Source organism: Oxyura jamaicensis, chromosome 3, assembly GCF_011077185.1.
Source record: "Oxyura jamaicensis isolate SHBP4307 breed ruddy duck chromosome 3, BPBGC_Ojam_1.0, whole genome shotgun sequence".
NCBI lineage: Eukaryota > Metazoa > Chordata > Aves > Anseriformes > Anatidae > Oxyura > Oxyura jamaicensis.
The window spans coordinates 76,965,702-77,109,880 of NC_048895.1; the positions used below are offsets into that span (position 1 = coordinate 76,965,702).

Here is a 144,179-nt window from a genome sequence, read left to right on the forward strand (position 1 = left end):
AAAAGGGACTTTGGAGTAAGGAACAATACAGCAATGCCCTCAGCAAGACTTATTGTATATCTGATTTAGTGTCATCAGAGGTGACAATAGAGCTGTAAACTGCAAAAACCTAAAAGCTTACAATACAAGCTGTCAGGCAAAGAACTCCCTGCAGTTTTAAACCATCTGGATAACTCCAAACTTATTAATTTCATTCAAGAAAGAATGTGAATGTGGATGTATAAACAGTGGAATCTCAAGTAGGAACATAGACACTACTTAGCATCAGTTACTTCAGTATTAGAATAATACAATCAATTTCTGCAACCACAAAAAAAAAGAAAAAAAGAAAAAAAAAAAGGTAAGTAGGTAAGTGTTCAGAATATGACCATTAAAGGATTCAATCAAATGACCTAAAGTGAGGGAATCAAGATATTTCACCCCCTTCTTATAATGTATAACTAGATTATAGTTTATAAATTTGTACACAGGAAGATAAATCTCATTTCAGTCTCAGAGACAGAGGCATAACAAGACCCAGGGGCTAGAAACTGAGGACAGAAAAACTTAGAATTAACGGCATAATTAACTATAAGGAGTACCTTATTGAAAGATACCCCCATCCTTGAAGTATGCTTTTTAAAATGCAAGGTAGAATTTTGTTTTATCTTTAGAAAGATATGACCTAGTTCAAATGAGAAGAAACTGAAGACAGCCATGAGGTCTCTGTTGTACAGTATGCTAGGCTAGATGATCACAGTACTCCCTTCTGGCTTCTAATCCATGAATCTGTGTACATTTCCATTTCAAATAAACTGCATCTTTCAATGAGCATTTTTTAATGAAACAGCTTTCCAGTGAGCTGTAGTTATGCCTTGAAGGCATAGCACTGTTTTGGGAGAGGCTTGTGAAAAACTTCTGGATAGCACGATGTGGTGTTACTCTTTGAATGGGGATAGCATTCAGTCCTTTCTGAGCCAAAACTTGGAACAAGTACAGTATATGGTAAGATCTGCTTTGCTTGACATTAATTTTAAAATGAACCTTTTGCACAAACACCCTGAATCAGTTTATGCATTCAGTTCCATTTCATGAATTTGACAATGACTTAGCACAACCTAATTTTAACTGATTTACCAGATAGTCTCCCTTAAATCCCTACAGAAAAGGCATTCTAATTTTAGCACCGGACCATGCTTAAAACAGGACTTCTGAATTGGTTTCCTTGAAAAGGAATTTTCTTTTTGTGCATCAAGCTACTTGGAGACCTGAACCAGCAACAGACAAATGGATACCAATGGGCAATTTGCATAAAATTTTTCTTATTTCACCGAAATAAATTGCTAGGGTAGACAAAGCCTTCAAAAAAAAAAAAGAAAAAAAAAGAAAAAAGAGTGCTTATGACAATCTAACCAGTCCTTTATTATCCATTTGTGTTAAACCATCAACACATAGTATTAAAAAGACAACAAAGCATTTTTTTAATATCCACCTCACTGTAGGATTTTGAAGTTTTGAAGTCACTGTTTTTGACAGCAGTAAATTCAACCTAATGCATTTTCAGTATGGAGCACAGAATGTTACTTATTCATATCTATTTCGTTTTCTTACAGTAGCTTCCATTTCATTAATATCCTCCTGTGATTTTTATTATCTCATTTCAGATGTGTAAGCAGTCAGTAAAAACAAAAAACAAAACCCACAAAACCGCACAAACAAAACAAACAAACAAAATAAAAAATATAAAATAAAAGAGAATTCTGACTGCTGACATAGAAGTAAACTGTAGATCCTTTACATGAAACTAAATTTTCTGCAGGTAATACAATAAAATGGACAGACCTTCAAGTTCAATGGCATAATATCAGCTTAAATGCAGTTTCTGCATGAATATACTGTATAAAGACTTAAAACACAAGCGTATCTTAAAGATAGAGAGGATAGTCACAGTAGTATAATACCTTTTGAAAAGATCTCATTATTTTTTGATTTAATCTCTGTCTTCAATTTGTATGTGTGTGTGCTATAATCACATTTAACCTTGAGAAAATCCTGCATCTGGTACGTTTTCAGCAGGGAGTCCTTATACTAGTAAATATGAGAACTAGATCTGACTTTATACTTGCTGTGATGCCAACAATAGCTCATACAATTATTTGCCTGTTTTTAGCTTAGTGTTTGTGAATAACTTCCTGTATCAGCTATCAGTTGTTACCTTTTTGTTAATATTTTTCATCGGTAGAGGTCACTGCGATGGAAAGGGCAAATCATGTAGAAAATATATGTAGTCATGAATAAAGAGTTTGAAAATAATGCTATTTCTTTTTCATTGTTTCATCCATAATGCTGCCTTTCACAGTCTGACCTCATATGTGTAACAATACCTGATGAGAGCATAAGAATAGCAACAACCACATGTTTCTCCATAATTGCTGTTTGTCAGTCATTTCTTCAGCATTAACAGCATTCCTGACAACTCAAGGTCAACTACATCTTATGCTGAGGGACAAAGCCCTTCTTATCAAAAGAAATGGGCAAGCCAATAAAATCCATTGCCAACTTCCAGATGAGTGTTTGATTCTGGCTCGGTATTGTGCCCATGACTAAAGAAAGCTAAGCCACTGAGAATATTCTGGCATTACAAACTGGCAGTCAAAGCAACTGAAAATATCACTATTAGTACTTCCTCTTTTGTATGTCCAGTCTAGTGCCCTAGATAACTTTCCTGATAAACCCGACCTTGATAGTGTTCTAGAGGGCGCCTATAAGAAGACAGTCCTTTACCAATTTCTAGAGAGTATGAAAACTTATAAAATTTCATGAATTATACCACCAATTTTCTTCCTGTAGTCTTAACAAATTCATCACTGAAACTGATAGCAAATATTAAGTTAAAAATAGATTAAGTGAGGTGATGTTACAGGTTTGGTGTAAGATCCTTAGCAGGCACACAGGAATTGAAGAATTTGGGTAGGTATTGCCTTAGTAGAGGTCAATGTGAAAGAAACAGAATCAGAAGGAAACCAACTTAGAGAGTACTGCAAAGGAAGCAGACAGAATACACCTACCATGAAGACAGCAATAATACCTTAGGGATGGCAATAGGATTTATTTTTTGCTGTTTTCGCTCAGTGCTAGATAATACTGTAAGAAAGAAAATATTCTACAGCTTGATTTCTCTTATATTATTGACAATGCAATTTTACTTGTTCTTCATAAGTAAGTATGTTTGAACATAAAATAACTCATTCTCAATTACTTTTATCAGGCAAATTAAAACAAATCCATGAGATTACTATCAGCTCAGATTAGAAAGACACAGAAGTAGAATATAGCTTTGTTCAAAGGCAGAAATGGCGTTAAAAGAAAAAAAAAAAAAAAAACTTGGATTGTTTTTCAAGAGAAAAATAATTTCAGATTTTATATATTCTGAGCTACTCATCCTTTCTGTTGAGGTAGTAAAGGACAGGATTAATGTATTCCAATTTTTTAAAGAAGATTTTTAAAGAAAGATTCAGAAGGGTCTAATGCCATGCAGCAATTGGCAAGAACATGAATTGACCTTATGCACCAATTGTTTCATCTCTTTTGGCACCAAAATTGTTTTTCCTCAGATCCACAATATGACCCTTGTCCCACTGCCAAAGCAGTCCTTGACATTAAGAAAAGAAATTTTGGTGGCAGCAGATTTTAGGGCATCAGAAATGGCAGATCCAACATCATCAGTCTTATGAGAGTGGATTATACTAATGAAATTTTCCCCCAAAATCATTCAACATCAACCTACTTTACTCATAAAGATTGAGCAATGCTGCTTCTCTGTTGCTAAATGCCATGCCGACTGACTATTCCAAAACTCGTAAGAAAGGGTCTATTTTTTTCCTAGCTAAACAAAGATCCATTTTTCCACTAGGGGACATCAATTAATGAAGCCTGACACCGTGTTAAACACAGTTATGAATACCTTATGAAGTTCTCAGAGATTGTTCAAGTGATAAGTGTTACAGCTCAGCTCAGTCTGAGTTCCGGGTTTAGAATTATGATATGCATTAACCAATATTGTCTGGACTCCATACAACAGGTTTTAGGTCTTGCCAACATAATAATTCAGTCTATAATTAATAGCCAGACCAACTCTCAGCTCCCAGTCTCTACCCTGTCTGATTTAAGAACACAGTCTGGTAGAGGAACACCCAGGTGTCAAGGCAGCATCGTAACTTAGTAATGTAGCACCATAAATGTGTAACAAAATATGTTCCTCGTACCTACATACTGTTTAGTTTAATGCGAAATGACAGTCTGCCTAACAGCATCCCATTGTCCAGAACTATTTGACAATATAATCACCAAAGGTCTTAGTGTTATGTGCAAGGGAATACAGATAAAAACAAAATAGGAAGGATCAAAAAGATAAGACAAAATGGAGAGAAAAAAGACTGAGAGGGAACAAAGACGGAAACAACATCTCTAAAATTTCTTGCTTGTATTAAATTTAATGCTTTTTGAACTTTTGCTTATCTACATAGGGAAATATATGCCTATAACACTATATATTTTGACTATAAACTCATCTTTTTGCCACTTTTCTTCTTGGGTACCCGGTTCACCGCAAACACTCTAGAAAGAACTGTAGAAAGAACTGTACAATATAATCCTTGTATTATACTGACACTATGAGTTACATTTATTATGATTTCTAATTTTTATGACAGGGCTCAGATTACCATGCAGGCATTCATTATGAGGGTGTGAAAATAACTGAACTAAACAAAATACTTTTTGTATATCCAATGCCACAAACTTTCTTTTGTACATTTAGTATTCTGGACAATGTTTGATAAATGAGCCAATTAGACAAAAAGAATCATTCAATTCACTTTATAAGTGTATTTTGCACAATGTGCCCTTGAAAGCAACTACGCTCATCCTGAATGTTCCCTCCTATGTACTTCTTAATCATTGCCAATGAAATTAGTCTTTATTGATTTCTTAGTTCACTAACAAAAATGTCAAAATAGAAGAGAAATGAAAACACTACTGACCTCAGTTTTGTACTTTCTGTTCTTGTTTACATACATGACAACATTATTTATAAGGCTTTTTCTTTTTTTTTTCCTTCTTTTAGAAGTGCCACACTAACACAGAACTTAACATCAGAATTTCACTACATTTTTAATGGTAGCTGCTAATACTTGTCTTTTGTTAGCTTAATGCAAAGGTAGCTAACGCAAATCTCTATCATACTGCAAAGAGTAGTGTGGCCATGGGGACCATCCTCCACATTTTAGGCTTCTTCATTGCATGCACATTCCATATTTCAGTAGGCAGCAGCACTTGTAGGCTGTATGGCAGCCATCTCCCACGTAGCCAGACAGAAAAATGAATAATGATTTCTAGAAGTAGCATGGCTATATGAATACCAAACTTTTCCTGTCTTCCCTTGATGTGGGATGTGAAAGAAAGTTTTAAGTACAGGAAGTCCTGGCACTGATTACAATAATACATCTATAAGCAGTCAGAGAATCAGAGTGAATTCATTGCTCTTGTCTTGTGTTCAAAAAGCTCCATATTTTGTGATCTCCCAGTTGTGGGACTCAAATCCTTTCACATGGTGCCAACACCATTTTTGAATTGCACAGCTGAAATAAAACAAACAAAAACAAAACCTTTTTTTCTTATTGTTATTTCCCTTATTTTAAGTTATTCTAAGGAAATCAGTCATTTGGTCCACAGTTGCCATGTTTCGCACTGTTCTGATTACACATAATCTTGTAAATGTTATAGATATAGACAAAATAATGATTTTGGCTATAGACTTTTTGGAATGCTTCCTCTTTTTCCTAATTTTTCAACGAGAAGATTTGATCTACATTTGTAGACCAAGAAACCCATGGGATGATTTTAAATTTTACTGGCAGGTCATGCAAGCTGTTGAATATAAAAGATGTATTTGTAAACAAAGGGAAGTATTCGTAAATACATATCTTAGATCTTCAGTTTTATTGGAATTGTTAATTTATGCAACCAATAGCATAGAGTGCCTACCTTAAAACTTCATAGCATTTGAGAATTGAGAAAGATGTGCAGATAACAACATGAAAAATACAAGATTATAAAATGAATTAATGGTGCATTCTGTCTTTGAAAATGCTTTGGATTTTTGATCACCTGATCTCAAGAATGACAAAGCAAAGGTAAAAGAAGAGCAAAGTGAGACTGGACGTATATTAAAATAATCTTGGTTACTCGATCTATAACAGAACTGAAAAAAATAACATTATTTATGAGGAATCTGAAGATATATCTAGATAAAACAGTTATATACAGTAATAGAATGAAAAGCTAAACACTGAAGGGTAACTTGAAAGGTCATCTAGATCTTCTCTTTACCTGTCTCAACCAGAGATCAATCAGATATTAAACAGACTAGTAAAAATAAAAAATAAAAAACAAAAATGGTAGTTCTGGCTTAAACCAAAGCAACCTTTAAAACATTAATTTGGACTAAAACCCACCAAATTTAATTATTTGGTATTAACAAGAACCAGCTTTTCATTATGATACCAGCCTATTAAATATATACATACCATTTAGAACACAATTATAAATAAATTTTTATTAATGCTTTGGCAAATTGTGCTTCAGAGCATACACTTTAAGACACCTGTTCCTTTATTCTCAGGTATACAGGATGAAATCCACCATTACACATGGAGATAGTACTCCTCTGTAAATACATTCCATGGTTACTAAATAAAGAAGGTCTGTTTGGCTGACTGCTACAAGTAACATGTAAGGAGGGAATTTCTGGTCTAACAAAAAAAAAAAAAAAAAAAAATTAAGGATAAGTAGTGGAGCTATGCCAGCCAACATATTAAAAAATAGTTTCTGCCTGCCTTTAAAATTAAATACTGCCAAAGAAAGATTTAAGCTTTCCTCCTTCAATTCAATATATATATATATATATATGGCACAAAGTACATAGGAGGCAGTAAAGAAAGAAGATGCAACCTCTGACAACAAACCTGAAACTCAAAAGACACTATTTTAACAGATCTGAAGAGAAAATATATGGAAAGACAAAAGACAAAGTATGAACATGTACAGAACAGCTCCTAGTGAAAAACAACACCAACAACAGCAACCCAATGACAAACAAAGCTGTTTTATACGTAAAGTCAGTCAGTAGGTGGAAGTGGAAAAACAAAAAAAGATAAAAATATGTTGCAAATGCTAAAACAAGAGACTCCTCAAAACTCCTAATAATATGTTAAAGAGAGACACCTAATGGATAAGGAAAACCCATTCAAATTCCTAAGCTTGCTGGAAACTTTGACAAAATATTTAATACCAGAAAAATAGCATATTAGATATGACAGATTTCTCAGCCCCTTAGAACTTCTGATCTGAAAAGAAGAAAGCCCCAAAATAGCCACCACTGTCATTCATAGAAAATGTGCAAGACTCAGATTTCATACAGTAATTGTGTAGGGGACTACCCATCTTCACGGTATCCATCTCATGGATATGCTTACCATTTTTACTTCTTAGTGTTTGCAGTTACCATATTTCTCATTCATGACCAGACAACAGACAACTACATACAGAGCATGCAATTTACCTGAGAATCTTTCATATCTCATTTCTCCTGTATCTCATTTCCCCTAAAAGCTGAGAGCTTGCAACATATGATCAACATGTTTGTCTTGGTTTACAAGATCATAGCCCAAGCATCTTGTAAAAACATTTAAGATAATCTAATCAAAAAGAAAAAAATGTAAGCATATTACAACACAACTTTTCCTATGGTAAGGAAAAGGAATAAACACACAAGCACACACACACACAGAAAGCCCATAAAAACATGAAGTTAGGTATATAAGAAGCTTCTGCATTTCCCTTACTTGTGGAATGAAGTTATTATTCATCCAAACAAATCAATCAGAGGTATAAACTGGATGGTGTCAAAGCCCTCTAGAAAACAATAATGTAACCAACTATGCACAGACACATATGCTGACCTACAAATATACTTAGGATATATTCTTGAATGCACACACACTTGTAAACAATACAAGTTGCTTTGTTTATTTTCCAAGAACATTGCAATAAGTCTGTGTCAGTCCCAAAAATTGCTACGACAAGCAACTTTAAAGCTGCACTTCAAACAGTTTCTCCTTCATGCTCCCATACTGACTTTCTCCCAGCTCTGTATCAAATCTAGCAACTTTGGTCTCAAAGGTCCTAAAGTTCCTGTGCAATTTTCCCAGAAAAATAGCAAAGTCCCTTCAAGCAGCAGCCCCAGGAAATCCTACATCAGGTCTCAAGTCTGCACCAGCTGTTACAGTATTAAGGCAATAGAGATTTTAACAAGCCATCAGAACTATTTACTTTTCTGCAGAAGGTTTCATTGTCTGGATTTAGGAAAATATTCTAACCTCATACAGAATTACGTCACGTACAGGGGTTAATGATATTCAAGAATGAAAAATCAACCTGCATTTAAGTATTTCCAATTAGAACAAACTTTGCAAAAAAAATATTTTCATTTTCCTTTCTGATTCAAAAAAACAGACTTTGACAGAATAAAGTAGTCATTTGTTTCTAAGTGTTGAAGGATCTGAAGCAAGTAAAATCCCAATACAGATTATGGTTATCACCTTTTCAATATACTGATCTTCAAGACTGCAGTAAGAAGCCAGGCTGGAAGAGCTAGGGAAAAAAGCTCAAAGAACAAAAAAGAGTAATTGTAGCAATTATACAATCTTATTTCTTAAAGTTATAAGGTCAAAATCATTTCTAATAAATAACTGCAAATTTAGACGACATAACATGAAAAATAATAGAATGTTTACAATTCATTAAGTCCAACAAGCTCTCCAATAAAATCTAAATTGCACTTATTTTAATAAAGCAGTAAAAATGTTTAAGTCCACTCAATGATTTCCAGAGAAGAAAACATTTACTAGTTAATCACTTTACCGAGCGAGAGAAGAGACCAGAAAAGCATTGTTTTTCAAATGGACATTGTCAAAGAGCTTGAACTTGGATTACCTTGTTCTCTGGAAAGATGACAGTCTTTTATTTGTAGAATAAACTGAATTAGGGTAAAAGCTTCACTCAAACACAACTGACAACAATCAGAGGAAAAGATACTGCAAGAATTATCACAAAAAAAATCCATTGTTATGTAAGAGTGCAGTATTTTTTCTTGGAAAATGAATTTCAATATATAGTATATAAAATACTTCCTAAAAATGACTTGTTGCCTGTGATACTATAAAAGGAACACTTGCTTAAGCATTCCTTAAATGAAGAATTCTAGAAAATGTGAAGAACCTAGAATATGAACAGGTATTACATGTAAATTTTTATTACTTACTTATAACATCTACACATACTGCTTGTGCAATTATCAGTAAATCTATTTTTAAACAAACATTTCTGCTTGTTTTTCTAGGGCTACACTGTAGGCAGTACCTGCACATTTACCTGTATAATTTAAGTATTCTTTAACTCTGAACTATAAACTTCTACGTGAAAGACAGCAATACAAAAACAGTCAATGCTTAAAATCTGGTCCTACATTTGGATCTACTGGCATATATTTCTGGATGTGTGGAGTCTGGTTTTCTTTTGTGGGTCAGGCCAGGTATGTGTATTTCACTTTTAGGCGACTGGCAAATATCTCTGCAAGCTTATCAGATCAGAATATTTAAATTCCGCCAAAGCAGCAGATGTGTTGTGTTAGTTCAGTGGCTATTCATGGGCATATATAACAGGTATCAAAGGAGTTGTTATCAAAGATTATTCTAGCAAAATACTATTACCAACTGTCAACTTTTTACTATTTATCTCTTTGTGTTGCTAGACATACTCCTATTTGTTTTATTTTCTTAGACTGACAGAATTGATGACACAGAGGTAACATGAAATGACATCATTTTAACCAAAAATTCTGAAGATTTCTAAAGCATAAAAACCTAAAAGTGATGTTTTTAGAAAGCATGCAAAATGTCTACCAATGATTTCTGAAGTTTTTGCCATGGATGATCAAGTATTGAGGGAAAGGGGTGGATTATTTGAAACAATGGAAGTGTTAATAATCCATCATAAAACAATCGTGAGAAAAGGATAAAACAGTAAATACTGAAGTCCATACAAGAATAAAGAAGAATGGAGAAGAATGAGGAAGCAATGTAGAGTATGCAGTGGAGTTTTTTAGGGTAGGAGGAGAGAGAAGAAGCCGTAATAGCTCTCCATTGGAAGCTGTTACTCCTAGAAACCTGGCACCTGACCTGATTCTTCAGGATATGGATCAGATTTCTATGAATAAGAAATAATGAGTATATTTAAATGAGTTTAAATGAAAGAAACACCATGTCTTTACTAAGACACCAGACTTACAAGCATTTTGTAGACTCTGAGAGAACAGAAAGCTCCTTGGACCAAAGACTACTGTTCCTTTTCACATGATTTCCTAAAAAAATCAGTACTGTAACAACATTATAGGTCTCTGCATTGCTCAGCTCCTCTTGATCACTCCCAGTAACCAATTCCATCTGAGTTCAATGCACAGGAGAAGGTCTCACAGATACGACATTCCTACAGACTTTGTAAAAGCAGGCGGCTGGGTATGGAGTCAGCTAGTTAAAAGAGAATGAAGTGAACACAACTTTTACTTGGCAGTGCCTCTATTTCTAATTGATCCTCTCTTGTTCAATAAACAGTGAGTTTATACTGCAGTCTGAGTATTATTCAATTAAAACTACAATTCACAAATATAAACCCATAGGATATCAGGGTACATCTAGTCATACAGAACCATTTCTTAAGCCAAAATTTCTTATTCAAGGTATACAAATAGACCAGTACACCAGTCCTTCCCTCTGCAATGCAATGAGCCCCTCTCTCTGATCCTCCCCTGCTGTACAAATTTGGCATTCCTGGCTCACAGTGGCTCAGCACCAACAGGCCCAGCACCCACCTGCCCCCTTCTCCAGTCATTCCCCGCAGACTACAACCTGATCACTAAAACCAGCTACAGGAAAACTGAGATATGGCCACCTTTGGAAACTTACGCAGACCTTAGTGCTGCCCACCTGCACTGGCAGCATACTAAGTACCTCTCCCAAAACATTTCAGACACCTCCAAAGAGGAAGGCTTTGTTGTAGTGCCCCTCCTTTTTTATCTCCAGCTATTAAGGAGAAGAAAATGGTCATACTAAATGTAAGTTCTTATGGAATTTAGGATCATCGTAATATGTATGTCCTGAATATAAGCCACGTGCACATTTAGGCAGCAATGAGAGCACTGATCCCCTGGGTTATATTCTGGGATTTAGGCAGCAAACTTCCACAAGTTTTATTCACCATGACAAACCATCTAGTTCTCACTGCTCTTGATGATCAAACATCATGCACATAAAAGATGTCCAAAAGATGGTAAGAAGTATTTTAACTATTTTCTACTCTTGCTAGCATTCTGCCAAAAAGTGCTGCAGATATCTAGAGAACAATGTATAAGGAAATGTGCCTTTTGCTACCATGCCACACTGTCATTCTTTGTATTAGGAAGTTAGTTATCTATTCTTTGGATCAGCTGATTGGTATAACGCAGACAGTTGCCTTCAGAAGAAGTGCAACATCCTGCCGGTGACACCATCTCTGACAGCAGTCAGGAAAGAATGCCAAAGGTAGAAAAATAACAAAAATAAAATAAGCATAAAATAATTATTTCCTTGGCGTGTTCTAGCAGCAGTTGGTATTTTGTGCTTGTGTAAGACTAAAATTGTGTTAATTTCATGGACTTTAAGTTGTCTTCATAATATTTTTCCTCAGAGGTTTACACTGCTGGTGACTCGTATAGGGTCCAGAAAGGAAGCAGTCCTACACCTCTCATTACATAACCAACCCCTCTGTACTACCTAAGGGGAGGAACAGATGAGCTGATGTACCAAAACATGTTCATGAACAACATCCTGTTAAGACATTAAGCATGTGTTTTAAGACATAAGGCATGTTTTAGATTTATCACTACCTCCATTTACCAGATCTCTCTGGAAGCCATCACACGATCCTGCGCACACGTTGAAAGCAGCAGCTGGAGAGCACTGCTGTTAAGAACAGTTGGATCATACTGCTTCTGTTATTACTGCCATTTAAAGCAGAATTTAACGGGAAGAATCTCCTACCGAACTGGTACATCATACTAAGCCTTGCAAGACAAGTTTATTCTATTAACAATCTTCACATCTGAGCTGCAATAAAAGCAAGTTCATAAACACTGTTGAAACTACTGAATTAGAAGACTACATTGCCTTATCAACTAATATTTTGAAAAGCATATTTTGAAAATTGAGTTTCCAGTCTACTCTTCAAAAAAAACATGATGAGAGGCTGAAGTTCATGTTTGCAGCAGAGAACTCACAAGATATCCCACAATCTTGATTGGATCAAGATACTTCCTGAACCAAGAGTAGCGAGCACGACTGTGTCAGTGCACAGCTGTGCCCAATTTAACTGGTGTGTTAACATGTATGATGTATTGGCTTGGACATAATAATATGTTAATTCAGTGGCATTATTTTTGAGACCCTAGCTAGTGTCATTGCACTTCAAATATGACATAATCAGCTTAATTAACCCTCATTTTAGGGTCAGAAAAAATCTTGTGTGTTATCATACTGTTTACTCATAATGGATAGGTGGCAAAAGCCACCTATCCATTTGCTTTTTTTTTTGATTATCTGGTACATCTAGCTGATTTCAGTGCTATTAATGGGTTGCTTTAACAAGTATTATGATATGGTATTGATTTCAGAAAGGCTGTTATCACTGTGCTAATTTACAAAAGATTCAATTAGCAAAGATGACCAGCAATATTTATTTTAAAATGTGCCCTCCCTTCTTGTGAATATATAATGTATGACTTAAATACCACAAAAAATCAAGATCAAAATATTCAAAAGCAATCAGAAATGTGATTTCTAAAACTTTAGAAATAAGAAACTATTTCCAGAGAATAAAAGTTCAGAAAGCTACTGCACTATGAAGTATCTCAAAATGCATATTCAGAACTTGAAGACAGAATTAAAATAAATAAATACATAAAATAGCTGTTTTTTGTTTGTTTGTTTGTTTGTTTGTTTTTTAAATGGCTGAATGTGGTGGATCTTCGGTACAAGTTCTGCAAGCCATTCTGTTCCATTAAGGAGGTCAGTTTTCATAATCCGTCTGATTTACTAAGCAATATGGAGGTGTTTTCCATTGGTAAGTACCAAAGAGGTTGAATGGCAGTTGAGCAATAACATTTATTCTCTTCACCAAGTCTCTTGAGAAGTTTTCTACTCGCCTTTTTTTGGTTATTTCTGTATGCTTTATGATATCATACCTTGTATTAAAAAAATAAAAATAATTAAAAAAAAAATCAATTTACATAGGCTAATACCTCCTCCAGGTGAAGTCTAAACAATTTGCATCACTTCAACCAACAATACTGTCACTGGCATCCATTATGCTTACAACAAAAAGGAGCTCTTTTCCTTCTGGTACTGTAGGGAGAATCTACTTTCAAATCTCAGATATCTGATTATCCAAACAGCTGCTACAATGAGCAGCTGTCCAGCACACTGGAAAAAAAAAAAAAAAAAAAAAAAAAAAAACTATTTTTTGTCAATTATTTTTATGATTAGATCTTCATTTTTTGTTGTTCTTTGTGTTTTTATTTTTTTGTTTGTTTGTTTTACAACCATATTTGCTCATGATAAGAACAACACAAGAGCTTCTCCTTTCAAAGTGTGAAGGTGATCTCTATGTATGCTCAGAGTTCTGAGGGCTGTTTACAGTTAGTCCCTTGGTGAAACACAAATACCATTCATTCAACGGACCTTTGAAAACGTGTTTTTTCCTGAAAAGGACAGAGAGAAGAGAGGCCCATTCCTCACTGCATCTGCAATGGGGCTGCCATAACCTCATGGAACATCAGCTTGTATTTGCACTCTGTTGAACTGAGAGAGGTTATTTTTTTAGTATTTAGTCTATTAAAAATAGCCATTTATTGACAACCATGTTGACCTGAGCAGAGGATAAATTAAAATATCTTTGGTGTGTTGTTTTACTGGATAAGGTTGACTGGTGATTAAAATACAATTTTAGCACAATTTTACAGTTTTTATCGGTTTACTTGAAATTATTAGGTCTAATCTGTTATAAAATACATACGTATCATGTTCATTTTTTCAGAAATAGCAGTTTCTTTATTTTGGTAAGTCATGTTAAGTCTATTAGAATACACAATGTGCAATTATATATGATTCATTACTCATGCCCACTAGTTAATGTGGAACACATTTTCCAGTACAGTTTTCCTGATAATGTATTTTCATTTCTACAGATTAAGCTTGAAGTGAGACAGCTGTCAATTTATTCTCACTACTCTCTAAATCCATTGTTCCAAATTTAAACTTCACATGTCAGATTGACAGTAAGGACAGCATAATGTTTAATGCACTTCTAAGTCATATAAGTAAACCTGGTAAACTACAGTGCAAAACTCTCATCAGGAATCCTGAGAAATCTCCAAGAAAATTATAATTCCTTGCAGCTTGTGTGTGTATGTATGTTTACTAAACATACTGTAGACGGAATGAAACATAAGGCACCTTCTGAAGTGGAAAATTACTCCAGTGGCAGATGGACAAGCTTCCTCTGCTTTCTTCCCAGGAAGAAATTTGCCTCTGGAGGTTTCAGATCTTATCATCAGACACTATTGTGACCTCCAATCTCATAAAACCTTACTCTGACGGAATGATAGTGAAACGCATACTCATATCCAGACTATAGCATGAATATCTAGAGGCAGCATTATTTTCCGCTACCATATAGACCTACCTCTTTGAAGGCTAGACACCAGTTATCAGGAAGAAAACTTTTCCTTTTTAATCCATGATAGATACTTCAGAATAATTCCTTTGTACAGTCATGTTCAAGTTTGCTATTACCAACTCTTCAGCCAGAATGTCTATTCCAGCCAGATTTATTTAAATGCTTGCTGTCAAAACAAAGATTACATCATTTTACAACCCTGTTTTACAGATTAGGTAGCCAGGGCATCTGCAAAATGAAGGTTAAGCTCTTTTACTTTGGCAAAGGCTTTGCGATCAACTGATGAAAAGTGGTATCTATATATAGTTGTTTTAATAATGTACTGGCTAATGGCTTATCTTCAGAAAACCCGTATTGATTTCCATTCACATTTTTTAAAACATTTATTTTCACTGGTTCCTATTAGGTTTTGGAATCCCTTTAGATAAAAAGGACTTGCTTTCTTCACCATCCACTTTTCTCTGGGAAAAACAAACAAACAAAAAAAAAGTAGAAAATTTTATAAGCACGTTCTTAGTATGGTTGGCTAAAAAGTAGCTCTATGACATGGTTTGGATAATGTCATCCCACATGTTGATATAAATATGATGGCTGATGAAATACAAATGGATGAAGCAAAGCTTCGGCACTATATGATTGCATTGTTACCAAGTTTTAAAACCCAGAGCAATGGGAAATCATAATAACGTTGTCCAAAAGATGAACAGGGCAGTGATCATCTAAAAGAAATGACAAATAAAATAAAACTAAGGAATTCAATTCAAATCTGATGACCTCAATACAGAACTCATTGTAAGAGTGAATATTTTTACAAATTTCCCTGGCCATTCTAGATATAAGATACTGCTATAAAAAGATGTTTTGTGTAAAAGATGTTTTGTCAGGCCACATACTAAATGACCTCTTCAACAGTCTGTTCCTGTTCCATTTTAAAAATCAGCTCTTTCTCTACCTCTTTTCAGGAAATCTCACTAGACAGATGCTCAACAGAACTTCATTTCACTGACAGTTGGAAACATTTGTTAATTTCCACACTTCTTCATACCAACCTGTTTTTAGACATTTGCTCAAGTCTTGTACAAGTTCCCTAGAGTGTCTAGAAGCCTTCTGGAGACTTCAGATCATATGAAATGAACAGAAGATGCCACTGGCATGCTTTAATGACAAACTAAGAGAGAGAACCTGCATTAAAATTCATATTGTCCACAGAGACATATCAACAAACATACAGCACACCAAGATGCAGATGGCCAGAAATCCATCCTCCAACATCTAGAACATATGTATCTCTCCACATCTCAAAAGCACTGATTCCTTCCACAACTGTGGATCATCTTCTCTACCACACTCTTTGAACAGACACCTCCTTGTCAATGTTCCCTGGTCCCTCTAGTCCTCTCCCAGCCCGACCTTGATTCTAAAGCCTGCACACATTTATCTTCAAGAGCTCATGGTTCTAAGAGTCCTCCTTATTTCATTGACCTTTCCATATCTGTCTTTGTCTTCATGGACCCCTCTGCCAGCCAACTCACCAGCAGGCTGCATTGCCTTTCAACATCCTGACCCCTCTTTGCACCATGATGCTCCCACCCTACTTTACAATCTCTCCTTTCTAGAGAATTTTTGTTCCACCACAGCCACTCTCAGCCAAAGCTGTTTCTTCTGGAAAATAAATAACAAACAAATAATAATAATAATAAAAACAACCCTCAGTCTGCATTTATGCTGATACAATCTTTCAGCTGTACCCACAGAGTATGTCTTGTAGGAACCAATTAATGTACCCAAGAGACTAAAAGCTTCTAGCACACATGTTATTGGGCCTAGTATCCTTTTGATGAAGGAGTATTACATAGGAGAAGCACAGATAATAAACAGGGAGCACTGAACTCCCTGAAATATTTTGAGGATAAGTTTTGCTTTGCTTGTACTCAGTCCCTTCCATCCTTAGTTTCCTACTGCACCAACCTGACAATTTCCCAGGATCCAGATGGAATTCAATTGCAAATAAGTTGCTAGAAGTCTAGAAGTCTGTCTGTATTACTAGGATTCAAGAGTAGCAGTTTCAATAACTATGCAGTGTGCATTACTTGTATTACTACTGTTGTGATTGTTTGTTGTATTAAGACAGAACCTAAGATTCCTTCTGGTTTTCTCTACAAGTGCAGGAAAGAAACATGTTTTCGCTAGAGACCTTACAATCTGAACACAGAGATACAAAAAATGGGTTACTATGAGAAAGTAATGAACAAAGATAGTCTGACAAGAAGAGATTTCAAGGGCATCAGCAGCCTAACTGTTGCCAACTTGTAACAACATAACAAAAGAGAGTTTTAAGGAGGGATGCTTTGGGAATAGTAAAAGCCTCCTGAGCTTCAAACAAAGCATGAGGAAAAGTTTGAGAAGGATGGTTGAAAATTTAGCAAGTGAACAATGGAAGCTGGAGCAATCTTTTTTAATAAGGAATATGAAATAATTCTTAGCATGAGAGCAAGAAGTTGCAGCAAACACTGAAAGAGAACACTGTACATGGAGAGTACAGAAAATATGAGCAGATGACAAGACAGAAGAGAAGCTGTTTTGAAGGAGCAAGATGCTTTTGAGCAGTATTAAGTATCCTTACTACTACTTTTTCTGGCCTTCTATGAATGTAGGTAAGAACTGTAATATTTTATGGATTTACATTTTATAGAAGATTAAATATGTGAACTCATACAGCACATTTATGCTATTTCTAGTTTGACTTTGCAAAAAAGCCCAAATTGAGATTATAGCATGAATATTTATCACTATTGTACTTTATAAAACCTATCCGTGGGTTTATACATAGGTTGGTATTCTTCATATTGAGTCAATTATATGGAATTTTATAGAATGGAATGCATATGATCTGCTTGTGCAATATTTCCTGGAAAACACTGGTAAACATAAATGCCTTTGAGATTTCTATCAGGTATTCTGATTACTGTCATTCTATTTACTTATACCTTTCAGTGGAGAAACAAATAAATTTGAAATTCAAAATATTATCAGTAACTCACTTTCTACCCACGCTGAATATTTGTTTCTTTTGCTTAGCCTTATTCTTTGTCACCCAAGTTAAAATGATGACTCAAAAGGAAGACACTCTGACATATGTATCCATTATTCCTTCTACAATGTCGTACTCCCACTAATTTTCCTAGGAATTATGCATGTGAAAGGACTGCATTACTAGGCTAGATTAAGAGAAGACATTTGGAAATACTTAAATCATCATACCACTTCAGAACCTAATATTTATAATGGTGCTTGATCCTAGAGCAATATAAATAAAAGCAAAAAATAGCACTCCTGTAAATATATTATGTGTTGATTTTCCTCAACTCTTATTACATATATCAATAAGAATTGCACTGAATTAAATATAGTTTCTTGGCTTTTTGATATTAGAACAAGTACAGAAATATGAATCAGAAGACTCCAAAAAAACTTGTGATATTACTAAGCACTGGAAGTAAGAGGACAGTAAAAGTGTTACATTTTAAACATATGAATTAGATACCTGTGCAATCACATAAGGGCCCTTAAACTTTTGTTTGATAGCCACTATGTCTTCATGATCAGTATAAATCAGAGCTGATCCCCTGTAAGTATCATGTAAGTATCAAGTCATCTCCAGTTTTTCAGTCTCTGAAGTCTCTTCCATCATGGCTTCAGAAGTGATGTTCTCCTGCCATTCCACAGGAACTCAAGCATGCATGAACTGTCTTCCTCTGCCTCAGGAATGATAGTGGGCCCTTCCTTACTCAGAACTGAAAATGAATTGACCTTCATTTTACCACAACAGCCTGAGTAAACCACTGTTTGCTCTTTCATACATACAAACTCAGATGTAAAATGAGTTTGTTAGGCTAGTTAGAATGGCCTCACTTTCTAGCCTTTTTTTTTTTTTTTCTTCATCTAAAGCATACCACTCATTTTTGCTGCACTACCCTAATTCCTATTTCCCACCAATGCCCTTGCTACTGAAAACTACTGAAATAGTTTTCTCACCTGATACTTTTATTGTTTCAAACTGGGATTGTCCAATACAACTGGGAATATGTGGAAAAATTCAGATTTTAACTTCTTCTGGCCACCAAGATGTTTTACAGCAGGGCACAGGACACAGTCAAAATTTTGACACTTCAGTAGTGCTTCTGCACTCTGAAACGATCCACTGAGGATTTAACACTTTAAGTACGATGGCCCATATCTGGACATGATTAATTGGGTTAAAACCATGAGATTTAAGGCTATTGGATAATTTATCCCTAAAGGATACTCATTGGAGCATAAAACTGTGAACTAAAAACTTATTCAAACACATAGTGCATCTTTTCATATTGTTCTAGATTGTATCTTGGATTAACAAATATCATTACACCCGTAACATGAAAGTCATATTGTTAAGCCTTCCTTAAAAATAAAAATGAGAATATTACCTTTATTTAAATGAAAATGTAGAATTTCATTGTATAACAGTTGTAATATCATGCCTAAATCTGGAGAAGTGCATTTCATATGAGAGCAACAAGAAATAGTGATCTGACATACAAGAGAAAACTACCACTTTCTTTCGATAAGGAAGAAAAGAACAATTTGGGATTTGTTAAGAGAAGAAAACAATGAGAATATGATTAAGGATCTCAAATATGCAAAGGTCTGCTGCAAGGAGGAAAATAAATTCCCTGTAACCCCAGTGCAAAAAGTAGCAGGTGCAAGTTAACTTTTAGCAAGTTAAGTTTCATATCAGAAATCGGGAAAAACTTTCTAATGGCAAGGCTAGTGAAACACTGGAACAGATTATTTAGGTAAGTAACCATAACAAATCTTTAAGGAGAAAGTCAGCAAGCATCCATTAGGAAAGAACATTTTTATTGATCCTGGCTTTGAAGGAGGAGTGAAGGGGTGGGCATGACACATACACATGCTTGGAGCCTTTTCAGCTGTATGATACCAACAGCACACATCAGTATAATTAGATGTGGGACCTTGACTTGGAATGAAAGTCATATTCTGTAAATGACTCAGTCAACTTCTTCATAAAGATGATCACTTGGATTCTGATGCAATCATTTAGTTATGGATCACCTAGCTACATTGATCTAGTCTGCAGCTTCTTTATTCAACAATTCAACAATTACTTTCAGGACTGGACTATGCATAAACATAACATCTAATCTAACATCTAACTCCATACAGCACTTTGCTTGCCAAGAGCTGTGACTTATTAACTGGTTCCATGGCCTTAGAGCCAGCCAACATTAGCAACAGCTGCTAATAACATGGAATTCCAGATATAGTCTTTGATGGAAATTTTCAAAAGGAATTAGCTTCCAATTGTTTTCCTTCAAAATTCTAGATGTACCCAAAATTCTTAACCCCGTATCTGTACCTTACTATTGAGTGGGATCTTTTTATTGTTTTTGGTGGTTTTGTTGTTGTTTGGTTTCATTCGGTTGTATGTTTTGGTTTTGCTTTTTTTTAAGTATAAAACTTTTAACGGTAGGTCACCTTTAATCATTAGAATAACAATCCTGTAAATACTGCATGAGAATATGTTTACTTCAGAGCAGTACACAAAATAATTAAATAACCTCTAGTCAGCCTATTTTGTTTCCAATAAAAATTTATGGTTGTTCTATTGTGAGAGCTCAGGATAAGTGTAAGGCTGCCAGTCTGACAAGCCACCAAGTACGAAAAAGTAACACTCTCCAACTTCATTTCAACATTCCTGGGTTTCATTCTACAGTAAGCAGCATATATAAGTAGGGAAATTGCAAAAGTGTGCAAACTCCTTACATTTAAATCATCTGATTTAACACCAGGCAAACGATACAAGGAAAAAAAAAAAAGAACAAACTTGCATTTTATATCATGTTTTGGATGGTGAGAACTGAACTGTTAAAAAAATAACAAGTTTTGTAAAATGCTTATACAGTACAGACCATGACAACCGAGAATGGTACAACAGCAATATAGCGAGCATCAGGTGTTCTCAAAGTTTCTGCACTCAACAAAGCAGCTCCCGTTCAAATCATCGCCATTGGACAGAAGTTACAAACGTTTGTGCTTCAGATAAACCCCAAAATTTTAAAATACATGGAGTCTCTGCTATAGACAGTCTGTCTCTGATGGTGTGTACATTATTGCTCTTTGCTCAACCTTTAAAAAAGAAACCACAAAGCACAACTCCACCTCCATCCTCCAAATTAAAGAAGTTGCCAAAAAGACGGATATCCAGTGAAATAAACCCCAGCCTGTCCCCTTGGGCTGCCTGACATGTACTCACCATCCCGGGCTGGTTTTGGAGACTTTCTTCCCCTCCCCCTGCACCTAAGCACAATGAGTGAGAATGGAGAGTAGTTTCAGCATTAAATTTGAACTTTCCTGCTTTTGTTAGCATGAGTCACCACCTTAACATTATCTCAACTGTAGACTTTTATCTGTGAATATCTAAGCCCTGTCTTGTGGAAAACTAATTACTGAGCTACTGAGAGGCTTCATAATGTCCTGCATTTAAGCCCTGAACATCATACATAATGCATAGGAAGCAGTCTCTGCACTCTGATTACAGAACACTGTCATTAAGAGAGCAAATTAAAGATGTGAATAATTCACTGGCTGAGCTTATTGTCAGTGCTGCATTGTGAAATTAGAATTTCTAATAAGTACTGCAATTTTTTTAACCCAATTAACACAGAGAACATCTTGAGTCTGATTAGTACAATAAAAATTATTACCTTATTCTTTTGCTTCACAACAGCCAAATTAAATACTGTACTTAATTATGCAGCATTCATTGCTTCTGTGCTAGAAATAATAAAAATAATAAAAAAAATCTCACTATCACTTTAATAAGACTTCCAGTATTGAGAATGCAACCGAAAAATAGAGCATTAAGAATCTCTAAGCATAATTTCATATTGCAAAGTTAGTGCCTTTTCTTTAAGACTTTGCAAACAGGATTTAATATCAGCAGTCGACCATGATGTCACTGCTGAGGTCTTCTTTGGAAACAAAAACGTATTCAAAAAAAAAAAAAAAACACAAACATAAAATGACTCTTCGGAACAAGCTCTGAATATATATTGTGAATTAACTTTCTCTGGGCTGATGTGACGAGAGAAAAAAAAAAAAAACACCTGTACCACTTACTGATTTGAAACCGAATACACAAATATACAAACATACCAATATATAAACATATGTATCTATATATACATTGTTTCAAAAAGATGCTTAAAATATATGATGAAAAAGGAGGAGCTCATCAGCTCTCTTACCTCAGTTCCCTCTTGGCATGGGATAGATAACATCCTTTCATCCTAGAAAGGAGGAAAGTCCAATTCAACATCCAGCATGTTGATTTTCCCACACACGGTGCCTGCTGCCATGTTAAATAAAGAGAATCATCACTGAGGATGCAGCTTTTGTCTCCAAATATTTTTATGCTGCCTTTTAGTGTCAAGGAGCCCGGGAACCTTAGCACATCTGGCAGTAGACACCACTGGCTGCAGCTGCTGCAATGGTTTTTTCCTCAGCCCTGTTTCAATTCCAGCTCCTTTTTCTTCCCCATCCTGGGGAAGTTTAATCACCGAGCATGAGTGGAAAGAAAAAAAAAAAAAAAAAAAAGAAAGAAAAGAAAAGGTGGCATTGCAATCATGAGCTTTCTTGTTGTTTTATTTTTTCCTAGAGACAGGGACTGCAGCAAACACCTTGCATCTTTGTCTAGTTATTTTAGCATGTGCGTGCAAGAGGAAAAAGAAAAAAAAAAAAAAAGCCCTGAAAATTATTCAGGCACAATGCAATAGGCATAAGGAGAGACAAAAAGACAGAGAGAGAGGGAGAGAAAGAGGGAGAAAGAGAATGAGGGAGAGAGAGAGGAGAGGGAGAGAGAGGAAATAGAAAGACTAAGAGAGGGAGAGGGGGCTGTCAGTGCAGATAAATCTGCATATGGAAATCAGGGTTATCCAGGGTACAGTTTTATTTAACCATGATGTACTGTTTTTTTAATTAGACAGGAATTTAGAGAAGGAAATGAGGGATTCTTGCATACACAAGAGCAAATGAAGCATTTTTAATCGCAGCAAGCTGTAACAGCAATGGCAAAACTTTTTATAGTAACTTTCTTTTAGGAACAAAAGTTTCAGGCACCGCTGCTAATTTACACACACAAGCAAAACTGGAAAAGCATTTTGAAATGAAATGAAATCAGGACACATGAAATAATGCAATAAATACTGAAAAGAGACCCAGAAGCCACCAAGTAGACAGTATGTATTTTAACCTAAGTTAGGCCAGGTGCAGGCTTTAGGACTTCCTCCTTGAGCCTTGTGGTTACTGCCACAGCCAATGAAGACTTTGGTAAATGAGAACAGCAATGCCCAGCTTGGTTTTCAAATGCACTAAACTAAACACTTCTCGTGCCTGATGAAAATTGCTCATCTAGAGCCAGGAGCAGTGCCTGACCCACACGGGGAGGATGGATAAGGGTTTGTCAGGCATCAGAAAAGACTGGGGCCACTTGCTGTTGGGAAGGATGGGGACGAATACGGTGAGGTGGCAGAGGAAAAAACAGGAGGAATATGAGGTTTTGGGATAGCAATTTGACATCTCGACTAGGAGGAATCAGAAAAAGCAGACCGTTGACGTACCGAAGATTTAGAAGCGGCAGCGTGATTGAGGGAGTCACTAGAAAGCAGTCGTCTCGGATGAGATGTGGCCAGAAACAACCACCCCATGCCAGGGAGGCCTAGCAAAGCAGCAGACGCAGAGGGCCGGGGGTCACCAAAGGGAAGCGACCAACAGCTGGAGGCGGGGATGAGTATCTGGCAGGCTGCCCCCACTGAATCTCAAGAAGCGAGGCCGTGAAGAGCCCATTGGGCACTAACACAGCTTTTCCGTACTTAAAGGGGACTTATACAAAGATGGAAAGCAACTCTTCGCTCGATTGGATAATTAGACAAGGGAGAGCTGTTTTAAACTAAAAGATGGTAGATTTAGATTAGAGGTTAGGCGGAAAATTTTCACCCAGAAGGTGGTGAGGGCCTGGCACAGGCTGCCCAGAGAAGCTGTGGATGCCCCATCCCTGGAGGTGCTCAAGGCCAGGCTGGATGGGGCTTTGGGCAGCCTGGTCTGGTGGGAGGTGTCCCTGCCCATGGCAGGGGGGTGGAACTGGGTGGGCTTTAAGGTCCCTTCCAGCCCGAGCCATTCCGTGATTCTATGAACACGGCCCCGTGAGGATCCTGCTGGGCACTAACACGGGCACCAACGGGAAGCGGCTGGGGCTGGCGCAGGCTGGAACGGGCACCGCGACCAGCCACCAGCGCCGGGGCGCCCCGACCCGCCAGGGCTGAAGCCAGGCAGGCGGAGGCGGGCAGAAGCGAAGGGAGGGAAGGGGAAGGAGGAGGCGGAGGAAGAGGCGGAGCAGGCGGTGGCCAATGGGCGCCGCGGCGCCTGCGCAGCGCTGGCCCGGTGGAGCCGCGCGGGCCGTACGGAAAAGCGCCCCGGAGCCCGCGGGGCAGCGGCGGCGCCTCCAGGTACCGAGCGGCCCGGCCCCGGCCGCCGCTGGCTGCACCGGCCTCTTGCCACGCTGCTGCGGGCTCGCAGCCGTCGCGGCGCCCAGGGCCGGCTCGGCTGAGACTCCGGCCCGGCGGGGAGGCGGCGGGAGGGGAGCGGGGCTGCTGCGAGTGGTGACCGCGGAGGGCCGTGTCTGCCTCCGTGGGCCTCGTTGCGGAGCTTGCTGCCGCTGCCCGGAACGCAGCCGGCTTTCTTCAGAAACCCGCGGTGGGGCTGATCTGGGGCCGTCCCGTTGCCTACGTGTTTCTGCAGGAGTGGGGAGGGGAGAGGGAAGTGGGACAGGAACTCATTATTATTATTTATTTTTTATTTGAGTTAATTTCTTGCCCAGGTTCTGCATTACCATCCTCTGGCCGCAGTGTGAGTTGACTTAGGTGAGAACAGTACAACACCTGCTAGCCACGAGACTTAACGTAGACTATTTTAAAATCTTTCTAGAGTTAATAATCTTAATTATGTTGCCCTCTTATCATTGTGGAAGTTAGTGCTATCTCATGCCAAGTTCTGCTCTTCCACTGTCTTGTGTAAAGCGGTTCACTGGTGTTGGGGGTGCAGTGTACTTCTTCTGGATGTGGTTTTCCTTTTCGTTTTCACTTCTGTGCCCCTCAGTCAGACTTTCGGGAGGTCAGAATTTCTGTAGAAACTTTCAGTGTTGGTTATGTAAGAATCAGCCATACAGCCATTTTCTAAGCCTTATAACTTCAGCATTTCAAGGTTCAGTATATGTATATTTACTGCTTCTCAGAAGGAACTTGAACTGTAATATTGCCTTAAAGACATGGACAACTGGGAGCCTGTAATGCATGATGTATTTTCTTGGTACAGTTGCTCTGGCTGCAGAACAAAGTGTTGCTGAAAGTAGCTTGCCCATTCTCCTTTCCTTGTACTGCATCCCTGCCACTTATTTTACCCTACTGCTAGTCTGACCCCATCATAACTAGTCAATATATAGAGCTGAACCAGAAGGAAATGAATTATTATTATTTTAGGATTAGCTTTTTGATGATGTATCTTCTTGAACATGTTGGGACTGGGGCAGATGAAGTTGCACAAATCAGAATTACATAGCAGGGCATGGAACCATGTCTGCCTTTTTCTGGTGGCATCTCTTAGTTTGATGTTATGGTTAAGCTGACATTGTCCTCACTTGAGCTGAAGGATTTTGGAGAGCTGTAACAATGCGAAGTTTATTATAAGAAATACTGCTGTTGTTGTGTTTTAATTAATTCATATTATCTGTTTATTTTCTGGAAGAGATGGAAACAATGGACGATGACTTTATGGCTTCCTTCACCCCCCCGCTTCTCACTGAAAGCTTGGAGATGGCAATGGAGGTGGAGAATGAGAACTCAAAGCCTTCTTGTTTTTCCTGTGCTTTCGACAACCAAAGTGGTGGGAGAATCTTCTCTGCAGAGTCTTACTTAGCAAGCGGGTCTCTTAAGAGGTATGTTGGTTTGTTTTTTTTTTTCAGTTACAGCATATTAAAACTATATTATATTTATTTTCACTGTTGTTTTGGTACCTCTGAAATGCTGAGAAGGTTTCCAAATGAGTTTATTCTTCAGCTTATATGATCTTGAGATCAGCTCTGTGGTATATCAAAGCATGGAGGGCAATTTTTTTGATACTCTGCTTTGATCAGTGTTTTGTGAGCTTATTTTAAGATATTGTTACAGACTTGGTAGAGCTTTTCTAGACAGACACTTCAAAATTGGCTTTGGCAACAGTATCCAAGCACCTTTAAATTTCTGTGGAGGCTGCAGTGCTGCTTTTTCCAGTTGTATGTTCTGAATACTGTACCTTTTTCTGTTATCCATGTAATAGAAACAAACTGCTTTGTCCAGTATTCTGAGGCTTCTGGCAGTATACTTTGGAGCTTTAATACCATCTTTTTGAAAGCTTTAGCTTTGCATGCATTCTGGATTTAAGGTTCAGAAGTCATGTGTGTAACAAGTAAGTATTTTCTGTGAAGTTGTAAAATTTTGCTTTAGTTAATACCTTCTTTCTGTCTGTGATCCAGCTTAGCTGTCTGTGTAATTTGCAGATCCTGCAGGGGTTGTCTTGTTTTTTAAGAAAAAGTATAATTTTTCTTTCCCAATTCCTTTGTACTGTTGAACCTGCTTACTGTGGCTTTCTCCTGCCAAGTGTTACATTTTGCGTTATTAGTTTTTTTTGTTTGTTTTACTTCCACAGGCTTTTCTGTAAAGCCTTCAAAGGGGTTTAAAAACCCTGCCTCCCCCAATCCCTACCTTATTTATCATATCTTTATTGGATCAGAGCGCATTCATTCACATCAGTGTCAAGTACAGGAGTGAGAGAGTCTATGTTTTTGTGGATGTATCAGTAATGGATTCCACACTGACAAAGAATGCATTCCGTGACAGAAACAATTTCATATGAAAACTCACTCAGGGACTTCTAAGTAGACAGGTTTACCAAGTCACTAACATCATGATAATTCTGTTGTGTCCTTTATTCACCTTATCTAATTGGACTGTAAGCTCTTGGAAAAGCCTGCATGTGAGGGACTCCTCTGTCTTCATTACCTAGTACAGGAGTAACTGGATTTAATTGCTGAAGGCTTCAAAACCCAGCAATGTTTAGGCTGAGCTACAGATGTTGTGGGAGCCTGAGCTGATTATTCAGCAGATGTGCTTTTTGCCTCTGATTGAGGACTGAATTGATAATAGTGCATAGTTCAAGGAGAATATGAATTTAGTGTGTAATATAATGAAAACCAAGTGCTTGCCCACAACATTTTCTTTTGTTGTAAAATAGACATATTTCTTGCACCTTGATGAATTTAGCTGAAGTATTTTATGAAAGTCAGAAGGAAACTTCTGAAATACTTTTTGGAATCTTTGTTTTTATTATATGCCTGGTTATGATTTTTAAAAATCTTTTTTAATTTCATTAGGGAAATACTTTTATATTTACAAAATTGTTATGTTAAGAAAATACTTTAGGTAAAACTTGTTTTTACACTTTATACAGATGCCTGATTTTATTCAGTTTGAGTAAAATAATATCTCTGATTTCTTGTATTTTTTACTTAAGCCAGAGCAAAGGGTGGTCATGGGCTAGCATTAGGTTAAGTTATAATAATAAAGTTGCATTCTGACCCTTATCAATTCAGATACCTAAAAGTGTGCTTTTGTAGGTATGCTTTTAACAGGGTGTTCTATATAAAAAATATTAAAATGTTATACATTTATTTACTAGTTTACATTATATTCTATAGTTGGTTATTAGGTCTGTACTATATATTAACAAATTCCAAGCATAAACTCTCATTGGACTGTTACCTAATGTAGTGGCCTAGTCTGTTAAGGCCAGTCTGTATGTTATGCCTCGGATAGTCCCCTCTCTAAGGTGGTATCTTGTTGATTTTTTTTCCTTTATTTCTAAAATTTACTGTGCCCTGTGACTAGACCATGTTTTTATGCCATTGAAGCTAAAGCTTGTTATATTTCATATGCTATGTTGCTTAAAAAAAGGCACAACAGCCTCTCTTCTGAGAGCACTCTACACCTTCCTATACACTGCTGGTACTTTTATAAAATACCAGTAATACACAAGCTAGCAGTAGATATTGTATTCTTTCAGTTTATTACCGAGGAATGTTGGATCTGTTTTACAGGGTTTTGCTGAGACTAGATCCTGCTCCAAATGACTATGAAGAAGATGTAGTGGACATGTTTGGTTTTCAGTGGGTTACTGAAATAGCACTAGTTGAATCCTGTGGATTTCTCTTTGGATTGCTCAGGTATGATGATGTTAGTATATTTATTATGTGATGAGGTTAGTGTATTTAGTGATTACTCCTCTCTGTAATCATACCAACTTGCTTTAAAGATGGAACAAACTTTTCAAGTTTTTGATAGTAAAATCCTGATAGACTATGGGCCGTGCAAGGTGTGTAAAAAGATTTTAACATCTGTGTAACTCTACAGTAAGTGATGAATAAGACACAGGTGGAATTAAGGGAAGAAGTAAATCTTGCATCAGGTTTGTAATACTATATAACTTAATTTTCTAAGCAGTGTGGAGCAAATCTTAGCCATCACCAGTTAAAACTGATAAATATAGTTATCACAATGGTGTTGTGATCAATTTAGACAGCTCTAGCTTCAGCAGTGTATGAATAAATGGTGTAAGTTTTCCATGAATAAGATTCTGCTATGCATATAAATAAAATTGTTTTTGGAAAATCTTAAGTCCTTTTTTGTGCAAAAGGAAGAGTGGAGGTTACAAATTAAATATTTTAAATGCTTGATGCAGCACTTTCAGCTGTTTGGATTAGGATAGCTTCAGCAATCTCTTCAGATACAGTTACTCAGTGTGATTAATTCAATGTAGTTGTTTAATCTGGTCAATGCAAATACACAGATCACCGATAATCTTCTTTGCTACTGATAATCCTCAGAACGTACAGCACACAGAGAGAGTGGATGGAAGAGGAGCTCTTTTATGATTCTACAAATATATGTAACAATATTCTACCATTCCTTTGATTGTAGTAGATTCTTCCATCCTTTTAGAGTATGACCAAGAGTGTGATGTGAAACATTAGTAGTGGGGTCTGGCTATTGGAACATGAAGGCATAGATGATAGGTGTATTAAAAACGGTATTATTTAACTCTAATCATTTGACACAAGGTTTTACTTCACTGTGGCTTTAAAAAAAAAAAAGGTAACGAAGCAGATAGAATAACTTAGTTAAAGGAAACACTGTATCCTTATCAGCATCCAGTTTGATCTGTTAATGAACATAAAATCAGTTCATGGTGAGCGGTGGAGTTGATTTCTTGAATGAAATCAAATCTTTGTAATATAAACCTCTATATAATTGTCATTTAATTGTAATAGAGATCAACATAAGGCATAATATGTTGGTATTTCTTAAATTGTACATGTTTTCAGAGGTACTGAACTGGTAGCAGTGATGATTTTTCTTTGCTGTGAGAATCTGGTTGCTAAGCTGTCTTTTAATGTGACAAGTCCCTTTGCAAAGATCTTCTATCTTTCAGTTCATTTGTCCAGTCATAAAATGGAATGCTTTCATTTATAGACCAGTTGACAACTGAAGGTAGGAAAGCTTCCTTTTCCAGCATGGAAGTCATACTTAGAAAGTACAAGTTATACTGATTCTTGAGAACAAGGTGGCTGGGAACCGTTCAACTTACAAAGTACAGATAATATCTATGTTCAAATCCATGCTAATGGCAACTCAGTAATTCTTTTTACTTGTGTCCACAATACAAATTTAATATTTTAATAACTATATAGTACAGCACACCTACAAGTTAAAAACAATAATTGCATAGTAAAAAGAATTCTTACCTGTAATTTTTTGTGACTGAGGATGTGTGAGTCAAAGTAAGAGCTATTTAACCATTTACGTGTGTACTGTTAAGACTATCTTTGATTAGTAAACAGAAGCACCAGTTTAGCTGCAAATATTTATCTGCAAATCAAATGATTTAATGAGTAACAACTAATGAGCATCGGTCTTTGAGGTACAAATGCAAAATGAAATTAAAATGGCTTATTAAACTGACATCTTTGTTGTGCTTGTCATGCCCCATTTATGGGTTTACTTTATGAGCCCACTGTATTACATCTTCTGTCAATTTTGTGGAGAGCCTTTTTTTTTGGTGCATCTCCTTTCTATCTGTCTGTTTTTTAACCTTTGGCCACCACAGCCCACTTGAAGTCTTCCAGTTCTAGACTTCTTTTCTTTCTAGCTGGTTGAAATAACTGAAAAAATCATACAGAAATTGAGCTTTGATTACTTTCAGCCATTTGTTTTTTTTCAGTCTCAGGTAGTTGACGTGGTTTTATACATGCAAGGAAGAGCTAAGGGAGGTGACTTTAATATGTGGTAGCCCTTTAATATGCAGGTTGGAACCTAATTCTTTGGATCCTTGTGTGCTCTTAATAGTTTCCAAAGTTGTTGTTTTTTTCCTAAGACTATTTGATCTGGGGTGGATCCAAGTATCCTGCTTTTGAATCTTTCAGTAGTTGCTGCTTTGACGCTGTAAGGACACTATAATACTTGGACACTAGGGCAGAGAGCTCCTTCCCCATTTTCTTTCAGTCTCTTTTATGCAGTTGTGCTTTTCATGTATTCAGTTTATTACCATGTTGTCTCCCTGGAGACTATGCTTGAAGACCACTTGAAAACAACAGTTGCTGCAGAATATGGCTGAGTACTTACCGATGCTACAGCTTTTCTTTATTTTCATTTCCAGTGGCAGTTAGCAGCCTTAAAAATGCTCTTCCTCCTCCACCCCCGCCCCAAAACTGAACTGAGTTTTAACTTTTTTTAGAGACACTTCTTTTACTCTGTTATAATTGTTGCCTTTAACCCTTTGAGCTCAAATTAAGCAGCAGACCGTTCTGTGGAGGAAGAAGAAAAAACTGCTGGCAGAATTTCCTAGTGCTCATTCAGAGATGAACTTAGTGTATACCATGAGGGCTAACTTTCAGGTTTATTTTGTGATGAAATATATGAAATATGAAGTTATTACATCTATGGAAAGATCACTTACAATGAATGGCTTTTGGATTTGCTTTTCCCTGTTATTTATCTAATTTTATATTTGTTGTTACTCATGTCTCAAAATCAAGAATAAACTCTATTGTCGTTCCTACATATTTAGATGTGTCTGTAGTCTTCCAATAATACTATCTCCCAGGTCATGTTTGTGTAAGCTCTCTTCAGAAATACAAAGTAAAGAATAATTCTTACCTCTCTATGTTATGCTTAAAACTTTACTAAAATGTATGTAAATAACTTCTACCTATAACAAGTACTGTAAACCTTTGTATCCTTTTAATTAGGCAGCAAATATACAGACTGGAAAACCTAGTAGAAATGAATTCATCTGACTTTGGTAAGTTGAACACATTTCATTTAATGCTGGGATAGATATCTGACTACCTTTTCATTATGGAACTATTATCACATTTATGTTTCAGCTCTTGATTGAGGGCTCATAGAAGGTGCCACAGAACAACATAAAACCAGCATAAGTTGCAGTAAGTTTCTAAGTGTAGGCAACCAGGTGATGTAAGGTGGTGTCAAAATAGGTACCTGATGTGGCAAAGCAGAAATGTTGCAAGTCAGTTTGGAAAGAGATCTGACTGTATAGGTAGGTGCACAGGACAATCCTGACCTCACTCACCTTAATGGGGAATTTTGTATTTATTTGACTTGAGCTAAGATATCACCCCTAAGTTATGATTTCATAAAACTATTAACTTGTTTAATTAAAAATCGAAACTTGCATCAAAAAAGCCCATAACTATTGTAGTTACAAAGGTAGTGGGCTGGGATTTTTTCTCTGTTTTATTTTGGTTTACATTTAAAGAAAAAAAATGTTTGCATAGTTTAGATTTATTTACAAACTTCATTTATCTTGTCAGCAGGATCAATGAAATGGGATCCCTGCAAACACTTTGAATTAAATACTAGGACATGAGGAGTGGTATGTTTCTGAAGGATTATTGCAGCCTTGGGCATATTGTAACTTTGAAGGCTGAATTACTCAGCAAGTTAAGTAATTACTCAGAAATACATTATTTGTAGTATCTTATTACAGATAGATTGTTAGTGTTCTAAGAGTACAGGTGAATTTTTTTTACATGATATTTTTTGACTTGATATTGTCATGCTGTGCCATTTAAATAATTGGAATTAATTCATTATCAAGCTTTTTTCAAATAAACTGGTGAAATAAAATATTTCTGTGTTACTATTAAAGTGTTTTAAAAAGTATGGGAATATGGATGCCGTTCTGTATCCAATTCTGTAATAGATCCATAATATTCAAATGTCTAATTGCTTAGCGAAAATTTGGATTCTGTGCCCCTGCTGATGCTACTACTCTTTTTTTTCCTGCTAGATCATATGTGGCCTTAGTTTTTTGGGGGGAAAAAAAACAAACTTATGTGACGCTAACTTTACCTGAATTTTAGTAACTTTGAACTACAAAAATAATTATTCTAAAATATGCTTCTAATAATGTAATAAAGAGAACGCAGTGATTTTCTGGTGAATCATTGCTTTAACTCTTTCAATAGCCTCAAGCAGGGATTAATTCTTGAAGAAGGCATGTAAAACAGGCATGGAGCTGATATAAATGCTTGAGAAGCTCTGAGGTAATCCAAGGGAAATGTGTAAGTGCTATGTGTTTGTATTCCTGGACTAAATCTTAGGAAGTTAAGACTGAATAAAAGCAAAATATCCTGTTGAAGTAGGTCTATGGACCTGATTAGAGAACTATTTTTGGAAATGCTTCTGTGTTCTGAGACCACATTATGTAGAACTTGCAAGACATGGTATGAATTTTACTTGTTGCACCAACATTTGTTTGTGACTTAGATTAAGTCACTGATGCATCTGTTATTCAGTTACCCCTTTGTACAAGCAAGTTAATAATGGAGGGGTATTGTGAGGATAAAATATATTTTAAATGATCAGACTGTGGTGATAGGCACTGTTAGTATCTTAAGGTATTGTCATAATTTAAAACCAAATTTAATTTTAGCTCAGTAGAACTTTGTGCACATATATTTACAAAAATACCAATATCATGCATTTCAGTGAGTGCACACTAAGTGCTTGTGTGGACATTGCTAAATTTAAAGAAGCTATTGATTCCCTTGAAGGCAGAGAGGCCTTCAAGAGAGATTTTGATAGACTAGAGAATTGTACAACCATAACGACCATAGAAAACAAGAACAAACGCTGGATTCTGTACCTGAGATGGTGCTAACCTGGCTTCACACATAGATTTGGGAGCAAGTGGCTGGAGTGCAGCCCTGGGGGTTTTGGTTAATGGAAAGCTCAATACAAGTCAACAAAATGCCTTGATACCAAAGACGCCAAAATATCATGGGGTGCGTTAAGCACAGTGTAGTTAACCAATCAAAAGAAGTGATTATCCCACTATACTAGGTGTGGCCTCAGTTCAAGTACTGTTTGTGGTTTAGGGCTCCACAAAATAAGATGTACAAACAAAAATGAGAATGTATTCAAAGGAGAGCAACAAAGATGGTGAAAGGTCTATAGGACATGGCTTGTGAGGGCAGCTGAAGATACTTGGCTCTTCCAGCTTAGAGAATAGGAAACTGGGGGTTTCTCCTCATTAGCTTCCTCTCATGAAAAAGGTGGACAGCAGAGGGAGGAGCTGATCTCTTCTTTCTGGTGACTGGTGATAGGATGTGAGGGAAAGGGATAAAGCTGAATTGGTGGATGTTCTGATTGACATAAGGAAAAAATCTTCACAGAGAAGGTGGTCAGGCACTGGCACAGGCTCCACCTGGAAGTGGTCATGGCCCTAAGCCTTCTGGTGTTCAAGGAGCATTTGTACAATGTTCAGAGATAGGGTTTAACTTTTGGGTTGCCCTACGTCAGGAGTTGGTCTGTGATCCTCATGGGTCCCTTCCAACTCAGAATATTAGAATCATGGAATCATTATGGTTGGAAAAGACTTTCAAGAACATCTGGTCCAACCATCCCCCCTACCACCAATATCACCCACTAAACTATGTTCCTAAGCATCATGTCCAACCTTTACTTAAACACCCCCAGGGATGGTGACTCCATCCTCTCCCTGGGCAACCCCTTCCAATGCCTGACTGGTCTTTCTGAGAAGAAATGTCTCCTGCTTTCCAACCTAAACCTCACCTGGTGCAACTGGAGGCCATTTCCTCTTCTCACAGATAACCAGCTAGAGGCCAACCCTCAGCACCCACTTTCAGGTAGCTGGAGAGAGCAATAACGTCTCCCCTGAGCCTCCTCCAGACTAAACAACCCCAGTTCCCTCAGCTGCTCCTCTCAGGACTTGTGCTCTGGGCCCTTCACCAGCTTCATAGCCCTTCTCTTGGCTTGCTCCAGGGCCTTGATGTCCTTCTTGTACTGTGGGCCCAAAACTGAATACAGTACTCGAGGTATGGTCTCACCAGAGCTGAGTGCAGGGGGACTATCACCTCCCTGGTCCTGCTGGCTACACTATTCCTGATACAGGCCAGGATGCCATTGGCCTTCTTGGCCACCTGAGCACACTGCTGGCTCATGTTCAGGAAAGCGTTGATCAACACCCCCAGATCATTTTCCTCTGCACAGCTTTCAAGCTACTCTGCTCCAAGTCTGTAGCACTGCATGGGGTTGTTGTGGCTGAAGTGCAGGACCCGGCACTTAGCCATGTTGAACCTCATCCCATTGGCCAGTTTTTAACCCAGCAAAGAGTGCACCTGTCCAAGCCAAGGGCTGCCAGATTCTGCAGGAGAACACTATGGGAGACTGTGTCAAAGGCCTTGCTGAAGTCTAGGTAGACTACATCAACAGGCTTTCCCTCCTCCACCAGGTGGGTCACCCGGCGATAGAAGGAGATGAGGTTGGTCAATCAGGACTTGCCTTCCATGAACCCATGCTGACTGGGCTTGATCCCCTGGTTGTCTTGCACATGTTGTATGATTGCCTTCAAGATGACCTGTTCCATCACCTTACCTGGCACCAAGGTCAGGCTGACAGGCCTGTAGTTCCCTGGGGCCTCCTTACAACCCTTCTTATAGATGGGCTTCACATTAGCAAGTCCTCAGTCATCCAGGACCTCTCTGGTTGACCAAGACTGCTAATGGATGATTGAAAGCAGCCCAGCAACTACATCCGCCAGCTCCCTCAGCATCCTCAGGTGCATCCCACTGGGGCCAATAGATTTGTGGGTGTCTAGCTTGCCTAAATAACCTCTGACCCAATCCTCTTATCAACCAGTGGAAAGTCTTCCTCTCTCTAGGTTTTCTCTCTTGCTTCTGGGTTCAGTAGTGCATGGGGACTAGCCTTAGCAGTGAAGACTGAAGCAGAGAAGGCATTCAGTAACTGCCTTCTCTGTATCTGCCATCATGAAGTCACCCACCTCATTTAGCAGCACACCCACATTTTCCTTAGTCTTCCTTTTGCTGCTGATGTATTTGAAGGAGCCCCTGTTATCCTTTATGTCTCCTGCTATATTTAATTTTAGTGGGGCCTTGGCCTTCCTCATTGCATCCCTGCATTCTCTGACAATGTTCCTATATTCCACCCAAGCATTCTGTCCCTTCCTCCACATCATGTATGCTTTCTTATTCTGTTTAAGCTTTCCCAAGAGCTCCTTGCCCGTCCATGCAGGTCTCCTGCCCCCCTTGCTCAACTTCTTTCTTGCAGGAAAGCATCAATCATGAGCTTGGAGGAAGTGATGCTTGAATATTAGCCAACTCTCCTGGGTCCCCTTTTCCTCTTGGGCCCTGGGCCAGGGGATTCCTCCAGTTAGGTCACTGAAGAGGTCAAAGTTAGCTCTCTTGAAATCTAGGGTTGCAGTCCTACTTTTTGCCTTGCTTCCTCCTCATAGGATCTTGAACTCCAGCATCTCATGATCACTGCAGTTGAAACTGCCCTCAACCTTCACATTTCCAACTAGACCATCTCTGTTAGTACCAGATGCAGCAGCACCCCTCTATTGTTGGCTAATCTACCGCCTGCATCATGAAATTATTCTCAGTGCTCTGCAGTAACTTCCTGGACATTTGCTGTGTTGTCTTCCCAGCAAATACTGGGATGGTTAAAGTCCCTCCATAAGAACCAGGGCCTGGGAATGTGAGGCAACTTGCAGCTGCCTGTAAAAGGCCTCATCTGCTTTCTCTTCCTGATTCAGTGGCCTTCTATGCTTCTATCTTGCATTTAATTTCCTATCTACCTGAGTGAACTTTGGAGACTTGTTAAGGACAACTGTGTAATATGGAAATGATATCAAATCTTTTCTTATGCTCTGATTTTTTGCCTTTCTTTGAAAATGCCTTTTCTGTGCTGAACACTGTACTGTTCCTCTTCTGTTCCACTTATTTCATTGATCGATGTATACGAAAGATTTTGTAGTGAATTAATGTAATATAAAATTTTGCTTAAACAGAACTTCAAAGAACTTAAACAGAACTACAAAGAACAAAGCAAATTGGATTGCCTTCCCCTGGATGTGCAATCGAATGAAGAAGGCAGCAAAGAGATTTGTGTTGGGTCTGTCTGGGATGGAGTCACCTTTCCCTGCAGCAGCCCACACAGTGTTGTGCTCTGCACTCATAGCTGGAACAGCACTGGTATCAATCCAGTGTTGCATCTATTGCTGCATAGTGCTGGCACAGCATCAGGACTCCTTCCAGGCCCCCAGGAGCCAGCAGGCTGGGGGTGGGCAATTGATGGGGAGGGGACATCACCAGGGCAGCTGACCTAAACCAACCAAAGGGATATTCCATAACACCTGATGTCACACTCAGCAATAAAAGGGGGGCTCTCATGGGGGAGGGTCTCTCCTGAACAACCGGTACGCGTTTTGAGGCCCTGCTTCCCGGGACGTGGCCGAACATCGCTCGTTGATGGGAAGTAGAGAATAACTTTTTTTTTTTTCTTTCTCTCTGTGCTTCCGCGCAGCCTTGTTGTTTCTTTTGTTTCTCTTTCTCCCCATTCCCCTTTCCTTAATTAAATCATTCTCATCTCAAACCTCGAGCTCTTTGTGTTGTCTTTTCTCCCCCTTCCTCTTTGAGGAGGGGAGGAGTGAGAGAGCGGTTGTGGTGGAGCTCGGCTGCCCACTCGAGTAAAACCATCACAAGATTTTACCCTGCTTCTTCTCTAGTGCTATACACTTTTCATTGGGGTCTGCTCAAACTCCTTGTTTGCTGTTCCCATTTGTGGTGCTCTTAACAATGATAACATTGTGCTTAATCAGGTACAAGCGTTGCAGGCTGACTGGTTACTAGACATTATGTATACACATTATTGGGCAGTAGTTATTGGGTATTTAAATAACTGTAACCATATTTACCTAGTTATGCACTCAATTTTATTTTTCTGTAATAAATGCTGAAAGCTAGAAAAGAAGGTGTGGGGAAAGAGGCAGAAAAGCAAGGGGAAGTGCGATGCAGCCACAATAACTAAATAATGGTGTACAGAGCCACAAGTGAAAGGCAGGATACAGGATTGTGAATGAAAGACTCTTAGCTTCACACATCTTAAGGCACTGTACAGCATGTGATGCTTCTTAGGAAGAGAAGTTACAAAGCGTGTTTCCAAATAATGTTACGCTTATGAGTTTCCCTAGGAGAAAAGGATGTTGAGAAATCACTTTAACAATTTAAGTATTTAAGAATTTAAGATCTCTTGGAAGCAGACACGGAGCTGGGCAGTAGGGCTGAATGATTTGTTCTAGCACTGATTGCTTGTCTCTGCCACCTTTTCTGAGGGATTGGATGTTTTCTTTTGCCTTTATATGGGGATATGTGCCTGAGATAGTAAGATAAGGAATGGCTCACTCTGGCAAGATGGCATTTGGAATTGGGTGTTTGCCAGCAGGCACCTCCCAACTTGGTTTCAGAAAAGTGTGGCTTTTTACTGGTCTGTTTTAATTACTGTGGGGAATGCACGATACATGGATCACAGTGTGGGCACATCTGATCTAAGCTATTGATCTCTTTTATTTCAGGTCAAGCTGCAAACTTGCACTCTGAAGCAGAGGGCATCAGGCGTCAGTGTATTGAGTTTTTGCATTATGTGAAAGTTTTCATCTTCAGGTGAGACTTGTACACAGTTTACTAATTTATGTTCTAAGCTTTTTATAGCTGCATCTTATCCATTTTCTGATTACGTGTGTGTGTGTGTTCAGGTATCTGGAACCCCCTAAAGTCGATAATGATGGAGTACTCCACCCATATGAAGAACTAGAAGCCCAGTTACCATCACTGTTGGTGGAAGAGCTTCATGCTTTGACCCTGCATATTGGTCACCTTTGTGAACTCCCTAGTAGTGTCCTGGCAGCATTCACTATTCAGCAACAGGCAAAGGTTGATAGCTTTTAAAATTTTAAATTTATTTTGTGAGAGTATGTATTGTTTGATTAATTTTGTCTGAATAGAAAATAGTCTTTCTTCAAATTGGAATTATGATTTTTGTTTTCTTCCTTTGTTACTTTATAAACTAAATGTCATCCCATGCTTAGCTAGCACACCTAATGAGCTTTGGATTTTATGTTGCTTTTTAAAAATTATTTTTATATTTGAATAGCTTTTACAGTTATTCCTGCCTTATAGAAATGATAATAAGGTAAATATATAGACTTGAGTTAACATAGCATGTTTAAAAAATTCCTTGCTGTATGTCCTTGATAATGGCTAGAATTTCTGAACTTCCTGGTAGGAGGGGCACTTTTAAAGAATGCAGTCTGAAATGTGATTTAAAATAGAAAAGGAGTGTGCATATAAAGAAGAAAAGTGCCAGTATGGAAGTTAAGCAACTGCAGCATTGAATGCAAGTAAAGTATTACTCTACTAAGATTTGTGTGTATATATAATTAATGCTTTCAAAAAGAAAAAAGGAATTTCAATCTTAGGATGCATAAGCTTATATCTGGAGAGGAACGATCCACTGACCAGCAGCATTGTGAATCTTTCTGTTCATTTAGTTTGTCAACAGGGCCACTGTTGAGCTAATGAGAGAAACAGTAATTCCAATCAGTCTTTAAGGAAGAGAGTAGTGAAATTTTGGAATTACTTTAAGAGCATACTTCACTTTAGCAGTGTGTGTGCTATCTGGTAGAACGCACACTGCTAAAGTAAAACATTTTTTTGCTGGAAAGAAAAGGATAAATAGTTTTAATCTGTCAAATCTGGATCCGGACACTGCTTAAGTCGTAGTTTAGATCATATTAAAGACTTCACAGGCATCCTCTACAGGAAGAATTGTCATGAAAGTTTCTTTTTTTTATTCTTTTAACTGCATGACATGTTTATATGTTATAGACTATTTGTTCTTAGATATCCATAATGTTTACTGCAGGCAAAATATATGCGAATTTTTTGTCTGTCTTAGTACAGTATCCAGAATTCGAAAAAGAAAAGTTACAAATAAATGTGTTTATTTTTACTCGCAGATCTTTCCACCATCATGGCATTTATTACACCTACACTTGGATATCCATTGGTTAGTGCTGGAAATTCTTCATGTACTAGGTGAAAAAATGATGAGTAAGTATACAATATTTTTCTTGAACTTATTCTTGTATGTATGATTGATTCAGATTTCTCATCTTAATTTGTCCAGGATAATTTCCTACTTGTAGTAGTTCTTAAGCATAGCTTTAAAATTCAAGTTTGGTGAAGGTAGGTTTGATTTTGTGAATCTTGTGAAATGTTTTGGCCTGTGTATCTTCGTTTCATTAAACTTCCCTACCTGTAGCTCAAATTAAATGGAATAGTGTTAGGGATTTCTTCTATCAAAATTTGACCAAGATAACAAAGCTTGTTCTCAACCAATGTTTGCAATGTACTAAATATTTAATAGCAAGACACATTTTGAAATTACAAATATACTACAAAAAGTATTTTTAACAGTGAACAGCAATTTGATGCAAACAATGTAGGATGAGTTTCAAAGGATGGACCAGAACAGAGAATCAACATTGCTAACAGAGAATCAACATTGCTAACCATATACTACACTAAAAAAAGTACTGGACAAAGGAAAGAGCGTTAGTCAGAGGACTTTGTTTATAAACAACCAACCAACCAACAAAAAAACTTACCGGGCTTTAAAGGGGCAAAAAGTAATTGTTTATAGAAACTATAAAAAATCATAGAAAGCAATTGCAGTAGTTAGGTGGCTGAAGAAAAATTCTTAAAATAGAAAGTGAACATTATTTTCTTTGTGATAATTACGTATATTGTTCATCTCCATGCTAGCAAAATCACAAAAATATTTTTTCTCCTGTAATCAGTACCACTGCAATAAACCCCGTCATTATTATAAATTATCTATATAATTTCTATAAAGGAATTGTAACAGTTGAAGTGACCTTGAGGTTTGGAAAAACGCAGTGTATGTTTAGCCAAACTAATGGTATGGAAACTCAGATTAGCTTTCACAGGTTTTGGGTACAGTCAGAACACAGCTTTCCTTAGCTTAATGCATTTTCACTGGTTTTGCATGCCTGTTTCTGGAGAATGCATGGATTGGCTGTTCTGTAAAACTTCCAGGTTTCTCTTTATGATGGCTTAGGATTTTTACCCTTTTGGGACCTTATGGAGAAGGGATAGACAGCCTGGTGGATGCAATTTGTCCTCCAGAATTCTGTATTTATTTCTAGGTAAAGTTCTGAGCAGTAATATAGTAATCAATTTATGGAGCAGAAAGATTGTGCTTTTGAACAACAAAATTCACTAGTCAAGACATGTCTGTGTATATTATTTTGTCTTGTATTCTGTGTACCTTGTAGAATTGCTTCTGTTCTCATCTTATTCTGTAAAGCATGCTGAATGGGAACTTCATGCTGCTGAGACCAGTGGCAAGGTTGTGGATTTGGGGCTTCACCCTGCATAAACTACAATCTTGTTCTACATATTTTCTGTTCCAATGATGTCAAGGGAGTTGTACCGTTGGAAAGCTTGGGAGATAAGATCTTATAGCCTCTTAACTTTACCTTTTTATCTGTGTTAATGTCTACAAATGCTCAAGTTGGAATATCATGCCAGCTTTTTACATCAACACATCCTAAGGAAAGTGTTAGACCTCTCTAGAATTGTTTGTCATCAACTTGCATATCTGCAAAATATGTTGTGATTTCAGAACATGCGCACTGGCATGTGACAAAGAGGAACCTGCAGAAAAATAAATCTTAATTTCCCTGCAAAACTGTGCCAATTAAAGGCTATAAAATGCCAAACTATTCAACTGTCAACCAGAATAATATCAGATTTCATTGTAGTAATGAAGGGACTAGCTTGAATTTACAGTGGACAAGCATTTCCAAATGAGTTTGTAAATTAAAATTACATACAGCTCAGCAAACCAATCCTAAGATATATAGGATAGGAAACAAATCACGTCTTTCTAAACTAAATAGATATAACTTTCTTTTGTTATTTTTTTTAGGACAAGTTGTGTATGCTAACCATTTCATAAATCTAACTGGAGAGAATTTAACCAATAGCAGTTTATTTGAAACACACTGTGGAAATCTTGTATCTGATTTAATAAGCTTGTCCATCAACAAGTATATAAAGGTAACTTTTTTCCTTTATATAGGATGTGGGCAGTTAGATACTTCTTTCAGGATACATGTGAATTAGTTATTGTACCAATGCATAGATGACTTCTTACTGCTAAGTTTTAAATGTTATGTATGGCTTAATATCTCCATGTTTTAAAGAGTGTTATTTGTTAGGAGCTCAATTTGTGTTATATTTATTCATGACCATCTGGCAGTTGAATGAGGGAGTACTATTGAAATGCACTGTGTACAGAGCAGAAGTGAGTGCCACATTTCATAAGTTCAGTGTTCCAGGTTTAATGCCAAACATGGCACAGTCTAAAAGGTTTAGAGCTATAGATGAAAAAAAAATACTTTTCAAACTCTCAACAGGAACAAAAAGAATAACTGTAATCCTGGCAGTAAGTTAACTGGACATTTACAGAATGTCATATTACAATTTATTGTTACATTTCTTCCGTTTCTACAACCTCATCTTTCTCTGACAGCTCTTTTACGTTTGTCAAGGGAAAACTTATTTTTTTTTCTTTCCTTCTTTAGCTGCAGTGTTTTTCTTGCTTGTTTTGAGCACTCCAAAGCTAGAAACTCATAATAGCTCCATATATCAGCTAGTGAAAGAGCTGTGCAATCTTCTCTGACTGTGTTGAAACCTTCTTTAGATAGGCATGTGTGATCTGTGAACACAGGACTGAACTGAGACCTCCAAGTAGCAGTGACCACTATATAATTTATAATTTTCATGGTACACAGACATGGAAAATGGACTCCCCCTTCTTTCATATTGCCGTTTATGGAGTCAGTGGGAAAATAGCTGTAGCATCATTTGATAACTGTTTTTTTAAACTATCTCTGGAGAGAGTTGTCTTACGTTTCAAAATCTGTTTTAATCTATTAAACTATCAGATAATACTGCAACCTCCCCCCCTCTCAAAAGGCAAAAAAGATGTAAAGGAAGATTCAAGTAGGATCTGTTGACCGTTGTGCTTGATGCTTTGAAATGCCAGATATTTAAATTCAGATTCATCCTACTTCCACAGAGCCGCATTACAAAGAGAGAAGATTGTTTTGCCACTACTGTTTCTTCAGCTCTCCCTAGGATTGGGCTGCATATCTTAAACTAGTTACATTTGAGATTGATTTCTGAAGTGGAGCTTGGACTTGTGCTGGATAAACCTCTCTTCAGCTGGTGCCTTCTCTAGTAGCCTTTGGTTCCTGCTCTAGTGTGCAGTTGTTGCTGTAATCCAGCAATGGATGTAATGTTCCTCAAAACCATTGAAAATGCAACTGAGACCCATAACGGATGACAATGTCAGCTTGTCACTAAAACATGTCTTAAACTTTGGGCTGAGAATATTCAGAAGCACAGCTTGTAGCATTTGTGAGTGTTCTTGGAAGGTGGGACATAAGCACCAACCCTTTATACTCATGTTTTCAAATCTGTGTTTTGGGGAGTTGTAGTGTCAAGACACTTGACAAGGATCACATGCTGATCTCATTGTGCTCTGAGATACATTTGGCAGAGACATATATATCCCTTCTTTCTATTCTCAGCAGCACATCCCTGGCACCAGAGCTTTGTTGCCCCAAGTTTACCACAGTTTGCCATTCTTACCAAGATACTGAAATCCTGCTGTTGCAAGAGGCGATCCAGACTATCTCTGAACAAAGCAATATGGGTTAAACAAAGGATAAGTGACATTTCTATATAGTGCCTTGCTTTGATGCTACTAGCCATCCTTTATCCTGGGTCATATACGGCACATCTTGCAGAAGAAATCCTGCTGTCCTGTAGAAAAGCACAGTAGTAGGTACAAGTTGCTGCAACAACTGGTACTCAGTGTAAAAGTCCTGAAACTCTTAACTTGTAAGACAGGTTGTGTACCTAATACTTCCATAAAATCCCCTGGTGTTAGAGTGCATCTGCAATACACAGGCTGTTCCCTTCTGAGGGATCTCATTGCTGATGAGTCATAACCAGGGTACTTTTGAGGCTGCTTCAGTTTTGGGAAGTTAGCAGTTACATAATGAATTTTTGATAGACTTTACTGGTCTCACTGATGATTATTCTCAAGGTAATATTTACGCAAGATTAATTCAGGTTATTGAGGGATTCCCATAATAGATCTTTAGCTAGAAGCATGTGGAGGCATAGGCATATGAAAAACTCTAAGTAGCAAATGTGGAATGTGAATAATAGAATTATTTAAAATATTGCAGTCTTGGTCTCATGAGATTCTTAAATTGATGCTGGGTCCACCCTGACAATTTCATGGAGTAAGCAGGATTTGTTATCGAAAGAGAAAAACAAATTGTTACATTTAAGACATACGAAATGTAATTTATATGTCAAATACATAGAAAATCATATTTATAATTAAGTGTTACAGTATTTAAATCTAATTTGGAACTATATGAGAACAGTCATTGCAAATACATTACTCTAAAGGTGGATGATGAATAAAAAGTCTGTATACTTATAGAATATTATGCAGATTTGAAACAGAAGTTGAGACTGGTGATATACTTGTTCTTCTAATTGTGAATGCGGTTTTTATTCATTCACTCCCACTTCTGTAATGTCTCTTTCACACAGCTTCTACTGTTATTGGCATTGCGTATTTTGATTTAATTTTTAATTTACACTGTTAGGTTGCCAAACCCAGAAATGATTTTAAATCCCAGTGTGATACAAGAACAGTTGTGCATGAATGGAGCAGGGAGAGCAAGAAGATATAAAAATCCAGGATTCAACTCATCAAATTTAGGTGTCTAGGAATTAGTTGGCTAGTCCCCCCTAGGCTCCCTTTATTTGATGTGAAAGTATAGCAACAGCTTTTCGTACTGCAGTGTGTTGGATGAATAGGTCTCTCTAGGTGCCCATTCCCCTCTATTGGTTTAAAAGGGGTGTAGGTTAACTATTCGTACTTGGAGTACTGATTGTTTTGGGATAAAATGAGTTTAAGCTGATTTGTCTTACTCTTTTCTTACTACATTTTTGGCATTTTGTCCCTGCTGAAGGTAAAATGTCCTGAATTATGCTCCTTAAGTAAAGTTTTTCGCACCTTTTTTACTCTCTCTGAATACAGCACAGTAGATTCATAAGTCCTAAGACAGAGTAAGTAAAAGTTTTGTCTATACTATAATTATTTTAAATACAGTGCTGGTAGATCTTAAAAACATTGAAGCGTAGAGAGAATTTTCATGTATTTAGCACTTCCTTTAGCTGTTTTGCTTATTTTGTTTCACAATTCAGGGAATGTAAAACTGAAGGATGATTCACAAGAAGACTGCTTTGCATTTGAAATGCATCAGTCTGAGTGAATTTTGTTAAATATGGAATAGTAATCAAATAACGTACATGACTTGAAATATGCTGTTTTCTGCATATTAAAAGAATGCCTTGCAGTAAATTTACCGAAAAGCAGATTTTGTGAAATGTTGTGGGAACATTAACATCCTCGTGCCAACAAAAACATATTCTAGTAGCATTATGCCTAGTCATTAAGGATTTTTCAGTTAAAAATAACAACAATAATAGCTATTAAATCATTTGAAATCTTTCTCTATCTTCCCCAAAACATCAAGAAAATCTAATCAATCATTTTTTCTTTTCCCTACTGTCAGAGAACGAAACAGTATTTATTGCCAATTCCTTTTCATTTAGGCCTCAGAAGCCCATTTTCATTGCATTAAATAATGTTTGAAAGTGGCTCAGAAGAAACTAAGAAATAGTACAACCTATAATGTATGTAAAATCAGGAAACAGTCTTTGTTGTATGAGAGATGTCTTTTGACTGTTAATGGGATAATACGCTTTCTAATCTGTAATTGTATCCGTATTAATTAAGCGGGGGGGAAAAAGGTGTGTGCGTATGTGTGAAACAGGAAATATTGGTACATAAAATGCAACTTCAAAAATAATACTTCTCTGAATAATTATATTACATACTGTCTTTTAGGTGAGACCTTCTGAGGCTCTTACTAGTCACCATTATCCCTGTGCCTGCATTAAAGAATTGTGGACTCTACTTATTCAGCTGCTGGACTTCAGAAATAAAGGGTCTAACACAGAGGTAATCGAAGAATACTGTTACATATGCATTCATGTTACATATGCAGTCCAGTCACCAAATGTTCCCGGACTGCCCTGAATGCACTAGTTCACATATCTGACAATGGAACTGAACTTCATTTTTGCTTTAGGAGGACTGTGTGCTCACGGTGATGCTTTAGGCCACGTTCTTTAATGTGCATCAAGTCCTAACTCTAGGTTTGCAGTATACCATTTGGTTATGGCCTAAGGTACTGTTAAACTCAGTAGCTACTTGTGCTAAGGAAAGCGAAGGAGCAGACTGAAAGCTGTATGGTAGGACATGTCGGAAAAGAAACTATCTTTACACATTTTTAGTAATCATTTGCAATTTATGTATTATATCACACAATTACTTATCTCCAGGTTTTAGAAATGTAAGAACAGCCAGACTAATGATCGATCTAGCCCATGTTTCTGTCTTTGATACCTGTACCTAAACTACCTATAAAAGAACAACTTGGATTTTGATTCTTGTAATTGTAGCGTCACCCAGCTGAGGTGGTTGAAATGGAAGTGCAAAGAAGTTCCAGAGAGGTTCTGCATAATTAGGGAAGATGCGTGCAGTCTGTAGGGAGGCATAATATGCTATAAATGGGGATCTGAGCTAAAGAGATTAATCAGTTTATCAGTATTGTAATGGACTGACTTTGAACAAAACAGGGAATTTGAACCTCAGTTTGCTGTCTTCCAGACAGATTCTCTACAGTTTACTACTATCTCTTCCTTTGTTAGGCTAGTCTGGGACTAAGAGTTCTTCAAAAATCTGTTATACCAAGTATTCATTAATGAACTTTAATATGAACTCTCATATGAGTACAAACTTGGTGATCCTTTCTTCATTGTCATTCCCTCAGCTCTTAATTTTGTCTGTGAAGTGTCATATCATAGTCTTCTTGTGACCAAAGGTTTTGCTTTCAAATTGCCATCTACTGGTATTTGAGGGAAAGCATCCTAACATAGCTCCAGTTTTTCTCTCGTAATGCTGAACGCTAGTCTCTGTTATTTTCTTTAAGTGACTGTCGTGTTGCTTGTTTTCTGTAAAAAATAAAAAAATAATAATAAAACTGATCAATATGACAGTATTATGGAGAACATCGTTAAGGTAGGCTTTAACATTCAACACAGTTCCATTTTTATGGAACAGTTTATTTTTGGATTTTCTATAGTGTTTCTGGAGCTTGGTGAACAAAAATCTAAAGAATATCTTTGAAAGACCAAGTGGTTCTGAAAGGACATCTGTTTTTGAAACAATTCAGTGTAAAGACCCATTGAGCTTTAGCTGGTGGATTATTACTCATCTGGCATCACTCTACCAATTTGACCGTAATGGAGATCTAGATGAAAAGGTGAGTGTGCTTTTTTCTAAATAACTCAAAGTTATATTTTATTTAGATCTCAAACCTTGCTTATTTATTCTTGTTGACAGAAAACAGTTCATGTTGTTTTAAAGGATTTTTCACGTTTGTTTAAATGAAATCCTTCAATGTTGGTAGTATTAAAAAGCACTTTGTACAAGTCCCTTGTAGCATTCCAGCAGCCTTTGACATATTCATATCATACACCAGATAGGCAGTAGGTTACTGTATTAAGGAAACTTGAAAAATCTGTGCTAGTTGCTAGCACATATATTTAATGATGTGGTGTGTGTTTTAAGACTGTCTGCCTGTAGCATAAATGCTTCACTGAGTTTGCTGTTCTAGGAACCGAGCACATTAGATTGTACCCTGTGAAGTATAAACCTCAAACATTAACTGTGTAGATGGTAATGCCACTTGGCAGCGGGGAGAAGTGGTAGCTCTGCTCTGGATAAATTCTAGTCTGGCTAATTGTATTCTCTTTACATCACAACATTGGCATGTTGACATGCATATATATATATATGCATGTAGCTTAATTTTCTGTGATGCCTGATACTGGCAGACACTGTTTAAAAACTGATAAATTCCAGCTCCTGGAAGTAAGTGGCAAGACGTTTACTTTTAGGGCATGGTCTTAGCTTTTCCTTCCAGCTAAAGTAGGCTAGGCCATGATTACTGACTTTTTTTCTGAAAATTTTGTTGTGAGGGACTTGACATTATCATGTATTCTGAGAAGGGCCTAGGTAAGACCTGCACATGCCATTCTTGCATATCTGTAAGTTGTATGTGGGGTTACGCTTTGGTACTGGCACATCAAATTGTTGCATGAACCCCACTGTAGTTTTCTGCAGTTTTGCAGCATGTAAACCTTGACTCTTTTTTCAGTCTCTTAGTCTGAGATTCATCCTGTCTAGTTTTAGCTTTGTTATCATTGATTTTGAAGGAAAAGGGCACTTATTGAGGCAATTCATCCGCTTTGAGTGGCACGAAAACTGCCAGTTTTCCTCAGTAGACTATAGAGGGAGCTGATCAGAAGTTAGAGATAGCTGAAGACCCAGAAATGAAGCTTGTTTGTTGTTTTGTGTGTTTTACATTTCAGCTGGACTTCCCCAGTTCCCTGAGCATCAGCTCTAAGTTTCTTGTGGAGTGTCTTTTATTACTTCCAAATTAATTATATCTATTGAAAAGGTATAGGTTGTACCCTTTTTCTACTAAAGTATATACCAAGATTTTAAAAATGTTTCCTGTTTTGATGTAGGATGAAGGATTAAAACCTTAAAACATGTTTATGAATTGCAGACCTATGCAAAGGGAAGAGTAAGATCACATTGGTTGATCAGTTTATTATGATAACTTATCTTTTCCTCCCCTGTTCAATCTTTAGATTTTTAAAAGCATTAGAATATAAACAGTGAAGGAATGAAGAATGTTGATGTTGTACTTCTGTGAATGCTTTCATTCCTAGGTCAAATTAAACTTTCTAATTAAAAATTACTTTAATCGATTTTTATCTTGCAAAGGTCCTGAAAAAGAAAAAAAATAGGGAAGTCAGGGTAACGTAGTGGTTGAGTGCTTGGTTAGAAAACTCATAGCTGATTCTGTTGGCTAGAAGTTCTGGTGAACATACAAATGCTTATACGTTTCTGCCACTTGTGGGTTGACAGATCCTTTGGGATCCCATGGTACTGGAGCGAGGGGAACCACAGTCCACAGTATATATTTCAGAGGGACATTGGGAAGATAGAATTACTACACTCTCAGCTTATTAGAGGAACTTAGATGGAGAGAAAAGGTTATTCCCAGGTTGAATACAGAAACTAGTGTGGAGGAGACATTTATCTTGGGTTTCTTGTATTTTATGCCCTAATCAAAATGCAGTGATACTGTTTACTTTGATCATTGTTTTTTCCCCCCATCTCTCATAGTGATACATACTATGTATTTAGCCTCATGAGAGATTATTTTTTGCCTGAGGCACTATATTATTTAAATAAGCCAAGCAGACATTGAATGAGAAAAAAAAGATGCCTGTTGTTCTTATTTTAAAGTAAGAATCTGAGATGCAGTGACAGGAAGTGATTTGCCCAAGATTAAACAATATTTTTTCCTTAGAGCCCATCTGGGAGAAGAGAATTTCCAAGTCCCAATTTGTAAATCACGAGACCATCCTGTGCACACTTCTTTTGATGTTTCCCATACTCTTTATGTTCAAACTGTTAGCTGTGCTTCACATTTTTTTTGAATCTTGTTGTTTGTCCAGAGTTCCCTGTTCTGCTGCTACTGGGGCTTACAAAAAAAAAAAAGAGCAAACCTGTCAGCAACAAGAATGCAATCTGTCGTAAATGGTAAATAGTTGATGGTAATAATTTATTTTTCTTCCCATGAAATATATCCTCAAACATTCTTTGAAGATAGTAGGATATAAATTTGTTGAAGTCAGTGGAATTACATCAGGACTCAGTGTAGTCCTGTTTTGTTGGTTAAACATCTGACGTGATAGCTTCATGACACATGCTTTCTTTTAATTAACTGTGATCAGAGGTGGGATGGTGATGTGTCATAATGATGGTTATTCATGTGCTCCGTAGCAAAAAGTGCCTCTAAGCCTATGTCATCTGTGGAAGATTTTCAATTTTTTAATGTGGTCTGCATGGCCTTGAGGTTATTATGAAAGCTTTTAAAATTCTAAATAGGTTTCAGACTTGCTTCTTTTTATTTTTCCCCTTTAGCTCATATAATGTAATTTCAAATATGCAATGATTCATATATATTGAATATATATTTCATACACATGAAACCACTTTTAAAACTAGAGAATTTTGGGCATAGGCTTTTCCCTCTGTGTTCTGAGGGATGCATGGTGTCTCTTTCCCTAACCCCACATTCCGGTTCCCCTTCACTATTCTGAGAAGCAGGATTTAAAAAGCAGATGGGACCCAATGAGAAAAATTGCCACTTCTGAACATTGCAGGGGTCAATTTCAATATACTGTGGGCTAGGGAAATAAAGTTAGAATTACTCGAGGCTAAGAATTCTTGCCTTTGAATAATTTGAAATGACTGCATAGCAAGATATGCAAACATGGACTTCCAGCTGGGAAGCCTAGGATGGATCTTATAGGTAGGCAGGTGTTAGTTTCTTCTGCAGAAGTTTCTCCCCAAGAACCCAGAGGGTCTCAGCTTAAGTTTTTTGTTTCAGGAGCACTTTTACTTACTGTGAGGTCTCCAGGTTCTGTTGATTTTAGGATTCTTTGAGGGTGGAGGGGGGATATGGTAAGCCAGCAGGTTTGGAGTAAGAGATGCAGATTCTACATGTTCTCTGACAAGAGCGACTTTGAAACAGTTGCTATGCCATATTGCCAGTGTAGCAGGGAATACTGTTAGGATGTAAATGTAGTGAGATTTGAATGAAACGTCTGTTAAAAGGCAGAGACAATTGAGGCTGCAAGAAGGGTGCAGCAGGTTGTTGGTGCTGTTCTTTCCCGAGTCTGGGCTGAACCCGGGTGCATTCTTGTAATTGGTTCCAGCCAGTGTCAGGCTTTTGCCCTAGATTAATCCAGGGACCTCTAAGGTGATCTGCATACTGCAGCTGGGCTGGAACTGTGGCTATAAACACCTTTCATATAACTCGTGTGCCCTTGGGCTATGGGAGTGCTAAACATGTTCTGAGCAGGCTGCTCCAGACATCCAGAGGTCTCGTAGCCATTTAGTGTGATTCTTTAATATCTGCTTATCTCTGATAAATCTGGCCTCTGAGCAGTCAATTAACTTTACTTGGAGTTTGCAGCAGGACTGTGTAGGTAATCACATAATATCAGTTTTGAAATTATAGCAGTCAAAACAAAGCAGTGATGCAGTGTTCTTTCCTTCTGACAGGATTTCAGCTGTGGTTTCGTGATACAAAGGCTGTGGCATCAATAACAGCTTAAGAAGTCCTGTTTACCACCCTAGACATGATATAGCCTCTGCTGTTCTGGCACAATTATTTGTGACCCTGTTCTATGACCAAGATCAGATCCTCCTCCCATTTCCATTCTGAATTTGGTTGGTTCACTGATCTGGTTCACAGTGGGTCCCACAAACAGAAGTACCAGAACAACTGAGCAGTGGCATGTGAAAACTGTGAGGGCAGGATGAAGAGAAAGCAGTAGGAACTCCTTAATTGATTTTGTTGAAGTTTCTGAATTCTGAAATCACAGCTTTAGTTTAACTTTCTGCAGATCTGTTCTTTGATTCACGTTTGTCCCATGAAGTCTAGACTGTGGTTTGTTAACATCAGCAATCTTCCAGAATATTATTTTTTTTTTGTAGTGCAAAAATGTAAACCCACTAAGTAGTCAAATTACATTGCATACATATTGCTGTATCTTTTTAAAGCGTTGATCTTTAAAAATCTCTCAGTAATCTCTGAAATCCTGGGTGGAATTGTCACAAGTCATGGCATTAACTAGTATAGTTAATGGAGAAGGACAGGGGACAAGAGTGCTGCTGGGAAGCAGTTATATTTCCATTAACAAAGCATAAGATGCTCGTTGTGATAAACTCTGTACAGACATTTAAAGGACAGATATCTGCAAAATAAAAGGATTAACAGTTGTGATAGTGGAGGGAATGGGTAAGGCAGGACAATGAAGAAAGTACTACTTCAAGCATCTAGTTATCTATACAAGTTATATACATAAATGAGCCTAAGAGGTGATTTTTGATACTCCTCGGTGATCTAGTTGTAGGTAAGAATGGTAAGTATGTTGACTGGGTTGTCTTTTTTTTTTTTTTTTTTTTTTCCTGGAAAATAGCCTTAATTGGAAAAACTTCTTTTTTTCAATATACATTGCCAAGTTGATTCAAATGAGCAATCATCTGCCTTCCCAAGATGAAAAATATGAATTGTGGGCTGTATTTGACCTACCCTGCATTTTTTTTCTATCTAGGTCATTACTACCTGACCAACTCTTTACCAAATTAGCCAAAACAATCCTTTGTGATTGTCATAGGAAAAATGAGTTAGAAGTAGTTTTTCAATGAAAAGATAAAAACAAGAAAAGTAAGATTGTACCTTGTCCTTCTTATTATCCCTTATCTCTTCCTTTTTAGAGAATGTTAAAGACAAATTTTAAGACATTCCTTATACAAATCAAAAATGACTAAATGTTTCTGCTCCGTTACTAAAAATGAAAGTTGGAATTGTAAACGAGTCCCTTAAACCAGTTAAAACTGCATACCCTTTCTTTTGGGTCTCTTTGGTATGTGAATTTTGGTGTTTTTTGTTGTTTAGGTCTAATTTTTAGGACAGACATCAGTTACATTCGTAAAGCAAAAAATCTGTTTTCAGTGGTGACTATAATATGCTGTCATGAAATGAAATATTTCTGTAAATTTCTTATTTTCACATTATTAGATAATGATTCCTGTGAGGTATACAAATACTATTTCATGCTGATAGTCATTATTTTTCAGAAACAGAAGGAATCCAATTGGAAATTTGTGGAAGAACTCCTTAAAAAATCCACAGATGCTCAGGTGAGTATGTAAAGGAAGAAATAGTGAACATGGGAGGTGTCAGGGATGCTTTCTGGAAAAGATGGTGCATGAAACAAAGACCAACTAACAAGTGTATTTTTGGAATTCTGGTGTTTTTGTCAGAGGTAAATGAACATCCTTGACTTATCTGAACTATGGCAGTATACGGTTCCCTCCTTGTTAGCAGTTACACTTGCTTTAAAGTGGTTGTGCTTGATGCTAAATTGTCAGATAAAGGAAAAAGATAATTATCCTGGAAGGGTAGGTATATGGCTACTCAGACAAGATGTATTCAGAATAAGAACTGGATGCTTAGAAAATGTAAACCAGATACTGAATGTAAGGATATCAAGTTGAAGAGACATGATGAGGGAGATAGTCAGTTGCATTGAAAATTCAGCTATATCCTCATCACAGCAGGAAGGTGACTTGCCTTGCTGAGCAATTTGTCTTACAGGCTTGAATCAAACTCTTACTGATAAGGTTCTAGTTTCTGAGCACTCATTTCATACCTTATCATTTTTCTTTCTGCAGAACTGTTAATGCAATGCTTCATGGCCCAGAGGTCAGAATTGACCTCCTTTTAAAATGCTTTTAAATATGCTGTTCATCATGTTTTTAAATATATTACGTTGCAGCTCTGTAAATTTGTTATGAAGTTGCATGGTACAAATTGCAAATGTGGTAACAGCAACACCTATAAAAATAATTTCTTTAATTTGTGTATGCTTAAAATGAGAATAAACATGGTTATTTTTGTATTTGGTCTTTGATGGAAATTCAGATGAGATATGAGGCAACAATGTCTGAAGTAGTTTATTAGCCATTTTCCTGTGTAGCAAAACGTCCTGTGTGTCAGCAACCTGACAACAGTAAGAGGTCACTTGTTACGTATTTTTTCAAAACGTTCCTCTTTTCTTGTGAAATCTTACTATTTCAAAATAAATATTATCCTAAAGCTGAGTATAGATAAAATACACAACATTTTTGATGCTTTTGTTAAACAGGTATTGATTTGCAGACAGTTAGGTAAGGCAGCTAAATGGTTGAGTTCAGAAGATTTGAATAATGACACAGAAATACAAGGCAAATGTCTGTTTTAAGTTCCAAAGGCAGCTATGTCTGGATTTGAAACAAACCCGTTTGCCAAAGTTGTTTGCAACTATTACCAACGGTCCAAGGAGTTACCTACCTGATTTCCTTTCTTGAATTTTTTTCCTTTTTTTCCATTATGCAGTTAACTGATTGTAGGAAATGCTCCTTGGAGAACATTTGTATCTGTATATGTGTATGCGAGTGCGTGTTACAAACTTTTATTAAAAAATGCATTCCCCTTCCCCTTCTTGCACTCCAGCTTTCCTGACAGTGTCTAGGAGGGAGGGAGCTTTCCCTTTACCAGTAGGCACGTCCATCTCTGTCTGTCTCTCAGCTTCATACCTTCAGCTTTTACCTTTTGAGTTATCCACTTGTATCTTTGATGTATCTGCTAAGTGAGTATTTCTAAGACCAGGAAAAGTAGGAATGGGAAGCACAATGAGTATCAAGAAGTCAGTAATGAAATGGAACGTGGACAAGCAGGGAAAGAAAAACGGAGAAGACTCCTCTTTGAAATGAGCAATGGGATGGTACTGAAAGTATTGCCCACTTGGCTTTAGCTTGTTAGTGAATCCTATCTAAGCCATCCTTTTAAGCATACGCTCCATAGAAGAGTGCATAGAGATGCACAGTAATAGCTCTGCAAAATATGTTGGAAGAAAAGGTTGTAGTGAATCTCTCTTTTACAAGAGAGTGCAGGAATTAGTGATCAGAATCTTTGGTGTTTTTTTTTAAAGTATATGGGAGGTTAAAATCTGGTTATGTTTAATACCATCGGATTCAAACGATGTCCATCAACTTCATAATCCACTTGTGCTTCTTGCTCCTTAACTTCAAAAGCTTACAGACAATAAAGGTAGGAACATAAAGTGAATGGGAATATACAATGTATGGGGGAAATTGAAATGAAATTAAGTATGCATATTTTTGTGTGTTTGAAAAAGGTATTTATTCAGCCAAAATCACTTTTTTTTTAAAAAATCTTGAGAGATAAGAGTTGAAGACAATTGCTTGTATGAACGGTTTCCCATTTGTATCACAAAACCAGCAGTTATATTCAAAGACCCCCATTTTCAACACTTGAGACATTTGTTGGAAACTGGTTACGTGATGTATTGCCTAGTTCTTTTATAAATTGGCTTTCTGTTTTGGCACTAACGACAAAGGTAGAGCTGGTCTACAATTCTGTTTGCACAAAATGAAAACTACTGTACTAGAAATGCTAACGAATATTAACGTCTGTATTTGTATACTAGGCAACATCAAACTCACTAAATTAATAGGTTGTTAATAAAAGTTCCTAAACAAATTCATCTTATACTGTAAGAATCAAAAGTTGTTTTTTGTTTGTTTGTTTGTTTGTAAGGGCTGATAGCAGTCTGTCTTACTAGCCTTCTCTCATTTGTGGAAGTAAATGCTTCATGATTGTTTGATTTCTGCCACAATTTTATTATACCTTCACTACTTTGGTGTTTAATTCTAATCTAAACGAAATACAGAACTACTTGTAGTTCTAGGAAACCAATTTTGTTACTTCAGTAGGAGGTCATAATAGAAAAATGTTGTGTTTAGATAATACTATCATTTTGATAGTATCTGGTGTTCCTCCCTTTTGCGATAAATTAAAAGCTGACTACCTCAAGAGTTCTCATAGTATTTCCAACAGTGCAGGAGACCATTTTAAGCAAAAGAGAAATGAAAGAATCCATTAATCCCAGGGGTATTTGAAGTCTGGAGAACTCTTTCATATTAAATTCAAGATAAAGCCTTCAGAACTATCTTGGTTTTGGAAGCTGTTCTAAAACTATTGCAGGACAGATAAATAATGGTTGAAATTGAAGCTGCTCACAATACCATGTTTCCTGTTGAATTAGTTTAATTGAAATAGTCATCGTTTGTTAAATTAGATCATAAATATAATCCTGTGCACAAATTACAGTTTTAGGACTAAGCATTCTCTTTCCAAAATGGGTTTGCGTGGTTTTTGTTTGTTCTGTTGCCTTTTGTAACAGGGTAGATCTCTCTAGAGGAATAGATATATTCATCTACAGTTTGTTTTATATCTAGACTACTATTCATAAAAAATAGCACATTTGAAAATTGCTGCAGTTCTGTCCCTTGGTTTTGGATGAGAATATTTTTATTTTGGGGACAGTACTGATTTTATATGTAGTGTTACGTCATTTAAGAGCAATGATCACCTTTCATTTGTTGACATTTTTATTGTGTTTGAACTGTTATTCTCTACGTCTTACTCTCTAGAAGTGTCCTCTCTATGGACACTTCAGTGTTTTCCATACATTATATATAATGGCTTGAATGTGTAATTTTCTATGACAACTGAAAATGCCTTTTCAATTTTCAACTTGTCTTAGAAATATACCTCTTAAGAAGGTGTATAACCTTCTTAAAAATTAATCACAAAGATTAATTGTTCATAAGAGAAGGCAGACATTAGAAGTTATTGTAGATGATTGGTGTAATTGCTTATAGTGTTCTGATAAAGTGTAGAAAATAATGTTTTCCACAGGAATGTATATCCAGATTTATGAAGCTAGAGGTAAGTTAATGAGTTACAACTCCTGTGTTGTATTGAAACTAGGGGGAAGCAGATCTAAGACATAGTAAGCCATAAGAGATAGCTTTGTGGGTGAAATTAAAATCACTGTCTTCCAGGAACAGGTACTTAATGAAAGACCATTAAAAACAACAAAAATACCCCACAAGTTAATGTTGTTTTTTTGCCTGGCATCTGTGGGTAGGTTGTTTTGTTTTGTGTTGTTGTTGTATTTCTTACTGGTTTGGGTTTTTTATTCATCCATTTTCTGAACTGGGTTAACATTGGGCGTGTGTAAACCAGGACCCTGTATAGTCCGTGATCCAGCAATGTAACTGGAACTGGAGGAGAGCGCTTCCTTATACTTATCTGAGACATGAAAGAAGTTTTGTTCATTCCCCTTCGTGGTGCTATGTTTTAAGCCAAAAAACTCATCTCGCATACTCATTTAGGTTGGAAAAGACCTTTAAGATCATCAAGTCCAACCATCCTGTATCTCCTAATTTTCTTCACCTTTTGTCATTTTTTAGCTCATCATATGCATTTAGGATTTCCAAACCTGTGTAGTATTTAGATGTATTTGATAGTAGGTCAGGGCTTTCTCTCATCACAGAACAAATGGAGTCAAGTCCTTCCAGGGTGTTATATCTACTGTCATCTTGAAGTAGATGCCTAAAACAGGCTGGATTCAACACATGGTTTCATTCGCAGTGGGGAGCTCCTTATGTCCTACTTCTGATACAAGTCCAGTTTTGATATCAAAAGCTGTCCCGCTCTCAGTAGCTGACAATTGCAGTCTGAATGCTTCACTGTGTTCAAATTGTTTGGAATTTATTTTCTTTACTCTGTGGGTTGTCTCTGGTTTGTCTGCAAAGATTGGCACTGATGTAAGCATTTGGAAAATGCTTTTCTTTTTTTGCAGAGGAGCTAATTGGCAATTGTTCAGAGGTTTATTTGCTGTTCATTTAGAGTTGTTTGGGATGTTATCAATATTGCAATGTTGCAGAAGTTTAACAAGGGAGATGATTCAGAAATAAAAGATCATCCCATTTTCTGTGCTGTAAAGAGAAGCATGACTTCTCCAGATAGCTGTACCTTCCTCTGTATCAGTAGTGAATGAGCTTCCTTTGGACATACATGACAGAAAGGTTTAAACATTCAGCTGACTTATAATGCATTCTGTGTAATGGCCTGCTAACTGTTCTGTAAGGTCCTGTACCATGCAGCTGTGTTCCAAGTTAGGCCCCCAGTATTGAGGCTGCTGTTACTGTAAAGTCTACAACTGTGTGGACACCTGATAAGAGGGTGCATGATGAATTATTTTATTGGCTGCATTACAAGATGCATTGGATGACAATGTCTCTCTGTTTGTCAGCTTTTATATTCTAGTTCATTGCTTGTAATAGCAGATATTATATTTATATTATATAATATATTTATATTATATTATGTTGAGAATCAAAGAATGGTTTGTGTTGGAAGGGACCTTGAAGACCATCTAGTTCCAACCCCCTGCCATGGGCAGGGACACCTCCCACCAGACCAGGTTGCCCAAAGCCCCATCCAGCCTGGCCTTAAACACCTCCAGGGATGGGGCATCCACAGCTACACTCTGACACAGAGTCCCTCCCCAGCTTTTCTGTAGGCTCCCTTTAGGTACTGGAAGGCTGATACAAGGTCTCCCCAGGGCCTTCTCTTCTCCAGGCTGAACAACCACAACTCCCTCAGCCTGTCTTCATAGGAGAGGTACTCCAGCCTTCTGATCATCTTTGTGGCCCTCCTCTGGATTCATTCTAATAGAAACAATGTTTATATGAATAAACTATTCTAAGTAGTCAGATAATATTGGGTTTATATGTAGACATGGTGATATTTCTCTCATACATTTAAACTGTTTATTCCCTTTGCAAGACCGGTGTGTTAGAGGAACATTTACGAATGCATCTTCAGTGCTGTTTGACTTTGAGTAGTTTCTGGGACTGGAACCTATCTGTTGTCACCATACTCTGGGATTATTACAGCAAGAACCTGGTAAGTAAATGAATATATAAAAATACAGAATTGCATTTGGACCATCTTCAGTTTTTAGCAATTAATTCTGATTCCCCTTTAGCTAAACATGATTGTTATGCTTCTGTAGAATTGACTAGTCAATGACATTATGCCTGAATTTGCTATATGAATTAGAATGAATTTTTTTTCTTCATTAGGGCTATCGATTTTAATATCTTGTGAAAACACTTTGCATGTTTATGATATGTTTTTATTTTTGGAGTTACGTTACAAACATAACTTTTGTTTGTGTGAAAGATTGTGTCCTGCTGTCTTTGGAATATTAACATTTATTGTTACTTATCTTCTTATTTTATTTTTTCTTTTAGAACAGTTGCTTTACTGTTCCGTGGCTTGGTCTGAAGGGTCTGGCAAATATCAGTAAAACTTCTTTGTCAATGCTTGAGTTGGTAAAAAGTTGCTGTTGTGAACAGCAGATCCCCACCCTGTACGAGTCCAGCAACAGTTACCTCATTTTTCTCAGCATTTTGGCACGGATGATGAAAGAAGAGGCAGAGAACAGTGGCGTGCATCCTTGGAAACAAATTAAAGGACGGTATGGCTGCGATTTGGCTTGTCTCATGCTATAAGAGTTCTAGTTGTTCTGACGGCATGGCCCTTTGAGGCACACTCTAAAGCAAAGTGGGGTACAGCGCTCATGAGAAAGTAAAGGAGATAAAGGATCAGGGGTGTTCATGATCTGAAGAAGGCAGTTGTTCCGTTTCGTTTCTGTTGCCAGCTAAGGCTCTGACAGGTGTATAGCTGGGTCCAAGAGTCATCTTGGCATCCGCAGCCTGTGATGATTTGTTTCGTCCCACCAGCCAGGAATTTGGTATACTGGCAGCCTATGCAGTGGTACAACCCTGTTGCCAATAAGGTAATGTAATTAAAGCACAGAAATTCTGTTTTGAGCTGCATGTATGCCATGTGTTGTCTAAGAACATACAGCCTGGCTCTTGCTATGCCTTCAATTCCCTTTATATTTCCTTTTTCCTTTATACGGTTGCCAACATTTCTCACAATATATTTTGTGAGGGTTTTACTTTTTCATTTAATTTTGAAACATACTAATTAGGAGAGGTGCTAAGTCATGATATTTAACAGCATACATATTTATGTTTTTTAATCAAAATTGTGACGTTGCATGTACTTACTGAATCCTTAGAACTTTTAGTAAAGGTACCATACTGATTGTTAAAGGTGCTAACACTTAAGATTTCTTTCATTTGATATAACTGACTTAGAATTAGATTCGTTCTGGAGTTTTTTGCTGGTTTTGATTTTTAAGATTAAGTTAATTTGTAAATTTAAAAAAATGATAAAATGTACATGCAGACCTTATAAAGCTATATGGTATGTCTCTCCAAAAAAGAAAGGTTATCTTTACTATCAGAAGAGGAAAATATATGTACTAGCTATGTAAGCTTCATGAGTTGTTAGTCAGTAAAGTTTGGGTTTTTAAATTGCTACAACTACATATTGAAACAAATATATTGTTATATGCTGAGTCAGTGTCTTGCTTTGGTTAGTAATTTTAATTAGTCTGTTTCACTTTCACTGAAAACAAATTATACTTAAGTTTTTGTGTTGTTATAGCTTGTTACTTTGTCTAATTTAAGAGGGGGAATAATAATACACAACACACACTTTGTCAGTCTGCTCAACCAGTTTTCATCACTTCTGACTTGAATAAATTAATTACACAAGTAGCAAAATTTAACAGCCTTCAGCTATGATTTTGGGATGAACTCTGTTTTCAGCAGCTAACCAAGCATTAATTGATGCATGAAGAACGTAAATGCCTGTCAGTAGTAATTTACTACTAAACAACATTAATTGGATTTGCTATAATTTTTGGTGGCTAGATTTGATAACCTCAGCACCACTTCCAACTATTTTTCCAGGTGACAGGATAGGAAAACAGCCTTTATGGATGTTTAACTACTGTATGTGGAACTCACTTCAAATTAAAGGTGAAGCATATACCCAAATTTTTAATTGCACAGAAGGAAAGTTTAAGCTACCCATTTTCATCTTATTCCTCTCTCATAAGAATGGTGACTTTTATTTAGAAGTCTGGATCTGAGCATGAAGGATAACTGTGTAAAAGATTTATGATTTTTACCAGTCGCTTTAAAGTTGCAAAGCAGCAGTGCTTCTCACCATCAGCTACATACGACTTAACGCTATTGTATAAGCAATACATCGTAATGTTTCTTAAAATCTTTCTGCTCAATAGAGGTTTCTCTCCCAAATGCCTACGTTTCTCTGTTTTCTCCCAGACTTGTAGTCCTCAATTTATACAATGGGCCTTCAATAAAGGGCAGTACTGCAGAGAAAGGGAGCTTTCCATCAAAAATCTTTCTTCTAGTTTTACTGCAGTGACAGCTGAGTAGGCAAACTTTGGTAGTGTAACATAAGAGAAATCAGTATCTAAAGGAAGAAAGGCTCCTGTTTATTTTTCTTTTGTTTTCTGTGTGCCACCTGGAAATAACAGTTGCTGGGCTACAGGAATTATTCGCTAATACTGAGAGATACCATTTAAATTGCTTCCTGTCCCAGTAGCCCTTGTGGGCTGAGTTTGTATGATTTGAAGGCATGGTATGGAGGAAAAGTGTCACTGACAAAATAGAGAGTCTGTTCATCACCCTGTGCTCAGCTTTCTACTGGAGGTTGGATAAGAAAGGAAGGTTAAGCTGTATCTGAGCTGAAAATTCTAATTTGTACCTTAGAGTGGACCAGAAATTGTAATAATATGTGTTCCATTGGCTAAAAGAGAAGATGAGGGGAAGGAAAAGAGCATATTTACAGGGTACCTGTAAACTAAAAGCACGAAAATGCAATTTTTGTGTATCAAGTAGATAGAAAATTTAATGCTTTACGAAACTTTCTTTCTTGATTTTTTTTTGTGTTTTTGTTTTTTCTTTTAATGTAGAATTTATTCCAAGTTCCATCGGAAAAGAATGCAGGAGCTGACAGAAGTGGGGCTGCAGAACTTTTTTAACCTGTTCCTTATGCTAGCAATTGTGGCAGAGACAGAAGATATAGTGAGTAGAGTGCTAGATCTTCTGGATTTCCTGACCCCATCCTCTGTCACCATGTCTCAGAGAGCTCTCATTTGGAGAGGTCATTTTGCTTTCCTTTTGATTTATGTTGAGAAGAATATGGACATTAGTGTCCTAGCTGAGAAACTCTCAAATGCTTTTCGTGACAAAGCAAAGGAATTTTTGGTAGCCAAAAATGACTACATACAGAAACAAAATCTCTGGACTCTACTTTCAACGTACATTGATGGTGTCCAAGAAGTGTTTGAGACTAGCTGCTACTTGAGCCTTTCTGAGGAAAAGTTACTAAATGATGGCTTTACTATGCTGCTGCCTGCTTGTCGAGGAGCTGAACTGAGTATGGTCCTGAATTTTCTTCAGGTTGTTCTAGCCAGACTTAGGTAAGTTATTTTGTTAGACTGTGGATATAGACTGGAATGTTTTTTGTGTTCAGGTTAAGCTGTAGTTCATACTAATTTCTTACTGAAATAGAGTAAAAGGAAAGAGAGTTTTAGAGGATTGTGAATGGTATGTTAAATTTTGAAATCTGCCAATGCCCTGCTGCATTTAGAATTTTAGAAATGTTTCCTTACTATTTCAGTTAAGGTAGGTTTGCTGCCTGTATTTTGTGATGAATTAGTGACACTGTGGAAAGTCATTCAGTTGCCACTGTTTCAGATATTATTTCTTTTTGGCACAGGAAATTTCAAAACTATTATCTGTACTAAATTACTGAAGTAATGTTTTCTTGTGGTGTTTTTTTTTTTCTTTCCCAGTGAATTTTCTGTTTTTCAGACTCCATTCTAATTATTTTTTCCTTCTTTCAGCAAGGTTGCAATCAAATACAACAGTTATGGAGACTTAAATACCTTGTCTAAGGTTTGATAGAAAAGAAGGAAATAATATTTTACCACTTCGAAGCAGTTCTGCTTTGATGTACTAGTTCAGGTTTCAACATCTACAGTGCCCTTCAGTAATAAGCATATTTTTGTCTACTGATGCCTTTTAGAGGTAGTCTTCCAGTTTGAAGCCCAAACTGCTTTTTTTTTTATATTTATATTAAGAGGCAGCTATTGATCTGCCATTACTTCAAATGTGCAAGTCTGAAATACATGGAAAGAACTGTGGAAGAGTGCATAATGGGAACAGTGAGGCCCATATGCAAGGTCTCTCTTCAGCTAGGTTCTTTGTTATTGTCTAGTAGTTTGACTGCGGCTGTCAATAGCTTATACATCCGAAGACAACTGTTTTTCAGGCAGTCTTTTGAAAAAAGATGAAGCATGAAACTAAGTTTAGTTGATTTATTATTTATTATTTCAGTTCAACTGAATGTATTTACTGGAATAAATTGGAGACTTCAAAAATACTTTGACATTTTCTCTGTTAGCTAATACACCGTATTTGTAATGTTGTTTTTTTTTAAGATGAAGTAGGGAGACTTGTGAAAGTTGCCTATTTCATAACTTTACATTGTTCTGAAGCTTTCCAAAACTTGAGGGTTATATAGTCCTTCTGTAACACAGACAGAAGGGCACAGAAGTCTATTACAGACTTCTCAGGACGTCATGGGCAATATACAGTACAGTACTCATACTTTTTTTATTAAAAGGAGGTCTGCTGAAATATTCGAATTACCAACATGCTCAAATAGTGGTTGGCAGGTGAGGTATTATTAGAGCCTTATTTTTAACTGTTCTTTATTTCAGCTTCTGTATTTATATGTTTGGTTATCTGCCTATTTATCCCATCAATTACAACGTTTAATTTCCCCAAGGTTTATAAAACACTTTGATCTTGATGGTATGGGAAACGGTGAAGTGTTGCTGCTTCTCTCTTGCACTTTGTCAGACTCACTGGAAATAGTCCCCTGTCAACATATGAGTAAAACAATGCTAATAATATTTTCTTCATTCAGGAAATTTGGATGACTGTGCTAACCAAAGGTGAAAGTATTATTGGCTTAACCAGACTGGTAACACCTGGTCTGTTTAGAAATGTGGGAAAGGGTGAAATGGCTCGATGCAATTTTCTCTCCTGTTTTTAAAATTCAGGCAGATACAAGGTAGTTGGCCTTTCATAAATGTATTTTTTTCTGCACGTTGCATGCTAATAGTTATATAACTGTACAATAGAGAATTTACAGGTAGGAAGGAAGTGAGATCACTGATTAAAGTGAAGCAGCTCCCTCTAGGCCGTTAGGAAATAACAACTTCATGTGCCATTTTCTGCTAACCGCGGATGATGGCTCGCAGGAGCATTCTTTATTGCTGATTAAGGAGCATTATGAAAATACTGACTTAGGTGCGTTAAACTAAATGCCTCAGTGTTTAAAGCTTAAAATGTCAAATAGTTTTAGCAGTCCCCTTTAACATATCTTATTGCGTTGCTAGTATCATGTTCCAGGTTTCCCACTTTTATTTGAGAGTATTGTAAAAATAGCAATCTTTCATTTGCAGAGTGAGGTGTAGCCAAAAGCTCTTCTTTAATTATAAGTATTCATGCTGCTATGGTTAAGGGTCTGTCAGCATTTCCATTATAAACCTTTATTTTCAAGGGTTTGTAACATAGCTGTGAAAACTTGCTCTGGGCTAAAACTTGGCATATGTGGTTTTGATAGAGGGCTTGTTTTCTTCCTTTCTTTTTTTCTTAAAAGGCATCTGAAAAGAGACCCCCACCTGCACAATTTTTATACCACTGTGTTTTAAAATAACCCTTTCCAGGTATTTTTGTATTTTGTTGTCTTCTAGGAAAGTACTGGTAGCTTTTGATTGCTGCATTTACCTATGGTTTTAAATGAGCTTTTTTAGGCCATTATTTTTTAAAAAATTAGTGGTTATCATTGTGATTATTTCAGTGTCCATATATTTAAATATAACTGACTTGTCAGGATAACTCATTTTTATTATTTTTTTGATCTGTGGTGAGTGGATAATTGGAAACAAGATGCTACTTGCTGCCACTTCCATGTATTTGATCTTCAGAGTGAGATTCAGTATGAAGTGTAAGATTGTATTTTAATACAGTCTCCTTTATATAAGCATGTGTAAAATAAACAGTAAACAATCAAGAACCCCCAAAACCATGAAGCACAAGGTGCTTCCTTCCTACGTTTACTTGGAACATTCAGCATCTAGCTCAGATGTCAGTTTTTCCTTTATTTTTTGTTTCTGTTTTTAAACAATGCTTTAGAATCCTGATTTTATTCTTCTTTAACAAAAAGTTAATGCAGGATGCTTGGCTATGTGTGCTTTCATTTGTTCCAAATCTCTGGCACTTCCCATCATCCAAGTGCCTCATGACACAAAAGGAAACCCTGAGTTAATAAAAATACAGACATTTAATGGATTTGAGAGAACTCGCTGTAAGAATGGACACCGGCTCAGGGAAATTTGCTGAGTGCCTGGAAACAGTAGGTTCCAGCATTGCAATATCTTATTCTTTAAAGAAGTGCTTGAAACATGTTAAAATGTCTCTTATTGTAATCAGGTATAGCTCTGACATGAGCTTTCACTCATTATCATCATCCTGGCATTGGGTTTTTGGAGTGCATTAGCACTGAGGTACAGGATTATAAAAATGCAAGTGCATGCCTAGGTGTAAAATCACTGCTGGTACTCCAAGCATCTTTACTTAGTTTCAGGGAGACTTACTCTGATTCCCATAGGAGAAATGAAAAGTACCACAAACTTAATAACGTAATAAACAGTAATTTCATTTTGAAAACAATTTGTGGGTATTTATGCCCCGTGTGTACTGTATTTATGCACCATGTGTACAATGCTGAAGGACATGAAAAGGTATTGAAAATTTCAGTGTGCACTTCTTATAAGCTCCAAATGAATACTACTCAGGTAAACATGTCTCTAATTAAAAGTTACAGTAATAATGGGGCCATGGATAACAGCAGAACTGGATGTTTCTATCTGTTAAAGCCTTAAGGTTGTGAGGGAAATCGCGATAGGAATAGATTATCCAGTATATCTTTGCTATGGAAATGTAAAGTCATTTGTAATTTTTTTTGCGTTACACTTGCCATCAAAACACCCTGTGGGAAGCTTTCCGAGACCAACAGGAGCCTCTACCCCGCTCTCTGTTACCGTGTAAATCAGCAGATAAGCTCATGAGGAGAATAGAAAGGTCCTTCTCCCTTCTTCCTTCTTTTCTTCCCCCTCAGGGGGTTTAGTGTTAGTCTTTGTAAAATGTATTTTACTGATGTTGAACTTCTGAAAACTGTATCCAGAGGAGTTTGGAAGAGCATGAGCCTTCTCCTACCCATTCCATCCCACAGGTATATTTTCTGTGATGTCCAGATAAGCAGAGTGTAGCCCTGTGACTAAACCACTGAACTGTTACGGGATCTTGGTTTGGCTCATACATCTGCCAGGCTTAATGAATGACTGTTAGAGAGTCATTAAATATTGCTAGGACCTTTGTTCACCTACATGGAAAATGGTCCTTCCTTTCTGACTTCATAACATAGATCTTAAATTTGGGAAGCAAGCATGGCTGGCTGTGCTAATTTGACCTAAGGTCTAAAGTAGTTTAAGGTTCGTTGTTTGTTTTTAGGTGCAGTGATAGTACTAATAAAGTTGATGTTTGAATGAGTGTAAAAACCTTCAGCCTTTCTACACTTCAGAGTACAGGAAGCAAGAACTGCTTTATCATATACCAGTGTTTTGAAAGGTTTGCTGTGTCTGAATCCTTTAAAGTAATCTCCCAGAGTTTTCTGTGGGAATTCTGGATGTGTTCTTAGTTGCGGTTACTGCATTAGGTGTGGCTCTGAAAATTAACATTGATCTTTACTCTTCATCTTACTTTATGTGGGATTTGAGTTGCTTTTTCAGGATTTTTTGTCTGTAAAGTAATGTTTTGTACCTTTCTCCCTTGTGTACTGAACTTCAGGTATGACTAGCTGAAACTCCAGTGTTTTGACTGCAGGTCCTCTGCTCTGAAAGCATTACTGTCTGCAGGAATGAAATGGGGTACACAGCTGCAGTACACCCTGTACCTCCTCCTTTGCTTGCAGAAAGTTTCTGTGCATGCGTCGCATCGGTTCAGGTTTGCAAGAATATTGACTTCCACTTCTCACTGTCAGTTTCCTTGAATCACTAGAAGGTCACACGAGAGCTGATTGATTAAAATCAATTTCATATTGGTGTTTAGGATGTAATAAAACATCTGCCACAGGATCACTTTAAGAACGAACCGGAATAACAAAAGCAGTCAGGGAATCTTGTGATTGTTGATGCCCCGATAATGCCGATATCGTTACAGGTACAGAGCCAAAGCAACTCCAGTGTAGTGCTGACATTAATTGCAAAGATACGCAGCTCTGTCCCCTGTGCTACAGATTGAAACGCTTCTGTCTGTCGCTCATTGTATCCATTTTATCTATCAAAAATTAATTCACGTGGGCTTTATGTGGCCTACCTGACAGCGGTACAAGGCTTACTGTTGTGAAAGAGTAAATCCACAAAATAAAGAGTAAAATCATAGTCAGGTGTACCAAGAACCTGCCAGTTGGGACCCTGCAGTTGTTTAGAGAAATATTTCCTCCCTGAAGGACATCACATGCACATTTGTTTTCTGATGGAAGTGTCTCACTTTTGAAACAGTTTTCCCCCAAAACAGTTTTCCCTCTGCTTTCGTTCTTTTATTCTTTGCACAAGGTGTAAGAATGGCTCTTCATACGGCGTATTTTTTTTGTTGTGGATGTTAGACAAAGAAATACTTTCACCAATAAAACCATTATACACAAGTAGCCTTCTTATCTCTTAATTTTGATTGTTTCTTCGTTACCTTACAAGATATATATATCTTCTCTCTTTAGGATATCTCTTGTCAGATTTAAGGCTTATTTAAAATGAAAAGAAAGCTGAAGCAATTTTCTTTATTCCATTTCAGTCTCCTAAGGCCTATTTCCCCCTGGTGAGCTCATAGCAACAGGGGGGTTTAAGGGAATTCAGCTTTCTGCAAATTAATGTCTCACATCATGAAAATTCAGGACTTTTTTTTTCCTATATCTTGAAAAAGTAATACAGTGAGTGCGAGTATTATTTCTTGCCAGCGGGTGGAAGATGAATGATTTTGTCACAGTTTTACTGCTTGATGAGCAGTGTCCTGAGGGTCAGGCTTAAGTCTGTGTCACTATGCTGCTCATTACTCTTGAGCTAAATAAGGGCTGATTGGATCTAAATTGCCTAGCACATGGGCCGCAGATGAGCTCAGTGAGTAGGGGATGACCTGCTATTCAGGCTGGGAGTAACCCCGGTGTGCAAATGCTGCATTAGAACACCGTGGGAGAATGAGAGGCTACCGACCGCTGCCAGCAAAAGAAATCGAAATGTAAAAACTCTTTGATGCTGCAATGTTAGAATTTGAAATGTAGGAAGTGACAGGTTGATGGTACTTATCAGCTTTGGCTGGATTAGAGAACAGTGTCATCTTGCTTATATAATGACAGAAGAATGAAGCGAGCTCCCAACTACTTTGTGGTGCCGAGCCGCCGCTGTCAGTCGATGCTGCCTCCTACTGACAGCCTGCACCGGAGAGCGGAGAAAGCGGACGGGAGGATGAGAGGCTGTTTGGCACGCATCTGTGCCTCTACGCTTCTGTTCTCTTCTCTTAGCGGGATGACAAACCCTACTGATAAAATACTGAGGGCATGGGGACAAGCACAAGTCACTGTAGTCTTCTAGAGCGATTAGACTGGTCTCCTACTTGTACTCGCACTGAACCGGTCCCCAAAAAAATGCCTCCCTTTGTACTCTTCCCTCCATTGCTAGCCCTGTGAGAGGAGGTGATCCCTGGAGAGAAGTAATTCGTGGCTGCGTGATTTAAAGAAAGTCGACCTTTAAAGAGCAGAATAAAATCTGAATGAACTCAAAGAGAAGCCTTATGCTCACTGAATGAGTGGATATACTTGTCTTAATGGCGGAAAGTGAAAAGCAAGCAAAGCACCCCAGTGTTGAACACAGCGTGGCTTATAGTGGTTTGGGCGCTTCTGAAAGATTCAGTGGTCAGTAGAATTATCTTTTTTTTTTTTCCTTTCGATCACTGGTGCTTAGGAAACTGAGTAATGACTACTTCCTTCAAGTTGGTTTCAGGTTTTGTTACTGACAGCTTTAACATAGCAGTGTCGGCTTTTCTTACTGCTAACTATGGGACTGCCTTACTGGCAAAGGCAACTTGGCTCTCATGAAACAAGCGCCTAAATGAAGAGGGAGGGCTAAACCTAAATGTATTCCGTGTTTCTGTTTATTTTTGTGCTCTGCCTGGGTATATATTATTTGGTTCTTCTTCTCCTGGGATGCTTTTGCTAATAATGAAATTTCTTCTGTGACTTAAAAACAACTTCCAGTGTGCTTGCTTCTGGGCCTTATAACAAAAAAGGAAGAGAAAAGTAAACAGCAGCCTTACAAGCACAAACAGTTTTACCATGAAATGGTGTGAGTCTGTGGGAATGAGAGGGAATATTTCCGTAAAGAACCTAATTAGTGTAAAAGATGCAGTGCTACTTGAATGGTGTTCTAAGTGTTATCAATGTTTAATGGTTTCACATTGGATCACTGAAGATGAGGAACTGTTTAGCACAACTACTTGTAGTTGATGTAAACATCTGAGCTACAGAGTTTGTCTGAAATACCATATTTTTGTCCACATAGAAGCTCACTGTGTTCAGGTGGACAGCAGAAACAGGATTTAAAATTCCTGTAGTATCTTGAAGAACTTATTGACAAGAGGAAATACAGACCAACTACTGAATTTGGGAGAGAGGAAGTCCGAAACAACACATGGAAAGCTCGACATGGCTGCCATGCTGTCAAAAAATATCAGGAACTGTGATATGTATGTATGTACTGTGGGGCGATAGATACAAAGGCGATGTTATCTAGGCCATGTTGGCTAGCTGACATAGCTGTTACCCTGGTCTGTCCATCCTACCCTTTCTTGAAGGTTTTGTCGCCCACTCAGTGCAGATGGCAGCAAGATAAATTGTTTTGTCCCTGTCACTAACACAGTTTCTGCCTGGCATATGGAAGAAAACCAAAATGATTTGTGAAAGGTAGTTCAGGTGGATTTCCTAATATCTTAAAGGAGCATGGGATGGATGCAGTTCTTATATTTTGACCTCTATTTACATGGCTATTTACATGAATTCGTAAGAACATAATGGTTGTAAGAAAGTAATTATTTGAAATTTGATTAAAATCTGCCTGTTGGCTGGCTTTTTGTGCACACAGCCTGTATGGTGTTAGGAAGTGGGGCTTGATGCGACTCTGCTTAGGACCAAGTAAAATAAAATTAGATATTGTTGTGAAATGTGTTAATAAAATTTTGCAGGTGAAATATAGGAACTGCTTGTTCCTTTTTTAGCTGTAGTTCTGTGCACAGTTCTGAACATAGCAGTTCGCAGAACATTTATGAATAAATTGAAGACTGGGGAGCTTTGCAGAAGTAAATGATGAGAGTAGGAAGTTTGTAAAAGTTTGAGGGAATTGGTTTTAGTTAGGAAAAATTGAAGGGAGATGTGGTAGAAGTTACCCAGTATGAAATAGTACGTTGCAAAGGCAACACGTTGTCTATTGTTCTCTATGCTGGTGAAGAAGGAATTGCCTTCATTTGTAGCAGAAGCAGTTTTGTTTGGTTATTTAGAGCAGGCTGTAAATGTCAGCGCTCTGACAGACTGCAAAAAGTAGTTGTGGAATCAAATTATTTTATTTTTTTTTTGCACTTGTTAGAGACTGTATTGGACAACCAGTTGTCGAGGTAGTCTTTGTAAGCTGATCAGAGCTGAGATGAACTCCTTTAGTGACTCGGGGTGCTCCCCAGCCTTTCACTTGTTTCTGTGATTTGAAATAAAGGACTGCTTGATGCTGCTGGTGATGGGTTAGGAAGGATGCCTCCTAAAAAGTGTTTCATTTTTTTCCTTACAGAACAAAACCGCAGTGAAACCAGAAATTGGTGGGTACAAAAGAAACCAGACCTAGAGGGTGTCTGAGGGGGGGCTGTACCACATGCACACCGCAGTGGCTCTGTGGAGGGTTGTGCTGTGGTTTTATGTTCAAATATGGAAATCTGTCAAAAAAATGACTTTGAAAGCACTTTTTAGACTTTTTTAAAGAGAAATAATTGATTCAGGGCATGTAGGTGTGTATTGTCATGTTTTATTTAGCTTGGAGCAAGTCTAAGTGCCATTAATTGCCAATGCTTAAATGCTCCAGCTTGCTTTCCAGTGGTAAGTGTCCAGTGTTTAGTAAACACCGAAAACATGCCTGATGTGAAATGATCCTGAAATAGTGGGCCACTCTGTCCTCCCTAGAAATAATATTGGAAGAGTCGAGCATACTCTGCAACGTGTACATCATGCATCTTCTCATGTTCTCGTGGGGTCCCTTCCTTACACCGTTACAGAGGAGCAAATGGAGGAAGGTAAAAACAGTTTGTGGTTTATTTAGTTCTCTGCTGAGCTGGAGGTACTGTCTGTTCTCTCCTCTTTTTCACAACCAGAAGGCCCTGTTTATCTCTGATCGGGGTTAATTAAAGCCTTAGGGCAATGCTGAGACCCTGCCAATGGCTGGAAGGTACAGACGTAATCGAGGCTGCAGCTCCTCACTGCAGGGAACGGAGAGGTAACCGTGGGCTGCTGCTGGCTCTGATAGTACAGCTGTGCTCATTCTTTCCGAAAGAAAATACAGGAGTGAACTTTTTTTGCCAAATAATTCTGTTCGCTTGTTAATCTCTGGCTGCTGTCAGAGTGGCAGGAAGCCTCTGGTTTAACGTGTGTGCTTGCAGATCCATTTCAAGAAACAGGACCCTCTTGGTTCTCTGTATGGTAACACAGTGACTACACCTGCAGCCTCAGGAGTGTGTACCACAGCCTTGAGTGTGTGCAGTCTCACTGAGGGGCAAGAGAAGGGAGGAACAAGCAACTACACAGCCAGGACAATGAGGTTTTCTTTTACTCCTTTTTGTGTCCTTGTTTTACTTAGGAAAAGTCAACAAGGAGAAGAAAAGCAAATATTTTCATTGGCATTCTTTGTTTGCTTGGACAGGAATAGATTGATTAGCTGTTGGTGGTGTGCATTTGAAAATACTTGAGTGTGTGTTTCAGGTATCTACCTAAAATATTTTAAAGCTGCTAAAGATTTACTCCGAGGGAATTTCTCCAATTCATACCATGCCTGTATATTCAGGGGTATTCTCCAATGGCACTATCTGTGAAGAAAGTGCCATGTGTGTACGTGTTTGCTGTGTTACGTTTACGTGGAGTTTGGTATTAGGTGCAAAGATGACATCAGCAAGCACCATGATCACCTTATTTATTACGTAATAATTAACTATAGCATAGCTGTGATTATCCAAATGTCACAGGGAATATATTCAGGCAAACAGGGGACTTTTAAAAATGTAATTATTAGACGCTGGGGAGACATGACCCTGTTTAGGGTAATGGGGGTGGAGTATGGTTACTTTCCTCTTCAGTATTCTGGGATTCTAGGATTTGCTAGAAAATGTTTGTATGTTCTTAGGAATAAATAAATAAATAAATAATAACCCCCAGAGTCAATCTTGAGGTTACACTTGCATTACCATGCTGCACTGAATTACTGTTAGGATTGTGTGTTCAGAAATGATTTACATTGCCTGTAAATCTTGCACATTTTACATCGTAGTGAAAATTCCATACGTTTTGACTCTGAGTGTTTTCTAAAGGCATCTATTTTTCAAAGGCATCAAAAATGGCTCCTATTTTTTTAAGTCAAACTCAAGAATTGAAGATTTTTCCTGCAACCAAGAAACTTTTGTTGGCTTATTTTCTTTCTCTAAAGAACCTCATTTCATTAGAGTTTATTAGCATTTCTATAAAAGCATTTCTACTGTACTGCTATGGTACTGAACCTCTAGAATTTCTAATAGCTCAGCCCACCCTTTGGAAGATTCGCATTGCTCCTGTCTTACTGAAAGTTTTTCTCTAGCTCTTGGGTTTTTTCCTTCTTTGAAAGAGGGTAATTTCTGAAAACTCTTCAGCAGTCCTATCTCCATGTAAATTAATACTGTAAATTCTGCTGCTAGTGAGGGTGGAGGGAGAGTAGTAAGAGTGGGTGGGGGGAGAGAAGAATTAAAATCATTCCAATAAATGGTTTAATTTATGCCTCAGCAGTTAAGCATGCTCCTGGTTAACAGAAATACCCTTCAGCTACACAGGATTTGGGAGGGTTGGAGGGCACTCATTTGCACATAAATAGCCATTAACTGATAAATTCCCAGAGGTCTCCTGTTGCATGCTAGTGGTTCTGACCTACTTAGCTAGCTTAAATTTGTTTTACAGAATTATTATAATTCCATCCTTGGTACTTAAACTTTGTGATTAATGCATGCCTCACAATACAATTAAAGTATAATTACACAGTTTTACAGTTTGCTATCATGGTGTTATTATTATTACAAAGAGCTGGATTTTGCAAATATTAGAAGAATTAGGGTTCTGATACCCATCACTTTGCTGTTATTAAGTGATTATGTTAAATGGGACCCCTTTATGTCTGAAGAATGGAGTGGAGAGAGGGGAATCATTAACTAACACATCAGATGGCTTCTGTGTGATTGAGGAAGAGATGTGCAGTGGGGTTTTTTGCACATCTGTAGATGAGAGGTGCAAATACCTTTTGTCTATCTTTGCCAGCTGCCTGTAACATGCTCTAGCACATCTGTGCTTTAGTGCTTAAAACAAGTTTCACAATAAACATCTCATTTTTGTAATCTGTTACAAATCATTTCCTTGTGTTAAACATCTGATTGTATTGTACTTTATTGAATCTTTTTATTACAGTTTCTTTCATACCCTGATTAAAAACATTAATGAACGGGTACAGAAGTGCTACAGACCTGCATAGCGTAGGTTAGGATGTGCGCTCAGATGATACAGATCTTGTGCTCTGTAACAGTTCCCTCTGAGGGATCCTGCCTGTTGTACTCACGTGCATGAATGTGTTTTATATTTATGCTGGCTGCAAACAGCAGTAAGTCACAGACACTGTTGTTGGTTTTACCTTAGGTGTCAGGGTTACCTGGCTTCCCCTGTTTTTCTGGCCAAAGTTGTTTCTGTGGCCACTGTTCATTCTCCAAAAAGGAGTGATCCAAGACTTGTTAACGTGACCTGTGTGTGACACAAGAATTGCTTCTGCACTGGATAATTCTTTTTTTCTAATGCAACTGCACCAGAAAATTTTGACTTTATGTTAACAAATAATACAATTACTAAATCAAAGAAGGGCTTCAAATGTTTTTTATAATATTGGGCTATTGCAATGTAAGTTACAAATCTAATTTTACTTCCTTTATCTGAGAGTATGTGTTGTATTGCTCACTTCACTGTTGGGAAATGGAACGGCTGACACATTTTCTGAATTACACTTTATGCTATTCTAAAGCTTTTAAGGTTACACTCTAAAATATTTTAACTATTGCACAGTGGAAAATCCAGACTGTTCAGAAATCAAATGTTTCACCCTCAAGTCTTATTTGATCCAGTGCCTTGGGTTTCACTTTTGCTTAGTTTAAAAAGACCTGTTGCTTTTGTGGGGCTATTTATTTCTTTAACAATGAAAATATTTCTCCTTCCTAATTGCAGAGAACACAGAGTAAAGGGCAAATAGAAATCTTTTTTTCTCAGAATGACTCCTTTTGCATCTGTAATTTTAGTCTGTATTTATTATGCTACTACAATGATATAATCTCTGCTTTCACTATTATCATCTGCTGTCGTTAAGCTCAGAAAACATTGGTCATTATTACTGATGCATGGAAGCATACGAGCAGGTAGCCAGTAATTACGCTTGGAAGACTTTAGTGTATTATCGGTGCTTCCTACTTGAATATATGTGAATTGGTTTCATTTCCAGTCTTTAAAAAAAAAAAAAAATACTGCATAGAAGAGATTTAAATCATTTTCATGTGGCACAGCAAAAAATGCAAAGGTGCATTACCAGAAAGAAATGGTCAGCAATAAGAGCTGTTTTGCAAAGTTGGCTTGCAACGTCTACCACACTATGTGGAGAAAACAGTTATCCTGTAATAATAAGACTAATGAATTCAGAAATCCATTGATTGAACGGGCTCTGGGTAGATTATGTTCAGGCTTGCTTCAAGGAGAGGAATTTATGAAATGTTTGCCGCATCCAGCAAGCACTGCTGCTATAATACAGCTGCCTCCTCAGTGGTTTGCTTTGATCCTGTGGAATGAAAGGACAGGAGGATCAGCTCAGGTCTAAATGAGATTACAGCTGGTTCGGCAGCTTATCTGGTCTAATGCCAACTAGTGTGGCTTTGCACGTCCTAAGGGGTTTACAACAGAAACTGTTTATTGAGTATCATCGGTTTACTCAACACAAGCAGGCTAATCCTTCCCAGCCTCAGCGTGTTGTAGGATTGTGCATGAGCCAAACCAAAAGCTGGTGTAGCCAGGGCCTCCAGAGCCCTTTGTCTCGCTTCATATTGATTTTTTTTACCTGTGTTAAAGACAGTAAAAAATAAAAACCAATAACCAGCCCTATTGTGAGCAAAAGGTTAATCTGACCTAAACTCTTACAAAAGCATCTTTTAACTCTAGAAGGGATGGCAGCCTTTCTCTGACTTTTCACTCGAGGGATTTTCTACTTTAAGGTTTTGAAGAACAAGATAGGAAAAACAGCTTAAACATTTAACTCCGTGTGTCTCACAAGGTCTCTGAAATCTCCTACCAGCTGCATAGCAAACTTTAAACAATTATTTCCAAGTAGCAGCCATTCCTAACAAAATGTCATCTGTCTGTGGCACCTGATGCCATGCAGTAAGGGCCTGACATGCGGAACATAGGTAAAGAGTAGTGGGAGCTAGTAGGTGTCCCAAGGATCGTGCTGGCTTTTCTGTCTAGTGTTTATTATGTAAAAACATCAGAAAATACATTAATTGGCTGCTTTCTCAGAAAGGTAATAATTAAGTAGGTGAATGTGTCATAAGGATTTTAAAAATGTACCGAGCAGGCCCATAGGTGCAGAATGGTTTTAAAAATTAGAGTAGAAATTCTGGGCAGAAAGTTCTTACTCTTAAGCAACAACCCATTCTGTTTTCATCTGAAAGACAAAGGAATGTTAGGGTTTAATAATATTTTATTGAGCACGTTTCCTCTCCAAGCTGAGTCTCTTTTGGAAGGCGTTGCAGCATGTGTCAGATTATTATATATAAAATGCTTTTTATAGTATAGGGAAGGAATAGATTAAACTCTGGGAAGAGCAGTAACAATATGCAAGAGTAGTAATGGTACCTTTGCACTGAAAGAAATACCATAAGTTGTTGAATCTGCACTCTTGGGATTATGCAGGAATCGATTAGTTACCTGTATTTGTATACTGCATGTATTATGAGGAGCGATTAAATCAGTTTTTCCTTGACACAGGGAACAGAATTTGGTGACATACCTGCCTGTCAAGGCATGTGGCAGACTTAAACTGGAGCTCTTTTCAAAGACTGCAGAATACTAGCTAAAAGAAAAGTCAGCAGTGGCTTGAGGAAATACGCATGGCTGTTTTCTGTTTACTTCACCTAATGGGAATGAATGTGTATTTTAAGGTATATGTAAGCAGAGAGGTTACCGTGGATACCATGGGGGTATTGGGAATATCGCATGGGGAAATTGCTAAAAATGATATTTAAGATAAACATGAACTTTACTCAATATTTAAACCTAATGGACAAGATGTGTACAAGTTGAAAATGTAATATTTATCCAATCACTTCCATTTTATCAGATCTGCTCTTAAAGCAATAGGTTGCTCTCATGTAGTATTACACTTTTAGCACATTTGGAGATAAAAGCTATTGTTGGTGATTGCTTAAACGCTTTGTTCAATCATCTGAACAGTACAAATCAAAGCATTTTGTCAGACTGTGAGAAGTTTCGCCTAGATAATGCTTCCCACACACACAGGTCACCAAATAAATTATGTGCACGGTTTTACAGCGTAGCTGGTGCTAGAAGTTAAATGGATGCCCAGTGGTAGAACTCGTAAAACATTTTCCTGTTAACACTACCAGGCAGCATTGACATTGTTGATGGTAGCTTTGATCTAATAAACCATCAGTTCTAACAGGGATTTTTACTGTGTTCAGAGGGGATGATGATAAAAGTTTAGCAAGCCTACAGTTCCTGAATGACAGAAGCCTACATTCCTGAATGACAGAAAATTAGCTCTATTGTCTATATTACCAAATGTTGGGAGCAGTGTTTGTAGGGGATATTTTCTACCCAAAGTAATCTCCTTCACTAAAAAGATACATTACTTGAACAGCATCCTTTAACGCAATAGATACTCCATAAAAATAAAAAAGATTTCTCACGGAGGAAGTACAATATTTTGTTTTAGACTTTAGAAACATGGTACTTCATTGTCTTGAGCACAAATTTGCCTGCCTTCCTGGTTTCTGACATGGAAGGATTTTTCTGAAACAACTTACAGTATATTATTCATGGCAAGCTGCTAGGGGGTATCCATATGCGTACAATTTTTGATTTTCTGCAAAGATAGAGGAGTTAGGAGCAGAAGAGTTTCATTTAAAAACAATCAAAAAACCCCTTTGAAATACAGCTCCTCTCTGTCAGTCCTATTTGAAATTAAGCGAAACACAAACACCTCAAAGTATTTTCTCAGATTTCCTATCTGAAAAATAAAATAGGTATGATAATAACCAAGTGTTGGGCTTGCAATGGTAAGGCAGGTGTGTTGCTGGAAATTATGTTCAAGATGTCTAAAGAGGTAACCGAGTAACAGTACTTCTTGTTTGTTTGTTTGTTTTCAGTATTTGGGATTTAGGTTTTGATATTGTTCCTTCATTTCCCCTCCAGGCTGTGTGTAGTTTTCCTCAGAGTCCATTTCACATCTAATTAGGTAAGGAAATTTCAACTCAGAAGACAACAACTCAGCAGCTGAATTTCTACAGCCAGTATGGATGTTTTACCAGTTTCCCTCATCTTGTATTTTAGTGTGGACAAAAAAAAGTTGAATGAGTGAAAATGCATTTTTAATGCTGTGGTAAAGGAAAACATTTGAGTGAGGTGATGAGGTTGTCCTTGGTGAGTTTGTTCCGAGCAATTTGCCGAACTTTGATTTCCATAGTTTGACCAAGAAGGATTTTAATGATCTTTACACAGCCACAAGTTTTCAGATTGTAAGCTTTTCCAAAGCGATATATATGCTTTTCATCTCTTTGAGTGAAACAATTCCAGTCATACTGCATAGTTTTCAGATCTCAAGGATTTTTATTTTTTTTTCCCGAACAAAAGACAGTAAGGAATTGGTAAAAGAGGCTTAACTTGTTAAAAAAAAAAAAAAAAAAATTGTTATGTCAGGAAATGAGCTATCGTGTAGCTGTAGATACATTTTGCTTCCCTCTTGCTGTTCTGGCGGAATTTGTTTCAGATAAATTGCTTTGTAAATAAGCAGCATATTGGGTTCCCGAAAGACACTGAAATACTGGGTTAAGTCTACCAAGTTGATTAGGGGTGTGGAGCACATCTTCTGCAAGAGGAGGTAGAGAAAACTGAGTCTGTTTAGCCTCAAGAAAAGAAGGCTTGGATGGGAGGTGTAGGGGGGAGACATTTTGTTTTCTACAACAGTGTAATGGAAGTTAACCTCTGAGATAGCATCAGACCTTTGAGACTATAGAGGTGTGTATGGTGGTAAGAAGCAATAGACTGAGATTGTGATGAAGGAAATTCTTATTAGATACAAGCATAGGACAGTCAAACATTGGAATAAATTTTTAAGTGAGGTTGTAAAATTTCTCTCGTTAGTCATTCAAGATCAGCCCTGCTTTGAGCTGGGGTTGGACCAGCCCCAGAAACCAGGGGTTTCTTCCAAGCTCAGCCATCTTTCTTTGATTTTTCAGTAAGAACGGAGAACGCTCAACAGTATTTATTGTAGGTAGGCAGGACTGCTGCCAGAAACACCAGAACATTGCTTAATGTGCAGAATCTTTTTACAGTTATGATAGTAAAGAGCTCACTAGGAAGGCCTTGACAGGGTTGAGTGGCTCTTTTGATATTGCTCTGATGGCAGGAAGGAAACGCTGTCATGGAAGAGTTGTTAAAAAAAGTGGTCGTGTACTGGCAGTGACTGCTGTTCCCAGATTAAAAAAAAAAAAAAAAGCAACAAAAAGCTAATATTGTCTGTTCTCTGTGTGACAGATCCTAGAATTTATGTCCCTAATGGGCTATGAACTTGAATTAAGACCATCTGAAGTGATCTAGACTTTCTGTTCTTTCAAACAGAATAGTTTGGAAAGCAAACTTAGCACTGAATCTTTTTTTTTTTTTTTTTAATGTCCCTATCATTTAAAGTTATAGAAATGTAATTGCAAGTTCTCAGTAGTTTTCTAACAAGTATTCTGCATAAAGGATGATGACTCCATGTTTAAAACAAATCAAATGAACAAAAATCCCCAAACCAAAAGGTGAGCTACCTTGCAGTCAGGGCTGAGCACTGAGCTCCCAATGACTCCTGTAAGCCCCTTTCATGATGTGAGAGGAAATATCTGTCATATGGCATTTACCACCACAGTGCTTGGTAACTTCTTGTTTGTTTGGTAAGTCCTATTGATGGTGGTTAAGTGTTTTGTGGTTGTTTTTTTTTCTTTTAATCTCCCATCACACAAAATGATGTGCCTAGAGACAGCCACATGACTGAACGTCTGCCTCTTGTAAAGAGTATTTCAACTGTGTGATTAACATGCTTTGAATCCTACAGTCTACTATTTATGAGTCAGCGTGTGCAGCTCACTGCTTGCTCCTGATTCATCTCCAAGAGGATCCTCACAAAACAGTGCAGTAGAGTCTGGTACATCTACTGTTTTCAAGTTCTGAGTCTGGTAGGGGAACGTACTGGGGAATTTTGTGTTATGTTGGTCAAAGCTATTGTAGTACTAGGACTGGCTCTCTTGGGTCCTTAGAAGATACTCTGGATCAGCAGAGGGTAGCTATGTGCCTGTGGGTGCACGTGTTCCAGTCTCTGCTGCCTGTGCATTAAAGATACCATGAAAACTTCTGTTTTAGTGTATGCCTGTGTAGGACTGGGGGGAAGCTGACTAGACACAATAGCAGCGAAGGCAATGAAGGTAAATTGCAGTTGACCTCAAATTAACTGCAGGATTTTGCCAAGACTTTTCCACAAGCTCAAACGTGAATGAGTTGCACAGCATTCACACAGGTTATGTTGTCTTCGATGTTCTTTCAACCTTATCTTAGTTAAATGTGGTTAGCAAAAGACAACAGCTGTCTGGCACAAATTTGCTGGGGTGGCTGAAGCGGACATAATATTCCCTCCCAGCAGACCTAGCCAAAGTAGTCTTGCACATTTGTTGCTTGCATTTAAATTAGTCATAGCAACTTGTCTTTTTGGCGATGTAGTTACACCCTTTGAGATTAAGGAGAGAGTGCTAACTAATATTATGCAGCTCTGGATGTTTGTGTGTTTTTTTTTTTCTGTACCTTTCTGTTTTAGGGTTGTGTGTCTCTTGTTAATATCTTTACTTTGTCTTTGAGCATAATAAAGATGTTGGGGATTTCTTGTTCTCCCTGTATATTTTAGAAGTCTTACTGAGCACACACAACATGCTGCCCACAGTTAATACAGGGTTCTCTATTACTGTGCTTAGCTATAGAGAGGATTATATTAAACTCAGTAACCTTGCTGAAGCCCCTTTGTACATTGCTGCTATATTGATAATCTTCACATGATTCAACTGCAGTTGAAAACCTTTTATTCAGAGCATTAACGCTTTCCATTCCAGGGAAGGTGAGAACCTCTGATCTCAAGAGATGAGCTCTGTGACATGCAGATAAATACTTTTTATTAGCATGGTCCTGCAGATGTTGCATTGGACACTTCTTCAAGTGGACATACACAGGGAATACTCATCAAATATAACCACTCAAAAATGGGTAAAACAAATGATTTATCTATGTCCTAAAAATGAATTAGTGATTAACTAAGGGACTTTTGCTGTCTGCTTAAAAAAATGCTGAATGTTTTAGGAAAGTATTATGTACTTATTTTAGAATGCAAGCAATGTTTTAGAGTAATTGAAAAAATAAATAAATCCTAGCATTCTGCATCTGAAAATAAAGAAACAGTATTACATCTGTGCCAGTAGATTGAAGAAGGAATATAAAATGTGTTGAGATCTGTGTCTATCTGTGATGAATACAGGCCTATTAATGAACACCTTTTCTCTGAAATTTGAATTTAAATTCACATAAAATTATTAGACCTTATTTTCCTGTCTCCAGTATTGCACATTGTAGAAGCACATTTTTGGTGACACTTGCTGGATTTAGGATTTAGGGAATCCAGCCTGTAATGAATTTGAACCTTGATTTCCTTTTTCTTTTTCCATTAATTTATTTTGAGCTAGTTCTTTTTCAAATACTTGGTATTTCTTGTAGTTTAATAAGAGGTGTTTTGGGTAGGCTGCTGGCCCATTTCTCCATTTATTTATCTCCATCAAGCAACAGATGGAAAATTCTTTGTAGTGTTCATACGACAACTTCCAGTTGCATCTCATGATTATGGCATCAGTTTGGCCTGGATCATTGCAAGTCTCACTGCATCCACAGTCATCTGGGAGAGTCAGAAGGACAGGACAGGCTGATCACATTGCATTCTCCAGGTCTCTTTTCCACCATATAGTGCATGGGGGAGAGGTCACTGAATGCAGAATGTGATGAAAAAAGTGCTATAATACAAGAGAGAGAGGTGGTTGTGCTTGGAGGTCACTTCATTGCTGTTTTTTTTTTTCCTGTCCTTTTTTTTTTTTTTTTTCCTGAGTTAAACTTCTCAGCATTTGCTGTCTGCCAGCTTTCCTGTTTGAAGGATTTCCATGTTTCTTCCTTCAACTCCATGAGTTTTGATATAGACTTCTTTATCCTCTTGTCTCTGTCAAGTCTGGTGATGTTATCCTGGGAACTTTTGTTGCTCTCCAGTAAAGGGTGGGAATGTTTGGACTTGGACTGTTTTAGCCCTGGCACAGCTTTTGGCTTCCAGTTCAATAATAATAATAAGAGTATATGTGAGTTACACCTGATTATTGAGTTGCCTTTGTCACCACTATGTGCTTCTCTTAAAATTCCAGAAGTCCCAAAAATGAAAATACTTAATAATTTCAAAGGGTGCAGAATCATAATATTTGTGCAAGAGGCAGAGAATACCTATGACAAAGTTAATTTTGGACTGTGTCCTCCTGATGGGAAATGCTAAGAAAGATCATCTTGCTCAGCCCTATTTATCTAAAATGGTTAAATTGCAGTGGGTGCCTTTTTTTGTAGCTTCGACCATGCTCAGAAATACTACAACTTGTCAAGCTAACACGTTTTACTTTGAAAGCTTGGTTTAAAAACTTCGAAATGGATTAGGTCAAGGTTGCTTTTACTGATTCTAGTGATTGCTTAATCAAGGAAAATGGGTCAAGCAAAGAAAAGTAGCTTTGCTGGTTAATTGTCATAACATATCATTGTTTCCATATTGCTGTGGAAAAATAGACTTTCTTAAAACCTGAGACTTTCAGTTCATCTTTTTTTTTTCATGCTAGATGGTTTTTGTACTGTTACACTTAAATCAGAAGAATTTAGTGAAGAACATAGCTATCAAATACCTCTGTATGAGTTTGGGCAAAGAAGAGCCATGATCCTTGAGTCAGATTTCTCAAGAGAAGTAGTTGCCAAGGGGTGTATTACAGCATCTGTTGCAAAATATAATATGTTATGAACGTTTACTTATAATTTGAGTAGAGGATGTTTTCCATTTTTGCTTATTATAGGGTCCATTGCAATGGTTGTTTTTCGTCTTATTTTTTAAAATATTACCTTAAGCTTGAAAAGCTTTGTACAGAGTGCTGGTTTTGATTTACTTTTTAGTTTATGTCAAAATATGCGCAAACAAATTAAAAATGCTTTTAATTGTGCAGATGACTGACTTGTGGAAGCAAGCCTCTCTCCCTCCTCAGATAGTCATAAAATAGTTGCTTGTAAGGATATTAAATAATTATACTGTCAACAGCTAGGGAACTTAGCTCTTATGATTTTTTTAATTACTGACAACTTGTATCATATTTACTAATACACAGTCAGGTAAGGTGAGAAAACATTGCTGCTGTTGTACTTGCATTACAAATTTAAGAGGATCTGTCATATTCTCCCCAGTCTTTTGTAAGTTTTGGTGAATATCCCAAATAATGTCTGAGAATTGAAACTTGGCTTTAGTTTTCAAATCACTTTAAAGAAAAAAAATAGTTGTCAGCAGTGGTTAACTGTTCTTAAAATATTTGTACTTTAAATAGGTTTATGTAATTTCCTGAATCTGTGTAGTAACTAAGAAGGATCATTTTGTTTAAAGCGTTTTCTGTTGATATTATTTAACTTGGAAAGGTGACCCTGAGCTAAATTCACATCTGGTTTGAGTGCTCATGGGCGTTTGTTGGTTTGATTGGGGAAGATTATCTGGATTTTTAATAAACTTTAATTACTCTGCTTATATAAATTGTCACATTAGAAGCTTAACTGTTGAGTCTGTTCTGTCCATGACAACTAACAATAGGAATACAGGTAGGTTTTCCACCGAGATTTGAAGATATATACCCTCAGTGAAAGATCTGCTCCATATAAGCCTCCTGAATGTTCAGTAAGAAAGTGGTCTGCTCTGCTAAGGCAGTGACTGATGGGCGGTAAATTGAGAGGATCTGTAACCTTTTATTTTTATCAGTAGGCATTTTTTCAATTAAAGGAACATAATGCAAAATATATTTTAGGATGCTTAGGGGCAGTGTTTTCCTAATGTGCATGTAAAACAAACAAACAAAGTTTTCTTGGTATTATAAGATGGAGGAACTTATACCAGTGATTATACCAATGATTTGCTTAGGCTTTCAAGAGAAGTTATCCTAATTGAAATGCTGCCCTAATATCTCTGTGTGTCTTTTACAGTGTAAGCTAGATACCCTGGCATTTTTGTTTTCTCTGTATGTGTAAATGGGTGCTTTACAATTAAGCTCTGAGGATTGTCGGTCCTATCATGTTTTCATAGAATGGTTTGGGTTGGAAGGGGCTTTAAAGCCCATCCAGTTCCAACCCCCTGCCCCCAGACCAGGTTGCCCAAAGCCCCATCCAGCCTGGCCTTGAACACCTCCAGGGATGAGGCATCCACAGCTTCTCTGGGCAACCTGTGCCAGGGCCTCACCACCCTGTGAGTGAAGAATTTCTTCTGCATATCTAATCTAAACCTACCCTCTTTTAGTTTAAAGCCATTATTGGTAGCCCATACAGGGTACCAGTTATGGTGACTTTGGCATATTTTGGCCTTTACCTCCAGAGTGCCAGGCCATTTTCCTGCCTTCCTGCTCCATTCAGGTGAACTAGGAAGACACTGGAGCTTGGCAGGCCTCTGCTCTGAGGTAGTGGGAGGCTCTCCAGTGTTGTAAGGATCTGATGGCCTTACAGATTAACAGATCCAGCTCAGCAGCAACTACTTTGGCATGTGCAGCATGCATCTAAAATCAAGCCACTAGGAATGTTTTGATAGCTTTGCTTCTGAAGACATAAAATATGTAAAGTAAAGAAATTAGCTCCAGTAAAGAAATCAGCTGCCCACAGATTAGTTGGTTTGCCGTCTGTGTTGTAGGTGCATGTCTTAGACTGAAAATCAACACCCAAAGTAAAGCACTTTTTCTCCATTTCTAAACATGAGGGGAAAAGTAGGTATGACCCCACCACACACCATAATCTTGCCTCCTGCATGGGGCTTTGTCTACTGCTAGTCTACAGAAGATGTGCAGTGCAGGGATGAGTCCACCAGAAATGACTGGTCTGGTGTCCTGAGGAGCAGGTTCAGTGTGTTTAGAGCTGCTGCAGAGTCCCACTGCTGAAGATGTGTGCTTAAACTGTATTTGATTGCTTACCTTTTTTAATAACAAACAGCAGATAGTCTAAAGGATTAAATAGCTGTTACCTCATGGATAGGACAAGGACATCATACTGGGAGAGAAGAGCATCATGGGTTCCATTTCTTGTTCTGAGTATTATTTTTTTGTTGTTCAGTGAGGTACTTAATGTAAAACTCACAATCCCAGGAGCAATCCCAAAACAATCTGTCAAAACGATCCAGGTGCCCTGCTTACTGAGGCTGTGATTCATTGATTATTATATTAATACCTGAACACTTTTTTCTTTTTTCTTTTTTTTTTTTTTTTTATGAAGGTAGTTACTGCTATACCCTGCGTAGGCTGGAATGGGCTAGTCATGATCAGATTTCTGAGCCCCAGTAGATGAAGATTGTGGGCTGGCTGTTGGCTCAAGGTGTTTGTGGACATTTAGCGACATGTAGCTGAATTGTGGATACCTAGGGAACTTCCAGGTCAAAGGACAGTGATTTGACTACTAAGTGAGAAGTTTGGGAATTAAGATTCAGGAGTGGGAGATCTGCTTGTGCCCTGCTTTTTAACCATTCTGTCCTTTTATCCCTCCTCTCATTACTTTGTATCTCATCCAAGATGTAAGACCTCACTTTGCCAATGCTTCATGTTGTTGTGCCTGGTAAGGCATGTAACATTGACACGTCTGGTATTGTGCAGGCCTGTGCCATAAAAGCTTAAGCACAAATGGATAAATTAAAGCCTTTGATAAAAGTCCTGGCTGTTACAGTTCTGAAAAGCATCCCTCTTCCCGTTTTCCCTCACCGCACCAATCAGTGATCAACACATGCATACATAACCAGGCATATTATTCTGACATCTGTTTTTCTGTAAACATTTAAACATGCAGTTTATTGTGGATTATTGAAGCAGATTAAACCGAAGGAAGAACACTAAAATGTAATTTTATAAATACTGTGCTGATGGCGGTATGTTAATGTTTGATAATATTTTATCATGGCTTTTCCAGTTCTGCTTGTACAGTCAGCATTATAGCTCTATAGGTGGTGGTGGTGATGCTATCACTGTGGCATGCACAGCGCTGACACTTTCATTATGAACATTTTTTTCTTCAGACATTTATTTTAATGAGTGGGAAATTTTGGTTTTGGCCTAAAGTTTCTCATGTTGCTTATCCTTCTGAAATCTAGTTTTTATTTCCCTAAAGATGGTTTAAAATTGTGCTTTCTTTTTTCAGTTATCAGAGCGAAAACACCGTTGCTCAAGTATTAAGGAACTTTATAGGTACTTTGTATATATATTGCAGCTATGGAAACAACTTGAATTGAGAGATTCTGATTTGAGGTGGGATTACTTCTGCTGAGCTGCTGCTGCAGTCGTACCAGTCTCAATATACTGTGTGCAATATGAAGGGATGTAGAAAGAACTTGTGTCCCAAAGAGCTTAGAAACAGATCTAAAAGAGGATTTGGATGTTTGAATCCGACTTACATAGAATTTAGTCACCTGCCTTCACACATGTTCCACAGAAACTGCCTAAATGTGGAAGTGTCTGAAAGGGTGCAGGGGACTCCATTTTAACCATTGACATTCTCTAGGTACCTAAATTTGTAATGTGTGTGCCCAGAGACACTAAGGCTGTTTTCACAGTCCTTAGCTGTTTATCATCCAGCTTAGGTACTTTGAGACCATAAACTTTATGTTTTGGCACTTAAAATTCTTGTAAGCATGCTATCAGTGCACCTAATAAACACTGATAACAAAGAGTTCATTGCAGAGCTCGCAACCCTGCCTATCTGCATTCAGAACCATGCACAGGAGAAAGGTTTGCCTTTTTATGCATTAGGTCAAGTGGGGACATCATTTACCAGTGATCAAGAAGCCAAAAGCCCTCACCATGTTATCTGAGAAACCTGTATCTGTGACTTTCCACCGATCTCTGAGTGTGGTCAGGCTGTGGTATTTTCCTTTAGGTGTGCCCCTGTGCAAGCACTCTGCAACTAGTGCGCCACTTGTGTGAATCCAAGTGAATCGGTTCACTTCACAAAAATGCATCTATAAGAGAAGTAGGGTCACACAGTTTGTTACTTCAAACTTGGAGGTAGATGACTTTTCATGTCTTTTTTCGTCGCTTCTCATGAACTAATTTTGACATCATGGTTCTCAGTTGCAGGCTGTTACAATATTTTTTTTTTTTTTTTTGGCCAGGTTCCACCTTGTCCCATATACTGGAAAAGAAAAGCTGGCTATTAAGTTTAGTTCATGATTTCCAGTCTGGTACATTGAAAGCTGGTCTGTATCTAAACTGAGCATTACTGAGTTGCATTACGGGTTGGTTGGAAGGGGTCTTGTAGAACAACCTTCAGCTCAAAGACAGTCACCTACGTCAGGTGACATCAGCGATGGCTCTCTCTAGCTAAGTCTCCAAAGTCTCCAGTGGTGGAGACTCAACTGCCTCTCAGGGTAGCCTGGTGCGGTGCTGCACTGTTTTTTTTCTGGTGGAAAGGTTCTTCATGGTGCCAGATCAGCACCTCTCTCCTCTTCCCCAGAAGGTCCAGGTCAGTGACGTGTCCACACCTTACCACAATTTTTTATGTCACATATTCCCAGATTTAATTTCTACTGGAAACTTGGAAAAAAGTAGTGGGGAGCTGGTATACATCTAGGTTGCCCCATGGCAGAACTCTGTGATCCTATGTGAAAGCAGGCCTGAACCCAGATGTGTCCATTTGGTCCTTGCCTTTTTGAATGCCGTCCATGCTTAAACTAGCTTTTCTTTTTTAAATGTGTACTGAAAAATTCTGCACAAAAGTAATTAATGCACTCTAAAAATGTGTTCTCCTTCACACTTTGCATTACAGTTTATGGTAGTATAACAGGTTATGATTTCAGAAACGTACATATATTTAGTGAAAATTGCATATTTGAAGCACAGACATAAAAATAAGTAAGTGCTTATGAGCCAGTTGCTAAATAGAAGTTGAACAGTGAGTTTGTCAACATGGGGGCTGGTATCCATATGGATCAATGAAATAAGTGCTATAGTTGCGACTTTCTATAATTATCATGGAACTAAATGGCACAATAGGCAACTGGATGAATACATATACCGAATTATTTTCAAAAGCATGTAGAGGGACAGGCAAGGATCTCTTTCAGCTTGATTTGGGGTAGGACTAGTTACTGGGAACATGCACACTTCCAAGTAGCTGACTTACCTTCTGTGTCTGGGATTTTTTGAGAGGATATAAGGCTAGTCTGTCATCTTCACTAAAATCTAAACTCTCACATTTTTTGTTCCCATATCTTTTCCATTCTTTATGCTGAAATCTTCATAGCTATCCCATGTCTGAAGAAGTCTCAGCTTCCCCCAGCCAAATCTGTTGCTTTTAACACCTTCATGAAAACATTAAAATAAGACTAAGGCACAATGCGTTTGTTGTCAGAATATCAAAATGCAAAACTTCTGATGCTGAGGAAAAAAGGGGCAGTTTTGTGAGGGAATTCTCCAAGTTCAAGTGTCATTCTAGTCCTTTGGTCTGCAGAGAGCACAAGGGCCCTATTACCCATCTTTGAATCGAGGTGGGATGAAGCTTTGTTTCATTTTACTTTTGCTGACTTCTCTTTGAAAGAACTGATGTTAGTAGTTGAAATTCTAAACATCAAAGCCATTTATCATTCTAGAAATACTCATACATTTCTACTCAATCTGCCTAGATTTATCCGAGGGTGTTGGTTCTGCAGGCATGTTTTTTTTTTTTTTTTTGTTATTTATTTGCTTGCTTCAACATCAAAAGGTTATTCAGGTCTTCTAAAAATACTTGCCTGGGTTTAATCTTGGCTGTGCTGTGCATCTGGGTTTTGTGGATGCAATGGGTGGCCTGCCGTGGTCTGGGAGCACTATCTGTGAAGAAACCAGTGTCTGAATTTATGGTCTGAGAGCCTCTGAGGATGGTAGCGTGTGTCCCTGGTAATAGTGGCAGGAGGAGAGAGGGGTTCTGTCACTGTTACGGAGTCCCAAGTCCTTGTGGTTCAAATTAAATGATGTTTTATTCTGTCTGGAGGCTAATAGGTAGCCATGGCAGGTCACTACACGATAGTAGTGACTCATGTTTCCATTATTTTTGTAGGCTTTAGCATTGTGTGTCTTTTCCAGTTTGACCTAAATTTTCTCTCAATTTTAGTAATCCAGATGTGAAGTAGCAAAGGCAGGATGTATGATTACAAGACTTGTGTCCAAATAAATGGTTGCAGTTCCTTAACCAAATGTAGGGCACAAAATCTTGCATGCTACTGTTATTATCTATACTTCCAGCACAGTCCTCATTCATGTACCACAAACATTCCCTTCTTTTATAAACCCACGGTTTATTTTGTCTGATAGCAAAAAAGAAAAACAAACAACTAACAACAACAAAAAACACTTTCTCCAGAAACAGAAAATCTGGGATTTAAAACAAGTAAAATCCCCACCAAGTTATTACCATTGTAATAAGGCAACCAGTGGTTCCAGAGGTCTTAACGTAATGGAAAACTAGATGTGTATGTTTTCAGAAATGGAGTGATGTTTTCCGGTTTGCTTGTCTAGTGTTAGAAGAATGTGGAAGCCTGAATAAAAGGTAAAATTGTGTTTATCTGCATTTTTATGGAATTAAATTTGCTTATTTGTAGAAGTAGCTGGCTACAAGAACTGCAGCACGCATTGATGCTCCGTCGATTCTAAGCATTTCCCTTATTGCAAGCATTTGTGTAGGTTACTATGAATAAACATAAATACTGATTTGTACGTGCTGCCCTTCCACTGACACAGAGATGTATTACCTTACTTTGGAAGTCTGCACACCCTTCTGCTTTACATAGATGTCTAAGGGAGATGCGAGGCACCCTTCTTTGGAGAGGCAATTTAGAGGAGAGGAAAATGTCTTTGTGCAGTTTTACAATTTAGTATGGACGTATGTAGTACAGGATTTGCTCCTGGAAGTATTATTCTCTGCACTGTGGGGAATTGCACTTTCCTTTCTTAAAGTAAAGCAGAAATTCCATTTGTTTTTACTGTTAAACTTTTTTCTTTTTTTTTTTTAATGGGCAAAACTCTATTTTTAACCTGCTTCTTTAGTCTTGCTTTAAGCTGCTTCTTTGCTTATTCATTTCCTGCCCTCCAGACCTCACAATTTCTGCACCCCTTTCTTTGTCCTTTTTTTAATAAGGGATACTTCTAAAGAAGTATTGCTTGACTTTTTATGCTAATCTCACTTCTATTTCAATTCATGTTGACTTGGATAATATGCCCTGTAAATAGGAATACCAACTGACATACTGAATATAATCCTCACTTTCTAAGCGTTGATTGTTTTCACAGCACCCTTAAAGGGTAAGCTGTCTTACTATCCAAATATCATGGCTGGGAAACTGAGGCTAACAAAGGCTGTATGATTTATGTGAAGCCACACAGGGAATAAACGTTGGGTTTAGAGTTCCTGGCTTCTGTTCCTGTGTTTGGACTAGCGCCGTCTCTCTAAGAAACACTTGATTCCCCCTAATGTTATGTTCCCTTCCGCGTATGTTAAATGTAGCCATTCAAAAAGTAGCTGATACTCAATTTTCCCACTGTCTGTCCTATTGAAACTAATGGATGCCTACAGGCAGGCATAAGGTATCGTTACCTTTGACAGCCAGTATGTTTTATGTTTTAAATTAGGTGTTAGGCAGAATTTTTGGATACTAATTTGATATAATGAGATGCGCTTCTAATATCAACCCTGGTAAGTGAAGGCCTTGCAGCCAGCCTGCTCTTTATTTAAAATTATTCCATTTCAGATGTCCTAATGAGTGCTGTGAGTTGTGTAATTCTCTTATAATTTTCCCACATTCCCAGAAGGGAACTAAGGACTAGAGGTTTTTTTTCTTTTCTTTTCTATTTTTGTTTTGGTTTATTTCAAATTAGGGTGAGCCCAGAATAAAGATCTAGGGGAAGCGTTTTTGTGAAACGCTTGCTATTTTGACAACAGCAATTAAAAAATATTTTTCATACTCCACATATGTGAGTGTCAAGGCAAGTCTCAATGCCTCTGCTGTTTGCCATTATCTTATAAATATCTTGACTCTAACTTTACAGTGCTGTTTATAGAATTTAATAAAGCAAATGTAATAATGCTGCCTGTGCTTTAATGCACAATCTCAATTGAGTTGACCAGAAGATAAATAGGAACAGGAATGATAGTGCATTCCTACAGATTGTTTTTAATAAGCATGTTATTTAGTTGATCAGCCCAGTGCCGTAATGCCTCCTATCCGGCTCTACCAGACAAATTTATTAATGCTTCCCCCCACCCCCCATTTCTCTGAGAACATTGATTCCCTGCAGACATATCTCTATTAAACCTCTAGAAAGTCACAACTTCCAAATTAGATTAAGTAGCAGGAATGGTACTAGAAGAATCAAAGAAAATTGAGTGCGTTATTGAATTCATGCCACATTGTCTCAGGAAGAGATGGGAGTTATGTGTAGTGGTAACTTTTGTCCTTACTGTACTAACAAAGCTGTGGGCAATGCTGTCAAACCTAATTGTCTGCTGCACATCAGGACAAAATGAATCTTTTCCCTTATCAAAACTCGTACCTAGAGAGGTTTTACAAATGAGAAATAGGTTGCGGAAGGAAGCTTTACAATTGATCAAAATCATTTGCCATTATTTGCTGCGTACAACCCTACCCTGAAAACCTCACTGGCAAAAATTTTAAAAAGCATCTGGCTTTGGACTGTAAGCAGACTTGCTTGTCACGCTAGCAGTTGCAAAATGCAGATATTCATTTTAAAGCTGCCTATTTCTCATTTTGATCTGACATACTAAAAAGCATATAATTAATAGTTGACATTAGTAATTAACATTAACTTTATGGTGCTTAATATGCCATCATTCATCCATCAAATAACTGGTACGCATAATGTCTTTGCATAAAGGTTTTAATTACACAAAATGATTCTCCAGTTCTCAGGCTATACAGTTTAAAGTAGTTGTAAATGCATTTCTTAAAAAAAAAAAAAAAAAAAAAAAAAAACAGAAATTTTCATTTATTGAATGTAAACACTGTTTTTGTTTCTCCCTAGGAGCGTGCACAAACGGGTAAGCCAGGGACTTCAACCAGGGAATGCAGACCCAAACGCACAGCTTCCATTAGTGGCTAAAGAGCACCACCTTGCTGTCGCCAGTGCTCTCTGGAGAAATTTCTTTCCCTATTTGAAGAGCCAAAGAATGTCACAGATGCCACCTTCCCCTCAGCTTGCTGATACAGCTGCAGGTTAGCATTGACCCTCCATGCTGCAACTGGATTTGTTGCTGTATTCTGGGTCACAGACTTTCAAGGATTTTGTACTGGGGGATACTGCTGCTTACATGTAGTAACTCAAATATGCATACATGCAAAAAAAAATAGATTCTGTGCTAAATATTTTGACAAGAAGAGATATTGTAGTGTTGAGTTACTTGATAGAATACAAACAGAGAACTCCAAAGGGGTTTGAAGCTATACAAGCCTGATTTCTTTTTCCTTCCTAGTCACAGATTACAATCAACTTTGCAAATGTTATACAATATAAATGAGAATAATTTATTTCACTGTAGCTAGAATTTGTATCTTATTGTAGAAGCTTTTATAACTTTGTGTCGAACCATCTTTTCACTGTGGCTGTGATTTAATCAAGTTTTTATTTTTGTGTAATATTTTACATCTGAAGGCAATTTTTAAAAGGTTGATTGCATGACTGTTAGCTTTTGCTGAACCTATATGGTCATGGCATGGCATGGCATAAAACTGTCGTAATTCAGTTTAACTTTTCATTTTGCTTTGCACTGAAGGGTCTTAATCTTGATGTGCAATTTTCCGTATGCATGTGAACTCCCACGTGCAGCTAGACAATCAGCACGTCACTGAACAGAAGGAAATCCCATTTTGAGCTTTAATGTCAGTAGTTAGCATTGTATTCTGTAGTTGCAACAGTCCTTTTAAATTTTAGCTAAATGGATAGAAAAGTAAAGTATAATTTATTTTTTTTTCCATCATGATGTGAATTAGATAAAGTTATAAGCTCAGAAGCACTGAGTTGGTAATAGAAACATGAAAAGACCCTTCATTTGAAGCAGCTCTACAGTAGTTAGCGACATTAATGAAGGAGGCACTGTGCAACTGCAGTGGTCTCACGCTGCTGAAGCATTTATGGAAAACAGCAATACAAATCAAAGGAAGAGGTTGTTAATGTCATAACTTTCATTCATTTCCTACAGTGTCACATCTTTTTTGATATATATATTAACACAGTGGAATAGCAAGAAGAACAACCTATTATAAACTCTGCTTAAGAGAAGTGGAATGCAGTTGTGACCTGCTTTATGTAGATGTGTTAGGCAGTACTACAGAGGAGAAGGCAAACCCTTCCCACGCTTCTTGCCTTGGAGGTTGCAACCCAGAGGAGAGAGCAGCTGTCACAGCTCTCCTGCTCCCCCTGCCAGGCAAATAGCCTGGGTCTCGCATTATCATTTCTGTCTCAGTTTTCTCCCTCACCAGTGTTATTGCTGGTGCTGCAGAAACAATGTGATAATCTGGAAGAAGGCTGGCACAAATTGCTTCTTCACCTAAGGCAGAGTGGGGACTCTGTATGACCTCCTTTTTCATTCTGAAGCATATGAGGAGATGTAAGGTCCATCATAGCTTAAGGTAGTCTGTCCCTATGCCATTAATTAAAAGAGCTGCATTGGTGGTGTTCCTAAAAACTAGCCTTTTCTGTCTAATTCCAAGTAGGCTTTTCAGTGCATGCAGTTTTATAAATCATTACCTTAATAAATTAATGTTGATACTTAACTTCAGATGGACAATTTGGGAAACAGTGAGCTTGTTACTTTGGTCTCCTCCAAAGACAGTTTTCCTGACTCACTTGTTGCCACTCATTTCCTATAACATAAGTGCTCAGCATTTCAGATTACTTTACATTAAATGTTTTTGTCATTTGTAGCATCAACGATTGCACTTTAATTTTTATGCTAGCAGTGTTTTATATAGATTTCTGCAGCAGACCTAGCAGGAACAGCAAAAGGTTGTGCTTCATTAAAAAAACAAACCACAAACTATATGCCAAGTAGTACTACCCCCAGTTTCTAGATCTGCAGCTGTTATGTGAAGATCCTTTTTTCAAAAGTAAGCTTGTCTGTAGTGCTTTATTTACACAATAACCTCTGATACCTGAAAGTTTATTCTAAAAATAGAAAGATACCAGCTTCTACTGAGTGCATCCTTTCCAAATACAGTTCTTCCCTGCAAGAGATCTGTATAAACAAATAAGCAGATAAATAAAACTCAGTTCTGTAAAGCATAGTAATACTTATGTGTACAAGGGAAGAAGTCGTGGATGGGGGCAATAAAGGGAGGCCAAGAAGGATTAAAAATATATATATATTCCCTGTTTTGTATTTGGTTTGTCACATCAGCTTAAAAACCCACAGAATCACAGAATGGCTGAGGTTGGAAGGGACCTCTGAAGAGCATCTAGTCTACCCCCCCTGCTGAGCAGGATCACGTAGAGCACATTGTGCAGGATGGCACCCAGGCTGGTTTTTAGTATCTCCAGAGGAGACTCCACAACCTCTCTGGGCCACCTGTTCCAGTGCTCTGTCACCCTCACAGGAAAGAAGTGAATCTCTTGGGATAGAAACTACATTTTGCCATGTATGCAAATGCTGTCCGTTAGAACAGTTGCCCAGTTTTAATTGAGATTTCTGGTACTTCCAGAAATGCACAGTAATAATTGTAATTAATTCTCAATGCTTTTTTGTGTGTGAAACAGGAATGTAAAAAAGAAAACATTAACGTGGTACCATGTTTTTCTCTCTTTAAAATCAGGTTTTACGCTCTTAGCTTTGGATATACCCAGCAAAGCCCTATCAGATCTTCAGCCACAACCTGTTCTATCAATGATGCAGCTGTTTGGATGGGATGACATGGTGTGGCCTCACCTGGTGTCAAGATATCTGAGTCACCTAATTCAAAACAGGTAAAAAACAAAAAAAAAGGCAACCACATGTTCTCTGAAGTTCTTCCGGTACCTTCTCATTCCTTCTTCAGACTTGGGAAATGTTGCTTAAAATAGTAATGTTTTGTTAACTTGGTCCAGGTTTTTTGCATCTGTTAAAGTCCTAGATTTCTTGAAAGCATCATTTCCTCTTGGGTCATGTCATGGACATTTCACACAGTGTAGTGGGTGTTATTTGTGTTGGTTGGATTTTTTGTTTATTTGTTTTACATATAAATAGTTTAAGACATTCAAAATTAGTCAGGAAGATAGGTAAGTATTTTGAAAAAGTTGTCTCTTTTATGGCAGACCACTTTCTTCCAAAAGGAAACGGTGTTGTTACTAACAGATTTTGGAATATGTGGACCCAGACAGCGTCTCCAGTGCAGTACTCTGGTGGAGAGCCATACTACGCTAAAGTGAAATGCCTGAACCCATACCCTGTTTTTCATTTGCATAGTTATAGCTATCTATCTATCCCCTTTTATTGTTGTTGCTCTTTGGCAGTTGTTAGAGTTTGGCAAAGCATTAGCCTCCTACCCTAGCTGCACTTTAATTTGGTAACCTTGGTAAATTCTGAAACATCTTGTTAAAAGTACCGGTCTTATTCTTCTCATACCACTTACGTTTAACAGAGGAACTTAAATCTTACTATAAAAAGTCAAGTTATACATTATCACAGAAATTTGCAGATACTGTACGGCAAGTATTTAATGTTAAAATGTCTTGACTTCTCAAAAAAGAAGTTCTGCAGGAAGCTGAGTATGATGGGTTGGAGAGTGTTGAACGTATAAGGAAAACGAGGGTAAGAAAGTGCATGCATTAAAGGCTTCTTATTGACAAGCTTGAAACACTTTCTGAGCACATATTAATGCTCACGGAGCTCAGGTTACTGAGACCTGCTAAATGGATGCTTTAAACTAAGTAATGGGATTAAAAAACGTCACATTCCTATGTTTTATATATACCAATGTTAAATTTTCACAAAATTACAGGACTATTTAGGTTGGAAGGAACCTCTCAAGCTCAGATAGTCTAACTTGTCCAATCCTCTGCTCAAGCAGGGTCAAATAGAGCAGATTGCCCAGGACTGTGTTCAGTCAGAATTTTAGATACCTGATAAAATTTATTCCTCTTAATAGGTCTGTATAAACCCAAGATAGATGGTGTTGGGTAGTGGTTGTTGTGGTGTGTTTCCCCCACTTCTGAGTCAGGCTTCGGAAGCAGGGGAGGTGAGAGAGGAGAGAGGGAGTGTGTCTGTGTTGGGCTGTATTTGAAAGTGAAAAATGTTGCATGTTTTTTAGGGTACAAATTGCACTAAGTAACATAGCTGTAAATCACGGTAAAGGCTGTTTAAGTGTGATTGGTGAAGAAAAGTCTATGGCCTTTTTGAAGAAAGAGATTAAAAGAAGCTGAAATTAGTTCCCCTTCAGTCACTTTGTAACTCAAGAGGTGAGCATTCATTCCTCTGATTTGCTTTCTCTTGTGTGGTCTTTGCAGGGTCAGTTTCATGCAAGGTTTCAGATACCTAGCATGTGCTGAATGAAATAGGAGTTAAGTGTGTAAATGCCCATTTATAATTTAAATTTGGTTGCTCTTCAGGTAAGATCAAGTAAAACACTTTCATGCCTAAACTGGAATTTTAGTATAATTTAGGTGCTTAAGGCTAATTAACAGCTCCCCCAGTAAACACTTCAGGGAAAGCAGTTACTCAAGTATACATTAGCAATATTCACCTGACATATTGGTATATATGTATCCATATATATATATACACACACACACATATATATATATTGCCATCCTGTCTGAGTACCTGATGTTTATTGTTTTTGGAACCATGGCCTGAGTATTCATGTTTCCAATTATTTGGTAGCATGGTTGCATTAGCAAATAGAGAACCTGCACCCATGGCTAGCACTGATTTCCCCCTGCAGCGCTGCTGCCATAATTTCATCTAAAAATGCAGTTAGCACTGACGGTATTTACCATGTGTCTACTAGTTGAACAGTTAGAGCATTTGTGCAAGACTCGGGAAGACCCTAGCAAAGTGAGCCTTGCACTTGAAAGGGATTCAGACTTCCATCTCAAAATGCCATCTTGGGAATGAGAGGCTCTTGCCATCCTCTTGCAGGCTGTGCCATGGAGTAACTGAAAATGTGGGGTTCCTGGATCCATATCAAGAAAAATAGAATGAGAAATTGTGACTCCATAGTTCAGTAATGATGGATACTTGTCTTTTGCTGTCATGTGTATGTTCTTACTCTTTCTGGTTCTCTTTCATATGTTCTCATTCTTTCTCACTCTCATTTTTTCTTTCTGAGTCTCTCTTGCTCTCTCCTTTCCCAAAAGCTCCTCTTGGGAGCAGGGGACATATTTGCCTCTCTGTCAGAGTGCTTTATTTTTGCCCCTGAGCTACTGGGGTTGTGATTGTCGGGCCTCAAGGAGAATTGTCTGTTTCCCCTATCAGTTGCCTCAAGGCCTATCAAGGTAAAAACTGAAGTATCTGAGCCTCGAACATATGTCCCTGCTTCATCAACAGAGCTGTCAGGTGCTCAGACTCCTTTATGAAAGGGTGATGAGTACCTAAGAAAAGACTTCTGAGAGAATTACACAGACGTATCGTTCTCTAAACATTGTCATTTTATTATATGCTAATAAGACAACTTTTTTGTGTGTGTAATATAATTCACGTCCTTATTTACCTAAGGCGGTTGTAGAACAGAAGTTATCAAAGTATCTAAGTGCTGGGATCTTAAGGCTTCATGGTTACTGTGCTGTGATAATTTTCACATCAAACATTCTCAGTTAAAAAGTGAAAGAATTATTTTGTTGCTGATGCTGTTACACCCTGCGAGGGCAGCCTGGTTGCTGTAGGATTGAAGCTGTGTCCTGCATATCAGCTACTTCAGTGTTGGTAACAAGAGTTCTGCTGGACAAGCTCTGTGCCCTTTGAACATGTGCATGAGCTCCAGTATGTGCTTTTTTTTTTTTTCAGTAGTGCTTGAAGTTCATCTCCCAATCAGTGTTTTGTAGTACATGATAGTATTACAACTGGTTTAAGCATCTTAAGGCATGTGTGTATGAGCTCACTGGCTTAAAAAGATCACTTGCCATCCTTATAGCAGGTAGTTACTGTTCTTCCCTCTCTGAAGGAGTAGGAACACATTCTGCTCCAGTTTTAGGAAGATGCCTAAGTGTCCTACCTACAAACAAATGGGAGAAACATGAGTGAGAAAAGCAGAAAGTGTGTTTGTAAGCCTTTGGGTCCATGGAGACTAGCTGTGTACATCCAGATTACATAAGGGTTGGATTTTGCTGTTGTTTACACATTACTGCAAAGAGCACAAGTCCATAGGTAGACGGTAGTCCTGTTTTGTTGTGTTTTTGTTTGGCACTGGAATTTAATTTTCATATTTTATATTTTGTTTGCATTTGGTCTCCTTGTTTTTTCAGTAGGGCTTCAGCAGAGATGTTCATACAAAATGTACAATTGTCCTTGCCTTTAACTAAGTGAAAAAGTAATATAAACCACAATAAAACAAACAAAAACCCCTTTATTAATGGTGTTCAGTGAGAAGCAGAATCCAGTTTGGCTACCACAGGTCTGTGTGGACCTTTGTTGACTCTGTTGCGAGCATGAGTAAAAATTCAGTGGAAAATAAGTAGATTTATATGTACATATATCAGGAAAAGAGTACAAGGATTTTTCATTAAAGTCAAAGCACCTAGGACTGACTAGGGAGGAAATCTCTCAAATAAAAAGGTCTAACTACTTTCAAGAAATCTCACTGACCTGAAGGACACGAGGAGCTCATCTGCTAGGAATTGCAAACAGGGTGCAGAACAGACCTGCTGTCCGCTAGCAAGGAGCTTCTGCAGAATTAATGATGTGGGGCTGATGTGCTTGGGAAAAAGTGACTGCAGCAGCTACTCATGGTGGTAAGGCGAGTAAAACTTTGGCAATGCTGAACAGTTGAGCAGCGTGGCTGTGCGTTGAGTCTTGATGGTGCCATTGTTTCCAGCCTGACCCCTGGCTGGGTGTTCGACTGAGAGCACATGCAAGTTTGCTGTGTGTGTGAACACATACATAAATGCATACATATAGGCATTTTTAAGTATATATCAATATAGCAGTTTCCTTTCGCATCTCCAGGCTGTCTTTTTATCTTTTTCATTTTTTTAATCTAACAAGACACGTCTTTATTTGCTAAAGCAGACCTTCTCCATCTCTTTATGTAGTTAGTATAAAGTAGACTTAGAGGTACCTGAGCTAGCTTCATATGAAAGGCTGGGGAAGCATAAGCAGCATGAATACAAAGTTCCAGGTTGATTCAGGTAAACTGTTCTCAGCGTTGTATGTCAGCGGTTTGGATAGCACTGTCAAATTATCCACTGAGAGAATAAGACATTCTCCGTTGTGTGAATGCTTTTCTCCTTCTGTTTTGTTTTATGCAGAGAAAACAAACATATGAAAGCATTCGTTTATATGCTTTTATGTTACTATGTGTGGCATTACAGAATCTATCATTTTATCTGTACTTAGGCATCAGGATACCGTGAGCAAAATCTGTGGAGTACACAGAAGGAATGCTGATTTGTCCTTTCTTTTACTTTATTTCTAATTGCTTATATGCACAGTTTCTATATATCCAGAGCCAAATGAAACACTCTGTCACCTTTTTACATGCTTCTATTAGATCTCTTTACCTTTTTATTCCTCTTCTACCTATGCAGTGAGCTGTGTGAAGCTTTTTCTAAGATGGGCTATACATCCTACGAAGCTCTGACAGTACGTTCTTGGTTTCGATGCGTTTTGCAAATGTTCATAGATCAACCGACTGGTATGCTGGCCAAGACAGATGCTGAGCGAACAGTTGGTAAGTGTTCACATTTCCCTAATGTTTGCAGTAACGATTCTATATTGCGAAACTGGCAAACATTTTCAGCTAATTACAAAATGTATTTTTGTTTGTATTCCTTTACTTTTACCTAATTACAAAATGTGTTTCTTTACGCTGTTTGTGCTATTTATTGATGGTTTGCCTGCTCTGCATATGACAAATTTATCACAAACAAAGATAAAAGAGCTTGTTTCCTTGGAAGCAAAGAACAAAAACTTGCTCCCAAGGAGACAAGCTATTTTTCCCCCATGGAGAAACTGTTCTGAAAAAAGTGAAAATCTGAAGTAAATAGTCAGAAATCACGCTGTGAACCCCCTAAAAGAAAAAAAATCCATTTTCAAGTAATTTTTCCCTGGTTTATATTGAGTATTTTGCTGTCTTAGAGCAATATTTCACCACTTTTTCTACAGAACTCTGCGGTTCTAATTATCTGTAGAACACATCTTCTAGCAACTCTATCTTTATGCACATTTTGCAGTTTTCTAAGAAAACCATGAGGAAAATGAAAGACTTGGTTGTCCATCTTTAATATTCTTTCTTCTTGTGTATCCATTTTAGAAACATAACTAGTCTAGTCACACATTCTTTGTCTAGAAGGATGCTGTCAGTTGCAGAATCTGTATGTTAGATATTTCAAAATCATGTTTCACCTTATGATTTTGTGACTCAAGTAAATAGAAAAGCATAACTGTGTGCTGTATTTCTGCTCTCTTGTAACAATCAGGAAAAGCCTATAAGGAACAGCTAACTGAAATGACAAGACTGATTTTTAAACTCTCAGAAGTAGAAAACATTCTCTCAAAGGCTCATGTTGAAGAATCAGTTCTGAAGCAAGACCCTAAAAATGCTCTTGTCCAATTCATCAAGGTACTGTACATCTTTATGTTAGCTCATAGGAGAACTTGAGTGAAAAGAAATTATATATTAGGTTTTTTGTATATGCAAAATTACCCAAACCTCATGAGAGACTTAGTAAGTTTATTTATATTTATTTCAATGTTTTTGTTTTCTCAGGCTGTTGGTAGAACTTACAGTGGCCTTCAGACGCTCCCTGAGAAATCTGCTATGATACTAAAGTGTATGGAGTATTTAGGTGATGTATTAAAGTATGTAAAACCTTACCTGAAGGTAAAAGGGCCTCCAGAAGGTCTGCAGCTTACATATTGGATCATAGGTAACTAATTTGCAATCTCTTCTGTGTTAGGAAATAGTTGTATAAGGAATCTGTTGTATAAGGAATTCTGTTTTCTGTACTGTCCATCTTAATGGTTTAAAAAAGCAAAGTCACCAAGATGTTAGTTAAATATTTATTTTTCATCCATTAATTTTCTTTTTTTATCCTGGTGCTATGAATCCTAACCTTTTTGTGATTTTTTTTTTAATTATCCCTGCAAATCAGTATTTTCCAACGTAAGACATTTTCATGTCTTTTGCCACAGAAAATCACTTGTTTTACCCAAACAAAAGCAGAAACAATGACAAGTCAGTGAAGCAGTTTTATGATGCTGCATCATATTTACTGGAGTTATGATAACAGAAAGGTCTGCTTAAGCAAATTAGCAATTTAACATGAATCCTTTTAGAATTACTCCTCTTATATACAACTTGTGCTTTATTAAAACTCAAATTCTACCATTCTCTCAATAAAATGGAAAAACAATGATAGGATGGGAAAATGATTTCTGTTTGTTATGAGTAAATATGCCACAGTCTGGTTCACTTATCTTTAAAAAAAAAAAAAAAAAAAGGAAAGTAAACCCTATATATCTTAAAGACAGAGATAATGATTTGCATGCACACACAATATATATACATCATGATTATAATATATGCATCATGATTGTGAGGAGTACAGTGAAAAGCATGACCACCATGCAAAAGCATGTATCAAATACAATGACATTTGAATTCTGTTAAAAATACTTTACTATTCTATTGCAAGAGCTGCATATGTTGATGTACATGACGTCTGTCAAATGAAATGTTTTTAGATATCCAGTTGTTGGGGTGGAGCCTTGTAAAGTAATTTTAGATTGGTATTTTCCTTTCTGTTCTTTGAAGTAGGAAATGATTCATCTTCAACCATGCTGCTGTCTTCAAGAAATTGTCCTTTCTTTTTTAGATAAAAAATAAGTTTATAAAAGACTTTAAGATATTTAAGTGTATTTCAGTCTCTTCACATTCTGTGAGCTTGTTATATTACAAGGACAAAGCCAGATTCATAACAAATCTGAAAAACCTGCTGTTTTTGGACACTGTACATGTCAGATTGTGTCTACTACTGTCCCATACATCACAGCAGTGATAATAGAAGGAGTACTTTTAGTCAGAATGATCATGTTTCTTTCAAAAGAGGAAGCTCAGACAATGTTATTAGAAGTATTGTTTAGTGATCATTCTCTTTCTCTGTGATTGATTGTTGTGTTTTCTTTCACTCTGCAAGATTAATGTTGTTTTTCGTTGCTTTTAGAGATGGTAATGGATGACTTTTATAGATTAATAATATCTTGCAACAGCCTGCTTTTGATCTCTCATTATTTTTGAAGTCTTAAACATATTTTCATGGGGTATTCCTGTAGTTTCCAGCCAGCATTTTTTTTTTTTTTTTGCTTCTAATTAAATATAAACTTAAGAGTGTTTGTGAAAACTACTACATAGGAATCTGCTTAATTAGACACCTTATTTTATTACATATGTATTTTGAGTATTAACACGAGTTATTTTCTCAAGAAAAATTGCATCTCACTTGTACTAAGATGTTTCTCAAAGTCAGGGTATTTACACATCAACTTTTTTACCTTTTATTTTTGAAACTCAAAACAACTTCTTAAAACTGTCTCATAGCTGTGCAAGTGTAGGTAACGTGTAGAAAACAAGTAAGGTGTTCTCTGAGGTTCTTGTTTTGTGGACTGAGAGCCCACAATTATCTGGAGAGACATTTCTGGTATAATGCAGTTAGCTGCTCCTCGTCCTTTCAGTCTGCCAAATTAAATACATTAAACACAATTTGAAAGCTATTTAATGTTTTCCTAGCATTGAATGTGTGTGTGAGTAGCTGCTGAGGTGGCCACAGCGTTGTTAGAAATATGAGTGGAAGGCAAAAGCACTGCCTCTTTGTATAATGGGATCAATGCACACAGTCAGGTAGAAGTGCACGTGTGCTGATTGCAGTACTGTTATGTACCAAGGTTAGTTAATTTTTCTGCAGGGCTGTGAGAGAATGCCCTTTCTTCAGCTTTACTGTACTTTTCCTAAAACTGCTTCACTTGTATTAAAACCTGTAATATATTGAAATAAGTTGGTACTTTTACTTTGCTGAATTGTAAATGGACTTAAATTTTTCTTTGGGCTGTTTCTAAGGGAATAAGACCGTTGCTGTTGTTACTCTTGGATTATCTACTCAATACATTTCCTCTTTAGGCTTTCTTTTTTTTTTCATGATTGTAAATTGCTTTGGGATTTCTTGGTTATTTTTCAACAGGATGTCTTGTAAAGAACTGGGCACCAATACTGGCCACTTCCAAAGCACAGCAACTCCTGTTCCGCATCATAGATTGCTTGCTGCTGCCCCACTCTGTGCTCCAGCAGGACAAAGAGCTGCCCGTGGCTTTGCTGTCTGCCATTCAGGAAAGCCTACCTCTTTATCTTCAGGTAAATATCTGAACTCTATTATCAGCAGACACACGTAGCTTTAGGAAAAGATTCATACAGCAGAGGAGGTGCTTTTTTGTTTTGTTTTTGTTTTTTCCCCTAATCAGAACAAGCACTGACTGAATATAAAGAAGCAGCAAGAGGAGATTTTTCTTCTTGTGAAAGTGGAAGGAAAAATGCCACCCCATTGGCTTTCCTCTTAGTGCATGCAGCTATGCTGTGCTACCTTCCAGAGTTGCCAGTCTGCTTGCTGTATATAGAGAGGCTCTTAGCCAACCTGCTCTTTGCAGTGTCTCTGATGTAAGAGATTTCTGAAACAGCAGTTGAAATAATCATAATATGTAGCGAGACATTTGTTGAGATGACAGAGCAAACAAATGTTTTAAATCATCCTTGACTTTGCTAACTCTAGATAATTAAAGATGAGCCACTCTGAGTAGTTTGTGTTGCTCTTAGTAACAAAAGACAAGCCTCTGCATATCATGGCACTGTTTTATCTTAATAGTTTGAGGATATATTTTGCTGAATCAAATGCCTTTCCTACTGTTTATGCTTACACGTGTAAAGCCTTGTGTCCTGTTACTCGTCTCATTCTCCCCTCAGCTTACCTATCACTCTTGAAACTCTGCAAGGCTTGGTGAAGCTGTAGAGAGAGATTAATCCCTATGGGTGAGGAAAAGGTTGTATTTTTAAAATAAATAAGTTGGTATATTTTACCTTGGAAATCCTTGCAACTCTGCTTGCTTTTTCCCTTCACTCCTAATCTTCGTTTTGATTGTAGTTTTAACCGATTGCATACTGGATTGTATTGTGAAATAATACAGTGGTGACATTGTAAACATCCCTTGGATTTATTCCTTCTTTCAAAAGTTGCATTGTGATTGATGGCCTGTCATATGGAAATGAATATGATTATATAATGATGTGCAGAATATGACTTGCTTTGCTGCTCTGTAGGTATTTTCAGAAGCTATATACATGTAGGGCCATCTGGACACTGATATTACTACAGAGTGTGACTGTCTGCTTGCTAATTTACTATTTTAGTCAGAGAGTACTCTTTCTCTGTAGTCTGCACATACGGATGTAGTTTTAAGATGAAGCCACTCAAGTTGGTTTTGAAGTCCAAGTGTTGTGGACCTTTGTTTCCTGTTTTCTCTGCCAGTCTCTGACTTTCTGACCTCACTGTGGGACTCTTCAGCAATCTGCTGCTTAGTCCATGTGCTTTCAGGCTAAGCTAGATGATCTTATTGACTCAGTAGTTTATTATAGATAATGCTGTTTCTAGAAAACTAGCAATTTTTTAATTTAATAAAGACTTGGGGAGAGAAGACAAAGAGGAGAAGACTTATTTTTCCCATTTCAATACAGAGCTTTTATATTTTATTATTTGTTTGTATTTACAAGGTCCCAGCATTTTAAATGCTACAAACCTCTTCATTCATTCAGAAATATTTCCTTCCCCTTTGTTTGGGAAAGTGGAAAAATGCCAACTTAGAGCCAACTCAAAATGGAAAATATTTCAATATCTGTTCCAAAACTGATTCTCTTAGGGCTGCTCCTGAGCTCCTTTGAGATCAAATGGGTACTAGGGACTCTGACTTCTCAAGTAATCGTTTCACAGTTGGCTTAAGCCAAGTTGGCTTGAGTGTGAATTCCTTCCCTTTCACCCCATGTGCACTCCCATTTAATTTGCTTAATGATTTTGCTGAAATGTGTGAGCTGATGCAACTGGTAACTAGCCCCGCATAAATAAATAAATAAGGCAAACCAGGAAAGTGATAAAATAGTATATGTGGAAGGGAAAGCATGTAACTACAGTAGGAGGAAAGACAGAGAAACTGCATCCTCTGGGAGTAACCTCATCTTGATTAACTTAGGCTGCTGGTGAAATAAGTAATCAGCCTCTCCTTGGGAGGTTGCCCTACGTCTGGTGCCCATTCAGGGGGGTGGAACAGCGATATTCTAGTGCAGGAGCCCTAGTTCTCCCTAAAATTAGACAAACGTTGTTCCATAGATCTGTCCCTGTTAATACCCTGGCTTACAATTTATTCCTTGGCCAGTTACATGAAAATAAAGAAACAGGAATTTGGAGACCATACAAAATAACTTTTTATGCATGCAAATTCTTTATACATCATCAAAGCATAAAAGCTCTTCTGTAGCATTGCTAATCAGACTCCCCGGTCTTCTGAAAAGTTCCAGGCTCCATTTCAATCTTTAATTCTTGATTCTTGTCCTGAATTCTCTCTCTTAAGCTCCTTCAGTGTGGGCTCTGCCCCCTTTGTTGGGAGAAAACAAAACAAAACAAAACCAAAACAAACAATTCAGATCTTGGAAAATGTAACAGTTTGCATACAGCGGTTTGCAAAACTTTATACTTCCCAGAGTTTTCAATAAATAATCTTAAGGTGATTTATTTGATCCTTTTATATCGATTTTGAAAAGGATTTGAAATCAGTCTTTGTAGCAGGTACTTAATTTCAGATATTCATTGTTGCAACAGTTTTATGAAATGCTTTAGAATTTTGGAACTGTAAACAAATAAATAAAATTCCCCTAAACGTCACAGACCCTACTCAATGGTAATGCAACTGGCCAAACAACTTAGACAGCAGGATTAAAAAGGATGATCTTGTCTCTAAGAAAGACCATCACATCTGCTTATCACTGTAATGGCAGAGGCCAATTTTATATCTTTTAGGATGAAATATTAAGTTCCATCTTATTTCCTAGGACCTTAAGCTCCAACCCAGGAGCTGGACTCGATAATCCTTGTGGGTCCCTTCCAACTCGGATATTCTGATGTTCTGATTTCCTCACAGCATAGTTGGAATGGTTTATTACTACCATCTCTATTCATCAAAACTGACTGTATCCCACCCTCTGTCACTCCCTCCCATAAAACCCTACAGTTTTATTTTTATTCAAATTCACAGTCTTTGTGTAATTTTAAACAAGCACAAATTGTCAAATGCACTAATTAAGACTTGACATTGTCTCTCTCTCTCCTCAATTCAGACTGACTATGTTTAGTTTTAGTTTAGTTTTGTGTTTTTACTGCATATATAAATTTTGGCTGTACGGCTGTGCTTTTGGTAGTTATTGTGCCACTGGTCTGTACTCCGCTACACTTTGAGCTTACCAGGAAGTTTCCCTCAAACTTGCTCACTGATACTGCATTATCAAAATACCCTAGCTCTAAAATTGCTTTGCAACTCTTAAACTGATATTATTTTTCTTGTCCAAAGAGTTATTAACCATATGGATATTATTTCTTTCATTGTGCATCATCTATTTTGATAATATTTGATGACCTAGGAAAGATTTTCATAGAATAATAGAATGGTTTGGGTTGGAAGAGACCTTAAACATCATCTAGTTCCAACCCTCTGCCATGGGCAGGGACACCTTCCACTGGACCAGGTTGGGATATAATATCAAAGGTGTCTTTGTAGTAGTTTGAATGACAGATTTCATGAAGAACAAGAATGAACAACCTTTTTATTTTATGGAACTGTTTATAATTATGTGATAATGGTGTGTGTAAAATCTAACATTTGGTATTTTGTCTTTGTTTAAAAAAATAAAATAAAAAGTAGCTGATTTGTGTGATAGTGGATCGTTGAAACCTACTACAAGAAATTACCAACCAGTTGAGATTGCTATATGATGGATTTATTGGAGAATGGTTTGGAGGAATTTTGATAGATGTTTACCAGTAATACAGGAAAGAACTGAAGCAGTGTACAGAACTTCAGCGAATAAATAGTAGTTTAAATACATCTTGAAGACTACGGTGCGGTGCATGGAATAAGCATAATGTATATAATACTGGGATAGATGAGATACCCTGCTTGATTTATCAATGTTTATCCTGTCCAAATACAGAAAATGGTTTATTTCTATCTAAATACAGGAGAGTGGTGAAAGATCTTAATTTTAAGTAGTGCTTGGCACATACATTTTCCAGTAATTTTAATGGGCCTGTGTAGGCTCAGCATTTGTCAGAGATCAGACCTTAAAAGCCCTGCTGCAAGACACATCTGTGGTCCAGTATTTGAGCAAGCTTATTAATATGTTTTGTGAATTATAGTATGTGTTTAATAGGAATTGTACGACATTAATTGGTGAGCAGCAGATTTATTCAACAGCAGGACTGATATTATAAGTCATCATTAGGTAGCTTGGCATTTCTGCAGTGAATAGTTCCAGTAATCCATATTAATCGGTTCTTCGCTCTCCACAGGTGATTTACAGATATATGGATAAATCAGAAGAGAGGCAGCTCTGGTCACAAAAGGTTCCTGCAGTGAACACGCACAGGAACCGGTTGCCTTTTGTTAAAAAGAGGAGCAGATGTTGTCATGCTCTGCTCCTCTTAAAATGTCTTTGTTTTTTGTTTTAAATTTTAACCTCAGTAGATGGCTAAAGAACACAGTTAATAATAATATTAATAATAGCAGGCAGTGCTCTCAACTCTTTAATGTCCATCTGCTTTGTAGGGATTGTCCTAGGAGTCTGGTGTGACTGATTTCAGATCTCTGCTCCAGGATCTCAGTCCAGTAGCATGTGTTTCTTTTCTCTGTCAGAAGGAAGCTACTGTTCGCAGCTTCCTTCATCTCTGTTAATTACTGGTAGGATGTAAAAGAAGAAAGTACCATGTGATTTCCTTGTAATCACATCCTTGGTCAGCACTGCCTAGGGTATTTTGCTGTTGTACTCAGAGATTCGCAGCTACTGTGCAGTGTTGGTAATTTATCCCTTGTGCTACTTGGAATAAGACATTGTCCAACCTTGTACAGGTCTGCTGATTTCCACACTTTGAAAGAAATAGGAAGGTCCCAAAATAAAAAACACACTGAGCTAAGTCAGTGGGCCTTCGTGTCCAAAAGAGAAAACCAAGTTCATCTCGGGAAATTTTCGGGGAATAACAGAAGTGTTGATGCCTAAAAGTCTGATTCTTGCCTGAAGAGCTTTGATACTGTAGGCATTCCCTTCATGTGTAGAGACTGATTTATGGATTTGTTTAGCTTATGGAAGTCTTTTTGTTTGGTTTTCTTTTGTTTTGTGGGTGTTGTTCTGTCTACCTGCAAAATGGGAGGTGATTTTTCCTCACTGTTCCCAGTTGGAAAAGAGAATTAGTATCTTGGAAGCCTTTAGTGCTGAACTTGTAAATTCCATTCTGAAGTAAGAAAAAAATGTGAGGATCCTCCGTACTGAGAAGAGATTCTGGTATTGCTGTGTGGTTTTCAAAATTGTGGCTTTTTTGAGAGGCACCATCTCTGCCTGACCCACCAAAAAGGAACCTACAGAACAAATAGGTTTTCCATGCTTTTAAACACTACTTAAGTTAACAGTTCTCCTATTGGGTACCAAGGGCACTCTTATCAAGGGCACTCTTTATCCTCATCAGGTAACTAAAGAAGAAAAATCTTTCATGACTTCTGTCCTTCCCCACCCCAGCAAACAAGACTTTTCTCTCAGTAATGCTCGTGACAGGGTGATGTTTTTAAATTTAATCCTTTCATACTTTTTCAGATTACTTCTGTCCCCATCCCACACTTAAAAATTCAGAATCAATTTACTTCAACTTAAAAATAAAGTGCTCTTATGAATCATCAGGCTAGATTTGTGGATCCATCTTCAAGTGAAAATGTTACAGGAGTTGATTCAGAGATATCAATTCTAATATTTCTTGTTTGTATTCCACCTATCAACTATCTTTAGGATCCTTTCTTAAGAACAGCAACTTATTTAATAAGAATAGGTGATTTCATCTCTTTTCTTGATACTATGTGGCATTTGTTGCTCCTCAATTTGAAGGCTTGTCCTATTTTAGTAATTATCATTATTACTTCTCCACAGGTGTTATGTTCTTTGATGCATTCTTACAGGTATCCTCTGTAAGGTTATGTAGTTCTTTTGTGACCCTTTTATCAGCTAGATTAATGCACCTTCTCATATGTTTTTTGTCATGCTGAAATAGCCTAGAGACTTAAGAGTGCCAGCTCTGGTTATGGGATTATAGAATATTTTTCTTTTTGTGCTGAAGAAAGGACAACTCTATAGAGGCAACTCTTCTATATGCTTGCTGCAATGTCTAATTGAGAACATTAAACACTCAGGCTTACAAGGTAAATGATCTACAGCAGTCTTTCTGAGCCTTCTGCTTGCCAAGTAGTGTGTTTTTAAGAATTTTGATATAGTAGCAGCTGTCTTTTACTACAAAATTTTGCTGTACATAAGCAAAACGCTGAGACAGTCTGAACTGCTTACCAAAGTTCAAAGGGAATGTGGCTTTTATCATTGGAACACACCACAATTCCCAGGGAGTTCCAGAGGCACGTGAAGTTCAACCCCTGACAAACATGTCTGTTCAGGAGGGCTGCCTACAGCAAATCTTGAGGCAGGTCTTGAAGCATCTCATTTCTTAAAATCCCATATTTCTTGTATTTGCATACTATGGGACCAAAATCTGGAACTCCCCATTTCACAAAAATGCCAAAAAGACTCTTAGTTATGTCTCAATTTGTTTGTTTGTTTCTTTCTTTCTTTCTTTGTTTTGTTCTTTTTTTTTTTTTTTTTCTGAAAGAATTCATAGAATCACAGAATCATAGAATATCCCAAGTTGGAAGGGATTCATAAGGATCGTCGAGTCCAACTTCTGGCTCCACACAGGTCTACCCAAAAATTCAGACCATATGACTAAGTGCACAGCCCAAACACTTCTAACAATTGCTTTGTTATGTTTGTGAGGGAGCTCCTCTCCAAAAAGCAATGGGAAATGCTCTCTGTCAGTAGCTCAGGAACAAAAGTGGCTTTCAAGTATTTCTGAATTTTCTACCTTAATGTATGAATGAATAGTTCAAGACTCTTAGGGACATTAGCTTGCCTCAATAACCATCAATATTCAGGCAGATATCCTACCAAAACGGGAGTCTGGATTGCAAACATATGGACTGCAGTGCTAATGGAAGCTTGAAGTACTGTTGAAGTTGCTGTCTGGGGATCTCTGTGCTTGAACTTCTTTTATGTCATTGTTCCTGTTGGACAAAACTATTGTGAAAACTGAATTCTGAAGAGACTTCTATTTGTACTCCTTACTGTGACCCTTGTGATAGGAGACAATTGGGCTTTTTTTTCCCCTTAGTGATTCATTCTTCTTCCTTTCAGTAACCAAAAGAATGGGAAGTGAATTCTTAACTTTATCTCACATAAACTTTTACAAATAAGAGAGATATTCCCTTCCCACAGGTAAAACATACATGTTGTATAACTATAGGTAGTGTTCACATAGAAACTTGCCTAGACATCACCTGCTTTCATTATAGATCTTTCCCTGGCATCAATATAGGTTACACTGGATAAGTCACATCAGTTTTAGCCTTATTGTAAACAGATTTTTAAAAATATTTAAATCCCTTACAAACAATGCCTAATTAACTTGTTCATGCGATCAGCAATTTTTTTTTCATGTCAGACTGCTATTCTATCTTCATTAGACCACATACGTATTTGAAAAAGAGATGAGGAGCTTTTGGGCACAGAAAGCCTTTGAGGTCTGAAATGCCAAGGTTTTATTTCAGATTTGAAAGGAAGATTGTATGCCCCAAAGATCATCTTCCAAGTATATTAGTTAGTCCTGTAAAAGACTTTCTCTCCTTTGTAAGCCATGGCTTGACATTTTATCCATAGACCATCATAGGTGCAGCAAGTTACTGATATTTACTTGTCATGCAGTAGGTTATGTGTATAGCAGTAATTTGCATGCAGTGTGTAAGGAGTATTTACCTCCCTGTTGTTGGACTTGATCAGTGCAGACAGACTTACTCAATTTCTTTCTCTTTCTTTCACAGGGCCTATCCTTTATATGTTGCCAGTCCCAAACTCAGGGGGCCTATTTAAATCAACTGCTTGGGAGCATTATTCAACATTATTTTGGACGATTTCTCCCTTCTTCACCAACTGTACTTGGAGTTGGACAGCATCCTCTGTTGACTGCTTTAGGCAGCTCCGTTACAGTCCCCCAGATGCTCCGTCTACGGAAGACCACTCTGCATGTCATAAAGTAAGGCCAGGCGAAGAACAAAATGTCACGTACTCAGATTTCACAAACAACTAATGAGAAAGGGAATATCATTGTTGTTTTCTCAATAACTGATAGTTTGGCTGGGTAGGGAGCCAAGGAAGGATAAAGCATACAGAGCAGCAAGGTAAAACTGAGACGATTTGGAAGCTGGTGAGAGAGTCACTAAGGATGGAGGTTCTAGACTATAATAAAAAAAAAAATATCACATGTCGCCACATGAAAAGTAAGTATGTTTCTAGAAACACTGCACTCCAATATACCTCATCATGTGGTTGCATCCCGGGCAGTATCTAGGGTCACAGAGTCAGTTGTCACAGCTGCCTGTGCATGGGAGGATGAGGTGCTCTTGTGAGTGTCAGGATATACATAAATGTGCCAGCTACCCAGGGGAAGTAGAGATTTTGGGGTGTGGGAAGACAGAGATGTAGAGATACAGTCTGTATTTTTTCTTCACATTGGGAGAAAAATCAACCCCCATCAAATATAAGATGATTGCTTTTATCTGAGGTAACTCTACTTCTCTTTGTTAAAGCGCGTGTATACATGTTGATTAAAAGAATATCGGTGTTGATTGTAGGTAAATACGGTGGGCAATGTTGTAAGTAAAGCTTGTATTATCACATATTAAGGGAGTGAATTAAGATTTCACAGTCTTCCTTCTGACATTTTTTTTGAACTTATGAATACTCAAACTTTGTCATCTTAATAAAGTTATTTGTGAATGTGTGCATGCATATGTGAATTTTAAGATTGATAGTGGAAGGAAAGTTCTGAAAGTGTAATAGCACTTGGTGACTTGTAAGACATAGAAACATTTCTTAGTGATCTGGGAAGAATATCTTAGAACCGAACAGCAGCCTGATTTATAAACTGTTGGGTGGTCAGGAGGCAGTCACTAGGTCTACACATAAATACATACAAAGTTCATTAGCCTTTTTGCCATACGAGAGGTAATGAATATCTTGCTGCTGCACAGAGGAAACTGAACCAGAGTGTTTTATCCAGGTCAGAGAATCATTGTAGTGGAAGAGTACCCTACCCACCCCCAAAAAATCGTCTGCAATTTTCATAGTAAGTTAATGGGGCGGGAGATTTCAGAGATACTAACAGAAGACAACATGATGAAAAGGATTTAGAAGTGTTACAATTTTTATTTTGTAAGTTACGTCAGTGTGCATTCAAATATTCAGATCTTTTAAAGTCAGTTTTATTTGAAAGTGTAAATTTGTATAAGTGTGCCTTACATTTTTTTAACAAGGATAACAGTTTTTAATTGATGCATTGCTCAGCAGACAAATTTGCTAGTTTGGGTAGCTAAGGATAATTACTATTAAATATCTAAAAAGTTAATTTGAACGTTCTGGGAGTGCTCTTGTTAACTGATGAATAAATTTTCTGTTCTATTTACCTGCACTCTTCTCTCCTGGATGTTCCCAGGTAACAATCATTGTCTACAGTTTTCAGTAAAGTCATTTGTAATGTCAAATCAACAGTAGTTCCATCTTGCATCACTTCTTTTGGAAAAAAGTATTTTTTAAAAAAGTAAAAATTAAAAAGTCATTAGAATTGGGACAGTCAATGTCAGCAATGTCAAAACTTGTTCTTGTTGCAGACTGACAGGTTACCTTTTATTTTTGTGACCAATTTTGTACTGGAGATGATTGCATTAACTCTGATGGAGCAAAAGCAGAGGTTGTTCTGTTTCAACGTACCGTTGCCAAAAGTAACAGTACCAGTAGTGACAGAGGAGCTGTTACCACAAGTTGAATTGTGAACTGACAATAGCACATAAAACTAAATAAAGTAATTGAACAACAGCTACATTTTGGATGTTGTTTTGAATCCTATTTTTATTCAGCTATTTTACGCAGCTTTAACTTTCATAGTCACACTTGGCTTTATAAGTATGACTGCTATTTTTTACATCCCTCAACAGAAGAGTCAGAAGGCATCACTGTCCTCTGATAAATTGGGAGCCATTTCTAAGCCTAAGATAAATACAAGCCATTAGCAGAGTCTAGATAAAGATAGAAATCTATGTAACAGGCCTCCTGCTGAAATATCACAATGTTATTTTCAAGTACATGGTGCTTGCACTGAATGAAAGAAAAATAAAACAACAGACTGTTTTGGTTTGCTTTGTCTTCCCAGTGAAAACTACATGCAATTCAAAGGCAGTGCTCCGCCTCCTCGCTTGGCCTCAGTTCTTGCTTTCATTCTTGAAGTGCTTCAGCGAACGCAGACCACTGCACCCTGTGACATCGGCTTGGTTCTCCCAGCTGTGTTGAAATGCTTGGTACTGGTTAATGAGCTACAAGGTGAGCCCCTTGTTTGCTTTTAATACATCTCTGTACACCTGTAAGACTTCTATACTGCTGAGCATCCTTCATCCCAATGTGCAAGTTTTCCATGGTTTTTAGATGAGGAGAATGAGATGCATTAGCCAGATAAACTGGACAAGCTTTGGCTGGTCATTAAGTAGGCTGGGACTTCTGTCTCCAAGACAGGAGCTCTGCTTTTGGACTCAAGTGCTGTTCTCTGATGAACTAACAATCAGTTTGTCAGGAATCTGAACGGCATTTCCTTTCTCCCAGACTCAGTAACTGTGGAAGTTTTCTTGCACCTAAAGCTTTTAGCCCAAATAAGTCTAGAGCATGTTCTCCACATAGAGGCACTGGAAACCAACCCACTACCTTTAATTCATTTATGAAGGGATCTTTGAGTCTCCTTTTCTTTCAGCACGTTCTAGTTGGTAGTAATAACTTCTTTATTTTTAGCTTCTTAAAAAACGAAGTACTGTGTTCACCCCACAGTTGTATAATGAATGTGAATGTGCCAACAATTTCCACTCCTTGCTCCCAGTAGAGGTATTAAGCAAAGTGGGGATTCACCTCTGACTTCTCCAGGGGGTTTTGGCTAATAAAGCAATTTTTGATTCTTTCTGTGAAAGTTTCAAGGACAAGATATGCTCATATTAAATGAATTAACACATATATTTCTACCCACGTTTGCCGTCGTAGCCATATCTGTCTGAAGCTGAAAGTACCCACTTGGCAGTGTGCTGTGGGTTAGAGTGAGCTGCATGTCCCGTGCTGCTGTAGCCATCAACACACTGCCCGCCTAGACAGGACTCCACCATGCCCTTGTAGAGAAGTAGTTGCAGCTCAGTTCCACTGTTCCAAAGGAGGAGCTGTATCTTGCAATTTGAATATTTATTTGGAAAAAATAAATGGAAGAAACTAGTGATTTTTGTTGTTGTTGTCAGAGAAAAAAAACAAATGGGTGGAATTCAGAACAATACCCACCACTGAACGTAAGGAGTAGATCTGTATAGCTCTGGGCAGGATATAATGCCATGACTGCTCTTCTTCAATACAAATAGGAATGATTACAGAATACAAACAAAACTTAAATTTAAATAAAATCCCTATTTCCACTAAGTGTGAGTCTCTGCCCTGACTTAGAGACAATATTGTACTTAAAAACCTGTATGTTTAAGGATAATGGAGGTGAAAATAGGACTTCTGCATAAATCTGTGATTCATTCTGTTCTTTATAGCCAATCTAACTGCTCTAAGTCATTTCACTTGTATCAAAGTAAGATAAAAAACATTTTTTTCCTCATTTAAAAATTGTAATCTTCATGAAAGACATTATCCAGATGGTCAGTTCAAGAGCTCTGTGTGAATCTTGTGATTTTTTTTTTTTACAGTTAAAAAAATATCTACAGACATTGTGCAGTGCATGGTAGAAGGCTGCCAAGCGGGGTCAGAAGGAGAACATGCCACACAGCTGACTTCTGTATTTAGGTAACTAGAAAATATGCCAATTGGCAGTGAATCTACTGCAATCCAATTGACAGCAAACATGTTTTTTTTAAATAACTAATTATCTTTAACATACCACATTGTCTCTTGTTTATGGCACTTAAATTATGGTACTTTTGGCACTGGTTTTAAACGTAGCTTGGCCAAAAAGCCAGAGCAAAAATATACAGAAACATATCTGTGTTTTTCATGGATTAGGTACTGTTTTGAAGGGACTACAGTAGAGAGGTGCACTGCTGCTCTAAGGGGAAAATCTCCTTATGAATGGTGATGCTGAGTGTATTTGCATGCCTAATTTGAATTGTATATAATGGAGATGAAATCCTCATAAAACAAGTTTTACGTATGTTTTAATTCATTTCTGTGACAAGTAAGTAATTATTTTAATGTCGATTATACTTATTCCATACCTCTGCTACATCCTGCCTGTCCCCTCCTGTTCCTCGTGCGGATACAGCAGAGGAGATGCATGAGGTAATCTTTTAGTTTTCCATTCAGACAGCTGCATTACAAAGTTAAGTGCTCTGGAAGAAGTCAGCCCTGGCGAAACAGCAGCAGAATCTGACAAGTTGCTTGAAAAAAAAAGCGTGCTTTTTTTTTTTTTTTTTTTTTTCCCTCAGCATTAGCCTTCAAAAGCATGGCTCTGTTTGGAGAAGGTATTCCATGTAGAGTATTTCAGTGTAACAATAGGAAAATTTCCATGCAGCCAGATTGCTTGTTCTGATTAGACTCTTCAGTTGTTCTTGGCATGTTCTCTGCATCTAGTTTTGACCTTGCATTAAATGCCTCTGTGTCCCCCTCAGGCAGTTTATCCAGGACTACACTGCAGTGTACGATCACCGGGTTTACAGCATATTAGAAGCAGTGGCAGTCTTGGATCAGACGTTAGTTACCAGCCTGATTCCCACAATGACACAGGCTCTGAAGGATTCAGAGCACAAACAAGGACTTGGAAGAAATGCTGCACAAAGGTTTGTTTTTTATTTAATACTGCTTTCTAATAATGAATAGTAGGGGTATATTCTCTTGAAAGAAAGCAATGTTAGACATTTAGACAGTACAGATAATAAAATAATGAGTGATTTTTTACAAGCGTTCAACCAAAATCTCCTTTGCTCATGCCTTTCATGGTTTTAAGCTATTAATCTATGTTTGCTAAGTATTTTCAGAGATATTTTGGCACTAGGGCTACAGACCCCCACAGAATTTCAGAGAGGCCAGGCTGCCTCTGTTCACTACACTCTGTGTTACAAAGCATGGAATGAAGAATTCCTGCCCCAGTAAATTATCCTTAAGTCCCTGTTTTAGATAACTTATGGCTTAGATGTAAAATTACAGCATAATCAGATATCATCTCAGATGCTGGGATGCTCCATGGCTGAATGTTAAGAGTTCTTCTATAATATAAACTTCTGAGAGTTGTGGCTGTTCAGGAAAGGCTGGCCTCCTCGCTGACAGGCACAGCAGAATCACACTTTCTCCATTTGCCCTTTGAGAACTTAGGACAGAAATATTTGACGTGTGAATCCATCTACCCTTAGGAGGAAATGGCACGAGGTGAGCAACTCAGCCCAGATGGTGGCTTCTCTTGGTGCAGGTGCAGCAGTGAACTTTCATCAACCATGTATATGTTGCTACAAAAATCGAGGCAGCTCTGCACCTGAGCCAAAAGGGCTCCTTCCATTAGATCTCCTAACTGGAATGCAGGCTCTAGACCCTCTTGTGGGTCAAGGCCAGGAACTGGCCTCAGTGTCTGCGTTACACATACTGGTACCCCTCAAAGAGTAGATCTTTGTCATACCTCAGCCTGGAGAAGTTTTGATATATGCTTTGGCAGGGCCTGGGTTACTTAAAAACAAACAAAAACCTGTCGTTTAAGAATGAAATTGATGGGATGGTAAAGGTTATTCAAGGAGTATACATTGGCCACGTAATGAAAAATATTTAATTCATTTATAATTGTATTATTCACTTTTTATTAGCCTGGCAGTCTAGTATCTCTCATCACTGTACCTGTAGCGTGAGTCACAGAGAGATGTCCTGTGCAGAAATAAGATAGCGAACACGGTGAAGTCTCAATGCAGATCACCTCTAAGCCCTGGTTAACTCCATGTTTTAAAATAAAACAAAAATCTATTTCACAGCAGCTCCCTAAGGAAAGAGACTTCTAAGCATCTTCACAACACTTAGAGCTGTAAATTATGCAACCCTCATTCTTCCTCCAACCCGGCCATGCTAAAAATTCACAGCAAACAAAGCTGTGGATAAATAGGGAAAGAAAAAGTTATTGTGGGTTCATATCCCAATGTGTTTGGAAATTATGTGCTTTTACTCCTCGGATGTGTGAAACTTTTAACTAACACATCACATATTTTTGTTTTGTTCTGTTTTTCAACAGAGAAGCCTATAAAAGACTCTTATCTTACCTCTCAGAGGCCGGACAAAATGAGATACAAAAACTGGAAAATGAGACAGGTTAGCAGTATGCTGGTGATTGATCCTTTCCTCTGGCAATGTTGATACCTAGAACTGCTCTGTACAACACACTAGCCAAATTTTTATCTTTACAACTGCAATCCATTTATCTTTTTTTTTCAAGCTACGTATTAATTTTAATGATTTCTATGGTATTTGAATATTGTTATTCATCTGAAAAGTAACTGAATCTTCTGCTGAATGATGATTAAGAGGTATGACAAATTTATTACATATCCAAATGTCTACATGAGCAGAGCCTGTATTGCAACATACAAGGCAGGATTTAAAAAAAAATCAAAGTAATTTCACAAAGCTCAATTCCCATTGAGACCTGACCCTCTTACCTCTGTCCTTTTGAAAACCTCATTCAGTATATTCTTAAGAAAACTGTAGCTTCGTAACTTCTAATTTATTATTTTAGGAGAATGAGAAAGACTTATCCAAACTTTTTGAATGCAGTGCATTCACCAGTAGTTGTGCCAGTATGGTAGAGCTATCATATATGAAGAGAGGTCTTGTATATATGTTGCATGAAATGTATATAGCTGTCTTAACCTTCCACCTGTATTAAAACATTAAAGTTTTTCAGTTTCCAGTGTAAAATCTCTTCTGTTGTGTTTGTGGGTAATATAAGAAAACATAGGTTCAGATTTCCTGACCTCTTCCTTTTAAGTACTGTTTTAAAATTAACCCAGAATTTACAGGGATCCCATGTTGTTTTTTATTGGTCACAACACTGTTAATTACACATTTAACTTACAATTGGTGTAAACAATGTGAGAAAAGAGAAAGAGGACAGTAGACCTCTGAAGGAAATGCTCATTTGGGATATTTATTTCATTTGAAATAAATGAAATAGTGCAGTTCATTTGAAATAAAGAGGCTAGCAGTTACTTCGGTTTGCCTCAAAAGCTGGATTTATCGAGTATTTTGCTGTATTTTGGATTATCTTTTGCATCTTTCCAGAATGAATCTAATTCTAACTTTTTCTATGTGTTTGCCAAAGTTCTCAGGAAACTTCCTTTAATGCCTATGGAATTCAAATTTTTCACTTCCCACAGTAACCCAGATTTTTGCAACCACTTTCTGAACTCTAGGAATAGTAAGTTGTCCCTTAATGGCAGCACTGGTGAACAGGCTGCTTCATTTTAATGTTATTCAGATTTTAACTTTATGATATTAATGGGAAGGAAAGATTATTTGTGTGTCTCAAAAATGCCACCAAAAAAAAATATCTTGGTCAGAGTGGCTTTACTTCCTTCATGGTAATTTTATCAAGTCCGAATAGATAATCTTTTTCCCTAAATCAGCTATCGTTACTTCGGATAATGCAATAACTAAAAGCCTCTTTAGGCTACTTAATAGTGCAGAACATGAAGGTTCTTTTCATTATGAAAGTGACTTATTGAACCTGCATTGTAGCTTCTTGTAAGCTTCTCTACCTGGGAGGAGTTTTATTCATCTCAAGAGAATTGTACTTCTAAAAAGCTTTTAAAAAATAAATAAGTTTTCCGAGTAAGATTAATAGAGATGTCTCTTCAAAATTTGAGTCCTACCACCCAGATTACAGAACAGATGTCTGACTGTAGTATTACTCCCTGAAAGTAAAACCTTGCACCTGGAAAGGATGGAGCAGATACAACAAATCATTTAATGATGTGTTTAGCAGATTGTTAAAGACACATTTAATACTAGCTGTAGTGGTTGGAAATTTCTGAAAAAGCAACAGAGCTTTATGCAAATGTTAATAGCTCAGTGCATAAGAAACTGATTTAACAGTTTGGAAATTATCATTCTTCTCTGTCAGAAAGTTAATGTGAACAGAAATAAAGCATTTTGCATCATATTCATCAACCACTGCCAAATGGGCAATCTGGTTTGGTCTAATTATTTGGTATGGACATTTGCAGATGTGACTGACAGTTTTGATAATGTTAATGAGATGAAGGCTTGCAGACTATAACTCTAGACTGACTTACCAAGTATACGCCAAAACAGCAGTCCTAAATTAGTTAGAAAATAGAAGAAAGTGCTAAATTTAAGTACAGTATTAAAAATGACTTATAACCACCACAAAACTACACAAGTGATGTAATATCTTAGACAATATGTTAGACAATTATATTAGACAGTGATTGTTTTATGTGTCTTGTTAGATGCTGTCTGTGTAAAGGTTAAATAATATTTAGTGTCTGAAGTAGAGTAAACCTTTCTATATTATTTTCCACCCAGTTTGGTTTAAAAACAGGAAAAATGCCTACCTCCCTTGTACATGGGGAACTGCTTAAGCTAGAGCAGGAAATCCTGGAAAGCTTCTACCCTGGTTGCTACCACTGATACAAGCAAGTTGTCTGCATGTAGGCACAACGGCTGCCCCTTCACTTTGCTTAATGAGCCGCAAGACAGAGCTTTGCTGCAAATCAGGTGAAGGGGATGTGAACAAAAGACTTCCACCTGCTGGTAAGCCTGCAGTATCCTTAGCCTTGCTCAGAGGAAAGGAATTCAGCTCCTGCTGAGCTTTCTTCTCCTCCCTTTGCCAAAGATTCAACCCCATAGTCATTTGTGAAATGGGTGGTCATCTTCTGAGGCATCTGCATTGGATCTTATATGCAGAACAGGAAAAGTGTGAAAACAGAGGCTTTCACTCAGATACTCACACTTTCATCTGTTCTGCCAGGGATCGGTATCCTGGTGGCATGGAGCTTGGTTTTTGTGGCAGCTGAAAACATCACCTCAGGGTTTAGCCAGCAGATACTTCAGTGTGCTGCAATTTGGGCAGCAGCCAAGCAGATTTTTTTTTTTATCTCCCAGTGACTCCCTAGTCTTAAACTTAAGCTTCTTGCTTCTGAGCAGTTTTCCTGCCAGTATTTTTGGGGTGGAGGGGTTGTAAGCATTTGTATTTGAACTGGAACCAGTAGGCACGGCTGGTATTCCTAGCAAGTCATATACCAACCTCAGAGACTCACTTAAGTGATCATCACCTCTGCAATGTGTTGGGACAGGCAATTTCAGACATCTGTTTTCAAGGCAATGTAGATAGAAATCTACAGGGAGCATCAGAGCAGAAATCCTCTGCAAACCAGGGGGTGTAGATGTGTCGCTGCCTTGCCCTGCATTAGTTTTTGGAGTCTTTATTTCTCAGGAGAAATGGGCAGTGAGCTACCAGAAGCTTCTACTACCACTGTGCAGGTGTCTTTCTCTGCCAAGTCCCCTCTAGGGTCATCTGCCCTCCACTAAGTGATATAGATAACTGTTCTCCACTGAGTCTCAGGGGAGGATCCCTGGAAAGCTATTAGGCAAGGTTCCTGTGTCTGTGACAAGAATGTTGATAATTGGAAAACGGGGTCAAGCCTCAAATCTGAGATGACGTCTAGCAGATGAAGAAATTATGTCCCGAGATCACCTTCCCAGAGATGTATACCAAGCCTTACTCTGAATCTGTTAAGAGTGTTAACACCAGCTCATTGACTGCAGAGAAGACAAGAACTGCCACTTGGATGCTATCAGCTCCTGAGAGCAGCAGCTGTGTCAATCAGTTGGTGAGGGGGAGCCACACTTCCAGAGGCATGCTAGAGCTTAAGGAAGGTACTTGCCAAACCCAGGTTGAGCTTGTAAATTATTATTATTATTATATTTAGGGGTCAGTGGCTCTTGCAAGCAATTTGTCCTGAAAGATGTCTTCAGAAGGCATACATGTTCCTTTCTTTTACCCAGTATTGGTATTACTTTACAACAACTGGAACATTTTTGCTTATAACTATTCAAATTGATTTAGAGGATAATGAGCGTTTCTACTATCTTATGGAAAATAGTGTGGTTGAGATCACGCTATCCATATCATGTGTGGCTGTAGACCTATGCAGGGGGAGCTTCAGCAGTTTTACCAGCCTCATTTAGATCAATGGCACAAGTGTGACCTAATCCAAACTTCCCAGAACTTGTGAAGTTACTGAAAATTAATAACATTTTAATTACTTAAAATAAGGAAAATTGGCTTCCTGGAAGAACTGTTCAGTTAGCACCTGACCAACTGCATAATCTTAGAGAAATCAGTGTGGTGTCCACTAACATATAAGCTTCAGAGGAATAGTACAGCCTACTGTACCCATCCAATTGTACATCTGTGTGTTGTTTTTTTTAACAGGCTGGAGCATTTTGGCCCCAATTCCCCAAACACTATTTAAAGACCTTGTGATATATTTGTTTCTACGTTCAAACGTTACCTTTCAGGAATAATCCATCATCCCAGTAGTATTTAGACAGGCAAATGCCACTGCAGTTCTGCTTCTTTTACACAACTTTTTGAGGCTTTTGTGGCCTCTCACAAGCTTGGAGCAAGAGCTTTACTAAGGTTAGAGTTAATAATGTAATTCAGAACGCCTTTACCAAACACTGAGGGTTAGTCCTGCTCCCCTTCTACATATGAAAAGTTGATGGTATTGAGCCATTTTGAATGTTAAATACATCATGGCAGGATCGACGTATTTTAATGGTGTGTTAACAAAATATTAAATCTCCATAAGCTTTTTCTTCCCCAAAGCCTGCTGCATGGTCCATCCCCAATACCTCTTTGTGTTTAGCAATGCTAATGATGTTGACAAGAGCCCTCTTTAAAGTACAGCTGGCGTGAGGAGCCTTGTAGGCATTTTCTCCACTGATTTTTTAGGAACCTGAGGATTACTGTGCTCTGTCAAGCTCTCAATTCCTACATATTGGGAAAATGAGTAGAAAGTATTTTGTTTTTCTATTTTCCCTGTTCCAGAATTCAAGATACTGATCACATCTGACCCATTATTGCCCTTGTGGTGTAAAACAGATGTCCAGCACATCATGAACAATGGCAGGGAGAGGAAAGTCTGGTTTATCGTTCCTTTAGTAACCCTGAAATAAATGACAGAAAGAAACCTTCTATTCAGAATTCACATGCAACTTCCATTAGTCCCACAAAGCTGCCCATCTATTTTATAAGTATTTCCCATTTTTTATTGTTATTAAAGAACAGGAACATGATAATTTAAATTATTCCTTGCTTTCATTTTCAGTGACAAAAAAAAATAGTGGGGGAAGGCACTTGTTTCAATAAAAGAGCCTCTGAAATAGAAAAATTTATGCCTTTTATGCTGGAATAGAGCAGCAGACCTGTGCAAAGAAAAAGGTTCTGCGTATCTTGTAATTGCACAGAAGAGGAGCTGCCAACAGCACATACTACTTACTGATAGTCATTTAAGGAACTTCTTTAACTGTCCACCTAAATGCAACGTATTTCCCTCAGGAAACTGAAAAGAGGTTTTATTGCACTCTGGTTTTCCTTCTTTCAGTAGCTTCAGAAAATTATGTATGCATGGGTATTTTCAGTTTAATCATATTTTATAATTTTTAACTATTACTTAAAACTCAAATTCAGTGTAATCAGCCCATCTGTTAGCAATGGTTATAAAATTATGTTGAAGATTAAAAATCTGATGCAGTGTCAATATGTCCTAGCATAATTAGGCTTGTTTTATGATGAATGACTAGGATATGGCTTTTGTCTACTTGAGCAGCATTGAAATGGTAACCCTTTTGTAGGCTCAATATACAAAACGTAGAAGTACGTATAAAACAAAGCAAAAGAACCACAAAACACAGATCCTGCACTCACAGATGTGATGTCTTTGCAGGCCTTCATAAATACCAACAGATTAATTCCCTGCCAAAACCAAATTCAATGAATTGTTCAGTCCAGCAAACATTATCTCAGATGAACAGTTGTCCCTGTACAGTGTCACCCAAACAGACATTAAAAATTTTGAGTTTGCTAGTCATCAGTTTTAGAGAGGGGCAACGTGACCTGTATTGCTCTGGCAGAAAAATTAGCTCAGTTTTCAATTATGCGAGGTGAGGGCATTGCTAAAAATACTTGTTCTGTTCTTCCGTACTTTAAGTATTGCAACATAACCTAATCTACCCATAGTAAGAGTTAACATTTTAAGCATTTTAATTCTGGCGTTACTGTGAAAAAAAACTATACATAATCATCTCTATTGAAAAAACATCATGTGGGTATTTTTTCCCTTTAAAATGTGTCCTTGAAAAAAAAAAGCTGAAGTTTTGCAAAATTAAACTGTAGAAGCCCTTTACATAGTCTATGTGCTAAACTTCCTGCAAAGTCTTCCTCCGCTACAAACTCTGACTGCAGACGAAGTGTTTTAACCTTGCCCTCTTAATTTATTCTACATTCTAATTTTCAATAAACAGATGCCGCCTCCTTCCGCGCTTGTTTCCACATTGTTCCACATTCTGCCTGTGTTGTTTCTGCATGTGTGAATATTCAATTATCTATTTCTCCATGATTCTGCAACTGATCTACTAAATGTCTGTACAGCTTTGGGGGAGGGTAACCAGGGAAGGCAAAACTTAAGGAAAAAAAGAGTTACAAAAGTTGGAATTAGCCTGGGAGTCTGGTTCCCTCCCTGAAAGCTAAGTTATAACAAAAATCATAAAAAACTAGAAATGAAAGGATTACAAACATGCTGCTGCACGGAAACAGACTGGCTGCACACTGGCTCATAACACATAAGCATTTCTTTGCTCGGCACTTGGGTGTGAAATGCTCAACAGAAACCCAAGGGGCAGAAGAAACCATTGGTGTTGGTGTCCTCTTGGTGCTGCTGCTGCTGCAGCATGTCAGCACTGGGCAAGGCTGCTTCTGGAATCTGCCCTTTTGGATAAAAAGCAGCTGATTGCTATTGTGGTTATTTATAGCTAAGAATTGTTGACAAAACATCTTAGGACTCAAAGGTGAAGTGTGCTGTATAAAGGATGAAATATGACTTTTCATGGGAATGACCCCAAAAAGGAGATCATAGGACAGGAGTAAAAGTACAAAGGCTCTTCGTTACAGCTCTTAAGACCTTGTGGCCCAGCAGCCTAGCTGCAGAAATGCACAGAACTGCACTGGCTTCCAAACTCACCAGTTTACAACTGCTGCTGCATTATTCAGCTGTAAAGGTACCTGTTTCCTGAAGCACCTCCTGCGTTCTTGCTGGCTGTAACCTGCTCCATTAGCTTGCACAATTTCCCAGCTGGGAACCTGAGTGAATTGTGCTGGCAGCTGCTTTCACACTGTGCTGATCTGACTCCAGGAACAGAATGATCAAGCGTGGAAATATTCTTAGTCTGGTCATCTTCGAGGCTCTGCAGAAAAACTGAGCTGAACTGCTGCTCAAAGGTATGTACCAAAAGCGGTAGGCTGGGCAGGGAGAGTGGTTGGGTTCAAAGGCTTACAGTTGCCAAAAATAGTACAAAATTAAGGAAAGATGAGGTAGGCATGGCACTCATGCACAGGAGCCAGCAACTGGTGCACTTTCAGGAGTTGCGGACGCTAAATGTAAAACTGGCCCAGCAAGGACGTGCTGGCTCAGACCTCCAGATCACTGGGCAGCCTTTGCCAGCAGCTCCCCTGGGCAGCTGCAGCCGCCTGTGAAGCCAGCCTTGCTCTGCCACCCACCCCCTGCTCCTCCCTGGCAGGAAATCCTCTCCGAGAGCAGAGCTGCTGCTGGCACCAGCCTGCTCTCTGCCTGCTATTGCACTGACACCCTTCTGCCTCCTTACAGGGTAATATAAAACCCACTTGCTCACCTTGCTGGAACTACGTGGCATTTTCTGAGTTCAGGTGCAGCAAAGCACCCCGTCTGTCCCAAAGGCCCTGCAACAAAAGCAGAAAGACCCAGCTAGGAAAGTGAGGCACCCGGGGTTGCCATGAAAGGATTCTCTGTAATCAGTGGAGCCTGATGATTAAGAGCCGGAGCAGAATCCTGACACCAATAGGAGCATATGTGTTGTCCTGAGGCTCTGTGGCTGTGCTACCCTTAACTAATTTAATGCAATTGCACAGCTGTTTAAAACCGCTATTCACCAGTACAGACAATTGGTGATAACAGCCAGAACAGTAAAAGTGTCTAAAGGGCAGAACAAACATGATAAATAACTTTCTTGCCATACACTCCTGCCTTTCAGCCCTTGAACCGAGCGGCACATGCTGCTTTGCACGGGGATGCTGCCCCCCTGCACCTCCCAGCTCCGGCTCCTGTCACAGCTTGCTGCCGCTGGTAAACGGCCGGGCAGCTCCGCCGTAATCCCTCGCGCTCATGAAGGAGATGATTTCAGAGCTGCAGCTGTGGGAAGCTACAAGGCCTAGGAATAAAAGCATCAAAACCGAGTTTAGACACGCAAAATGTACGCCGCCCTTTTGTCAGGAAGCATGCTGTGTTTTACAAAGGCTAAGGAATTAATTTCCCCACCTCCTGAAAAAGTGATGCCTCTGCAGAGAGCTAAAGCTGATCACTCACCTGAAGTATTGCTGGGACCCAGCTCACAGCCCCACGGCTCTCCACACACCCATGTCATGATTATTTAGCCACCCTCTGCCTGAAGACGAGGCATGTACCATGTCCGCATCCCTGCGAGTCATACGTAAGCGGAGCTTCGAATGCTCCCTGGGCTTGGGCCCGGCAGCCCACGCAGGGCAACAGTCAGATTTTTAACATATAACAGGCTTGTTAGGAGAGATGGCCCTTTCAGGGTAATTTTCAAGAGATCAAAGGAATTAAAACTCAAACCAAATCCCGATGCATAGCCTGTAGAGCTCTTGTATAGCTAAAGTACTGGATGAAGCCTCATTTTGTTTGCAAAGGAAGCAATTGCTAGCACTCAGTGAAAGCTGCAGCTGGAGCTTGGTTCAGCTACAGGCTGCTAAGAAAATCCAAAAAAAAAAAAAAACAATAAAATAAAAATAAACAAATAAAAACTTTCTAACCTGAGAATGACTGGAAAAGGCAAGGTGATGTGGTGTGAGTACATTGCCCAGCTAGAGAGATGGAGATGTCATGCAGTGATAAAACTCACCTCACTGTACCACTAAGCAAGCCCTTAAAAGAGGCATTGGGCATGGAATCGCTGCTCACTGGGCAATGTCAAACCCGTTCCTGTCCAGCAAGCCCAGGCTCTTGCTGTGTCATATTCTGCACCTGGCATTTGCATGAGTGTCAGTAGGAATCGCGCAGGTCTGCTCAGATAGCACAGGGGCAGGGAACAGATCAGTAGGTAAAGCAGAGAAGAGCATAGTACCCATAAATCATAAATAAAGATTTAATTATATGCTTGGTTAATACTTACAAATATTGAAGTTGTTGTTAGATGCGTAAATAAAGATGAAAATAAGAGACGGGGCTGTAATAGCCAAGCAAAGCCAAAATATAACAGGTTAGAGTATTTATTGTGAATTGGCATATGCTTGGAGTATGGAAGGGAGACACACTACATAAACTGAAAGAATAAATAAATAAATATTGACATTGTTATACACCTGTTTAGCCTCTGGAGACCAGTGATTTGTGGGACCATATGTTGGACAAAATGAGACTGTTCATTGATAATTGTAAATGTGGTGACCCCTTGCAAACTGGATATTAAAAATATTAAGTAAATGGCACATTTTAATTATACAGTAAAGAGGCTGTTCTCCACCATTAAAAGACTGCAGCTGTCAGGAGGAATTGATCATATGACAGAAGGTAACATTTATTTGATAGTAGACCTTGGTAAATGACATCCCAAGTGATCTTTAGATTCCCAGACAAACACATTCAGTTCAGACTTGTGCTTAACCATGAAGCCTCAGTGTCTTTGTCTTTCACAAATTTTTGTGTGATCCTTACATACTACAGGGCTTGTTTGTTTTTTATTTTTGTTTTAATCTGCTTCACAGTATTTAAATTTCAAATGAAGTATTATTAAATGAGAAACTGTAAACGATGGAGTTCGGAATTGGAAGTCGGCACATTTGTTATTCTTTTTGCCAACGGTATCAAGTAAGTTGCATAATTACCATAGTATTACATTATCTTTGTCAACATAAACACTACTTTCTATCATCTTTGAAAGTGCCATTGGTGAACAACTGAACGTGCAGACTCCAAAGAACAGCAGCCCAGGAAGGAGCTGAGAGCATTCACAATGCCTTAACGAAGTTGCATAAGGAAATTAAATTGAGACAGGCAGCAAGTAGTCACCAGCAGAAATGCCAAATGCTCTCACATATATGCCTCTGCATCTGAGGCAGAGGAGAGAAACCACAGTTTCTGTAGCTTCCTTCCTGCCTATTGTGATCCGACTTTAAGACAAATGTGTGAAGGTAAAGCAGCAGCCCATGGGGATTGATTCTTTTCACTGATCCAAATAAACCCTTCAATACACAGGGTTTGATTTTTCCCCTTCCACATCTGATTCTATGAAGTACATGTTCCTTGTCTCACATTGTGCCGATCCTGTGGTGAGGCACTTGCAGAGTCTGAAGGTTGGGGCATGTGAAGTAAGGAGCTGGGAGAAAGCACGCTGCTATTCCGTTGGAAGCAAATGGGAGCGTAGGCCCATAGAAAACTTCTTCCTTCCCTTCCTTGCTAACATCCAGCACCTGCAGGTCAAAGTACAGGAAATATTTCAGGGATCGCAGGAATCTGACACAAACCCACTGGCACAGGCTGCATAAATGTACTATTAATCGTGACAGAAAGAAAGTTTCGGATCACTTCTAGATTCCTGTTATGGATCTGGTGATGTATTGCAGTCATTATCACCCAAATCTTACCCTAGCTGAGCTGCTTAGTAGCAGGCAGTGTGGCATTTGATGGTGCTTCCTGGCAGCAGAGTGTATGCAGCCATGCAGCTAGAGTACTCTGCACTGAAATGCTGAAGCATTTGTCAGTTTGGTTTATAGGGAGCAAGGGAAGCTCTACCAAAGCTGGAAAGGCCAAATACCTGAACGACTTAAAGAAAATGAAGATGTACAGAAAAACTGTTTTTTATTCCGAAGATGAGAGCAAACTCGGACTTGCTGAATTTGAAGATAAAAGGGGTGGTTTGGTTAAAGCCAGACACAATGCCAACAGCTGAGAAGGGGCAGCACACGCAGCTCTGCCAGAGCACTCACTGTATTTCTTTTCCCTTTAACGCTGGCACTGTCTCAGACAGGCTACCAGTTCAGAACCAGTCTGGGGATGTGGACAAGTGTCCATTTTAAAAGCAAGATCCCAGAATCATTGTCACTTATCACTAAACAGTATTCAAACCCAGGTGCAATTCTGCAAACTACCTGCTGGTTATAAACAAGCATGCTGGTGTCGTACAGCCACTGCCTTGATGTTTGTTACTCCATTTAGAGCACAGTACTTCAAGTAGCATTATCCAACTTGCCTGTGTGACATTTTCCATGAACAATTGTTAGGTATGGTATCCAACAATTTAGGAAAACACAGTTATACTATGACAAGTACATGGTTTTAACTGCTTATCTTGCATGATCTGTTCTTTACAAACTTATGCTAATGTGTGTTCATTATAAGATCAGCTCAGCATCTGATACATTCCCTTATTATGCTAGCTCCAACTTCAATCCTTATGGGACAGTTTGGAGGTTAAATCCTAAAATCCTTAGCTGGAAGCTAATGAAAATGTTGTTTATCAGCAAAAGTGCAGAAACTGAGACACAAACAAGAGTATCTGTCTGTAACTGCCCAGCTGGTCACAAAGCGATGGCTGTGATGCAGATTTGCTCCACTCAGACAAATGCAGGAAGATAAGAATTCCTAGTTTCTGTATGGGAACATTTGAAAGACACGGGTAAGCTGCTGTGACACAAGATGAGAGAGCAGAAGAGTTTATTGGACAACCCACTACCTACAGCGGGGATCAAAACTTCCATTCAAGCTTTGAAGCAGTAAGCACTAGGGCAGGTTGCAGGCTGGCTGAACTTTGTCAAAGAACAACTCATTAACTCTGGCTGCTCTTCTGAAAAACAACTTGGAGAGAAAAAAAAAAATCACAAGAATGGCTGAAAATGTGTTAGCCCATGCCCCACTGTCTCATTTCTACACAGCTTTTCCTTTTGAACTCTACTACGTACCCAGAGAATAATATATCCACTTTTTTAGCCAGATCTTGTCAAAGGAGTGATTCCTCAATCCTGCTTTCCTGTAACACCTTACTTAGAAGAGTTACATCTAATGGCTAATCTGGAAATATTTTTTAATATCCACATTATTTCCTCTCTGGTTTACAGAGGTTCAGTGGCTGCATAAGAAACATCCTTAATCTCTCCACTTCACCTGCATTTTAGTTTTTGAATAACCTCAGTGCAAAGCATATCCTTGCAAAATTATTGGAAGACTTTAAAAGAAACCTAAATCACTCACCTGGATACATGCCAAAGGCTCATTTGTCCAAATCGAATAGCCGCCAACGAGATATATTCTACCATTGTGGACAGCGACTCCAGACTCGTTTTGACCTAAAGCAAAAAAGGAAAGAGAAGCCACTTCCAATGTTTAATTAACCCTTTTAACACTGAGTGCTGGAGTTCCGTAGTAAGATGCAAATGTACTTGGCAGCAAATTGAGAGTTTCAGATTTCACAACTTGCAACAATTGAGGTGAAGTGTGAGGGCTGTTCTCTGCTGTCTGCGGGAGCACAGGACAGGGCAGTCCAGAGAGAGACCACAGATGAGCCAGGTCACAGATGTGCAATAAACTGAGGCTGTGCAGGGGACCATCTGCTCTCTTCTCAATGTTTTTTGTGCACTTGTACTTTGTAGGTGATGGGCAAGCTCCCCACCTGCCTCAGCTTCTGTCGCACATCTAACAGCCATGTAAGTCAAGGGAGTGACCTCCCCTCACCGCCTGCCCACACCCATGCAGCCCCCTCACAAGTATGGTGCAAGCTCACTCCCATAGCGATAGTCTCCTTAAATTCACAAATTTTGAAGGGTAAATACTGCCTTAAAAAATAAAATCTGCACTATATGGTACGACAAGCACATTTTCTGCCAGTTGCAGAGACACAGAGAAAAACTTAGATGGCTTGTCCAGGTGCTGGTTGTGTGGACAACCCACCAGGTCATGTCCTAGGAGAGGCTGTTGTCTCACAGCACTGAGTGATACAGAGTCAGCTCCACAACAAAGGTGCCTACAGTGCCAGCACTTTTGCAATTGCAAATCAGATGTCCTTCTCCAAGGCAGTCAATCCATCCAAATAATAAAATATAATAAGTAATGGAGAGCAAAAGGAATACAAAAAACTAGTTCTGTTTGACAGTGTATAACTTTCCTTTTAGTCCATGCCTCTCTCCCCAGTGTCCATGAAGGGCTCTAATGACCTAACTCAGAAACCGAGCAACCCTCCTGAAGATCCTTGAGATTAAGGACCCAGTGCAATATCCTAAAGAACAAAGATGCCATCAGAGCAGTTTTTAAACCTTTCAGAAGGAAAATGACATGACCGTCTCATTTGTCAGGCATTAATTTCTCTGAGATGCTGCCAGCTATCCTAAGTTTCTAGTTAAGTTCCTACATCTTTTCAGTCATAGATCTCAGAAGTGAATGCAACACCAAATCAAGACAATGAAAAGTGAGGTAGGCTCAGTTCTAGGATTTCTATAGCAGTCTGTGCTGAAACCTGGTGTCAGACAAAGCTGTTACTAAGGGAGCTCCAAGTCTGCTGAAAAAGAGAATGGCCCCAACATTTATGCTGGCTTACCCTGGAAATGCATTCTCTTCTGCAAAGCTATTGTTGGTGCTGCTCTAAGAATGTGTCATATGCCTGTCTCTGCCAGGGATCTGAATGGTATTACATCCGGGAGTCACATCAGGTGGTGATGAAATTAAGCGGACTGTGTTCCCCCTCCTAATGACTGCCATCAGGAAGTCCATAGATCCTGTAGCAATCCAAGCTACTCAACTCATCCCTGATCTGACAGAATTCCAACCAGGACACCTCCTTTCGGGAAATTTATGAGGAAGATACTGTTTAGAAGTAAGTGATGGTTAATAGATTTCAGAATAAGCCCTGCTCTAGTATGTCAGTAAGCAGAAAGCACTATAAAATTATGTTATTACAGTAGAGATACATCTGCCTGTTGCACACTCAGAACAGGGAGCTAAATCTAACAGTGCATACAAGCTTTTGGAGAGTCAAACGTACTGGTTGTATTCTGACAAAGTATCTTTGATTGTCTCATAATCAGATTTATGTGCATCATCTTAAAAATTTAGCCTACAGTGTCCTAAAACAAATGCTTCCTTGAACAATGAATGTTGGAACAGTAACCTAAAGTCTCTTGTGGGCCAGCTATGGTCCCGCCCATCCAGAGCCAACTGAGGTGAAGGTGTGTAGTTCCACATACCAAAGGCATCTAAAGGGCAAAGAACTGATGTTTTACTTTAACAGTAGCAATTTTCCTCTTTGGGTATACAATACTTGCCTGTCAACATGTTGAAGCTGCAGCGTGTCCACTGGTCAGTGTCTATGCTGTAAGAGTCTATGTGCCGAACCAGGATCCGGTCATTGTTGTAGTCCAGGTCGTTCCCACCTAACACGTACAGTTTCCTTTGGACAGCAGCCATGGAGTGATACACTCTTCTCTGCAGCATTGGGCTACGGCTTAACCACTTATTCTGGAAACAAAAAGACAGAAGTTGTCTCAGCACTGCTTGTACAATAGCATTAGCACTTCCTGGCGTTCTCCTTACCCCGGGTGGAAATCCTGGGTGCATATACTTGTGTTATTCGTATGTTAAACATGCATGTTGGTTACACCATTGACAAGATATAATGGACTTTCAACACATGGTTTATACTTCTCACATTTAAATGTATTAATTTAATAGTATTTCTTGTTCTGTTTTTCTGTTTAGCTCATCAGGCTTCAAAGGTTTTTTTTCTTCTGCAGAATTCAGTAGCAAATACTCCTTGAGCAAGACTATTAGATGTCTCCTTTGTATACAGCACTAACATATCTGTACCAACTAGCTCTGTCAAGAGAGAAGAGAGATTCTTCTACTTTCCGCTATTCAGAAGCTTATTTGATCTTATCCTTGGGGAGTGAAGCAACAGGGAAAAATAATTTCCTAAAGAATCTTCAGAAGTGATTCATGTATTTGGTTTAACGCTAACCCTTTATTTCTGAGCACTCACAAAGTAGCATCCTTTTGCATATTTTTCCTCCTGGTTAACAATATTCAAGAATTCTACTTTTTGAGGGTGGGGGTACAGAAAAGACAAGGGATTACAGCACAGTATTTTAAATGCAGGAAAACAATTGCTCCTGCCATGCTTGGAGAATCAAAACAACCTGGCAATCGACAAGATTAATTTATTTAAGTAGAGGAAGTTAAAATCTGTGAGGAAATTCTTTGTGTTACACGTGCTAGCGCTTGTGGTAACTCAAGAGCCTCTAATAACACTGCCTTTTAACCTCCGCAATCTATAGCTATACATTTCAATGTGTAATAGTTGAATATTAGGCATTAATGTTTGCATTAGTAGTCCAGTCTCTTAACACAAGGCTATAGACACCATCTGCTTTGCAAAGCCTGCCTGCATCCCCTGATTATATCTTTAGCTTCCTCCACTGCAGTGCCTGCCAGGTGAGCCGCCAAGCACTGCAAAGGCAAAGAAACTGAGGGGCCTGGTGGGGTCATTTCTAATAAGCCAGCGTGTGAATACTAATCAGTGGTGGGGAAGCAGAGGTCACCCCAGCCGGCTTGTTGGCAGGTAGCTGTGTGCTCTGTGGCAGATGGCAGGCATTATCGACTCGCCACAAAGGCCTCGCGCAGAAGCGAGCACGAGCGCTGAATGATGGAGTTATTGAGATTCTGTGCAAGATGCAAGCAGATGTGATGGTTTCCAGTACCCACCGTAAACAATATGCCAGCAGAATTTTTAAAAAGAGCATGTGTGTACAAACATGAAGCAGACCTCATTTGAAGAATGCGAGCGCACACTTCCTCTTTAACTCTTTACACGTCGGGCTGGCCTTCTTGCAACTGGCACTGAAGTTGCCGCTGATATTTTGGGGGGCAACTTTCAAAGTTGCGTCAGCAAATAATGAGTTGAAGCAAAGGACGTGGGATAGAGAGACAGGTTCTAAATAGGAGCATCCCCCTCATAAGCAAAATGAGATTGCTGCCCGTAATTGCCATGTGCTTGGGTTGAGGCACATTTGGCATTTGTATAATCGATGCCTAAGACTGCACCTCAAAGAGGGTGAGGCAGGTTTGTCAGTGCTTGCTTTCTGCTTCAGCACCCATATGTGGTATGCCTTAAAAGTCAACGGGGACCACGGCAAAGTGTCTCCTGGCAGAATTTGGTTCCAAATACAGCAATCAAAGGCTCTATCCTGCAATCAGAGAAGTCAATACCTTTCTGTGCAGGTGTAAATCAAGCTATGCAACTCTGATTGCCAGCTTAGGACTTTTATTTCCTAATACAAACAAGAGGGCATAACCATGCCCTAACCCTCTGAAATGGTTACTGAACCATGCTAACCTAATCAAAACACATACATAATGTATGAAATAATCCCTAAAAGATATTTTTGGTGCTCGGGTAATGAAATGATAGGCACCCTTGCAGTCAGCAGAATAAGTCACCGGCAGGTAGCACAGTTCTGAAAGTGTGCAGAAAACAAAAAGCCTGTATGTAATTGAAAGCAGAAATGTCAATGACAAGCAGCAGTTTTGTGACACTGACTTTGAGTCATACATTGCCCAGGGCTGCTGGATTATGAAAAAAAAAAAAAAGTGAACAAGCAAAGTAAATACTGATAAATAGAAGGGATTTAAAAGACATTTATTCTAAGTATTTAATCTAAGATATTTCTAGCACATACAGGCTTAAAAAATATAACAAAAAGTCAGGGTGTCCATTACTCTGTTAAATATACACATCAGTACAAAGTAAATTTAAAATACCACCAACTCAAAATAAACTTAAGGAATTACTATATTGTATGCATTTGCTAACAGACCCTTTATAAGCAAAACACATGAGAAAAACACATACCACACAGATACTCACCTGCTTGGGATCATAGACCATAAGCCTGTTCTGATACTGTGCAGTATTTGTTACTCCTCCTATGAAAGAGTTTATACAGGTTAATTTTTTCATATTAGTAAAACCAGGACCAAAATCAGATACAGCAAAACAACCAGTCGTGGGGTCCATTTGCTGACAGGATTGCACTGCACAGCCCAAGTTACATGCCACTGCACTTTTTAATCTGGTTACGAGGTGTTAATTAGCAGGTTTGTCACGCATCTAGAAACATGAAACAGAAACAACCCCAGTCACTGCCTTGTAAAGCTAATTCTGTAGGCTAAAAACAAGATAAAAATCTGTTTGTCAAGGAATGACTGCAAGTTCAGCCATCTCCAGGGCACAAAATGGTAAGCCCCGTCCCTGTTGCCAGGAGCAGGCAGTGCCCGACACCCTTTAAAAACAAAGGAGGCGGCTCTGCACTGGGGGGGAGGAAATGGTGAGAGGGGAGCTGTGCTCTCACGAGAGTGGTGGCAGCACCAATGCCAACGGGATGGTGCAGTGCAACCCTCTGCAACTGCATTTGTGTTTGTCTTTGAAGAGAATTTCGTATTTATTGTATTTATCCTGTATTGAAGAGAGAACATCTTCTGGCTTGGTTGTAAGACTTATGTTGGAAGGTTCCTCCATGGCGGTCAGGAACCAGGCTAACCACTTGGCATAGGAACTTCACAATAATCTCTAGAAAGCAGGGCATAAAGCCCCAAACAGTCTCACCCAACTAGATGTCGCAAAACAACCATTTACCTCAACACGGTACATGTGCTCATCCTGCTCATCCTGCACTCTGCGCGTTTTAAATGGTAAATCTCACTGAGACAACTGGTGAAGAAACCCATCTGTCTCAAAACTGCAATTTTAGCTGAGGAAACGCATTCCTGAGCGTGCTCAAGTATCCCACGAGCTTGGTGCCTCTGCAGCTCTGTCACCAGTGCCCATCCCCGCTCTCTCCCCACACGGGGCTGTGGGGATGTGGTGGTTTTACCGTGCTAGGCAGCTGAACACCACAACCGCTCTCTCACTCCCCCTCCATGGATGAGGAGGGGAAGAAGTAATGGAAAGAACAACTCACGGGTTGAGATAAGGATCATTTAATTAAAGGGGAAAAAAATATTATTAAGGAAATATTATTATTAATTAAACAATTCAACTAAAGGGAAAAAAGGGAAAGGGGAAGAGGGAGGGGGAAAGGGAATAACAAAACAAAACAAGTAAAGGCTATGTGGAAGTGCAGAGGAAAGAAATTACTCTCTACTTCCCACAAATGAGCGATGCTTGACCATGTCCTTGTAGCGGGGCCTCAACACACATAGCCGGTGTTCGGGAGGAGGACAGACGTTTTCGCAACGAGAGCCCACCCCTCCCCTCTTCTTCCTTTTTCCACCTTTTATTGCTGAGTGTGACATCATCTGGTATGGAATATCCCTTTGGTTGGTTTAGGTCAGCTGCCCTGCTGATGTTTCTCTCTCACTTCTCTGCCCACCCCCTAGGAGGGTCAGAGAGAGTCCTGATGCTGTGCCAGCACTTCTCAGCAGCAGACACAACACCGGTGTGATACCACTGCTGTTCTAGCTCCAAGTGCAGAGCGCAGCACTGTACGGGCTGCTGCAGGAAAAGTTAACATCCCAGCCAGACCCGGTAGAGTGGAATAAGATGCTTTTATCCCCCCATCTCAGTATGCCTCCACGCAGGCTTTTGGTTCAGAGCCATGCTGGCATTATGGACCGACCTCCCCACCTCTCACTCTGGATGTGCACCGGCTCTGCTCCCATTCCTGTGCAGTAACAACCAGTCTTCATATCACCTGAGTGGTGGGAATATTCAGTCCAGAGGACCGGAGTAAATCTACCCCAAAGCAAAACATGCAGGCTGTACGTAGCGTGGATACAGAGGACTTGGCACCGTTTTACCTGCTGCTCTCCTCCTGTTGGGGTGAATTACTAGCTAATAACAGTCCTAATGCTTAAGAATGAAATGTCAGATTGCTGTTTTGAAAACTAGAATTCGCAGTTATTTGGATGGTTGCTTCCAAAACACTAACCTACAAGAGATTCATCAAGAACACACTCTCACTCAGAAAGAACACCTCAATTCAGGTGGAAAGATGCGAAGGGAGAAGACAAAGAACAGGGCCGCTTCCTTATGAAATAATGAAATAATCCAATAAGCAAAATTATTTTCCTCTCTTCACAAAGAGCCCCTCATATCAAGTACACAGCTTACATTTTTTCCCTGCAATATTGCTCATCTGTGGTGTTTTATCATTACATTCCCTTCACATACCGCTCTTCACTTTTAGATTAATCTGCCAAAATGAGATGCTAAGGATTTGCATACAGATTTGACTACACAAAAATAGATCTGGAATTAATAACAGTCTCTATATGTTTTAATTTCTTCTAGACTGGAGTACCCTTGCCTCGAGCAGTATTCTTGGCTTTGAAAGTCATCAAGCTGATTTGTCTGCTCTTAGGTTATGATGCCACATGCTGCTACACTGTCCCCTGCAATCAAAGTGCTTGCAGAGATAGATTCCATGCCTTCCCCTAACAAGTATATTTTATAGATTGGCAGTTTTGATCTCCCCTCCCCAGGGAGATAATCTGCATCTTAACAGGTTTCTATAGATACATCTGTCATTAAATATGCCATCTTATATCTGCATCAATTTTCAAACTCGAGTTCCTCCTAACTTTGAAGTGCTATAGCAAAAGTTTAAAATTTTCTGCCAAAATTCACATTTAACAAGTCTGTAATGTCCTCTTGAACTATTCTTTTAAAAATACTCCAGGCAGCTGGGAAAGGGCAGAAGAAGATTAATATGTCTCCTAAAAAATAGGACAAGGAAAAAAAAAAAGTTTAAATGGTACTAAAAATAATACATACTTTCAGAAAAAAAAAAGAAAAAAAAAGAAAAAAAAGAAAAAAAAATATAAAAAAAAAACTGGGGTAATCCTAAGATGAATTTCTTCAGCTGCTCGGCAGAACTTTCTAAGAGGAGGGAAGGGTGAGGTATGGGAATGGCACTTGAAGATTTGAAACTACAAACCATGTAATGGAAGTTGATGTTAAGCAGCTATTGTGGTAGAGAATTGATTAAGGAAAGTGAAAAAAATCTGCCTGGGCAAATGGCAGCAAAGCCCCCAGCTTGGTGTCAGAGCTTGGTGGGTTTTACAAACCAAGAGCGATGACCACACCGCTCTGACAAGAGCAACTTGCTTTGAGGACTAGGATTTTGGGGAGGTGAGGAATGCCCTCAGGACAAACCTGGCTCTTTCTCATTCTTGCAGCAGTGGGTCCGCACTCATGGCAAGCCCTGCACCAACCCCATGGGCTTGCAAATGTTTTTTCACTCCCACAGCCACTGTTGTTAACTCCTCTTGCAGCAGATGCTGTAAGACAGGCCACAAACCCTGTTTTCTAAGCCCTCCAAAACCCATGACCTCCCACCTGATGGTACAGTGCCCCTCTGCATGGAGAAGGTCCTGGAAGTCCGAGATCCCCCCTTTGTCCACCCCTTCCCCAGACATGCAAAATGTTTGTTACAGCCCCCAAAACATCCACAAAATGCACTGAAAAACACCTTCCATGAAGCCACCTCCAAAAGGAGAAGGGTGGTAGGCAGTAGGTTTAACATAATTTTCCCAATCAAACATTTATAATCCATATTTATAACGTGTCCTAGCAAGACCCCCACCTGACTTGAGAAATCTCATTCAATCCAAATCCCACAGAAAATCTCACCACTCTCTCTGAAGTCCCCAAGTGCTAGGCTGTGCACACAAATCCGACTTTGCAGGGAGATGTGTAAAACCACATGTTGGCAAAGAGCTCCCCGTGTGTATTCCTTCCAGCAAATACATGGAATATATCGAACTCATGAAATGCGCCCTACGGTACTCTGCTGTTTTAAAATAGAAATCTCTCCTTTCTCTCATGCCCGTGTGTTAAACACAAGATCAGCCTTCCTCAACACGCAAGCCCGCTGCCTTTTACTCAGCCAGCCCAGGTGCAGCGAGGGCAGCTGAGCTGGAGCATCTTCTTCCACCCCAATGAAATCCCTAAAAGACACCAAATGGTGCTGTTCCTCTCTGGATGCAATCTGGATGCCAACAAGAGGGGCACAAGCTCTGTTTTTTTTTTTTGATTAAAAAAAAATAATAATAAAATCTTCAAAAACAGATGTTTACTGTCAATCTACAAAGAATCAATGACATCGAACCTGAAACATCTGTGCTTGAAAGGTGTGAGATCCACTATCAGTATTCAAAGATAGTAATAATAAAAAAGAAACAGTGTCCCAAATACAGACTAAGATTGGGTCACAGAGGTAATTAAGCCCCTGTATAGGGCCATTTCTGTGCCAGCTGCGCTACAAAATTGAGTTTGGTCAGATACTGTAAACTCCTATTAATTCCAGATCTATTTTTCATAAAATAGTATTATAAGCATTTACTTGAGGGGGGAAGCCTTCTCACATCATATAGCATACTAATAGTAATGCAATGCTTTTCACACCAAATCACTTGCACACTCAATAACTCTCAAAGATATGTGGTCATATCCTTGGTCAAAATCTCACCATTAGGAGAAAAAAAGAAAAGACTTGAAATTAAAAACTTCAGTATTGATTTTTGAAGGAAAAAGTTGTTAAATATGAAGGAACTGTAGGGGGTCGGTTTGTTTTCTCCTACAAAGCCAAGTTTTCTTGTGCAGGACAAGATGTGACTTTAGCTGACACGTCAGGTCAGGCAACTTGGACCTCTGCAAAACCACAGGCTAATGCTGGGCTTCACACCACACTTCTCACGTGCTCCTCTCCCAAGCCCTTTACCAGGAGGAAAGCCTCCTTATCCCCCGCTGCAGATGCAGAAATAGCACTGAGCTGGCAGAGGGTTCCTCCATCTCACCCCGGCCTCCATGTGCGGGGCACCTCCAGGGGAGGAAGACGGGCGTGTAGGGAAGGAGGTCTCCAGATCCACACGCGTGCACCACGGGGGATGAAGGGAAATGGGCACCATTCGGACTCTCACCCCCACGGAGGATGTTTCTCTGCTTTTATATAGGAAGCGACTGTCAGGGATGGTGAACTCCAAAGGGTTTGGTGCCGTTTGTGTATCTTTCACTCAAATGCTTCGCTTGAAGCATGTGGCATGCAATTCACTTGTGAAATGGGTCAGGGTGTCAGATGTTAACTGCGGCCTGCAAGATTCATCTTTCTATAAAATTTCAGAACCATCTGCCCGATGCCATACTGTCAATGCAGAGGACTTATTTTAATGAATTCTCATACACTTTTTAAAATAAGAAAATAAAACTAAATAGAGGGCTGTGAGAAAAAAAAAAAAAAAAAAGAGAGAGAGAGAGAAAAAACGACAACACAAATATAAAAATATGTTCCACAATATATGGAGCTCAGAAAACTTGAGAGCTGAACCCATTTTTGCAGTCTAGAGGATAAGACTAGTTCCAAAGTGCAAAACTGGCAAGCTTTGGGCAGGTAATGAGCCCAAAAGGGTGGTGGCAGCTTAGCAGTCCCTCCATCACCTGAGCCACTGACCTCCCAGCTCCTGCTGTCCACGTCTGCGTGCCCCTGGGCACCGTTTTGTTACCACACTTCCCTTCCCTGACATCTTCGCAACAATTTCACCCTCTGTGATTTTTGATTCCTTCTAGTATTTGTCCCAATGTAAAGCCAACAATGAACCCCAATAATAATAACAGAAAACCCTCAAGTCTAGTCAGCCTTTGATTAGCAAAGCCTTAGAAGACATGGGCTTGTAGCGGGGGCACTAATGCTTTGACTATAAAATGAGTAAACGGTTTGCATGCAGGTCATGTTTTGATGACTCTCTCCACAAATACATGGGCTAAAAACTTTTATTATCACTATTTAATTTCTTCACTTACTAAAAAAAATGGGCAAATTTTCATAGCTGTTGTGCCAGCTGGTAGCATCGGACTGACTTTGAGAGCTCTTGCTGATGACCCATATTCCCAAGAAAAAGCAGCAGGGATACAGCTCAGAAGCTTTTTTAAGTTTTTAAGAAACCTTTTATAATTTTTAATTACTTAATTTTAAACCACATACTTAAAATTAGGTTCCCTCCTGCATAACTGATTACTCTGACACCAACACCTTATATATGATGGTAAAACAGCAGCTTTTTTCAGTGGTGACTGGTGATATTTCAGCACAACAAAACGTCTCTCTGTACTACTCCCCTAGCCCTGGATACACATATACACAGCTAGTTTGTGGCCCTCAGCAATTAGTTAATAATAGAAAGCTAGCTGCAGTTATAGCATCTCCATCTACCTTTATTTTAAAAATAACACATAAACACAGTTTTCAATCTGTGATTATGTAATTCAAATCAATAGCCTCTGAAGTATTGCAGAGTATGTTCCAATAATCCACAGTCAGCTCTTAGAATCTAACACCTCCAAGCTGCTGAACATTTTCTACAAAGCTATATAGGATACAACCAAAAAGTCCTGTCTACTGCTAAAATATCGCTCCTTTCTGCGACTATCACAAGCTCTTGGTTTTACAACACAAGCTATGTTGATACCCTTTTCAAATACAAATACTGGCAAAATATGGCTTGTTTGTTTTTCCCATTTGCTCAGTTCATCTAATAGACTTCTATGAGTCCATTAAAGGCATATCCTTGAACACAAGATCTCACTGCTTCATTATATAAAGCAGACAGGATTTGAATGTACAGGTAAGCATGCATTTCACTGACATAACTAGGCACATTAATTAATCCCCAGCACAACATCCCTTTTCCTAGCATATCAGGAAAGATTAAAAGAATTATTCAATCAAACTCATACTTGACTTTAAAATATCTAACAAATTGGGTAGAGTTTCTTTACTCGTTTTTTAGTAAATGAATTTTAAAAATAATAATAATAATAATAAACATTTTTTTTCATGTACCAGAGACCAAATTCTGATGAGTGTTTCTAGAGCTCTTTCAATAAAACTATATGGCATAAAACCAAACAAATATGTTCATCACAATTTCCTAAAAAGCACTGTTTTCCAAAAATAGAAACTGCCAGATGTAAACCATTTAAGGTGAGGGAAAAAATAATAATAAAAAATAATAATAAAAAAAAAATGAGACACAGAAGTAGTAGCATCCATGTGCTTCGACTTGCCCATCACAGGCACTCATCTCTTTCCACTGATGGAATAGAGAAGGTAATGAACAAATAGGGGACTGCTCTGAACACACCAAATCAGAAATCCTCTTTCTGTACCATACCCAGGTCTCAAAGCACACTGTGCACACTTAAGGACTAACACACAACACAAACTGTATGAGACTCCTTCAAAGCCAATTGTAAAGAAAGTGACCCAAAATGCCTGCCAGGGACCAGTGTGACTCCTTGCATTCTCTCATGCCTTTCTTTCCAAACATATCAGATGTGATTTCAGGGTGTCAGTATTAAAATAGGTCTCCGCTACTTCCCCTGCTTGGGAATCCACTATGCATATGGGCAGAAATCTGTATCTGCAAGGAGCTCCACTAACCTCAATGACATATGTTGAGAAGCACAGTGAAGGCCTAAGGAGCTAACAATCTTTTATTCATGCATCATCTCTTCACCAGAGGGATCCCAGACCATGCTAAAATCCCCTGAGGCTATCTGCTGTGAAGGCAGCAAATGCTGAACATTTTCTTTAAGTGCTGGTCCCATTTACTCATTAACTTCCTTGATAGATATTACAACTTTATAACCTTCCATGACACACTTCCTACTAAAAGATGTTGGTTTTTCCGTCACACCTTCTGTAGACAGCACCGACATTGTTCCAAAGCAACCGATACCAGAAAAGTCACTGTAAAGATTGATGACACAATGTCCTCAAATCCCATCATTGTGCACATGTAAAATAAAAAGTATATCAGATCGAGTTCCAAATGATATGTTAGTTTAAGATCACAAGGCCTATACTTTCATCTAGCTGTACAATAATGCTATGATTACAACCAGGCAGTCCTGTGCACGTGCTATTGAAAGTCAGAGCCAGGCAGGATTTCTAACAAAGGTCGTCTTAGCCTGTTAATACACCCTCAAGAGCGAGTGGGAGGAGTTCATATACCTGCCTTCAAGCTCTGCACCTACACAAGCCAAGCACTTATTTCTCCATTTCATTATCAGGAATCAACACAGTAGTACCTGATCATACTACAGAAACTGGGTTTTGTTTTTAGCAAGCACACAGACTTGTAATTCAAAACTTGTCAAAAAGGGCATTATCATTTTGATTCACTGTGATTTATGAATGGCAAATAGAGGTAGTACGCATGATATATGCAGCTTTGAAGCACAGAGGAATTTTTAGTAGAAGTAGACAGGTGTGTTATGCCCCTATACTTCTAACCAGCCTTGATTATGAGCTTCTGTTCTTAAATTCTTTGAAATACTCAACTCCTAAGGCAAAAGTTATCCTGACACACAAACCAAAGACGATTTATTAGTTTTACTCAAGACCGTATTTTGGTGTTTTGTTAGTACCTCAAACTGTGTGAAACGTTTTCTACCTGATATCCAAAGAAGACCATCCACCACATATCCTGCATGGCACGAAAGCGATCGATCAAAGGACTGCACAAAGGTCCACTTGTTCTTCTTGGGGCAGTAGCACTCCACGGTAGGCAGAACTTGGCGCAACTCATTTCTGCCCCCTACCGCATAGAGGTATTCGTCCACCGCTCCTAGCACAAAGTGCTCCCGACAGTTCTTCATTGGAGCTATCTCAGCCCACGAGTTGGTGCGGGGGTCGTAGCGGCAGGCAGTTCTCACCGCACAGGTACGGCCTGTGGAGTGCTCGGCCTCTCCACCAGCTACAAAAAGAAAGTCTCCCATGACAGCCACGCAGTGGTGACTTCTCCCTACTGGCATGGGTGCTAGCTCGCTCCAGTTTGCGATCCCCGCGATGTGAACGTTCTCTTGATCTACCGGGTTGAAGTATCGCAACTCCTTCACTTTACAGACTTCACGCTTTTTCCCACCAATAATATAAAGAGTGTCTGACTGGAAGCGAGGTTTTGTCCTTCTGGTTTGCCAAACCGGCTGTGCATAGATGCTCTGGTGGTAAGCCAAGGCCTCGTTAACAAGTGCTGTTGCAGTTTCACTGGCTTGGACAAGGGGATGAGAAAGAGCTACAGTATGCAGAGTATCCACGTCCATAAGGCCAAAGCGGACATACTGGAGAAGCTCATCCATGTACTGGTAGCGGCAATTGTGCTCCAACCACCTCACAGCCAGCTAGAAGTGGGGGGGAGGAAGGGAAAAACAAAACACCAATTATTTGTGTACAATTCTGTCAAAGTTTGGTCTTTTGAAAAATTGTGTTTGTATTCCTGGAAGAATCACATACCTGCCTCAAGAGCAATATAAGTCAATATGAGAAATAGTCATGAATGCATGTGACTCAACATAAAACATACATACTAAAACTCCATCTATAATATACCTCAAAGCACTCTATTGCACCTTCCCCGCCCCCCCCCCCCCCCCCCCCGAATTTCCACATTATCAGATTGTAATACTGCTATGCAATACTCCTGCTGTGAAAACAGGTATGCTATAGGAGAACAAAATCCAGGAATTAAGCTGCTGGAGAGCAGTAGTACAAATATTGGGACTATGCAATCATTGGAGACCACGGGTCCACTAGAAGGAAAAGCAAGAATCTGGTTAGATGATTAAAAAAAAAAAAATCCTTTCTCCCTTCCACCTTTTATTCTACTTATGACAAAATATTGAAGGAATATACAAAATACATAATGAATGCTTAAATTTTTCTCCCTTCTTCATTTACATTATTCATAAAATGAAGAGAAGTGTCAGGGGACCAGAAATTAAAGGCAAAGAAGAAAGATGCAGAGAAGAGGTTCTGCTGGTTCAGGATTAAGAGAAAGAGGAGAGAGGAGGTCTCTGAAATGGCTTCAGCAATTGCAATTGGTATCAACAGCCAAAAATAAACATAGACTTAAATTACGTAAAGCAT

The 144,179-nt window shown here is 38.3% G+C and overlaps 2 protein-coding genes and 1 long non-coding RNA gene across 15 annotated transcripts in view; 1 reads left to right on the plus strand and 2 right to left on the minus strand.

The window, feature by feature from the left end:
• Positions 1-24,279: 24,279 nt before the first annotated feature.
• MMS22L (MMS22 like, DNA repair protein) lies at positions 24,280-117,835 on the plus strand. 2 transcript variants are annotated; one of them, XM_035319984.1, is made up of 25 exons: positions 24,280-24,431; positions 25,726-25,915; positions 28,112-28,237; positions 31,319-31,371; positions 37,990-38,077; positions 38,170-38,347; positions 39,433-39,526; positions 41,430-41,560; positions 45,507-45,620; positions 46,807-46,986; positions 52,455-52,517; positions 58,081-58,200; positions 58,551-58,777; positions 61,157-61,666; positions 91,329-91,519; positions 94,112-94,262; positions 99,018-99,160; positions 99,909-100,051; positions 100,199-100,358; positions 102,666-102,835; positions 110,695-110,906; positions 113,079-113,245; positions 114,640-114,736; positions 115,558-115,725; positions 117,153-117,835. In XM_035319984.1, the coding sequence occupies exons 2-25, from the start codon at positions 25,728-25,730 to the stop codon at positions 117,232-117,234; spliced, it is 3,756 nt and encodes a 1,251-aa protein (XP_035175875.1). In that variant the 5' UTR covers positions 24,280-24,431; positions 25,726-25,727; the 3' UTR covers positions 117,235-117,835. The 2 variants fall into 2 exon arrangements, with proteins under 2 accessions (XP_035175875.1, XP_035175876.1); XM_035319985.1 differs by lacking the exon at positions 24,280-24,431 and adding an exon at positions 24,479-24,622.
• LOC118163440 lies at positions 29,544-36,255 on the minus strand. The gene is made up of 3 exons (XR_004749055.1): positions 36,244-36,255; positions 33,984-33,985; positions 29,544-29,753 (listed from the first exon to the last, which is right to left on the minus strand). It is a non-coding gene; the product is annotated as an uncharacterized LOC118163440 (long non-coding RNA).
• Positions 117,836-126,341: 8,506 nt separating the features above from the next.
• The window catches only part of KLHL32 (kelch like family member 32), a 128,616-nt gene continuing 110,778 nt past the window's right edge, over positions 126,342-144,179 (minus strand). For all 12 annotated transcript variants that reach the window (XM_035319994.1, XM_035319993.1, XM_035319996.1 and 9 more), the window contains 5 exons: positions 142,708-143,434; positions 134,123-134,181; positions 131,526-131,718; positions 129,463-129,557; positions 126,342-127,685 (listed from right to left, as the gene is read on the minus strand). In XM_035319994.1, the coding sequence (XP_035175885.1) occupies positions 127,524-127,685; positions 129,463-129,557; positions 131,526-131,718; positions 134,123-134,181; positions 142,708-143,434 (1,236 nt within the window). In that variant the 3' untranslated portion in view covers positions 126,342-127,523. The remainder of the gene's footprint in view (positions 127,686-129,462; positions 129,558-131,525; positions 131,719-134,122; positions 134,182-142,707; positions 143,435-144,179) is intronic.

What these genes read in the sequence shown, in the direction of transcription:
- MMS22L (XM_035319984.1), top strand. Translation starts at nt 25,728, where the DNA reads ATGGAAACAATGGACGATGACTTTATGGCTTCCTTCACCCCCCCGCTT. An exon ending in AATGAATTCATCTGACTTTG is followed by an intron (nt 31,372 to 37,989) that starts GTAAGTTGAACA and finishes CTTTTATTTCAG; the next exon opens with GTCAAGCTGCAAACTTGCAC. An exon ending in ACCACTCTGCATGTCATAAA is followed by an intron (nt 110,907 to 113,078) that starts GTAAGGCCAGGC and finishes TTGTCTTCCCAG; the next exon opens with TGAAAACTACATGCAATTCA.